Source organism: Pezoporus wallicus, unplaced genomic scaffold (assembly GCF_028554395.1).
Source record: "Pezoporus wallicus isolate ANWC-B61680 ecotype Strahan unplaced genomic scaffold, APGP_CSIRO_Pwel_v1 contig_5418, whole genome shotgun sequence".
NCBI lineage: Eukaryota > Metazoa > Chordata > Aves > Psittaciformes > Psittacidae > Pezoporus > Pezoporus wallicus.
The window spans coordinates 3,796,384-3,940,562 of NW_026640709.1; the positions used below are offsets into that span (position 1 = coordinate 3,796,384).

General features: G+C 38.8%; 1 protein-coding gene across 2 annotated transcripts; it reads right to left on the reverse strand.

The window, feature by feature from the left end:
• Window positions 1–13,303: 13,303 nt before the first annotated feature.
• SPRED1 (sprouty related EVH1 domain containing 1) lies at window positions 13,304–74,648 on the reverse strand. 2 transcript variants are annotated; one of them, XM_057420046.1, is made up of 6 exons: window positions 74,185–74,648; window positions 38,252–38,426; window positions 29,426–29,594; window positions 28,123–28,172; window positions 19,764–19,922; window positions 13,304–15,080 (listed from the first exon to the last, which is right to left on the reverse strand). In XM_057420046.1, exons 1-6 carry the CDS (start codon window positions 74,214–74,216, stop codon window positions 14,421–14,423), a joined length of 1,245 nt encoding a protein of 414 aa, XP_057276029.1. In that variant the 5' UTR covers window positions 74,217–74,648; the 3' UTR covers window positions 13,304–14,420. The 2 variants fall into 2 exon arrangements, with proteins under 2 accessions (XP_057276029.1, XP_057276030.1); XM_057420047.1 differs by lacking the exon at window positions 19,764–19,922.
• Window positions 74,649–144,179: the final 69,531 nt, after the last annotated feature.

A 144,179-nucleotide genomic window follows, 5' to 3' on the forward strand; every position in this document is an offset into this window, starting at 1 on the left:
ACTAGACAAATGTTAACATTAACCACTTATGGGTTAAAGCAATTTTGGAAATATTCAGTGTGTTTCTCTGTTGACATTCCTCAACCCATACGTTGAAACCCATGCAGTTACACAGTTTTGCTTAAGAAAAGTATTCACTCAAAATGTATAGTGCAGTAGCAGCACCTAAATAAGAAGTTCTATTAGCTGAAGGGCTGACCCAGAGATAAAATGAATATATACAGCTTCTACTGGATTTAAGGGAAATTCAAGCTGTTTTCATAACTGACTTTTTTTCATGGCACTGAAAGAGTCTTATTCATGTGTGACTAAGTGACACTAAAATTTATGCAAGCTTCTTACAGCAGGAGGAGTAAAAGAGGAAAAGCCCAACAGAGTTTCTCCATGCAGCTTACAAAAACATTGTCAATGTGGTTCATTCACTGAGCAATGACAAACTCAGAGGCCCATTACCAGCTGGAATGGATGTACTGGACTAAACAAAGAGGGAAAGTGGAATTGGAACAACCACAGTCTGAGAGTGAGTTAAAAATAGAGCACAACAAGGCTATTGGAATACAGCACACAGGAGGGTCACACATTGACAGTGCTGCTTGCCAGGTCGTTGTGTAGTGATCCAATTTTTGAAGATTAAAGTAAGCATTTGGGAGGTTTGGTGGCATCGGAAGCATGTGGGGAGCTCCCACCTGGCCTAGCAGGATATGTAGGGGGAGTGGTGGGAGTCTGGATTAGCCTTGCAGCACCTGAAGCTGTGCAGGTACTGCTTAATAATGTACTTAACGAAAACACTAAATGGCAACTGGAGTCACAATGGAAGTTCTGAGGCAGGAAGAAAAGATGGTGTAAAAACAGAATGAAAGATCAGGGAGCCCATCTAATCTGACCTCATCATTTCAAAAGGAAGGATCAATTTACTCTGCTGGGAACACAAGCTGAAGGTACACTGACCTCTAACCTGATAACTACAGAATTTTGGGACATTATTGTTGGAAACCTTGCTATATGCATTCTTTCCTGAAACATTGTTTAGGAGATGCTTTTTTTTTTGGCAAGTTTTTTTTCTTTGCTCCTAGAGGATGTTTGGTAGAAAACTCTGTCATGTTCTGTACATCTTAGCACAAGATTGCAATTTTATTGTCGGGGTGCCTGATGCAATGTAACACTGTCACTACTAGACTAACAAAAAACATCTCTGGAGGCTTCAATTCACACTGCAGGAACCTGTAAGACTACAAATAGTATTGACCATGTTCTTGCCTGATGTTTGTTGTCAAAGATTCAAAGCTCATAACAGATCTCCTAAAAAGCTGGCCATGACCCTGACAAAAGGACTCTAAGGACTCTATAAGCAGCATCATATAGAGGAGACACATCTACAAACATTCTCAAAGTTGATTTCTTTCTAATGCTACAGGTGGCAAACAGCATAAGGGCCTAACCATGTCCATTTGCTGCTCAAGTAACACTGTATGTAAGCAGACAAGTGAGTGAGAAAAAAAACCCAAACCAACAAAAAACAAAAACCCACCAAAATACCCAACCAACCAACCAAAACCAAACCAAACCAACAAACAAATCCCACCAAAAAAAATCACATTTCTGGGATGTACTTGGTGATGGGAGAAGCGTTGCCAATGTAAATCCCATCTCAGCTTTCTCATTCTAGTCCATTAATGGCTTGAAAAACTGGAAGCAACCTTATACAATTGATGTTTACCATCAGCCCTCAATAACTCCTCATATTTCACCTGAAGAATATTGTCAATAAGCCATTTTAAGACATTGTCTACAGTGTTATCTACCTGACTGATAAACTGCTGCTTGCTCACTGACATATTTCCAGGCCAGAAAAGTCTTCAGCAAGCTTAAATTTTTGGAAGAAACCAAGACTGTGCAATCAGCAATAACTTGCATTCACCACATTGTGTATAAGCCCAGTTAACACTTTAAGCAATTTTACATCCCTGATGCCTAATATCTATGACAACTATAAGTTGCTATATTCCAACATATAATTCACTTGGAGAATCCTATAAAAAAAAACCAATATTTGGGAAGAATCTTTGCTTTAGTTCTGATTTGACATCACAAATTACTGTCAACTGTCATCTAACAGTCAGTATCATAAACAGAGAAGGTATTGTGATGATACATGATGAAATGGGACGCTTTTGAATACTTCTCCATTCTAGCTACATCCACTGACACCAAGAAGAACCTGTTGATACCTACCTCCTCTTGACTAGCCTTCTCCCCTTTTGTAACATGTCAAGAAAAGAGTGAACTGGCAACCTTTCATGATCCTCTTTCAGTTCTTGCCATATATGTGTTCTTGACAAGCTACTTACTGTCTAGAAAAGGAAGCAAAGAACTCACTGAAAAATCACATTAGCATGTTATTAACAGCCATGTTTCAGAAGTTGTTTGAAGTCTGGTGACTATCCAAACATGTAAGCAGCCGGTGGTGTTACTGCAAGTAGAGCTGATCTTCCAAGTCAGAGGGGTAGTTAAGCCCTAACTACACCATGTAAAACAGACAAAAAACTCATTGTAAAAACACGGGCTGCAGCTGATGAGGTGCCACCTGACCATCCATGTAAATATGCAAACTGAAATTCCCCTTGGGCTGCATCACAGATGTCGAAGTTCCACCAAGTCCTGGCAGCGTATTCACCAAATGCTCTGACAGCCAAGACTTTCATCTCAAGTGATGTTGTGACAGTATGTCAGTCGCTCTGTTTTTGCAGACATGAATCACTCCTGATGTCAACCTTTCCTAAATGACCTTTGCAACACATGGGAGCAGTTTCATTTAATGTTCTTACATCCAGTTACCACACACAGAGTTTTGAACCGGGCATGCTTAAAGATCTTTTCTACAATATAATCATAGATTACACAAAGTGGGATCTTTCAAACGCACATGCAAACTTTTCAGAAGGTACATAGTCCCAGAAGAGGTCCACATATGTAGCAGGATCTAGGTTCACCATTTACAAATCTGTATCGCTTTGGTATCTTGCAAAGGACAGTTCTTTAACCAACAGCCCGGTAAGGAAGCCTACATTTGTTAAAGGTTCATTTGTGGATAAATGATAATAGAAACCATCCCTGATTTAGTACATGCTACTTGTGAATTGAAGAGCAAGCCCATATGGTGTTCTGTCCAGGTCTACAACAAGCCTCTACTGTGTTATGTAAAGGTTGCCTGCTCCATAAAGGGGAAGGCTTTTGCACTGTCCTCTGAAGATTTAAAAGTAGATTTTCATGTGCAGGTGCTTAGGAAAAGAGTGAAAAAATACACATCAAGGGATCAGGGACTTGAAAAAAAGCAGTTGCCAAGTGCAGGTAGCTTTGCACTTGAGATATAACTAAAGCCCAAACCCTAGGGATATATTAAAGGTTACTTCTAGATCATGCTTTAGCAGATACACAGCCAATTAGAAATACTTGGACTGGACAAAGAACATTGTAAATGTTGGTTTAGAAGATCTGAAACTACTCTAGGTTTTTAAATTCTTCTAAAGAACAGTCTAAAGAACAGTAGCTTTCCTAACATGTCGCTACAATACAAATCTGCTACAATTCTCACCCTACTTTTTCCTCTAAACATAAATGTGTATGTTCAAGGATTGAAAGGTAGAAACAGAGTAGCTGAAGAGAGAATGGAGATAAGTGTTGTGGCAAAGGAGTTTCAATAGATACATATGAGCTACAAGTTCAGGGTGTGAAGTGAGAGCAAGTCCTACAGCTCCAGCGGCTGACAGGCCTGAGGCCTGTGTGACCATTCCTCCTGCCCAAAGGTATGTTAATGCAAGACTGGGGAGCAATCGCATGGAAAAGTACAACCACTGCCACCTTCCCTCCGCTTCTTTCCCATCTTCCTGGAAGGGTTGCTTTACAGGGTTTTTTGTTGCTCTTGGGGCAAAACCCTTCTACTTTACTACGCTAATGTAAGGCCTCAAGGCAGTGTTTACCAAGAAATGAGATCTGCATTTAATCAATGTAGGAAAACAACACTGTGGGTCAGCCCTGCTGCCCCCTCACGAATGTTTGTGTCAGTTCAGAAATATCAGGCTGACAGAGAGGAAAGCAAAGAGGTGACAGGTCTAAAGAGAAGAGAGATTTCAGCATTGTGCATTTTTTTGAAAGACTGGTAGATCAATGGAGAGAAAAGGTACAGAGAGCATGAAGTCATCAAGGACAGTGCAGGAAGGACCTGAGTCATGATCAGCATGTTACTGAGTAAGCTGATGAACCAATTCCCACTTCAGAGCTGGCTGGAGGTGAGCTAGCAGGCATCCATAGACACCAAGGTACTTGCCAAGCAAACAGTGCAGTTCAGGTAATTTTGAATTTTCTAGAAACACAAAAATGACCTAGGTTTTAGAATATTTCATTATCCTGAACTTTGTAAGAGAGAAACAGAAGTGTGAACTGGCAATTACATAGTTAAAATCTATTCTGATTTTAACCACTTGAGACAAGAGTCTGTCTAAAACCAGGATGGATGTCTGTTTGTAGTAACATTGCTTTGATTTTTTAGGAGAGAAATGAAGGGGAATGACTCAATCTTCTCAACTCCCCACCCATCCTTTGGCTCTGGAGACTGGGAGCAGTATGAATTTGTAGTAGGTACAGGGTCCCAGAGCCACAGCCATTGCTAGCTGCTAACTCTGGACATGGGTGTCATAACCCTGCAGTCCCACCCTGATGCTGATGCTTCAGTCTGAGCGTCTGTGTGTGCCTTCAAAGTATGCTCTGCCCAGGCATTTTTATCTGGCTTCACTCAGGAAGCTTGCCTCAGATTCCAGCCAGGTTTCAGAGATGCTTTTAAACTAGACTGGCAATCTGGAAAAGGTTTGGAGGGCCCAGTTGATTTATTTTTTTTTACTAAACTATCTTAGTTAGCAACCCTGGGAAAACATTTTCTGTGCCAAAGAGCGTGTGAAGCAGCTGTTCAGTCCTTACGCAAACACCTGTGCATATTTTTAAGCTTACTAACAGCTGGGATAGCTTTCCCCCTCACCTCATACTATGCTAATACCTATTGCTTATATTGAAGCCTTTGTTCATGAAATATATTCATATTTTAATAATTCTGTCAGTGAAAAATACTGAGGTATAATGATGACTTGACTAAAATGACAATCCTTCTGTGGCAGTTGAAATAACCAAGCATTAACGATAGGATTTGCCTCTGAATTGGAGAGCAGCAGATTTAGCAGGTACAAAATCACGTGCATCACTTCTCTGAGGCTGCTCTCTTGCTTCTCTAAAATATTAATCTTCTCGATTAAAAAAAAGTTACAAAATTGCTGAGGCTGTGACTTCTGCAGATCGCCTTGCCCAGCTCTACCTACTCAAAGCAGGGCCACTTTGAGCATGTTACTCAGGGACGTGCGTGAGTTCCAAATGCTTCCAAGGATGGAGACCTGTCCGCCTCTCTGGGCAAACAGCTGCAAATGCACTAAAGCCTTCTGGATACTCCTTCACAACCATGACTTTAGAAACACAGGTTTACTTTACTAACATAGCTAACGCTGAGACAGTTATGCAAGTCTGCCACAAGCTAAAATTATTTAGAACTCTGAATACCACTGCCGCTTTGGAACAGAGTGTTAATTGAAATTTCTGGAGAGCAGTCAACCTCTAATATCAATCAATTAGGTATTCATCTGTACAAAGTCCAGACAAGCGCTATGTACAAAGTGAAATGTTGGTGGATTTCAGAGACAGTGACTATTATGTTAGAGCCAGGACCTGGAATATAACAAACTTCATGTATTTATTAAGGTACACAATGAGGCTTAAAAGCCCTGGGGGAGTTTGAAATCTCTTGTGAATACTGTATCAACTTGTCGGCTCATCCTGAAGAAGTTAATTCTGTGAACAGGGCCCAGGCAATGCTCCTCTTCCTCTGCTCTTCCCTCTCCATTCCTGTTATTCTACGCACACAAAATTTAACTTCTGTCCCACACTGTACCTTTTCATCTCAAGGATCACTATTCCCACATCTCATGCCTCCACCTATTTCCAGGCTTCTAAGAACTTACTGGGGACCACCAAGCCTAAGGAAAAAGAAACAGTCATTTCTTCACTCAAGTAGCCCTGAAAGGAAAAAAACCTCTCTCCTTCATAAGCAGTGTTTTTAACACAGAGCTGTAACGTTATGGAAAACAAGAGTGGATCTTGCACAGCTGGTGACTCAACAGCATTTCTAGCACTGCTGAAGGCCAACAGTGACAACCCTTCCAAACTAATTTGTTCCACCATGTTGGTTTCAACAACTGCTGAAACTATTTAACTGTATTACTGATGTGATTGTTAGGGAAAGAGCAAACCAAGAGTTGTTTGGAGCTTCAGGGTTTGGTGTGTTTCCCCCAATCCCTTGAAAAGAGTTGCCCTATAATGTACTAAGGAGTTCATCCCAGTACCTCTCTTACAGACAGTTGTATGCAAACAGGCAAGAGACAGAGAAAACAGTAAGGTAAAACCATCTCATACTCAGAAACCAATTCTTTGGATTGGTCAGCCTGTGGCTGGATGCCCACATAACAGAAAACGTCTCAGCATTACCATATTCATGAGGGATACAATGTTGCACACTCTTTTGGCCCTTGCACTACAACTTTTAAATACTATTTATAATGTAATGTACAATTAATTATACATTTATAACATGTATTCAGCAGCTATAATCATCAAATACACAGCCTGTAAAAAATCTATATGCAGACAGAGAAAGCCGAAGATGACACACAAATGAAAAAGGAAGGAGTTATAGAAAAACACAGGAAAAATCAAGTCACTGTAACACTTCCTTCATCTAAAGCAACACAGAAAAGCACCTAAGCACAATAACAAGTAGGAAGGGAGAGTCACCTCTGGCAAAGGGACAGTGATAACTGCTCACAGCACTGATGTATTTTACTTCAGAAATAATGAAAATAGTCTCATAGCCTCAATCTGAAAGAACGAGTTCACCAAACTACTTGCGGTTTACATGGGCTACAAAATGGCAAGTTACCTCCACTGGGGAGGAGACCTTTAATACACATAAATGGATTTGTTTTTTACAAATGTAGTAGTGGAAGGAGAAAGCTCCTACAGAAAGGTTCTGGCAGGTTGCAATATTGGAGTAAGGAAGATTAGCCCATAATTCAAAGCTAGTTCTGCATGCAACAGGAAATTTAATCATCTTAACAGGCTTACAATTATAGCATTGACTGAAGAAACCGACTTGATCGAACAATACTGGATCTATGTTTAAAAGGACAATTCTTTCAAATTATTTATTGTTCATCCCACTAAGTAGGGTTCTATCATCCGAACCCCCCTAGTATTTTCCCCTGTTAGCAAGTTCATTAACATTTGCACCTTGTACATGATGAAATCAGAACTATCGTATTGCAAGGTTGCTCATCATCATGGAGAGCGGCTACATCTGTCCTAAAGAGTGTCAGTTTTTAGACAGGAGATCATAGTGCAATGGCTTGCATTTTAGGATTTATTTCATTATCTACCATCTAGGCCTGGGAAGGAAAAAGAGATTTCCTGGTCATATTTTTTGTTTCCTTTCCACTTAGCTCCCACCAAACACTGAGCTTTTTGGGCAGCTTATCTTAACCTGGTACATCTGGGGCTTAACTGTATCCTGAGCTGCATCAAAAGGAGAGTGACCAGCAGGTCAAAGGAGGTGATCCTGCCCCTCTACTCTGCTCTTGTGAGACCTCACCTGGAGTATTGTGTGCAGTTCTGGTGTCCTCAACATAAAAACTGTTGGAACAAGTCCAGAGGAGGGCCACGAGGATGATCAGGGGACTGGAGCACCTCCTGTATGAAGACAGGCTGAGAAAGTTGGGGCTGTTCAGCCTGGAGAAGAGAAGACTGCGTGGAGACCTCATAGCAGCCTTCCAGTATCTGAAGGGGGGCTATAGGGATGCTGGAGAGGGACTCTTCATTAGGGACTGTAGTGATAGGGCAAGGGGTAATGGGTTTAAACTTAAATAGGTGAGATTTAGGTGGTGTATGAAGTTGTTTACTGTAAGGGTGGTGAGGCACTGGAACATGCTGCCCAAAAAAGTGGTAAATGCCCCATCCCTGACAGTGTTTAAGGCCAGGTTGGACAGGGCTTGAACCTGGTCTAGTGGAAGGTGTCCCTGCCCATGACAGGGGGGTTGAAACCAGGTGATCTTAAGGTCTTTTCCAACCCTAACTGTTCTGTGATTCTATATATTACGCAAAATCAGAAATTGCAAGAGTTTTTTGTTGATCATTAAAAAAAAAAACAACAAACAATCAATAAAGCAAGCAGTAAATGCCAAACATGAAATAACTGCTCCTGGGTGCTGAGATGTGTCTGGAGTCTGACAAATCACCACTTAGCTGAGGCTGAGAGGCTTACTCTGTCAGTGAAAGTCATCTTCTCAAATATTCCCAATTTTCTGAATTCAGGGCATAGATATCTAGAGCTAGAAGCTTCTTGAGGAACTGACTTGTCTCTTTCTTTTGTTTCTAGGTAAAACCAAATACTTCACATCATCCTCATTACGCAGTACTCCAAACAGAACTTAGTCAGATCCCATTGTGTGTGCATGCACACACTCACCAACTTCAAGTTAAAGGTCTGAAAAATGGGATTAGTTTTTATTCTCATCCAGTTACAGGTGATGTCTGTTTCCAAGCTATTAAATTACATTACACAGGTGTTTGCCAGCAATGGAAGTGATGATATAACCCTACAAGAGTCTTTCCATTCTAAAACAGGAGTACACAGTGATCCATGACAGTAAACCAACAGGTTCAAAAAAACAGCAATACAAAATACTAAGTATTAATTGCTATATTGCAAGGACTACTTGAGATATTTTTTATGAAACCTCTTTAGAAACTGACCACTCAGTCCGTGGTCCACAGACTATAATCTGTGAATTAACTTCAGTTTTGGGTTTAATTTATAAACCCCAACAATCGAGTTTGACTTGTCAAAACCCCCCCAAAATCCCAAAACCACCACCAACAAAAAAAGCCCCTCTTATGTATCCTTTTTTTTTTTTATCTTGTTCAAAACCAGAAGATTTTGCACTATCCATGATGTTAAGGTAGATCTGTCCCAGATCTAACACTAGATTTTTAATTTTTATGAAACCATGGTTAATGCAGTCACGTTCCCACATAATGGTCTTCACATGGTCCTATGATATTCTTTGTTAACCTCTCACTTTGTTAGTCAATCCCTTTGCCCGTTTCCCTTCTCTGATAGAGTTGCATTTTCAAATCATCAGTTAAAAGCTCAAGTATCAACAGTTAATAGTCCATGTAATGATTACACCCAGCAATAATAGAATTCTTCAAGTTAGAAATGGATCAGATTGAACAGCAAGAATTACTTCATCGGTTGTAACCAGTAAGAAAACATTTGTGAAAGCTAGAATCAAATACAATTCAATTTAGCATAATCCATCCTAGGCCTTGACCACTGAGCTTTCAAATTACAGCCTCACAGAATTCCAAGTGTTCATTTTTCCTCATGGACTGTTTAGTTTCCCTTCCTTTCTTGTATATATCTTATTCTTTTGCTTGCTTGCTCAAAGCTTAGAATTATATTCAGAGATACACATTTTTGCAGTGGAGTGGAGTGGGAACTCAAATATGATTTATATGAAGGAATCTTGACCTCCACAGCACGATGTCAAGGACGAATACTGCTTTAAATACAAGGTAAACTGGTAATGGGCACGTTTTTATTGAAAATATTTTAGCAGCTCTTAAAAAAATGTTCTTATGATGAAAGATGCTGGACCTTGAGGTTAATACAATGTTTGTTTGACCAGTCTTAAAATCATAAAATGATTTAATATTTTGCTTAACCTGTAAGTAGAATACTATGGGAAAATGATTACCTGTACTTACATCTTTTTGTTCTGTTCTTAAGCTGCAACATTTAACTTCGTACACACAGTTTCGAGTAATCCCAACACAGAATTGAAAAACATGTCAGTAGTTCCATTTCAAGATAGTTTTAATCGGGTCATTACAGGAAAAAACATACAACAATTTTCATGGTGTTACCTGCTATGTCAACTTACAAGGTGTCATGTAACAAACCAGTTACAAACATAAAGGCATATTTACATTATATACTCAAAGTAACAAGCTATATTCATAAAGGAAACACCTATGGGATGAGTTAACTAAATTATACATCATTTAGTAGAAAGAAATAGCAGTTGAGGTTTAATGGAAACAATATACACGAGGCACTTTGAGGTCATTAGGGTGGAAAGCAAATGGCACCAAGCAAAAGAACAACGACTACGTACAGCTATGCTGCAGCTTTAAACATGAAGGCTTCTTCTTCACCAAATGCTTTTGGTTTCTTTAATGAACCACAACTTTTGCAATTAAGAGAGAGAAGCTTTCAGGGAAAAAAAACAAACCCAAACCTAAACCACCTCCCAAAACTCTCCTTGTGTTTACTGGTGCACTGAAGGAAATAAACGTTTCATCCATGCAGCTACTGGACTAACAGTACCATAAGGTATCATTTTAAAGTTGTTTTGTTACCAGCCACCACCCTTGATCTTCATTCAATTAATACAAATGTGAAAAAATTAAAAATTAATTTAAACCTGTGCATTTTTTACGGGGACTTCAGCATTATCTGCCAGGTACACATAAACAGATCATTCTGCAGAGCACACATCTGAAACGGGAATGTTGTATTCCAACATGCACAATTAAGACATTCTTCAAAATACTGTTGTTTCTCTAGAGGAAACTGAAACAGTTAAGCCTGTATGGACCATCCTTTACATAAGCTATGGAAATGAGTTTTGTGCCATCACTTGCTGCTGTTTACTAAAGCGTTACCACAGTAATTGTAGGTTATTATCAGAATATTGCTGTAATCTTACCCACAGCTGTAGGTATGCCCTTTCCAACTACTGAATAGCATGTGCAGGCGCACAGACCAACCCGTGTGTACTCAAAACTTCATTCATGCCACAAACCAAAGGCCGAGATTCCCTCTGCATGAACATCAAACGCTATCACTTTGCTGTGGGAAAGAATTAAAGAGGAGGGGAAAATAATAAAATAAAAAATAATCTCTTATGAACCCAGTGACAGAATCAAATGAATTTAATTTCATTCCTGATTTTGATGCTTTTGTGTAATAGGCAGCCATAACTATTTTAAATTTAACAAAACATATGGTTATTTTTACTTTCAATCAATATTAATAATGAAACTTAAGAAGCATAATGAGATAAAGAATAACAGAGTCCAAATTACTATTTTATAAATTCGTAACTCAAGCTTTACATATTTTTGTAGCTTAAGTAGTGCACCAACAGCCAGTTAAATCATGATGTAGTCAAGCACTGGGCCTGAATGCAGCTGAAGTATTTTTCCCCCAGTAGATGGTGCAGGAGTGCTGCTGGCATTTAATTTCTTTCCCCACTTTCAACAGGAAATACTCAATTTTCAGGGTAACCAAGGCTTTCAACACACCAGGGACTTAATATTCAATGATAATTTAATGGACTTTAATATTCCCAAGGCTCGGGTCTCACTTCCAAGCAGCACAAAGCTCTCCTACTACATGTCTAACAAACTACAGTTCTGACTTTATGGGCAAGGGGAGTAGCAAGGACTGGGGAAGAAATTTGTCTCTTCCTAAATGCTTAAGTATTATAGAAGAGACAGAACAAATGTTACGTGCTATCCAAAACAAAAGATGCACAGATATAACATCCCATTCTGGAATGGGTTTGTGTACTCACCTCCTAACTGAAACAGGGGGCGAGACCCCTAATACCAAAAGAAAAGGTATGCGTACATCATACAAACCCAGCCCTTACACAGTAAGCATGTATCTCTGTAGCTCTTTTAGCTGCTCTCAAATTGGGCATGCAGGCTGACACTTCCAGCACACAAGAAAAAGTGAACACATCAAGTTTAGTAACCATTACCTTTTTAGATGGATCAAATCTTCAAAGAGGAATGCAAAAGATGACACCATTTTAGCAGCAATGTGATTAAATGCAAGGTGAGAATATTAATGCACATATTCAATAAAAATATTAAAGCATATATGTTTCATATAAAATACAGTACAGGACCAGGAGTTTCACTATGTTGTATAGTGCTCAGAGGAAACTGTTAAAATCATTTCTTTCTTGAAGTATACATACAACAGGATTCTATAGCATTTTCCTATACAGCCAGCAAGTTCTTTTCTTAGGTCATTCATATGTTTCTTCACCTTGAATTAGGAACCTAGCATGTACAAATAGTAAATTCCTCTCAATCACTAGAAAAACATCACTTTTTATCAAAGTTCTTTTTAAAGTTAACAGTCTATTCTAGGCAACCAAGTTTAGCTGAAAATGTGTGAAGCATGAAAACCAACCAGAGTAGCAGCTTTCAAATATATAAACAGTAAAAACCAAGACCGCTGCTACCGTGTCATATTCTTGGACTTAATTCATCCAGTCAACTCTCAATACAAAACTAGAAGCTCTTCCGTAACTTCTACAGTTATCAATATATGTCGTCTTTTCAATGTGAAATAATACTCTGAGATGATCTATGTACACAAGGTGGTCAATTCAAGTTGTAATATAAATATAAATGTTTTCTTTTAAAAAGTATTTTTACAGACAGTTAATGTTATATACATTTGCTTATTTTACTCCTGGGCTACAAAGGAAAATTAAGGGCACCAATGCATGCAGAAAGAAAAACTACATAAAAAATATATGGAAGAAATGCACAGGAAATGAGAAAAAGTAAGTCATCTTTTAAAATCAATTCCTTTTTTTGTTTGTCTAATAACAAGGGTACACTGAAGACAGTCCTACTCCAGCCAGGATATCAATTAGGCACCGTCGCTAATGAATTGTTACTGGTTGTAGTGTTTTACGTATCTATAATGAGAAGTAAATGTTTCTTACTTCATGACAGAGCAAAGCACGAAATGGTTTAACAAATTCTCTATGGGTTAATCAGTTAATTCTTATCTGAAAGTTAAACACTTAGTAAGTACAAAGCCATAACAAGTATCGTACACAAGATACCGCCACACAGACACATACATTCTCTCTCTCTCCCCACTTCCCCATTCTCCCTGTGAATTTCCTCAGTTAAGACGTTCACTCCAATTTTGCCTGGGCTGTTAATTTATTTCTCAAGCTAAGTCTTTTCTTGCTGTTTTTGAACAAAACACACAGTACTTTTGTTCTTGCCCATTCAAATAAGAGAAAGTTGAAGTTCAAAATAATGAAAACAATTTCACTTTTGTTATTAATCTTTTGTTTTAATCATAGTACTTGATAAACAGCTGAACAGGATCCTAGTTTAACAGAAGGATAAACAAGAACACTGATGACAATTTGTTACAACTGCCTTAATGTACCTTTTGCTTAATGAACATTTGAATATGCAATAAAGTATTTTTGGAGGACACCCCAAAAGAAAACAACTTGCTGGTTGAGCAACAGAAACAACTTCCTTTTTGCTATTATGTTGAAATCAAAGTCATTTATATATAAAAATAAATGTTATGTTCTAACAAGAACATTTTAGACAATTACATCTGTGCTTAACAAAAAAAATATTGGTCACTCAAGACTAGAATAATTAATATTTTAAAGGTTTTTAGATTATCAGAATGTATGGATACAACTCAACACAAACTGTAGCTGAAGGGAACCAGGACTGAAAATATGAATTTGTCCATCTGGAATAAAAATGCGACTAAATTAACTAATTAAATATTTAAAATACTACCATGGAATGTGACAGTAGATATGGTCTATACCTACTATATCAGAGGGAAGGGAAGTTTAACATGTAATAATTCGTACCTTACACATTTAGTTAAATATAAACATTTGTTATTTATACATAAAGTTGCTTCCAAAAAACTATTAATAAGTGATTTAGTTGCACTTAAAATCAGTTTCATTTCTCATTTGCCAAGTATTAACTTTTCTTAAGCTTAAATCAACTGTCACTAGTGCACTTTTAGTTAAAATTTCCCCTCAGGTAAGTTTTAATCCTTTTAAAAGAGCCCCCTTACCTAAACCATGAATGTACAAAGTGGCAAAAGTTAATCCCTTTTAGTATAACCATAGTTTATATACTCATTTTATAGCCAATAATAAGAATAGGCTTTCCTTTGCAAAATCTCCTTCACAACTTGCAACAAATGCCACGTAACTCAAAGGAAATAGTTAGGCGTGGCTAGCACTTGTAAAATGCCAAGGTCTGACAAGTCTTGTTGCTTCCTCCACATCAAGCATCTTACATGAAAGAAGATTCCCTTCAGCTTGCCAAAAAGCTTCCACAAATCCAAGTTAGATGCTTCCTGGAAACAAAGATTTTTCAGCTCTGTTTGGCACAAGACTGATTCATCCTGCAGCTTTATGCTTTCCTCCACAGCACCCACACACCTCACCGCAGTGATGGCATGCTCTCAAAGGGAGGTAGCAGCACATACATGGAGCAATGAACGAGAGTGCCACCAGTGCTAACCAGCGTAAGCAGAACTTGTCATCACTAGTGTCACATGAGCAAGGATCAGAGAAATCTCCTTCAGAGTCTGACATGCAGTGATAAAGCATGCTCTCTGCGCAAAGCATGCAACTAACTTGGTAGATACATCTTTTAATAGGATCTGGCGCATCTTGACATTTTCCTCTGCCATTATCTTCATGATTAAACCTCTCCTGGCAGTATATACAGCGGGAACGTTCACCATCTTCTTTTCTTCTTTTTGAGTTTTTAAATTTTGATGAGGAAGGCTGAGTTTTAAATACCACAGAACTCTTTGAGTCTTTCAGGGAATTCAACTTAGTTCCATCCCCACATGGGTATAAATAGTCAGATTTTTTACTGTCTGATTTAGAAAATGGTATATTTGAGTCTGCGTCATCCCTCTCCAGGTCGTTCTTCCACATGTCAGGATGCCTGTAGTCTGCATAACGACGTATCAAAATGTCACGAGGGTTTATCCTAACAATTTCATCTTCATCCTGAAAACTAACATGTCTGATTGACTTCAGTGGCACCTGAAATGGCAAAGCAAGATAAGTTCACTATAGTGTATCCCCAATTTATGTCCACCTACAATGTAAAACTTAGATTAGGAAACGAAAAGCCAGGATTTTTTTCCCTTGCTGCCTGAAGATAAAAATTTCAGCCTATTTTCTTACCAGTACAATTTATAGACTTCCCCACAATAATCATCCTTTTGCATATCAGGACCATGAGCTTTAGTATTCTTTCCTGACTTTTTAGTACCTCATAAATGCTTTGGATATTTTGGTATCCACATAAAACTTCATACTGTTCTCTGAAATATGCTCAAAATTCAGATTTTAACATCTAACAGTGGCAACTACTTCCACAGATCAATTACACCTCACATGAAATTGCTGATTTCACATCACTTATTATCCACTGCTTTATGATTTCACATACCCCCATGCATTCACTGAGTTACTTGTGTTATCTATGAGAAGCTTTCCTTTATTCCTGCTCTAAGTTTTCAAACTTCCTCCACTTTTGCAATAGGAGTATTGAATACTGGTTACTTATTTTCAAAGCTGTATTCCAGATAAGGATTTTACCATATGATGAATAATATTCAGTGGCATGATCAATCAAAACTAATGGCTTAAAAATGCACCTCCCCTTAGCTTATATACAGTAGTTAAATTGATTAGCTTAGGTCACTGGCATGCAAACACCCAAGTACTTTTAAAATTCTTAACTTAGAAACTGACCATAATTCAAGTCCTTTTATCTCAAAATGCAAGTAAAAGAGAATGTGCTAAACACATAGAAAAACAGCAGAGAGATAAGACAGAGTTCTTGTTTATTCTGCCTTACGATCAAAGGGCATGAAAAAGTTGTTGAAGGTGTCAAATTTGAATCATCTAAACTGAAATGCTGCAGACCTTAGATATTAAGACAGTGAATTGCCACTAAATGTTACTGAAATCCCATTACAAGTGACTTTCAAGAAAAGGTACAAATAACGACAGGATAAACATTTAGGATGTGCATGGAAGGAGCTCGCAAAAATAGCAGTGAGCAAAACAGGAGTCTCAGTATGCCCCTGTGATCCTGCCTCATAGACAGGCAGATATTTTCCTACACTGTGGCGCTATTATGATCAGATCCAGAATATAAGAAAGCTTCAAGTCAAATTCCACCTTTTTCTTCTGTCAAGTGCGCAGCCAACCATCTCACGGTAAAAACTGAAAAACACCCACTCCTTAACCCATTAGCCTTACAAAGTCTTCCAGAGTCATGAATTATTTGGGAATGCATCTTTGGCATCAGTATTGTTGCTTTGAGAATATTTACCTTATTAGTACTGATTAAATTAATGAGAATTAATATGTCACTATTCCATTGTCTAGGACAACAATATAACTGCATGTTCCTAATCTGTGGTGTGTAGCAACAAACAAGTTAACACTCTACTGTTTCACTTTGCACCTGTCTGTGCTCCTACTACACTGAAGTCTGCAGGCCCCTGGTTTTGGGGTGGGAGGCAGAGAAGGAAAGAGGGAAGACAGCTGGGAAAGAGGAAGGAATAGCTTCTTAAAATATGTCAGCTTCTGATTACATAAGAATACCTGTAGCCTGCTCTAACCATCACTTCCCTGCTTAGTAATCCTCATGTGTTAAGTACAAAACTGTAATTAGAGCTGCTTTGCCCTGGTAGTTTCAACTGGAGTATGCTAACATGAATAATACTTTTTTTCTTGGCTCCAAGTTATGTAGCTGGACTTCCACAGGTCTCAAGAATACAGGATGAAGAAAGGTTATATCCTGTTCAGCTAGCATCAGTGATCTTCCATACTTCCACAGGCTTCTATGGAAGCAGTTAGGCCTCCCCTTTGCTTATAAAAGCAGAGTGCTTCTCACTTGTGTTTTCAAACAAGAGAAAGCCTATCGTTTCATCATCAATAACTAGCTATGGCTAACTGGCTTTTCTGAACCGTTAACAGCATAAATTTAAGGGAAAAAGCATCAGAAATAACATTACAATTCTGTATGTTCCAGGCATAAAGGATCCTACTCAACTGTACATGCAGAATATTAGGCATGCATTTAAATGCATTACATAATATCCGCTGTTTAAATGAAAAAAAAAAAGAACAAAACCAAAATCTCAAACCAAAAAAACCCCACCCTCAACCTCCCATTCCCCAGCTAATAGCCATTAAAGATCACTACAAATACTAACAACTGTAAAACCCAACCTCTCCCCAGTCTTTGAAGGCTTTTTATTCGTTTGGGCAGAACACATCACATACATAGAACTCATTTCTTTTTCTCAAGCCCTCAGCCAAACACCTATTAAAATGCTTAAGGTCTGATATGTTACAAACAAGGCAGCATTATGTTCTTCATGCAACTGATATCAAGAAACTATTTTTTAAGACAGCAAGTAGGAAACACTGGAAACAAGAAAGTAGGAGAAATGTTGGAAAAGCTTTATAAATAAAGTGCTTACACATTGGGTGTTTAATGGGATCTATATGAAAGAGATGAGATACATGAAACCTTTACAACACTACAGAATCCAGATTCAGTTAGGTACAAATACCAACAAACTTCAACATGAATAATGCACATCGTCCTCTAGGCATTCAAAACTGTAACTCAGTGTAAGTGCCATCTCTGTATCACAGCTGAATCAGGAAGGGAGAAAGAATATGACAGCAAACTGAAATCCCATAGAGAATCTCACTATGAACATGACTAACCAACTGGAAATTAGTCAGAAAATTTTTGTTGACATAACTGAACTCACTGGTATTACACCTTACTTGAACAGGTGCACCTTTAAGTAAGACACAGACACTTCCTTGGTACTGTAGCCTTCACTGCCTCCCCTCAAACAGATATACCTGAATTTGCCCAGCTTGCAACTCCACAACATGAGGACACCAACAACTAAATATATCATCGCAAAGTACTACATATAAGTCAAAGTGACATCAATATATCAAAAGCTAAAGAGTGGAGGGACTTCAGTATTTTTTATAACAGCCGAAGGATTACAGGTAAAGATCTGAACTATCATTAATGACTTCTTCAGTCCGGGCTTTTCAACTTACTAGCACAGCCAAACTTATTTATACAAATTGAAACAAACCAGATTATTTGCCTCAAGATCTTCTGTGCCACATGGTCACATGCATGGCATTCAGCAGAGACAATGTGAGATTTTGCTGACTTGCCTATTTTCTAAGAAAATGCAGAAAGCATGGGGTGTCAGATGCAGGTGGTGCTATAGTATAAGAAAAATAATTTAAAGAATATCTACTTAAATTTCCATGGCATCTTCTGTAACTTCAGTTGACAAGAAATGAACTGTCATTTCCAGGAAATTCCTATTTAATATTTATCAGACACTACTCAGAATACCATAGCTTAAATCATCATTTTCTCAGTAGGCAGTTCTATATGTGCTCTTAAAACACACAAGCATTTTAAGACTACCACACTTTCATTTACAATGAAGACTAACACGCATACATCACTGGTTACTGTAGCTGTTGAGTGTTAGCTGCAAGAACCTGACCACCCATCTATTCTACTCAATGATACTTGAAGGTAAAGGGGAAGAGGAAAAAATATGTATCTCCTGATGCAAAGAACAAACAAAAATATGAGGTGACTCACACAAAGAGATAATTGGAGTAGATCAATGATTAAAAATTGTTAAGTTCATAATTTCAAGTTCCTTAGTTAGTTCTTGCTTCTTTTGCCCAATTAAAGCAGTTAGGAAACAGCTGAAACAAGACTTCCATACAGTCCTTTCTTTCTTTGCAATAACGACCAAGGGTATTAAAAAGCTGTATTTCAAGTCGCGTCATTTTCTCTACAAGTGTTCACAACGACTTGAACTTGTGTTCTGCTCTGACTTCTGTTAAGCTTATTCTAAAAAGCTTCCCATGTGTTTGCTTCTAGGTTCAAGACCCTCAAAGTAACTATTATCCAACTCATTATAAAGTCTACTTTTACTGCCTTTAAAAACTGTCAGTTATTTGAGGCTTAGAAAAAAGCAAAATCTATATTGTTAAAGGAAAAGTTGTAACATTGTCTTTCTAATCTTTTAAAAACATTCAAAAAACGTCTGTACATCAGCCTTCCTCATGTTAGTGGGTTGTCTTCTGTTTCAAGAATCTGTTTACCAATAACTTAATACTTTTCATGCATAACAGATAAACCATTTTCCTTTCTGTACCAAAACAGAGTATTTTAGTTCAAATGGGCAGTAAGAAAGTATAAAACGCTTCAATAAAAGTATTTAGCAAAAGGTGTAATGCATCCAAGATATCTTTTAAAGACACCTTTCAATATTTCTAATTAAAATTGTATACATGCAACTGAGATCAAGCTCATGCCCAACCAACATTTTCTGAAAAATTTCAACAGTTTTTCGAGGCTGCAGATACTAAGTCTGTAATACAGAAATATGACTTCAGAGAAAGTGAAAGATTTATTCATGCCGTCTGCTGCACTACAAACACAGGTAAATACCTTTGCAAAGCCTTACCTCTGCCATGACAACACTAGTATTTCAGCTGCAAAGCTTATATTGATAATTTCAAGTTGAGAGTATAATACTACAATACAGGGACTTAAAATCAAAGTGCAGAAATCACACACTCTGGTATTAATGCAACAAGCAAAATAAGAACTGCTTCTTTTATCAGTAGTCTTACCTGGTTAGGTTGGTTAGGAAAACAGGCCCTCCTGGTGTTGAAATCCTCAAATGCTGAAGGCCTTATATTTGCACTATTGTAAGGTTCACTGGTTACTACAGTTTCATGTTGGAAAAGGTGATCTTTCATTAATGAACCCGATGTATTTTCTTGAGTAGTCTAGAATACATAAGAACACCCTTTAAATGATTTTGCATTTACACAAAAAACACACAAAACCCACAATGTTCATGCATGAATGCATTAATACTCTACATAATGTGCTAGAGGCATCTATAAACACAAATATTTTAAAATACACATTTTTTAAGTACTTATAAGTATGCAAGTATTTTCTTTACTATAAGTAAGCCTTAGAAAATAGGAGTTCCTTTTCTGCTGAGCATACACAACTTGGGTATTAAAGATCCATGCCTTTAACTCAGTTACCAAATCAGAATAAAGAAGTTCTTTAAGGAAGGAGAGATAAGCCCAGTCTCTGTGATTATGCTTTCTCTAACTACGCATGAGGCTGCCAGTATTTACATATATACACCTGGAGGATAAAATGTGAGGCAAATAAGGCAAAAGCTAGTCAGACCTTTTAATAAATTAAAACTAAGATCAGCTGAAAAGGAAGAAAGTCAGTTTCAACATAAAGTAGCTCAATTAAAGTATCTAATTACAGCAAGTGTATATTAAACAACTAATGACTGTCTTTTTGAAATTAAGGTTCTATCAGGCAATCTGATACAAAAATGAGACCATGTGGCAACATATAATGAGATATCTGCAGGATGTGTGCCATTGAGAATAAGAAAAAGGAAGTATGTTTGGGTGGAATATTGGCTTGTGACATGATCCAATTTCTGAAAAGAACAGAAAAACCAAACAGTTCTCATTTTTTAAGCTTAGCTGGCTGGGATATACTCAGGATACAGTAGAACATATTGATAAAAATCCCACCGAGCTGCCAAAAAAAGTACAATGTTGTTTTTGTACAACAAAACAACAATATTTTGTTTGCATTGAGAGATGCTGTAAAGTTAACTGGCTACTATCATCTGATATCACTGAGAAAATTCTGGCATCATACAACTTCCTGCAAGAAGAATGTTATGTTTCAGCTTTAATGTAAGGATCTGTATATATATTAAGGAAACATTAAGGGGGAAACAATAAAAACCCTCCAGAAAACTACTGAGGCAGAGGCAAACCTAAAGGTTTGGCAGGTTAAGTACTAATGAGTACACTTATTATCAGTTAAGTACACTGAATCATTAGTTTTTATTTATCAAAATACTTAAGGAACTTATTCTGGTATTACATTAGCACCTCGCAGATGTAAAAGACTAATGTATCAAGTTCTAGACACCTAGACAAAGTGCAAGTAGCAACTGATCTTTGAGAAAGAAAATCATCACATCACTAAGAATTTATATATTGTTCAGAAGCACTCTGAGAGGAAAAAATTAGAATGAGTAATTAATAATCAGCTTTAATTATTAGTACTAGAGAGTGTACACCCCATGAAAGACAAGGGCTCAGTCAGCTTAAAATTCCACTGAAAACTTTTGAAGACAGGCAAAATGCCAGGAAGAAGTACTTTCTGAAGCTCCTTGGGCATGACGCCACCACTAAGCAATCAGCCCTGCTGCTGTCAAGATTAAATTTTCTGGTCAAACTGCTGGAAAAAGAGTACAAAAGAAACACTGAAGTGACTGGCAAGAGTTTATGATTTTATAGATGTATACTTATTTTAAGAGTAAAACCATCAAATATTAGTGCATCTTCCTTGCAGGAGGTACTCCTGTAGGTACATTGCCCAATGACACAAAACACTGGTTTAAATCACAGGAGAACTAACTGCATTCAGAATGAAGAACAAATGCCTACAACTATTTTGGGTTTGAGCAATGTTATAAATGCTTACAATAAGCAGAAACTATTTAAACTAGGAACACACTTAGCAGCTAGAAGCCATTTTACAAAAGCCACAGTGATAAGCACTACCTAACCCCCTTACCTCCCCCCAGCTATTATCAATTTGAGTGGTCTAGGGAGAAGGATAAGAGCTGCAAAAAACTCCTTCTTTCCCAGGGAAAAAAAAACCAAAACACATACTCTCTACAAACCAGTCTTACCCCTGGGTGAGATTTGCAACAGCCTGCATTATTTCCTGTTCCTGCAAGTGATTCACACCTTTTTTTTTTCTTCAGAAATAAACTACCTACACTACAGAGTAAAAAGGACACGTGCACATACTCACAGACACACGCACACACCCCCCTTGCCAGTTCAGGAGGGCTCCATCTACTGAAGGTTATGGGCACTGATCACCTATTACAGTGCTAACTAGCAGTGCCATACACTGATGTATGAAATACAGACCTTAATCCTAAAGCAAGCCCTTGTGCCCTATACACAGCAATTATGAAGGAATGCTTTTATAAAATTCAAACACAGACACCACAATTCAAGCTAACTAACTTCAATGACAAATTTGGGGGTGGAAGGAGACAGAGAAAGGCATCCGACCTTTGTAAGGCAGGAACTCATGAGACAGTTGCTCAGAAAGCACAACACTCAGCCTACCAATCTGCACACTACAGGTAAGCGGGCACAGCCTAACTTCTGGTATTTATGAAAAATCACTTATGGTCTTATTCAGCCTATAAATACTCTGCAGAACCTCAGAAATGCCAGATCAATTTCCTGAACTCTGTATTTTTAACTAAACTGGTAGTTTAGATATAGCCAAACCACGTTTATTAGTATCAAAAAGGCTTTCTTCGCATGTCACTTCCTGCTCCAATCAGATGTTCTATGACAAAGTCATAAACACCTGAAAACCCACATTTATAATGGAAACACCAACAACCTGTAGGAAGAGGCCCTTGAAACAAAAATGCTATTGTAGTAGAAATGCATTAAAGTAAAAAGCAAACATGTAAAGTTTTCCGCAAGAACTAAGCTTGGTATATTAAGTATACAGAACATTACACACAAACACAAATGCACACATTCCCCTTTTCTACTGTCCAAAGCAATTACACCGCCCACATTCAATATCCTTTAACCACAGCCTGCGAAGTACAGTACTGGCATAGGTTATTCAGAATCATCTGTAGAGTAACCTATGCCAGTTTTTAATGCACAACGGAAATCTGGTTTGCTCCCAGCTGCTGGTATAATAATTACTGTCCTATGGTTGCTAAGAGATACTCTGAATTTTTTTCCAAGACTACTAAAACATTTCTGTGCGTGCAGGCAGAAGGACGCTGGGTAAAGCAATAAAATGACTCCAGCTGTAGCTCTCCAGCAGAATTCAATACCAGATGACAGCTGTAGAGAAAATGAAAACCAGACTGAGCTTCTCTTCTTCAAATTTTCTCTTCTTACTTCTCCCAGTTTGCCAAAGTCTGGGAGAGAATTCAAGATTGTTCTGCAAACATTGTTAAAAATGTTCTGCTCTAAGTAAGTTTAATGATTACACAGAAGGATGGATAAGAGACCACATTTCCGTTGCTCCCCAGTTCTCGTATTTACTTCCCATGAGGCCTGAAAATCAGCTGTTTAACGCTAACCAAAACAAGAAGCATTTAAATGTGGTTTTTTCTTTTTTTTTTTAATTGTGAATAAATGACAAAGATTTCAAAAACATTTGAATAACTTCTGCTTTAGCCATTTCTAAGAGTGATGGAGCAACTATTTCCATATTTGGCAAAGAAACTGTTATAATCAGGTATTTAGTTCTAACACAGACTGAAATGTTACTTAAATTACTTCGAATGTTTTGTACAGTTTCAAGTAAAAAAATAAGGCATTTGAGACAACTTTTTCTTTCAAGTCTGTTCTACCTGAATTATATAGGTATATTATATATAACCTCAGCATACTGGAGGTTTTTAGGGATTCCAAGGAAGGAACAGGTAAACTAAAGTGTAACTTTGTAACTTGCAAACTGGCTGCTAGGGATACGGGGGTGGGGGGGTGGGGTGGGGTGTTGGGCATGGGGTAGACCTTGAATGCTACTATACAAAAAAGCTTAATAAACCCAAATAATTTTGGCACAGTGTATGAGATTTATTTTAAATTGATAATATAAACTAGTATTACTTCCAGTTAGGAACTACACTTAGCCAATTTATTCAGTGCACTAAATATTGCTAATCTTTAGTCGTTTATCATGTATCTTCTTCTCCATAAAAGCAATACAGTGTTAAAAGTAAACACGTATGTTCTTCCAAGACATAGCATCAAGTTATTATTGTAAAATAAAACTTCTGCAAACCTTTTGTTAAAGACAAAATAAACTGAATGGCCACTAAATACTGCATTTACAACGAGCTCACTAAATAGAGTATTTACAGAGAGGCATGTGAACCATTTATGTCCTCCCTGCCTGCACCAATACCGCTTAAGACACGTGTAAGTTGCAGGCCTTTCCCCCTTCATATTGACAAAAAGCCCAATGCACCAGTATCTGAAGGAACAAGCCAAACTTTTTTTTCCTGCTTGTAACTTACCAGCCTGAAGTTTTCTTCTGCCAGTAGTAAGAAACTCAAGAGCATAAGCACTTCATTTCTTATGACTTCAAAATTGTTAAAATGTATTGCTAGCCTATAAATAACACCAGTATGGCTGAATCAACAAAACCTTAAAGAAATTGACTCAAATGCTCCATTTTTCAGTTCTCAAAAGCAAGACTTACACATTTCAGTATCCAAAACCACATAAAAATACTCCTACATAAGGAGGAGTATATATCCATATAAGTATATATGCATTCCCAGGATCCATTTACAAACATTGCAGGCAGTCAGCTAACTCTGCATTAGCTCATTTGTGTATTTCTATTTGAAATTAATCTAGTAAGACTAAGGCTTACTTAATGATTTAAACAATTTGCATATAATATGTTCATTAAATAACTAATAGCAATTATAACAATTTTAGCAACCTTTACAAGCAAGTCTGAACACCCTTAAGTGATGGGATTTTTTAGTACTAAGATTTTAATACTACTTGCAAACAGAAAAGCATCTAAAGAAGCTATGTCTTCTTGACATTATAAGTTTGATCTTCTGTAAGAATGTTTTCTCTGTGAGGTTTTATTTAAAAAATGTAATTAAAAAAAATAAATCTAGTGACCCAAGATACAAGATAGTGAGCAAAATGCTAGTCTAGAAAACACAAGAGCTCAGTTTTTGAATTTGCATTTAAGAGTTGCACATACAAGTTTTGGACAACCCCTATTTCTGCCTGCTACATCCACAAAATGTGATAATACTTGTTACTAGTAGGCATTGATGTTTTACAGCAGTGCCACTGACTAGATCAGAAGGCTGTGTGTTTTGATCTTATCTGTATAAATTTATTTGCTTTCTATAGCACCAAATATAACCAGCCAGTAAAATAAATTTATGAAGCATGTTTTGCTTTCACTAATCATCTTCATTCTTAAAAACACAGTTAATGAAATTTATGTATCAACTACATGCTATATTCATACTTGCATACACATATTCAAATATGCACTAAATACAGGATTCCAGCTGTGTAAGATGACTGCAACAGCACAGGCAAAACACCTTTACATCAAATCATGTAACTGACAAAGACCTATTAATATTTTCAAATGGACTCTGATGACATCCTGGGTACTTTATTTACTATACTAACAAAGAAAAACATGAAACCAAAGAATACCAATACACATAGTTACTACCAAGTACAGACAAAAATGTAAGTGCATTAACAAGCATGCTATAAAAAGTGTGAAATAAACCTTTTCTCTTTATGATATTCTGCTATCTTAGAAGCAACTTACAACTACTTAATATTTTTAATTAACTGGAGGAGCTCCACTGCTTGATCTGTTGTATTTCATTCCTTAGAGATTACAAATTATAATTCTGGAAGAATGTTCTGATGAAACAACAAATATGCTACTGCCCTCAGATCCAAGTGTCAACCTGCTCTTTAACATTCTATTCACATTCTAAAATGCCCTTGCATAGATATACTCTAAAACTTACACAAAAACACTATTAGAGATTTGGGAAAACAGTTTATAGAACAGGAAAAAAAACCCAAGCAAACAGGAAAACCAAAATATTCTTAGCTCTTTCAAACTATAGTGGAATCGGAAGAAGGGGGGACAAGTCAACATGACTCTTTAAATTGAACAAAATGGTCTTATTAGTCCTTCAACTTAAAAAAACCCTGGAGTATCAAGTGTCACAACAATATCAGCCTTGGAAAGGGAAAGAAATAAATCATTTGCAGGACAATGTACACTATTTGGTATTTTCCAGATATTCTTGATGACTAGACCTGTGCCTCTAACTAAAATGCTATAGCCTTTCTACACTGACATTCATAATCCTACAATTACAGCTTTGTTATTGATACATGCACCTCATTTAGATGAAGCATAGCTAAACCAGGTGGGTTGAGCCTTCCTTGCCTTTCTACCCCCACTCTCCCTTCTGGTATTGTTGCAGATAGGCAATTCTAGTATCATTTATTTTACTTTGGTATGCAGTAATACAGTAAGAGAGACTGGCTAGCTTTTTTTGCCCCTAGAAAGCAGGTAATTCTTGCTATCTATCCATAGCATGAATCTACAATTAAGTAGTATGTGTTGGGTGGTGAAGAAATGGAATGTAACTGATAATTCTATCAGCAGTTTATACCAAACAGATTATTTGTACCTGTAAGTTACATATAAAGAAAGCTTTTTTTTTAAATGTACATATTATTTTAAATATATATAAAGTAAACCTACATAATCTATTTACATATCTAAATATATCTATATTTACATCTAAGTGAACACACTTTTCTCCAGTTTCCCAACAAGAAACTTTGTAGATATAATCACAGACATTTGCTTCAATTTTGGCATCCTCATATAGAAATGTAACAACTAGGCAGCATAATCAAGAGGTAATTAGTCTCCTCTAATCTCATTAGGCCTGTAGAAACTGCTCAATTATTAATCCTTGCAACAAAGCGTGTTTAAACAAGTCTTTTAAAAGCTGATTAAGAATTGCATTAACTTTGGCACACATTTCCTCCACCCTGTCAAAATCTCACTCCTATTTTATATCCAAAATATCTAATATTTATAGCAATTTTACTTTAAAGTGCCTTAAAATAAAGCACTGCAAATAAAGAACAACAGGTGGTTGCACAGCCAGCACTTAGACGGATAAATTTCTTCTACCATAAAATGGAAAGAAATCAGAAGTGTCTCCTGCATTGCCACTGCACTGCAGTATCCTTTCTAAATACTTGACTCTCAGTCTCCTACCATAATTTGATTCTTACCCATTCTTCAAAGCAGGCTGATAATTTTCATGGGTTTGTGTTGCAAAGGTTCTACACTGCATCTATCTACAATGATGATTTAATTTTGCATAAATGACAAAACTCTTTCCCTCAAGAAATTAATTAGGAATACTATCAGTTTTCTGAATAGTCACTAAGACGCCTGAGTCAACTTGTTTCTAAATCAGTTCCATTTTAAATTTCTGCGCTCTGAAAATTGAATGTATGTGTGAATAAAGCCAAGACTTTCTCTGAAACTGTAAATAGGAAAGAAGAAATGATACACACACATAGACACAAGTACATTTTTACTCAGTTATATCTGTTTTATGTATATATGTATCCATAATATCCATTTATACTGACTTGTTAAGCACACAGATTCTTGGATATTACCAGGTAGTGCTACACGAGTGTTACAGTACCTGTATTTGTGTAAAGCATTACAAATCTGAAGCATAGAAGAAGGTGAGTTTTTACATTTTATGCCATTATGACCTATATTGAATGGTGTAAATATGGATCAAGAAAAATGTGAAACTCGGCAAATGACTGCTTTATCTTCAGTGTCTTTTAAAAAATTAGCTGAACTTCCACCCTCGTTTGGACTAGATTCTTTTAACTACTAACTCAGCATCTTTTCAACTCTAACTATATAATGTCAGAAGTGTCTATCACTGTAGAGTGAGATCTGGGAAAAAAACAGGACGTGCATGTAAAAGAAGAAAACTCCTGATCCTTTTATTCTTATTTTCCCAGAATAGTATTTCATCTTCCCATGAATTGGAAGAGGATACCTAACCTCTTGAGAGGTTGTAAAAGCAGACATTGTAAACGTAAAAATAAAACTCAGGATGGTTAATCATCCTATTGACCACCTACTTGTCAATAGACAATATTGTAAGCCTTCTACATAATTGTTCTGGAACTTATTTCATTAAACTGAATTTTGGCACTCCTCTTATTTTGTTTATTCTAATGGAAACAATTGTTCAATTAATTAAAAAAACTGCACAATTAATTTAAAAATTTAAATGCTCACCTGAAAGCAGTCTTCTGCCACTTCAACATCATTTTGGGAGGGTGGATAACCTACAGAAAAAGTAAAAAGACAAGGTTATTTTCTTTTATTTACAGTTTACTGCTTCCAGTAGTCCACACAACCCTTCAATATTTGGCTGTGTTAATACAAATATGCTGGCTTTTTTAACCAGCGTATTTCAAGTTTCTTTTAATAAGTACCATTCATTTATACATTCTGCATTTTATACACTCAGTACTCCTAGCCACACTCCTCTGTCTTGTTGACACCTTTCTTGTAAAAGCGTTTTCAAAGTGTCATCAGAAGTCAGAAGCAAGGGAATATATTCTTGCTAATATAACATTTTGAAAATTAGAGGCAGATACTTTTGGTTGGTATAAATGCTCACTATGGTGTATTTTGATATAAATCAGCAGAAATTGGAACTGTGAGACCCTAAGTGAAGAAAGGATTCATATGTTCTCCAGTTATTTCTCCTGCAGGGACATGGGTAATATCGGCACAATTCAAAAGAAGTAAGTCATTCTAGTATGTCAAAAAGGATTTCCCTTCAGAAATGTTTCTCCCTTTGCTAGTATAATAACACACATTAAATACCTAAGTTTACAGTACATCAATAGCTCAGAATATTTTGTTTGAATTTCTCCCTTTAAGTTACTTTTCACAAGCTTGAAAGAGATGTTCTTTCTATTCAATAAACAACTGTTCTCTTCCCTCCTGGCCTCTCCCTATGCAGGAGCACATTTACCATACTTTCAGTTCAAAATCTAAGCTTGATGTTCTTCAGTTTGCTCACTAGTTTTCAGTTAGCCATATTGCTATTAAATTTTTCTACTGTCCCATCTAAACCTCTTCTCAGAACTACTCTGTCAGCTGTTAGTAAACAAATAGAACCATTAAATGAAAGCACATGCAGATAAAAAGAGAACTCAAGGAGTCTCAACAGTTTATCCTTTAAGAACATAAGAGGCTGTTACAAGCTTCTAGAAAGATTCAAGTAAGGCAAGTAACACTCTAGCTTCCCCCATTTCTTCATCACTAAAACAATGGAGGCAATGCTTTATTATGACAGGATATTTTGAGAAATTACCTCATTAGTGTCTGTGAAACAGCTTAAGACACTTAGATCAATGGCACTTTAGAAATGCCGGAAGTACTATTAAAAACCTGTTAAAATCTCAATACGCTATAAATCAATTCACATCCTTAAATATTGCCAGCATTAATGTTAAGCAAAGTGCTTTGACTTATTTACTAAACAGTTGCGATACCCTCCCCCCCACCCTTCATCTGAAATATGTACCTTGAGAAATATCCTCTACTGCTCTCCGAATACCTCTATCAAATGCTCTTGCATCAGCAGGACTCTGAAATGTGAGGCCGAACTTTTTGTCATCAATCTTCCAGTGGTAAAAAGTAGGAGTAACTTTGTTGTAAACAAGGTCCTTCTTTAATGTGCATTCCAAGACCACCTTCCAGAAAGAAGACAGAAAGAAAAGATACCACTGAGAACAAAATTTAGTCTTTGTGAGTTACCAGAAAACATACATCATAAGAGTGGGTAAGGGCCTCTAGTTCAAATTTCTTCCTGTTACAAGGATGTAATTTTAACCTATTTTCCATTATGGTCAAATTATTCACTAAGTGTTACTCATAGGTGGTATGGGTTAAGGACACTATTTTTATACAGAGTAAATCTTCCCAGCCTCAAAAGTATATGATCCCTACAGCGAGCACTTCTGTCAGTACAGACTTGCTAGATATTCAGCAAATGAAATAGGCCACACTTCAAAAAACATTACCGTGCTGATATCAAGTATTAGTCTATCACTGGTTATCTCATTTGTATACTTATTCTATCAAACTTTTAAGCACTAGACTAACTTAATGCTGCTTTCAGGCCACATCAGTTGTCTCCCAGAAAGGCTACCAGACAAGAGAATCATTTTAAAAACTGAAATTAATCAGAACTAAAATCTTTTTGAACCTATTACTGCCTGTACCTAGACACAAATGTATTTATGGCTCGCGGTCAACTATAATGAAAACAGTAATTAGGAATAATTAACAGAATTATTTGGCAACAAAAACATATACATGCACATTCAGTTATGAAGCAAAGTTGCAGCCTTCAACATCATTCCCCCACTCTAAATTGCCTGTTTTTAGAAATAGCTGCATAATTCACTTATCTGCAAAATTTATGTTACGCAACATTGTTACATTGAATGTTTCTTGATTAAAAACAATCCAAGGTGAACAAGAAATTACAGAGGGACATGCACTGATATTTTCCTGTTGCACTAGGTATAATAAATGGCACAGCAAGACAACCCGTATTGCTGTATTACTACTAGATTCTAAAACCCCTACTGAGAGATGATTGAGGAATTATATCATTTTAACATTAATGTATTTCCAGAATTAAATATTTAATTGTTATGTATGCAGCTTTGAGAGAAAAAATACAAAATTTCTTACAGCATGTGGAAAAAATGAGGTTAATTGTAACAGTTAACCTCCAAATTTCAAAAGAAATATATGTCTGAACTTAGATTATTCTTGCAAATCCTTTGTGTTCTTTCTCTCCTTTCCTTATCGATTGTATAGGAAAACGGTTGTGGGTTTTTCTTCCTCTTGCTCTTCATTACCCTACACCCCATCATTAATCATCTTGAGTTTTACTGCCTTTTAGCTCTGTCACTAGAAGGATGACATTATTTCTGCACATATAAACTCTTCCAGTTTATATGCCCAGAAATAATTTTTGTTACTCCACTCTGATTCCCTAAATGGTCAACAAAATGTAGGTACACCTGTCTACAAGGAAGCACAGGAAAGAATCCTAATTATTTGCTGCAGGTGCGCAGGAAAAGGTGCTGCAGGATTAAAAAAAAAAAAAAAAAAAGAAGAAAGTATAGTTCTGCAGTTCTAAGGTGTATTAAATGATCATTCTTTGTCCCTTTTGATGCTTTTAAACTTGTTTGCTCCTAAAATAAGGAGTTAAAATTTGAAGGTTTCTCAAACCACTTCATTTTCTAGGTCTGTGAGTACTTTTGGGGGATCTCTACTATATTTAACACCAGCTTTTTCACACTATATTTTGTGTGCAATTTCACCCAAAACATCAACAAGAAGTACTGCATTTCACAGCATCTTGCTCCCAAAGGAGTTAATCCAGATTATTTCATACTGAAAATTCAAACCTGAATGACAAGCATTTTTAAAAGATAACGTACCACTGGAGATAAACTACTGGATTAATACTTTATTGAGTCAAAGCTATAATTTCCAAAGAAATCCAAACCAAAGCAGAAACCCCCCAAACCAAACCCCTAACCCAAAAAACACTTCTACCATCTCAACCTTTAAACACCCCCCCAACCTCCAAACCTCACAATATTTCATAAAACAAATTAAATCAATCATTAACAAAACAATTATTCAATCATTAACAGAACAAGCAAACATCTTATCAAACACCAGTTATTTTCAGACTGATTTGAGGAAACAACGAGTTTAACAGCACAATACTTATTTTTCAGATTTAAAGCTGTATGAAAATAGACCAGTTAACACATGAGGCAAGTGGTTAATGGCACTGAAAGGGGAAAAATTAGTTGCATCAAAATTGTGCGTGTTATGAAACGTAAGAAACCATATAGGTGAGACTTTATGCCTACCCAACCTGAGAGAAAACTCAATAGATGTAGGTTGAAATCAGCAGCGGCACAGTAATCTATAAAATCCCTGCCTTCCATAGTTTTTGTTGCACACAGAAATATAAAAACCCTAAACCAATCAAAAAAAAGCCCCAACGATCTCCTAAAACATTACCGCATCACCAGAACACTTTTACACTTCACAATGTATTTTTTTTTCCCCATGTTAAACAATGTCATCAAAGGCTTCTTATAGGACCCCTTCAGATACCGGAAGGCTGCTATGAGGTCTCCACGCAGCCTTCTCTTCTCCAGGCTGAACAGCTCCAACTTCCTCAGCCTATCTTCATACGGGAGATGCTCCAGTCCCCTGATCATCCTCGTGGCCCTCCTCTGGACTTGTTCCAACAGTTCCATATCCTTTATATGTTGAGGACGCCAGAACTGTACACAGTACACCAAATGAGGTCTCGGGAGAGCAGAGGGGCAGGATCACCTCCTTTGACCTGCTGGTCACGCTCCTTTTGATGCAGCCCAGGATACAGTTGGCTTTCTGGGCTGCGAGCGCACACTGAAGCCGGCTCATGTTCATTTTCTCATCAACCAACACCCCTAAGTCCTTCTCCACAGGGCTGCTCTGAATCTCTTCTCTGCCCAACCTACAGCTGTGCCTGGGATTGCTCTGACCCAGGTGTAGGACCTTGCACTTGGCATGGTTAAACTTCATAAGGTTGGCATCAGCCCACCTCACAAGTGTGTCGAGGTCCCTCTGGATGGCATTCTTTCCCTCCAGGGTATCAACCGAACCACACAGCTTGGTGTCATTGGCAAACTTGCTGAGGGCGCACTCAATCCCACTGTCCATGTCACCAACAAAGATGTTGAACGAGACCGGTCCCAACACCGATCCCTGAGAGACACCACTCGTTACTGGTCTCCAGCTGGACATTGAGCCATTGACCAGAACTCTTTGTGTGCAGCCATCCAGCCAGTTCTATATCCACCCAGTGGTCCATCCATCAAATTGATGTCTCGTCAATTTAGAGACACAGATGTCGTGTGGGACAGTGTCGAATGCTTTGTGCTAGTCCAGGTAATGACATCAACTGCTCTACCCCTGTCCATCAGTTCCCTAGCCTCATCATAGAAGGCCACCAAATTGGTCAGGCAGGATTTCCCCTTAGTGAAGCCATGCTGGCTGTCACCAAGCACCTTGTTGTTTTCAATGTGCCTTAGCATGGCTTCCAGGAGAATCTGCTCCAAGATTTTGCCAGGCACAGATGTGAGACTGACTGATCTAACAAAACAGGTTTTTTTTTAATAGACATGGGTTACTGTTCTGAAGGTTTTCTTTATTTAGACTTCAACACCAATACGAAGCAGCCACCTTAGCATGTAATGGGAAATGTTGCAGTTATCAGACTCAAACCAGAAGAGCTCCAGATCCACATGATCAAGATCTAAATTCTCAGAGCATGAACAGGGCTATGTCTACTTACTACTATTCAATGACCAAAAAAAAAAAATAAAAAAACCCTTTAATATCCGTATGTCATTAAGTACAACACTAACAAGTTCATAGCTAACCATAAAAATACTTGCTTGATACACTTCTACAAGCTGTATTCTTTAAAGATATTATTTGTCTTGTGTAGACAAGTTGAATCTCTAAAGTGAGAAATTTTAAACCTCAACATTTCAAACCCAAATACTTCTTAACAAAAATGAGCAAAAATATTAGCATCATTATCTAGGGCTTATTTCAGAAACAAGCATTTCAGATAAAATTCCATTTTGATATCAGACCCCCTAATCAAACATTTCTAGATTCTGGATACCATTTTTCCAGTTTCTAGCTGTACTTTCAACAGCTTAAATACAGTATTACACGTAGGTATTTTCTCAATTTTTCATTCCCAGCCCTAATCTACAAACATGTAACCGCATAGGTTTGGTGAAACTTCTCAATGCCTTTTCTACTGAACAGTATCAAAGGCTTTTCTCTAGTCTTGGGACCAAGCAGCATGACCCGAGTATATTCACGCTATAGACCATGTGGCCCCAGTGACATGATTATAATCTTGTGTGTGCTTTTTTTAATCCTAATTCAAAAAGAAAGATAATGTAAGGGCTGTACTACCTCTCATGAGAACCAATTTTTTCTCAATCTTTAAAGCCAATTAAAAAAGTAAATGATTAAGTTTCTGAACAGTAGATTTCTAGAACAGAGCAGTATCTATATTCAGTTTCAGCTTTGTATCTTCCCCTTTTATACAAGTACCTCTTCTTCACAAGAAAGGTTGTAAACTTTGTCACTCCCAACTCATTAACCAAAAGATACCACTCACTTCTTGTTTTCTTTCACTAAACACTTGCATGGCAAAGGACTGGAGAATAAAAAAGAAAAAAAAAAAAGAAATCAAGCAGAAAAGTCTGTTAGACTTCTCATTCAAGAAATGAAGACCTTTAAGTAAACATCAGACTTTTCACTCCAGAATGTAAAACTCACCAAACCCTAAAAAGTTGTGAGGCTGAGCCTAATGTATGTTTAGCACTAATACTATTAAGACAGAAGAGAGCTACTGTAAACACAGTAAAAGAGAGCAGCAGACCTGACCAGGTTAGGAGGGATTGCAGTTGTTCCAAGCAGACTGGCTGGAGCCAGATCTAGGAAGGTGAGTATAATAAAGGAAGAAACATGTAATTATGTCAGTCTTCAAGAAATACCCTTACATTCCAAGTCAGATCTAAACAACCTGAGCAAACTACTGCGGAGCATTCCCTTTCATAAATTAATTCAGTGGTGTCACCACTTTGATTTTTTTTCTCAGATAACTAGGATCCTTTTTGTGAACCCCATGACATGTTTTAAGTAGCTTGGTACTGCACAAAAACTTTGGAACTTCTACATGTAGACTGAAAGTAGCTCATAAAACAGCTGACAGCAATTTAACTCTTGGGTATATAAAGAAACAACAAGAAACTCTCACCCTCCTCCACATCCACTGCCCGCATCACCACTCCACCCCCAACAAGGAACTTCGATATTTTGATGGTCAGTCCCAAAGTATTTAATTTACAGAGCCGAGTTACTGACTGAGATCTAGTGTCTTTAATTAATTATTATTAAATGCCTACATAACCTATAAAATATATGGAGAGATCCAACACACTGGAATGGAATTGCAATGCAGTGTCAGAAGCAGTACCTGGAAAAGCAGCAACTAAAGCTAGTTTACAAGCAACAGTAAGAGAAGAGATAAAAAGATATCTAATTCTTTTTTATTATAACTATTAAAGAGGCACCTGGAAGATACCGCCATCAATACCTCACCTATGGATTTCAAGTTTCTTTGGAATAAATTCTACCTTTCTACTGACACACAGGCTGACAACTAATACTGGCGTTATGATTCCCATATATCTTAGGTAGAAGTAATTATCTGAATAACAGTTGCTCTCTAACCTGAGGTATTTCAAACCCCGTACTTCCCTGTGTCCCAGAAAAATGCTCCAAATTTCATGCTATAGGCTTTCTAGAATAGGGGAATTTCTAAACCTTTTCTGGAAGCTGAGCCAGTTCAGAAAAGAACAACTTATGGGCCGGAGGAAATAAAAATATGATCTAGTTACAAAGGTACTTTAACAATGTACAATGGGGGAGGGAGAGGTGTGTAGAGAGAGGGAAGATTTCATTTTTAAAGAATACTTTCTTTTTTAATCCATAGGAGTATTTTCAGAAATGGCTGTGTGTAGTCTGCAAAAAAGTGAGTGGCTTGGAAATTGTGATCCAGCTGACTGAGCTGTAATGACTTCTGGATACTACAACAGCTTAAGCATTCCTGAGGACACGTGCTCAAAGTCTGAATAACGGAAATGTTCAAAATGATTTATGGTTGATGAGCTTTTTTAAAACAATACTGCCACTTTCTCTTTGCAAATATAATGGCAGAGCAACCAAGTAAACCAAGTACAACTAACCTCAAAGATTATTCAGATACACAGATTTACACACTAAGGCCATTCTAAAATGAGATTAGAGTGATGTTGGAGCATGGAAACAGCTGACTCAGTATAACTGTTCTTCAAAATCAGATGATCAAAATACCTAGTCCCTACTCAACAGTGAACATGATGAACCCATAACAACTTCAACTTTTACTTTATTTTTACAGAAAAAAAAAGAAGAAAGTGTTTTGTGTCACTGAAGTAACTCCTCTTTGAGAACACAGCCTTCTTCACCCTTTCTGTTGAAAGTGTTAATTGCATTTCAACTTCTTGGTGTTATTTTTCTTGGTCTTTTCTTTGTGTTATGAAATATAATAGTCACCTGTCAACTCTATTTTGACTAAAAACCCAGTTGTTTTGCTTCATTAAAGAGAAGGTTTAAATGTGTGCTTGAACAGTGAATCCAAAGGAATGTCTTTGGAAAAAGCATTAATTATATTGAAAATCAAAACAGTGACTGGATCAACAACCAACAGAATTTCTCTTCCACTTCTTGACTTCCAGTCCTTCTGAAAGTGTTATCACCCAACAAGGCCCTCACATACCTTGGTGTAGGATCTTGTTTCTTTCATGCCAACAGAGGTATTGTTGCATACTGTGCAACTGTTGTTAATTTGTTACACACTAGCTGTTGCTTATAAATGCATTATTTGAAGTCTGAGGAAATACACACACATATAGCTTCATTTTACTCCATTACCAAGCATCACTTGCTCTACAGTATTCCTCCCCATAGCCTTAATGTGAATTTGTTAGTTCCCTGAACTTTATTCAATATACACTGGATAGGTGTTCTTCTTAGTTGCATTTCTTCCATCTTTTATCCTATGTTTTTGAGGAACTGACTTCCAACAGCAACTTCCTAAAACTGCTGCAAGATGAAAATCCACAGTGACAGACTAGTTAGTCACATTTGTGGGCAGCAGGGGGGAGGACAGATGGACAAAGGATGGGGGACACACAAAAAAAACCCAAACCAACCAAAAAAAAAAAAAAAACAATAAAAAAGAAAAACCAACCACCCAAACCAACTGTTCAGGACAATGTTTGGAAAGCATTCATACTAACCTGAGCTCAATTTTGGACAGGAAGAGGAGCAGAGACATTTAAAGTCTACTACCAGCAGTGGAAACAAAAACAAGGCTTGCCTAGGGGAAGCAGGAGAGTGAGTGCAAGCAGATCGGGATGCCGATGGCTACGACATTTTCATATGCATGAGGGAGAAACATTAAACCAGCTTTCAGTTCCGAGCATTTTATTACCCTCAGATTCTGAAGGCAAGCTGTGAATGTCAAAAGTATTAAAAATTAAGAGAAAACTGTCAAGTATCTCTAAATGCAATTAAGCTCCTCAAAACCAGCCTCAATAAGGCTAAAAAAAGTTCTAAAGGGAACTACTGTGAAGTGAGGAAGGAACTGCAGGTGCACATAGTTGTGCAGGAACACAGGGTACTCTGCTAACAGCACTACGCCTCCCTGAAACAACTGAGTCAGCAGAATTTCTATTTATATGCTCTCTTCCTACAACAGCCACAGTAAGGCAGAAAATTCAGCAGTGCTGCCTCAAGAAACAAACTGGTATAGTTGAGAAAGAATCACCAGTACAGTCTAAGAAGCAGTTCTACCTTTAAGCTTATACAGGAATCATAGATTATTGGCAGAAAAGAGTAAGTTCTTCATAGAAGTCATTAAGATGGAGGTTTTGTGCTTTCCTCACTTCTGTTTCCACAGTAAGACACCGCCCCCATCAGAAACCTATTTAGCACATAAGTAGCCAAGCAACGTTAATGTCTTCTATAGGTCTGCATGTAGAAATGGCTGAGATCCTACCCCAGTTTTCCTTTTGTGAGGCTATTTAAGGCAAGTTTCTGGTACTTAATTTAATGTAGCTGATAAATGAGTACTGTCTGCTGTTCATCAAACCAGATCAATTCTTGGGCCTTGTAAGCTTCATGCTTTCATCCAATACAAAAGTTGTTTTCATGTACAACGGCTACATTTTGCCATAGGCAAATTCCACAACTGAATCAGTTCCTCAGTAAAGGAATTCCTCCGGACTTGTGTTTTTAACAAGTTCTAATTTTCCAACACTCCTATTATACACAATATCATTGGTGTATAAACAGGTTAATAAGTAGTTTTAACTTTAACCCTCGATTTGAAAAAACACCTGAATAGCAAACTCTTTCCCCAAACAAATGGAAATCTGCAATGAACAAAAAGTATCTTCTAAAGTTTCTAAAAGATCAATGTGCTTAATTCTAGAAATGCATGGTATTACACCTAAAACAAATAAATGGCTCTTTAGGTATATAATCATTGATATGGACAAAAGCTAAGCAACAGCATGAGGCTGAGACTATAAATTTACTTTCTAGTCTACAAGCAACAATAAACAAACATCTACTCTTAGGTCCTACGTGGTTTTAATAGGAACATTAAACAGATGTAAATTGTTACCGTTTTATCCCTGAGTCGTTCTCCATGGATAAGAAAATCAGCACAGCTATTCTCTTCCTGGGGAATGACTTTGAAGACTGTGACACAGCTTAGTCCACCCCCTCCAAGTGGTAACCATCCACCACTTGAGTCATCCCGGGTCATCACCACAGCTCGCACTCGTGCATAACTATTACTGGAAGAGATGCAAAAGAAGAAATTAGTTTTCCATAAACAAAACCCAGCTAAATGTACTTAAATAAAAAACCAAAACAATAACAATAAAAAATTATAAACCCACAACCAAGATCATGATAACATTGTGGAGGATTAATCCTTCCGTAACAGTCACCTAAAAGAAACCAGTCTAAGACAACCCACTAAAAAAATGTTCCTCTGTATTTTTATGCCTTCATTAGGACTTCTTGGGGCTTACATGCAATTTGTTTTAAAAAAAACTTAACCAGACAATGTAGTTCCTCAGAGTCAAAATGATATTTGTCTAAAAATCTTTACAGTCAGTGATCTAGCTAGAGGGTCAGGGGTGGGAAGAGAGTAAGAAACAACTCTTGATTTATTTTAGACTAATCATGAAGCCAGTCAGCCACCATGAAATTGCACAGAAAAGAGAACAAGAAAGCAGAAAGAGGTCAGGCCTTCTGCCACTGAAATCTAAACAAGAACGGGCTTCTAGCCAGAAGCCCTGCTTCCCTTCATTCCTCTGTACCTCTTCCCCACACACATAACCCGTCCTTTGCAAGGGTAGGTCAGGACATACACACTGTGGGGTTTGACAACAAAACCAGTTATGGCTACTTAAAACTTACTATTTGCAGTATCTACTAGCTCATTCTCTCCTGTATTTGCAGTGTGTGGAAAATTATTTGCATTTTACAATTTAACAGCTTTTTCCATGACTTAATGTTTTTATAAAATAAACAAAATGGTTATTACTTCATTTATTAAAAGCCAAATTCCTTTTCCAGAGTCTTACAAAAAGGTTTTGGTGACACTCTCAGGTTTTATTTCTTTTAAAATAATGACACATTTTAGCTTTGGTTATGAATTTGCTGCTACATCAGCTGGAAAGTCCCATGACTTACCAAGGATGGTACAAGATCCTACTTTCAAAGTATGGTTTACTGCATGAATGCAACAGTCCATGAATGAAGATTCCAACACTTTGAAAGAAATGAGCTTCACAGTATCTTCTGCAACACACTGCTGATTGAGGGCTTAAGTATTTATGCCACTTAGCATTAGTAATATCAAATTTATGGACTGAACAGGAAACATTAGACAACAAAAAAGTTGTTCCTTCTGTACAAAATTATTTATGATATAACCATTCATCCAATTGTTGTATTTTAAAGTGATCACTTCTTGCTTTTTTTTTATTTTCCAAAATGTCCCAAAATAACTGAAGGTTGCGTACTTAATATATTGCGTTCTCACACACATGATTCACACATATGATTCACATATAGATATATATATAAGAGAATTTTGCTGCAAGCATCTACAGCTCAAATGCATAATGGCTTGCAAAATGGGAAATAAAACAAGACTATCTAATTTTAGTTTATAGGCAAGTGAATTTGTTTGTAGAGACTTTGTTTGCTCCCTCCAAGCAAAAAATCAGCCTCCTCCTCCTCCCCCTAAACCTCATAGTTAAAATGACAGTTCAGTCAATGTTTCTCACCATTTCTGTACAAACATCTTTTAGTAACTTCTCCCACACAGCAGATAAATATAATCAAGAAAATTCCAATCCTTCATTGTATGCATCTATCAATTCTAAGAGCTGCAAGTAAAAATGGCTATATCTTGGCGCTTAATAATATTACTGAAAATTGGTCTCTATTACTGTATTTCAGTTAGAGATAAGTTCGGGCTGTAGTTGTACACTTCAGACAGATAGTGTTTTATCTCGTATGTCTCAGGTGAAGAGGCCTCTTCTTACAGAAACTGAGCACACTGGGACTTTCCTGTGAAACAGAAACGGGATGCACCAACTAGTTAAACCTACACACTCTTTGCTATTCTCCACTCAAGTGAGCCAACAATTCAGCTTAAAAGTTATTCATTCTACAAATTTGGTCATAAATCTTAGTATTAGTGATCTCTTGTATACCAACAGACTGTAGGAGCAGTTCAGTTAAACATCATTTAGGGATATCGCAGGACTTACAGAATCATAGAACTTCACTCAGGCTACATGAAAAAACTTGAACTATAACAGAATAACTTTTTTTTTTTTTTAAATGAACGTTTACACTCCATATCCATTTTCTGCTCAAGGATTGCTAAGGAGAAGCTAAGGTGGAGGATACATATCATACCTCAATAGCTTTGTTACTTCCATCTGCCATAAGATTTTTGTCAGTATTGGGTTTTTTCCCCCACTTCCCTATACAGAGCCACCTAGTCTGGTTTACTTAACATTCTTGTGTTTTGCTTCCATGTTTTCTAAACTGTTGTTAAACAAGATTTACCCTTTCAAATATTCTAGAAACTACTGTCAAATCCACTGCATTAGCGCAGCAGCCAAAATAAAACTCCCCAACAGGTAATACCTAATGAATAACCTCTTAAATGAAAACAGCTTTTTCAGAGAACCACCCTGTAAATTAACCAGAAAAATTCACTACTGTACCTGTAACAATGCCAAAGATTATGAAGAGATTGCTTAGTTTTGTTTTGTGGTTATTTTTTAAATTTTACAGGGACTCAAAATTGGCAACAATAGTTATTTTTAGTAACAATACAAGCTGGCTTGCAATTAGCCACAAATCAGCAGAGGAACTTAGGAGTGATTTCCATTTCCAAAATCCTCTGCAAACAAAACAGCACCCGCCTAGCACATCCGTGGTGCTACCGAAATGCTTGTATCTCTAAGCGTTTCAGCCCCCATCCACATTTGGGAATTCTGTAACAAACTGCTGAACTGCTGATGTAGCTTAGCTGTGGGAAAAGGCCACACAAGGCCCCAGTGTTTTCCAGCACCACACCTACAATGTAGTATTTCTACCTACTCTTGCAGGTTTAGCAGCTCTATCAGGAACAACTAAACAAAAGAAAACCAACCAAAGTGGGCAATCAGTTGAGCATTGCTCTATTACTACCACAAGCATGCAAAACATACCATGAAGAGCAGCACTGCAACAGCAGGCCCAAACCTGTCACATTATATACAATAGTTCCTGAGACCCCCTGATTTTGGTTGTGGCAACTGGAAACTTCAGGCAGAAGTCATCTTAAGGTAAGTTTAACATATTGTCTCCAGTTTCATTCTAGAAGTATTAGCAAATGAAGATGATTCTTGTTCCAGAAAATCAAAAGCTGGAGTGGGGTGAGCTAAGAAGCCTGAGAAAGCATTCAGGGGCAGACATAAAGGGCTTGGACAGGGAAGATACAAGACTCAGTCCTTGCCTGCCATCAACTTTATTTCAAGAGCATCAAGCATTAAAATCTGACCACAGGCTTCAAAGGCACTCTCCTCCCTCCAAAAACTTGTTTATACGAGCATAATGCTCTTGGGCCCAAAATGACTTATGGTCTGGATGACCAAACTGTTGTTCAAGCCCAGGAAGCAAGCCACTGATCTTGACAGGCTGGGAACTTCAGCTCAGCAACTGATCTTGCGTTTGGTGGCTGGGGGAAGGAACACAATTGTAATTTCATCACGAATTTCTTTTTCTTTTTTATAAAAAAGAAATTATTTTGACAATTTGTGGCATTTCTTATGTGTAATACCAAGCCAATTCAAGATACCGAACATTATTACATTTGTCTTTTCTTCCATCAGTGTTCCAAAAGAGAATGAAGGTTAAAAATTTTCTGCCAAAATATTTTTCCCGAAGAAAAAAGGGAAGAGATGTTGAAGGAGGAAAAGAAAAAAAATCAAAAGCAGCTATCTTACAGAATCATAGAATGGCTTGGATTGGAAAGGATCTTAAGATCCAACCCCCCTGCCATGCTTGTTGAATTACATTTATTTATTGTCGCCATTACATTTATTTGAACCCAGTTCCAACAGTATACAAGTCTTCCCTCTCCTAGATTCATATTAAGCATTACCATTCTTTTATTTGTATTGCATCCTGCACATTACTATTTTAATATAGGACTGAGAAACAGTAACAATGATCTCAGAAATGTTTGTTAATACAATTGAACTGTAACTGCAAATTGCTTTTAGTACTATAAAGCTTAATACCATCATCATCATCGAGAAACCTGGATCTTCAATGGGAATTATAACCTGAACTATATGAGAAACAGACCCTCTTAGCTTCAGCAAAAATATCTGACATTATGGTTTCTTTCAAAGCTGGAAACCAGATTTGCAGAATGAGACTCTGGGTTTCACGTGGACACCAGGTTCACAAAAAGCTGGCAATGTGCCCTTGAGACAGTGGATGCCAGCAGTGTCCTGGCCTTGGGAGAAGCACTGCCATGAGGTCAAGGGAGCACTCTGCTCAGCACTGGTGAGGGCATACCTGGATAGCCACATCCAGTGCTGAGCACCCAAAACAAAAGTGATAAGGAGCTACTGGCAGAGTCCAGCAAAGGCCAGTAAGATGGCTATGGGACTGGAGCATGTGTCATGAGGGAAGGCTGAGAAAACTGGAACTGTTCAGCCTGGGAAAGACTCAGAGGTATCTTATCAACATACAGAAATACATTTTAACATCAGGAATGACTTTTTCACTGTTTGGGTGCCTGAGCACTGGCACAAGTTGCGTAGAGAAGTTGTGGTATCTTCATCCTTCAGAGATACTCAAAAGCCTCCTGGATATAGTCCTCCTTGAGCAGGGGGTGGTGGCTAAGATGACATCCAGAGGTCCCTTTCAACCTCAATTATTCTGTGTTCCTTTCTTTTATTTAATACCATATTTCAAAGCATAGCAATTTCAATAAAATACAACTTTATAAATATAATACGGGTTAATTTATGGGAATTCACGATACTTTGAAGTAAGAGTTGTCACTATGCACAACTGCTATTTAAACACTTCTGACAAGGCTGAGAAGAAAAAGGCGTTCTGAAAAATCGTGACACACTTTGCCATGAAATTAAACTATCTTTGCTGGCACGCAAAGTAACAACTCCAGGCTGATCTCCAAATCAGAACTGGTGAACTGGTCATGGATCAAGGCTCTTTACCTTTGACTGTCACTTTACACGTGTACTTTAATCCCTCCAACTTATGGTGCAATATACTTGTGTGTCTGCAGCCTCACCCAAAGAACATACATGAATTACACTTGGCTTTTTATGGTTCTTATTGTCCAAACAGCTTAGCAGAAGATTTTACAATTCCCAGCTAGGGAAGTGCTCTTGAGTATGTGCATACCCAGAATACCAAAAGGTAATACCAGATCACTGAGCTGGTCTGCTTTACTTGCAGATAACATTTCTTGAGTATTGACTCAATCTAGAAAAAATAAATGATTTAACCAGTATCACATGAACATATCCCTTCACTGCTGATGCTATATATCCCTTTGTTTCTAAAAGTTTAGAGAATGACTGCTACTGGCACAAAACATTAATGACTTATCTAGAACAGAAGGACATGCAAATATAGCATGAGTACTAACGAAGACAATTTACATCAATGAAACATGACAATATATCCTATTAATTTTTAGGAAAAGGAAACTATATATGTTTTGCCATAATAACAGATACTACATCAGATTCTGCCTTGCATGACTGTTACTTTTCTCCTCTCAAAATCGTACCAGCAAATCAGAATATACATCAAACTATTATGCTCATAGAAGGCAAAACATTGCAGATTTTCTCCTTTAAGATAGAGGCAAGAGGTATCCCTCACAGTAAAGACAGGAGGTAACAGCAACCACACGTGGCTACTATGTCTAGGAAGTTTATTTTATGAGTAGCTTAGCAAAAAAAGACATGGATTTCCAGGAGGAACTATAGACAAATACTGCTACATTTAGCATGCTGGTACCACATCAATTTACTGAAGAGCTTTGCACTTTGCAGAAAAACCTGAGTAGGAAACTCCCACTCAAACAAAAAACCCAACCAAACCAACATAAAATTTTACTTACATAAACTTGAACTACCAAGCAAAAGGGCTAGAACCCAAAACGGCAAAGGAAAAAACTATGTGAAAAACTCCACTGCATAACGAGGGGATAACTGGTATTCTGCAAGAGCCAAAAATACCTGATTACACAATTATTATTTAGTAGAAGTCTTGTAAAACAAAGAATTTTGACAGTGCACCTACAGTTCAAAGAGGATAATGAGACACAAATGAACAAGTGTCCAGAATGGGAAACCGTTAAAACAGTATATTACTGTTACAAAGTGTACTTTAGGACACAAAAATCATAAAAATAATGATAGAAGCACTAGAACCACATTCGTATTTGAATACAGACAACTTAAGATTCGTGACTATGTAAAGTAGCCAATGCTACAAGGAATAGTAGCTACTACCGCACAAGTTTTTGCAAAGCACAAGAGAACATGAAGCTGTTGTAAAGATCTGAAAACCATGAAAACTACACACAAAGTAGGCATTTGACATTTCTGCGAATAGTATTTTTAGTCTTGCTCCCCAGCACCTCCTCTTGTTTAGTAATTGCAGCTAGTTTCTATTACTTCTGTATGTCATCCGTGAGGATTGGTTAAATGAAGTAGTATTTTAGCACATTAACTGAGATCATGACACATGCTTGCGTTCCACCACTTTTAAAGCAACTGCCTTCTGGAGGCCTAAGTTTTCATAATAGCACGGATTCTGTTAACACCATTCCATTAAGCTATATTACTTAGAAAATTGCATCTGATATCAAATACACAGCAAATAAAAAACCCAAACACACTTATTTTTCTTTCTACACCTCCCCACAGGAGTTAAAAAGAATCAAAGTAACATTCTGTCCTGGGTTCAGCAGTAGCAATCATGTTTTTTCCTTTGTGTTAACTGGTGCAGTGCTGTGTTTTGACTTCTGATTGCTACTGCTGAACCCAGGACACATTCAAAGATGGGTCCACCGGTTTTGGACATGCATAGCTGAGCTAAAAGGATGGTTTACAGTATGCAGTTCCCCTTTGTAAGAGCTGGTGAGATGAGCTGGACATGGAAGATGCTTTTTAATGACTTCCACAGCTGCCTGCTTAACAGAAGAGGACTGCTGGTACCAGGGACTGCTGGATCCATCCATTTTAGGGAGATGGGGTAACACAATTTGAGTGGTCAGATCTTGCTATGTATATGCCCAAGTTTAATGGGTTTCCTCCAGAAAACCCTAAATTTGTTTCATTTTTTACAAGTTGACAGCCACAAACTCCAAGAATATTCACTCTTCATCCCAGCCAGACTTCTCCCCTCTCTGTATTCTCACTTTTTTTCCTCCTTACCCCAAAATTTCTCAAGATCCAGAGGAATCTCTTTACTCCATTTATAGCAGAGAACTGTCTGTACCCTCTTCTAAATTCTGTGACATCACTACTCGCTTCTTATCAAGTAGCGATTAAGCTATCAGGTACTGATACCATGTGTTGTTGTGAGTTGCTCACCATGCAAACATGTAGGTAAAGATGAAAAAGTCCACAAATAAAGATAGAATTAAATTTTTAGACAAGTTACCAATTCTTTCCAACCTGGCAGAAATAGAGGAACACCTAAAGAAACAATAGGAGACAAGCTTTTCATTTTCCTCCACGCTTCAGCAAACCTGGTACAAGCACAAGTTTGTAGCTGAAGGCAGATTCCACTGAAAACTAAGACAACACTTTCACTAAATGTCAGACAACATCCATCCAGTCTAGAAGGAAACACCTCTTTATTTATTTAAAATTAAGCTTACAGACTCAGGTGTGTCTTTTATTTTCCTTGAAATAGCAATGATTACTACAGTTTATGATATCTAATTAAAGGAAAGTTTTTCAGGTAATAGTAATAGCTGAACAAGTCAGAATTCTCTTTTATCTCAGGGCCATTTTCCTCCAGTCTTACAAACTCACAAAGCCCCTGAGCACTCAAGTATGCAAGTACAATTAGATCACCCTCATAGTCAAAGCTATTTGTCATCTAACCATCAAGATTAAGGATGGCATAATTCTCGAGACTTTGTTAACATGAGATGTGAATGCACTCATCAACAAGTCATTTTGTAATAAAGTTCCTGACCACTGAAGATTAAGGTAATTAAAACACTGAAAGGAGACCTAGTATGATTCCTTATGAACAACTTTAGCTCCTTTAAGGATGTGTGACTTCTGTAAGAAGGCTGTACTGAATGTGCTATTTTCAAACCAGCACCTCAGTACTTTTTATTTCACAGCTCCTTGTATTTAAAAGGACAGCACTCCACAAACAGTCCAAAAAGCCACTATTCTCCTCCTAACACACCTAAGGATATATTTAGCAAAAACAAAGGACAAACCAAGCAGACCCTGCTACGCTTTCTCCAACACACCAAAAAACACTGTTCAGATTTTATATTTACTGTATCTGAATTTCTTTCAGCTTGTCAAGGACTATACATTTGCTGGAGCAGAGACCATCTGTAATGCATGTAATTCAATAAAGACCTCATGTTGGGATTCAGTATACACAGTGTAGCTGCTGAGCTGCTACACACTCTTGATTTTTTGGCAATACACTTATAGAGGAAAAAAGTCTCAGTCCCACTGAGTTTACTCACCTCAAGCAACACTTGGCATTAGGTAAGCAACCACAAAATTTAAATTTTGATCTTGTCACATTAAAACAAATTTATAAAAGGTCCAGATCATTCCTGGCATGCATTTCCCACTCAGCCTGCACAGAAAAGGAACAGAACCTTAAACCAGATAAAGCATAACCACACTTATAAAAATAATCCTTTATCTGCCTTGCTAAACTGTAAGATTGCTAAATGAATGTTGTATAAGAAATAATGTTTTAAAACTATGTGAATTAAAAATGTAGTGTAATTTGTTGATGCTGTTAGATCTAAAGCTGGTCTCAACTTTTACACTGTCATGGCTTTTCAAGGACTTTAACCTGACCATGTAAGAGTGATCTTGCAAAGTAAATTATATTCAAGGAAAATCCCTAATGCTAAATTGCTCTTTTTAACATAATCACAAATTGACAAAATTCAAAAGGATGTTTCAAACACATACAAATGGACAAATCATGAATGCCCAAACCAACAAAACAAGAAGACTACAAGCCACACTGCAAAACGCTTAACAAGTAGTACCAAAATTGGAGCAAAGAAAAAAAACCTGAATGAGTTTTAACAAAAAAATAGCTTGTGAACTTACAGATCTATTTTAAAGGTCTATGTTCAGTAACTGAAAAGAAACTACTACTCCTTTGCTATGCAGCACCACACTTTGAGGTCTGAACTGGTCTTTTTGTAGTGTTAACAAAACATGAATATTTGGGATAGAGGAAATAAATTAAGACAGAGAAGAAAAAAAAAATAGAACAATTTCTATTACAATAGTCCATCAAAGCAGAACAAAAGATTAACACGATTATACAAAATGTTTTAATAGTATGCCCTTCATAACTGCAATATGTCAGCATGAACAACGTGATCTACACTGCCAATATATACCTGTATGACCCATGTTTGATAATCTCAGTAAAAATTAGCATCCTCACCAGCAAGTTTCAAGCACAGAAATAGGCAATTCACAAGTGCTAAAGTCAGAGAACATAGGAATACTAACAATGCACCAAAAAAGCGTAAGTAAGCCTTGTGCAACTACATTCCCTGTTCCAACTACTACTGAAGTAACACCTTCCACAAGTTTCTATAAAACGCTTCATACATAAATCATACCTGAGCGTAGCAGAGCAAACAGCACACTGAAAAGCCTCTCAGTTCAAAAGGAAGATTATTTAAGTTATATTAGTTGCTGCTGTTATAGCAGAAATTAAAAACTTGTAACCACGTGCACAGAAAAAGTACACATGCATCCCCCTCCCCAAATATGTAACAAAATAAGAATACATTCACACTTCATAAATGATAGCTAGCCATGAGAACTCCTACAATAATCACTAAATTTCTCAGTCTCCTCAACAACCGAAAAGGGATCCATCCTATTAATTTTCCTTGTTTTGGCAACAACAAAGTCCTAAACCAAGGGTTACAACACTGACATCATGAGATAATTTAGTTTAGTTAGTTTATGGTTATATTTGGTTGCTTCCTCTTTGGACTTTTAAAATTATTAATATCATTAGAAGATATGGGTTTAGGGTGGGATTTCACCATAAGGAGAAAGTTCTGAAAAGGGTGCTGGAGATAGTGAAGTTAAAATACACAAACTATATGGGTATCAAGGAAGCAAGTGCAACATGACATGACACAAACTCAAAACAGGTTTTTAGACAGTAAAATCAAGCAAGAATTAAAAGAAAAGTCTTTCTGCTCCAGACAATCTATAAGACAAAAATGTCATGCAGGAACAACTAGGCAGATTTTTTTTTGGTGCAGCTCTAACATCTATGTTGCACAATTTTACTAAACAAAACAGATTGCCATCGACACTAAAACTGTCTAAAGTGGTTATTTGCCACTTCTCTTACACAAAATAGGATATGATAATTTATAAAATCTAGTATAAAGTAAAAAATAGAAAAATCTTACCAAGTCAATAAGATATTCTGACTGCATAATTGGAGAAATACAAATAGAAAATTAAGTATCTCTGCTTAGAGAGACAGAAGAAAACATTATATATTCAATAAATACAAAAGAAATTTAACTGGTAGAATGGAAAAATAGGTATAGATGAAGATCAAGCTCAAGAAACAGGACCTGAAATTTGGCTGTTTAATTTGTACCCATGTATTTTGCTAGGGATTTTTGTTCCAGCAACAGAAGAACCTTCTCTATTCATATCCCAAGCACAGGGTCTACTACTGAAACAGGAAGAATTAAAATTAATTTTCTCTTATTATGAATAACACTGAATTTTGAATAGTTATCTGCAATGAGATTGTCCAAATAATCCCAGTAAATCGGAAGTCATTAACTGCTTTACTAGCTAACAAAAACCAATCAGCATTTTATTATGCATACTAAAAAGCAAGGCCAAAAGACCAGTAACATATTACAAGTAACTTCTTCACTGATGCTAACAAATCGTCTAATTTTTGAAAAATTTTCACTAAGGAATTTAAGCCTGAAGTACAGGCTGTATCATGAAAGTTTACCTGACAGAACCCTGTAGGCTTTGCTTATAACCCAACATTAGGAACACATTCATCACCATATAAACTTTAAATACAGGATATACAAGAGTGTGTTTGAGAGCTCCGCTTTTTGAATTTGGTTGCTCAAACATCACAAAGCAATTGTATTTGAAGGGAAGAGAATATATTCCCTAGTCATGTGGTAATTCCTAGGGTGCATTCACTTGTCTGTAATTTTTATCCATTACTCCCAGTGTAATTAAAGACTTATAAAAAAAACCCCAAACAACTACTGATTAAAAGAAAAATTAAAAGAGAAGCAATTGTTTCAGTCAAAGGATTCTAGAACTGTCACTCTGTGATTTTAACTACCTGATGAGGAAAGTAGCTCATCCTTGCTTTCTTCACCCATATGATGACTGGAAAGCGTTGTGTATTCAGTATTCCACACAACTATACATTTGAGGCATTTTTATAAAATAATTAGGGGAGAAAAAAAATATATATATTGATTATTCCACATAAAAAGCTGATGTTTAGGAAAAAAAAGCTGACACAGTTGTTTCTTTAGGAAGCACAAAAAAGAAAAGATTGCCCAAGAGTTATTTAAGGGGAAGAAAGGGGAGCTAAAAATGCCAGAACTCAAGTAACAAAAATGAAGTAATAGGTGTTTCAAAAGTCAGTGACATGAAAAGACTGGGATGGGAGAGAAGAATACAGCTTGCATAAATTCTTTCCTACGAAGTAAATAATATTTAAAAAGGGGGGGGGGGGGATGGGGGGGAGAGAGGGAGGAAGGATATGAGGGAGAGAGGAAACAACATCTGCTTTTTCCAAACAAGAAGCAGTCACATGAGGAAAAACTCTGTGCCCTTCTTCAATGTGTGCAGCACAAACACAAAAGTATTTGATTTTAACTGTATGAGAGAAGCATAAACTCAAAACATATCACTGTTCAGCATGCAATTCTTATGCTATGGCTTTCCACAATACACTTAATTTTTTTCTGCATTAAAAGGGAAGTATAAAATCTTGTAGCTAAATCTAAACTAGTAAAAATTTGTTAGATTAGGGCCAATTAAAATACTAGTTTTGTTTTTTTTTTTAACTGTGTATGGAGTAATATTCAGCAAATACAAGCTATTGTATGACAATTGCTATCATATTTTTCCCTCAGCACTGGTGAGGCCATACCTTAAATACTGTGTTCAGTTCTGGGCCCCTCACTACAATGAAGACATCGAAGCGCTGCAGCAGGTCCAGAAAAGGACAAGAAGGGTCTAGAGCACAAGTCTGATGAAAAACAGCTGAGGGAACTGGGGTTGTTTAGCCTGGAGAAGAGAAGGCTCAGGGGCTACCTTATTGCTCTCTCCAACTACCTGAAAGTAGGTTGTAGTGAGGTGGGGGTCAGTCTCTTCTCCCAGGTAACAAGCAACAGGACAAGAGGTAACAGCTTCAGGATGTGCCAGGGGAAGTTTAGATTGGATCTTAGGAAAAATATTTCACAGAGAAGGCATTGTAACAGGCTGCACACGGAAGTGGTGGAATCAGTCCTTGGAAGCCTTAGAAAAACTTTACACTGTCTAGTGATGGTTTTGGCAGTCCTGGGGTAATGTTTGGACTTGATAATCTTAAAGCTCTTTTCCAACCTAGTTGATTCTATGATTCTATATTAAGTTTTAAGTAACACAGGTGGATAACTTCTACGGATCATAAAGGAGTGGAAAGAAGGGTTCCAAGAAGCATCTCCACAGTGAGTAAGCAGAGACCGATGAAAGTGCACAGCAATCACATCATCTTATTTTTCCTGTAACCACTTTCTGCAACCTCATTTCAGGAGAACAAAGACTAGTGAGAAAATTTAAAAGTGGTGATCATTCTACACTATCTTCTACTAAGAAGTCCAAGGCAACTTTCATACCTGCACTTACCATTATTGTTACAGCATTTTAAAGTTACATGATTTGGCACAATTGCCAAAAGCACTCTCTACCCTTCTCTTGCCCCGATTGTTTATTTATTCCTTTCTTCACCATTTATGCAGCTTTGCAGTGATCAACACTGGGAAGCTATCTGGAAGTAATCCAGAAGAAAGGTTAACTTCAATACAGAACAATTATCCAACTTTAATCAGAAAATGACTGGTTTTGGTCACAAGGCTCTCTTGTAACTGTTCAAAGTGGTTCTGTAGATACTATACTTCAACACAAGTTCCAGAGCAGTGCCTGAACACATGTATGACTGCTTCTCCATCTGCAACTGCTGCCAAACTCTCATTCACATAAGTCTGTATGGATCAGGAAAAGAAGGGGTCAGTCATATTACAGCCCAGCTGGAGCTTGATTGCTTCCCTACATTGTATAGGTATTTTGAGATTAAGCCACAAGTAGTCATATGAGAACCTAGGATTCAAGTCACAAAGTCTGGCAAGTTTGATCTCTTTCTGCAGTATCAACATAAGTTATGTTTTAAATTTTATTTTTTTTCTGGCTTCGTGCCTGTGGAATGATGAGCACCAAATGTGTAACAAAGTTATGAATAGTTTCCTTCCTCACAAGAAATGTACATTTTCTTTCTCCAAATTCTTACCGTGAGAGGTTTTGGCCCTCTTTGTATTCAGCAAAGCCTAGTTTATATGCTAACAAAACAAGCTGAATTTCCTTTATGTAGTGACTAAATACACAAAGGGAAAGCCCTCTTGATTCCAGAAGATGCAAGGGGATTAACTTTGATAGCACAGAAAACAGATACTCTGAACACTGCAAAAAGTTTATCCCCCAGCATAGTAAAAAACAAAATGCAGAGAATCCACAGTTTTCAAGAAACACAACTGAAAATATATCACAATACCAGAATTAATTGTAAGCGCAGGTAACCTGCATGTAGCTTTTAGTTTTGATATCATTGATTCACATAAAACCTAGTATTTACAACATAGAGTTAAATGACTACTATATTGCTGCAGATTAAAACACTGATACACCACACCTGGCTAAACATTTTACTCATAAACCAGTAATTTTACATTAAAGTAACACTAAAGACTGCAGTCCTACTGTATTAATTTAGACATCTGAATGCAGACTGTAATAAGACTTTGCAAGGGTTAAGAGTACTCAGCCTGAATCTTTTTATTGGAAAGGAGTTATAGCAATCTCTATTTGGAAGAAGTTAAATATATACTGAACAAATGTGATTTATCTGAAGTGATTCATCAGCTCATCTTCATTGATGCACAGTCACTAACACTCAAGGAAACATAAAAAAAAAATTTAAATAGGAAAGCAAGAACAACCTAGAAAAACATATTTGACAACTAAACCTTTCCACTAGAAAACATTTATTCATTTTAACAACTAACAAAAATTGATGAAGTGACTATACTGTTAACTACTTGTTGCAGAGACTCTTTAAATTTTAATTGAGCCTACTCAATTTACTGGTACAACACATTTTTCAAGCTGCAGTACTACTGGCATCACGAACCACTGTTGCTTTTACCACTTTTTTTTTTTTTGTTTGTGCTCCTGCATTATTATGCCAGGCACATAAGGGGGAGGAAATACACATCTCCCTTCTCCAGAAGAGGAAGAGAGATAAAGAAAACCATGAATATCTTTCAAGTTATACAGCTATTTATCCTTTAATAAGGATCACTATTTACAGAAAGTTATTTAGTATTTCTTGAGAATGAAAGGAAATACAAATTCCATGAATTTCAAGCTTTAAACACTGGGTTCCAGTACACTGGCACTCAGAAGAAAAACAGCTTCCAGATTACACTCATGCAACCATTTTGACATAGACGATGCATCTCCACTAAACAAATTAAAGGGCAATGCTCCATTGAGCAGTTATGACAGGAATACAGTACACTATGCACAGCACATAAATGCTACATAGATCTCTCATTTTGTGAGGTCCTTATTAACTGCAAGGTTTTATTTATAGATATCTAAACAGTCATACATGAGTTCTACCAGTGATTCAGCATCTGTAGGTCTGCAGCAAAAATTGTTTCATTTTGTAGAATAACAGGAAGGCAACTAAAGGTACTCACCTAACTCCAGCCTGAATCCCTAACCCTTCTCCAGACTTTGGACACTGTTCTGCTGCTTCCTTTGTGTTAAATCAGCATGCAACTGTGAAGCAAGTTGGTTGTGCAACCAAAACAGAAAATCCATCACGCCAGAAAGATTGTTCTGACAGATCAGTGCCCCAAATCACCTGCAGTCATGTGCCCTTTAGATGTAAGGCCAAGGCTGCGTAGGTGAATACAAACTATCCCTTTCAGCGGCAGCCCAAAACTATACTTCATCATTAGAAATGCAGATCCACACAACTATTTAAAGACTTATCTAAATTATTCATTTGGGGAGGGGGTGGGGGATTTATATGTCAATTATTCTTTAATTCAGAGGAAAACCATAGAAGTTATTCTCTGGTCCATACACAAATTCTAATTCTAAATTGATTTCTTTGGGTTTGTTTTTTCTAATTTTTGTTTACTGCCTTAACTGTGGTTTAAATCAGTCTAACTGATGACCAACAACATAGCCATTTGTGCAACATAAAAATCTGTTTGTTCTTCCTGTACTGCACTGGAACAAATAGACAATTACCCCTTTGCTTTAAGATACCTAGAAACCAAGAAAAACATTCTGTTCCATTTGACATATTTCAACCACTGCAGATATCCTATACATACTTCCACCACCAGGTGTGAATCCTAGGAAAGTCTCATGTCTCAGTCACGTCACTGCTACAGTAGTCTTCCAGATACAGCCAGCAGTGCTTACATTCAGTTGTACATAAAAGTTTGAAGGAAAAAAAATCATTATTAATTTCATAATAACTAGAGGTTGAGAGCATCACAGACTTCTTTCAGATATCAATTACTTTTATCATTATAATTTGAAATTAGCCCTCTGAGTCTATTTATGCACTTACTCTTGATCCTCATGTTACAGCTTCCAGCAGCAGTTACACGGTTAAAAGCAGATGCCTATTAGAATAAACTTCTGGTGGGAAGTGCTAAGAATTCACCCTGCTGCCTACCAATCCATCCAGAAATCTGTTCTCACTCCTACTTCCTCCTGTCTGTTCCTTTCTGAAACAGCAGCAGAGGGGTTGGGAGTTTGTCTTCCCTCTACTGGATCACAGTTGTGTACATGAACTATACTGGACCATATGGCAATCTCTTTCAATTCGTAAGAGGCAAAACAAGCTTCCTACCAACCCAATCCAAAGAGATCCAGGTAAGAGAGAGCCTACAGATACCAGTGTTCACAGCTCCATGTTCACAGAGACAGGTTACTAAATTCTGCCAATATATTAAAGTAACAAGAAGGAACTACAGAAATGTTGCCTCAGGGATAAGAGCAGCCATGCCCATACTCATACAAGCATTTACAGCGTGCTCCAGCTTCTCTCCCCACCACACACAAAAGTAGCCACCTGCCTATACGCAACTTCAAGTAGTCCAGAGAAAAAACAAAGACTCAGATGCACTATTCAGCACGCAGGAAGGCTTTGACATAAAGAAAATTACTGCACTGAAGGCAACACAGTGCCTGTTTAATGAGCAACACATGCAGAGGATAAGCCTACTCACAGGAGAGTGAAACTGAAGAAGAGAAAGGTTGAAAGCTGAAAAGAAACTGACGGAGCTGCCTGGGAGCTGCCAGACAGAGACAGGTGAACCAGAAATGTAGTGGAGATGGATTTTCCTTTCATGAGGGGAAAACATGAAAATTTTATTGAACACCAAAGTGCAAAAATCCAATAGGAAAACAACCCTCAGACTCACCACCTCAGGAGAAATTCCACTACTCACTCTCAACGAAAAGAGGGTAACTTCTCAAAAGGGTCCAAACTCTGGATACATGAAGTTGTGTTTAGCTCTTTCGTAAAACTAGGACTGTCAAGTACATTGAATAGGAGGATCTTGCTCATCTCCTTTTCTAGAAATTAAAACAGATTTTTAAAGATAGTTTATTTTTAATCTGACAAAATAATGATTTCATTTAACGACAGCTTTTAGGCCAGCAACCAAGTTCTTGTTTAAAACAGCGCAAAATTTTGTCTACATTTCCATGCTAAGTTTTAGGGCACAGAACTTACTTAAACATACAAGGAACCAACATGACAGAAAATAGCTCCCTCAGCTGGAGCTGCATAATTTTTACGTTTTAGTTTAATTCAACTAGTAGAGTCATTAAGTATACAACTAAATTATATGTGTATAACACGACACAAATCTAATTTTCTTAATTTTAAAGTTCACTACTATGTTCTGAAGTTCTTTACTATGACATATATAGCTTAATGAGAATAAAAAGCATCTGTATCAGAGGGAGAAGGGAGCAAACTGAAAGCAGTATAAGGTGATGCCCATTACCTGCCTTCAAGAAAAATGAAAAACACCAAGACAGGCATCTGCCAACCAGCTGGAAATATATTCAGGATCTGCCTCTATTAAAATATAACTACAATTAAAAAAAAAACCTAGACCATGGTTTGCCATTGTATCATTTCTTCTTCAACTTTAATACTGTACACAATGTGGAGAAAGACATGGGCCATACAGGATAAGACTGAATAATATTCTACCTTTAATTTATAGGTGTTAATGCACCTGTAATCTGCAATCATAGAGCCATGACATTTCATATAATAATACCAGAAGTGTTACTGTAAAGAATAATTCACTCCTGATGTTGAGGTTAAATATTCATCCTTCTCAATTTAAGAGAACTGAGCATTTCTCTCTGTTCACATGTCATTTAAAAAAAAATTAAACAAAAACCAGTAAGCAATTAAAGAAATAAGGAATAAAGTGGTCAAGAGATTTTGACAAAAATCTCTAAGCACTAAACTAAGAAGCATGACCACATCTGTATTTGCCTTAGAAAAAGTCATCCTTTATGGAAACACTGCCCTAGACATGACAAAATAGTCACTTCCAGAATAATGGAGAAAAACTATTTTCTTTTCATTGATAAGCAGCTATAAGAAGGCACCTTCCTATTTCCTTAGTTCTGCTTTCTGTCATAGTTGCATGTTAAGAAGATTAAGCATGCCAAAACCTTAAAGGTTCAAATGCTAGTGTCAAGAAGCTGAAGAGCTGTAACTTTCCCTCACTTAAACCTTAGAATGAACACTAGCAAGAGGATGCCAAAGATGTCACTGGCCTATCGCATTTGCAACATTCAGAAGACAGCTGTAAAAAAACAACCAACCAACCAAAAAAGCCAAATTAAAAAACAGAACAAAATCCCAAACAAATCAACCTTTGAAAGAAAATTCAAAATCCATGCTTAACGGCAATGACCTAAAATACTAAATAGTCTAAAAGTTAAAATACTAAACCTTAGAAATCCTACAGATTTCAGAAAGCTCACAGAACTTCTTTAGGAACAAGGTTCTCTAATTCACGCCACAATAATTTAAGGTTCACTTAGTGTCAAGCACCATTATTTCTTAAGGGCTTTTCTCAGATAGATTATGTGTCAAATAGATTTAACCCCAGAGATGTAACATGATCTTATAATAGCTATGACTAAATTACAAGTTTTAAAGTAGACAGCCATCAAAGTAAGGAGAACAGGCAATCGTGGATTCAGGAAATGTACATTCCTCCATAGTCAGCTAATGGCAACATTAATAGGATGTGATGGACTTTTCTCCACCAGGAGAAAATACTGCCTGCATTTCTGCTTCAACAACCCACACCAGCTGACTAATGGAGTTATATTTTTGTCGCGTATGAGGATGGTTTCTTGCCCATCCTCTAGCAGTTGCAGAATGAAAACGTTAACAGCAGCTGTGGAGCGAACAGAAAAGCTGCTCTATTTGGTAGCCAAGATTCAAAGCACAGGCCTTTCCCCTCAAACAGTGAAGCTCATTTTCTGTCACAGGGTGACAAAAAGACACAGCACAGAACAAGGCCACTTTTAGGGCTTAAAGTAGCTAGCTGAAGATACTTTTAAGGAGTAATAAACCTTCACAGGGAGGAACTGGGGAGCTTAGAAGTTGTTGTAGGAAAGAAAAACTGATGAATCAAAACAGGTTTCTTAAAACAACTCTTATCAAATACTATTAAACGTAAAAACTCTTTAACTTGGCATAATAACAATGCTAATCATACCAGACCAGTCCCAAAGAAACACTTCTGCCACACTACTGAATAATCAGCATATGCCTGCAACTAGAAGCATCTTTTTATGCAATCACTTGGGCTTCAGTCCTGCAAAAATTTAAATATATCACTCTGAGTAGACCTACAGATCTCTGTGGAAGTCTGTAGAGTTTATCACACACATAAAAGCTAACACATATTTGTAAGTCTTGCAGGATAATTGTTTTTGGCAGAATATAAATAACATTGCTCTGTTTCAGCATCACGGTCTCCTGCATTAAGAACCACGTGCTCTGGTGAAGCCTGCCATTCTTCATATAAAGAGTGGCAGATGCATAGCCCACAGAGACATTTAAACTTCCCTTTGCATTTTCTTTGAAGTTTCAGAATAGTGTTTGGGCATTATTTAAAAGTAGCAAGAAAGCTAACAAATGAAGCTGATACAAATTGCCTAGAAACGCTTTCTTACTACTGCCATGGATACCACTGGTGGGACTGGAGGCAATTCTTAGACAAACTATCTATAGCTTCCAACAATTCCAAACAGTACACCAATATAGGCTGCGGAGTTTACTAGTTATTTTTCCAGAACCCAATGCATTGGGTGACAGGGAAATAACTCAATATGAGAAGCAGTCTTAATAAGGGATTCTAAAGTTCACTGTACTATAACTCAACGAAAAAGCTTAAAAGACTGCTACAAGAAGAGCTTTCAGATAGCAAGACAGGCATCTGAAATAATTTTAGAAACTTAATGTCAGTAGTTTGCCTAATTGACTTTAAAATGCATACCTAAAACTAGGCCTTAGATTTCTCTCCTTGTCAGTCTTTATCTTTTCAGCATTGTCTTCCTGTCTCTACTGCCTTTCATTTTAACTCCTAGCAAAGATAAACTTGAGAAAGAATAAGAACTTTGGTAACTGTCAATGACATTGAGAATTTAAAAAATGGTATATATCACCTCTTGCAGTCACTACTGCTTCTGCAAGCCCAGCTGGAACAGAAGATCTGTCTTGGCAGAAGGCCCAGCTCTAATAAGGGGAAAGGAATGAATATATTTTGTAGACACAGGTAGCTCTTACAGAAAGATTTACTTTTGTCCTTCCATTCCCCCCCCCTTATTTTTATTCAATAGCTAAATCTCTCTAATCCCACCAAAAAAAAAGAAAAACAAGAAAAAAAAACAAGAAATAAACCCACCAAACAAAAACCAGGAGTTTCACTGATGATATATCATAAAGATTTTACAGCTGAGAAAGTGCTGCATGCAACAGCAGTCCAAAAATGCTAACAGCAATGAGGGGGGAAAAAGTAATTTAAAATATTCAGCAGCTCTCTCAAACCTGTGACTTCACATTTACAGCTTGTAATTGGCCCAAATAACCAGTTAGAAATTCCTTGCATCAGTTCGTTTCTATTAAGCACATTTTATTTTGTGCACAAAAATAACACAGACCCACAGGTAAACTGGATAGACAGACACATTTTCAAGTGCTGACCTCTTTCTCAATAAATCCTTTGCTTGCACCTCAGATGTACTGAGTGTAGAGTAGCATCTTACAAAACAAACAAACAAACAAAAAAACAACACAAAACCCCAAGTATTTTCAAGAAGGGGAAAATGGATGACCCGGGGGAATTACAGGCCAGTCAGTCTCACCGCCATGACTGGCAAAATCTTGGAGCAGATTCTCCTGGAAGGCATGCTAAGGCACATGAAAAACAACAAGGTGCTTGGTGACAGCCAGCATGGCTTCACTAAGGGCAAATCCTGCCTGACCAGTTTGGTGGCCTTCTATGATGGGGCTACAGAACTGATGGACAGGGGTAGAGCAGTTGATGTCATCTACCTGGACTTGTGCAAAGCGTTCGACACTGTCCCACATGACATACGTGTCTCTAAATTGAACAGACATCAATTTGATGGATGGACCACTCAGTGGATACAGAACTGGCTGGATGGCTGCATGCAAAGAGTTGTGGTCAATGGCTCAGTGTCCAGCTGGAGACCAGTAACGAGTGGTGTCTCTCAGGGATCGGTGTTGGGACCGGTCTTGTTCAACATCTTTGTCTCTGACATGGACAGTGGGATTGAGTGCACCCTCAGCAAGTTTGCCGATGACACCAAGCTGTGTGGTTCAGTTGATACCCTGGAGGGAAGCAATACCATCCAGAGGGACCCTGACATGCTTGTGAGGTGGGCTGATGCCAACCTCATGAAGTTTAACCATGCCAAGTGCAAGGTCCTACACCTGGGTCAGAGCAATCCCAGGCACAGCTACAGGTTGGGCAGAGAAGAGATTCAGAGCAGCCCTGTGGAGAAGGACTTGGGGGTGCTGGTCGATGAGAAAATGCACATGAGCCGGCAGTGCGCACTCACAGCCCAGAAAGCCAACCGTATCCTGGGCTGCACCAAAAGGAGCATGACCAGCAGGTCGAAGGAGGTGATCCTGCCCCTCTACTCTGCTCTTGTGAGACCTCAACTGGAGTATTGTGTGCAGTTCTGGTATCCTCAACATAAAAAGGACATGGAACTGTTGGAACAAGTCCAGAGAAGGGCCACAAGGATGATCAGGGGACTGAATCACCTCCGTATGAAGATGGGCTGAGAAAGTTGGGGCTGTTCAGCCTGGAGAAGAGAAGGCTGCACGGAGACCTCATAGCAGCCTTCCAGTATATGAAGGGGGACTATAGGGATGCTGGGGAAGGACTCTTCATTAGGGACAGTATTGACAGGAGAAGGGGTAATGGGTTAAAACTTAAACAGGGGAAGTTTACATTGAATATAAGGAGGAAATTCTTTCCTGTTAGAGTGGTGAGGCACTGGAATGGGTTGCCCAGGGAGGTTGTGAATGCTCTATCCCTGCTGGTGTTCAAGGCCAGGTTGGACGAAGCTTTGGGTGAGATGGTTTAGTGTGAGGTGTCCCTGCCCATGGCAGGGGGGTTGGAACTAGATGATCTTAAGGTCCTTTCCAACCCTGACTATTCTATGATTCTATTAATGGGCCAGCCCTGAATGTCCTTATTCAAAGCAAAGCCCAAGAGCACCAAAACCTCCTCATCTCCCTTCTCCTGCCAAAACACTATTTTAGCATCAGAAAGCAAACAGATGACACTGACATGACCATTCAATGCATTTCCTAACAAAGCTAAATTTCTTAAGTTTTTTTTCCCTAGAATATCACACTAACCATTTTAGTTCCTTGCCTTATTCATGTGATTTTATGAAACACAATCTCAAGAAAAGAAATACCTATGCAGTACATAATGCTCTGAAATACTGTTTAGATGTTAAGACTAATTTCAAGTTCTAACATTAAAAGATGAAAAGCACAGTACACCAAAAGATTAAAACTGAATAATTTGGCATAGCAATTTCAGTTCACTTCAACTTCTGAATGCCTGAAAACACACTTGTATTAAGAACAGATAAGCCATCCAAAACTAAATTGCTGCTAAAGTAAAATGAGGTCCTACCAAACAAACACATATCTAAGTTTTCCACTAAATAATCAAGAAACAAATAATATATTTCAGCTTAAACTTCCTGATGAGGAAACAGATGCATGTGGAATCTAACCAAGTATAGCAAGCAGAAAAGTCAGACAAAGGATTGCCAGATCTTTCATGGCAATTCTTACGGTTTTATATAAAGCATTAACGTGGATTAATATTAAGATAATACCAGCATTAACACCTTAAATTATAGTACTAAATTATTATTAATTTGTGATGTCCTTAGAATGCTTTGTGCAGATATTAATTGCATCTCTGAAGATCTTCAGGATCTCAGTTATCAAGTTTCTTCAACATTCTCAAAGGGAGACTTCTAACCTCCCAGAAAGGAGAAACCATAGCTGACCCCTTTGTACTTTTATCAAGTAGTTCTGAACCATAATCTGCCTTGTCACAAAAACTTCCCCAAACCATTTCAAACCACAGATCTGCTTTTAAAAGCAAACAAGTGAGCAGTTAAGTTCAGTGGATTTTAAATAAATCTACTCCCACTCTTCCTCATTAACTAACTGATCTCTACTGTAAATTTGCTTTAGATGCTTTAGGTGGCTATTAACTGTATAGAGACAAAGTTACTTTGTGTGTCAAAATGACAGCACCAGTACTATTTATTTAGTCGAACTGATATGTCAGTGTTAGTAAATCACAAGGCATTAATGGAATTCTTTGTATTTCTGTCTTAAATGGCTTGTGTACTTATGCAACGTTACCTTATTCTGAAATACTTCACATATTGACAAGAAAGAATCTGAAGACATCTCCCTCAAAAAAAAAAAATCCTAAACCCATTCTGAAGAGTCAGATTATGTAAACAGTCTATCAAAAAAATTAACATAAATGCACCCATAGCAGGTATCAGATACACCACTACAAAAGTTCATATGGTTTGGGGAGGGGGCACTTATAAAGTAATTCAGATTTATATCGCAAAAAAACCCACAGAATTACAAAGATTTGAGATTTGCTTACGAGTACCCTTTTCTCAACAGTTTTACAAAGGAACAGCAACTTCTAGACTTTCAAAGTTACAGACAGATAATTTAATTCAATCCCAAATAGTATCATTAATACTGAATTCAACTTGATTCCTGTGGATCTTTGAACCTCACTTGTAGCAGCCTCAACCACCAGATTCAACAACTGCTGCTGCAAGGCTACATATTGAAGTGAATAAGCCACACACAAAGCATTGTCCATTCTGAAGGAAATGGTACGTAACAAAGCTCACAAGACTGAAGATGAACAAACAAGAAGTTTTATCATTAGGAAAAAATCCCAAAGCATAAAAGCCCAAAACAAACCAAAAACAAAACAACAAAAAAACAAACCAAAAAACCCAACCAATCCCTACAGAAGTAATGCATAATCTTCCCTACTTCTGTCAGATATTACAGTAATTTCCAATAGTGAAAGCATACAAATACTACCCGATTATTTAAAACTTAAGTTATATCTGAGCTTCACGCGATTCTACTGGAATAGTACACAAAGAGAACTTCGTGCTTTTTGACCAACATTGTTATTGAGAAAGTCAAACAAGCAATTCCTGACAAAATTATTTGCTGAGCTATAATAAGAACACCTTGCAGAGGAAAGGAAAAATAGTCCTTTGGAGAACACCATTTTCCAGGGTAAATAAAGACAACAAAAGTTGCATCCTACTGACGACATAATACAACTAAACTGAATTTCTTGGTTAATGATAAAAGCTTGAATAGCATCCTTCAGTTCAAGTGTTAAAACTGCATTTCTCAGGAATCTAATATACCATTTTATTATATAGACAAAAGAATATCTGTCTCAGACAAGGAATACCAAAAGTGGAAAAAAAAAAAAATCCTCCTCACCAAATACATCCTAGATCACAGATACTAATGCTGCAATAGGGAAATGACAGTTATACTCTCTCCACTGTAAAATATCTAAACTGTAAGTTAGACAAGAAACAAAATGTAAAAAGCAGATCCATTCTACATAGGATGCAACCTTTCTGCACTATCTGGTTGTAACTGCCTTGGAAACAAACTGTGAAGCCATCTCAGATAAGCTGGCCAAAATTACTCCTGCCCTTGAGAAGTTACATTTGTTTCTTCTTTTGGCACTGGAAAGTTAGTTAAGATACCTCTTGCAACTTCACTACTGAAATGATCTTTTCCGGAAGCACATGGAGAGATTTGGATCACCATGCCTTATTTGGGATGATACATTGATCAAAGCTCACTGTTTGCACCCTCCAGTTGGAAGAAGTTTGAGGGCCTTAAAGCTTACTTAAAAGATTTTATTTCATTCATTGAGCTTCAGTTGTGGGATCAAGCTCATGCAGCACAGACTCGACAAAAGCCAGTCCTGTACCTGTCAGTAGCTGTTCAGGTCTAAAAAAACAGCTGAAGTAACAGATATAGTAAACTTATTTCCAATCATTCCACAAGTCTAATCCATACATTTTGCTTTTGTTTTGAAAAGCTACACATATAGCTATAATTCTACTTCAGGAAGATTTGTTCACAATCATAAAAAGTTGAATTTTCTGCAGTAGTCACTCAGCATTGACTTTCAACAATACTGCAATTTCTTCTCCTTTCACTGCTGAAAGGAGGATGAACTTGCAGGCTGTGGGAAGCATTCTGTCTTTCTTCAGCGAAGGAAACACATCTTTTTATTTAGGTTATGTTTTTTATGTCCCATATTGGCAAAACACAAGCTTCTTGCTAGCACTGCTCAGGGGTAAAACCCTGGTATTAAGACCTATGAGGGTGCTCAGTGGGCCAGTCAAAATGTCTTGAAGAGACAATAACCAGTGCCTTATTTTCCAGAGAAGCCTTTCAGGATAAACTGTATGAGAACACTGATTCAGAGAAATGCTCAGAAAAATGTTTTCTAAAATGCTAAAACCAAAACTAACAAGGATAGCTCTCTCTAACAGGCAACACACTTCAAAACACAGAAAGATACGCCACTTTCAGCAGTAAAAAACAAAAACCCACACAAACAAACCCAAATAAAAAACAAACAAAAAACCAGAAACAACAAAACCAAACCCTCTCCCCCCCCCCCTGCAAAAAAAAAATATCCAAACAAACAACAACAAAAAAAACCCACACAAAAGCCCAAAAATAGTTAATAACAATATAACTGATTTAGGAAAACTACAGTTTTAAAAAGGTACAGCAGACAGGAGAGGGAAAACCTGAAAAGCTCCTCTAATTAGAAAACTAAGCTTACTGGTCTTCCCCTAGTTAACAACTTACTCCAGAAGAAGAATACAGGCCCCCACAGAAAACTACCCTTTACTAAACAAACACACTCAAAATTCCTGTCTTGTTCTGGAACAGCTTCCCTGAATAGACTTGTTCTTCACCCAGAATTCAACTAACAGCTGAAGAAGAGTTATGTTTTCTACTTTGCTTCAGAGGAATGACTGTGGACATATTCTCCCTTTGCAAGATTTGCAGGCAGCCATAACAGAGAAATAAAAGGTAGTGATATCCTGCACTGTGAACCTAGGGACTTCAAAGAAAAAAAAAAACCCTGGTTTTATATCAGGGACAAACATTCAAAGCACCTGCACAAGCATCACCTTTATGCTGGGCACAGCACCTGAAGTGTATCATATAAGGCACTTAAAAGCATGTGATAAAGCAACATTACTTCTGAACCCATCTCCAAAAAGTCCTCTTCACCCCTAAACAATCCGCAAACAGAGAAGCATCTAATCGGGTAACACAAGATTCCCTCAGCCTTCCTGCAGCCAAGAGGCCAGGGTGGAGATACTGTCACGGACGCAATTTTCAGTGCCCCAGGAAAGCGCTTAACTGATTTCTACAAATCCTCCATTACCTAACGCGGGGTTGTTAACATGCACGATTCCTTTCCATCACCATAGTAACAAAGCAGGTACATTTTAAGGTGCATATGGGGGCTCTTCTAGAGGATGTGTCAAGTTGAATACAGCTAAGACAATTTAAGATATTTTAAGCTAGACCCGTTCAGTATAAATACAGAAAGCATGAAAGTACTGTGATAGAGATCATCACAGGATTGTTTAAGCAGTGGTTACACATCCATTAAAAAGTTTTCTGAAGGCTGAAAGAAGTAGAAGATGAAGCAAGATTCAGTCAGGAAATTTATGGGCCTTAATGCGTACGAACAGCTGTGTAATAACAGCCTGATTTTAGACTCTCCAACATCTTCAGGAACCACAGAGCAGAACACAGTAAACATTTTTAAGAACAATGTTTTACCTGTCAATTTCCCTTAAAAAAAAATCTAATTAGGAAAACACATTTTCTGATTAAGAAATTACAAGCAACTGGCATTGTAGTTTCAATGACAGCTGCAAGTACTTTGCACTTACATGCCTGAAGTATGATGCTATTCCTGTAGGACACACGAGGACACCACAGAAATCCAGTCTTAATGGCAACCTGTATGTAAGGCGCCTCCATGGCAATTATGGGCATACATGTCAACAGCCTAACCAGCTCTGTGCGACTGACATCCCACGGCGGCACGACTTGCTCATAACAGATGTCATTATTGCCTTAAAAGAACCAAACCAAAAGTCCAACATTACTAACATGTTATTCCCTAAAATAATTTCTCACACTACACTAGAAAGAGCTTCCAAATTGGGAGGAGAAAAAAAAAAAACAACAAACCCAAACCAAACAGAAAACACCACCAAACCCCAGCTTTCAAATAGGAAGAAATAAGAAAATCATGCTAGCAAAAGCATGCAAGAAATACACTACAAGTCTGGTTAGAGTAACAGCAGTATTACCAACTCCCACAGTTGAAATGGGAAGATTAAAGACTAAAACAAGACTGAACTGCAGAAGCAAACAATTAAAAAAAGCAACCCCTAACAACCCCTAACTAACTTAGGACATTGCCTTAATTTTTCAGTATTAGTATTTATAGAATTTTAGCACTTACTAAGATGCAGTCTTCAATTTCACAGCACTACCTGTGTGTGATCAGAAAGTACAGCTCTCTCTGGCACAGGATGAGCAGCAAATGAAGCCAGGGCCGAAAAAAAGGAAATGTGTGTTTCCTAGTATTGAAGGCAATCTGATCATACTCCTGGCTCTGTCTCATTATCAAAATTATCAAAATTCTTGCCCCCTGGCCACATGGATTATATCTGCACAAACAATCTCAGATCTCAGGCCTGACAATTCTCGAGCATTTAATTTTACAACTTTACATTCCCTTGGCACACTCATTATGTGTACACTGGTACTAGCCATCATACATAACAGTTTCTTCTACAGTTGTTTGGGATTTTTGGGGGTTGGTTTTTTTTCCTAAAGCCAGGCTGAATGTGGTTCTGGGCAACCTGATCTAGTTGAAGATGTCCCTGCTCATTGCAGGGTGGTTGGACTAGATGACCTTTGAAGGTCCCTTCCAAACCAAACTGTTCTATGATTCTATAAATTGCTCCCTGAAGAAGGCACAAACATACCTATCTCTGTTCTACCCTACTAGGAAACGTTCAATCTATCTATTCCTGGTCCTAAAGGGAGCAAAGACCAGTGATTAGCAACAGTAATTAGTGCTTAAAAACACACAGGTTTGGTACATAAGGTCAGCCACTTACACAGATTTAAAAAAAAAGGAAACAAACCATGATTACCCATTTTAAAAGGGTAATGTCTAGATCCTGAATTACCTCCTTTACACCTTTCAGAAACGCGTCCCTGTCCAAGCTGGAACATACCACAGGCTCAATCTGCTATCACAGGCTTCATATTACAACATGCTACACTGGGATCCAGAGTGAGCTTGCCGCTCACAGAAAGATATACCTAAGGCACAGAGTACTTTATCATGCCTGAAAGAGTGAAAAGTTTCTAGGAAGCTACATAAATATTCCTAAATCAGAGCAGACTCTGTACTCCCACCTTTCCCTACCCTTATTTAAATCCTTTTAAAAAGTTAAAGAGAGAAACCCCTTCTGCCCTCAAGGTTTATACCACTTCACCAAAACAGTTCTGCACAATTTCTGGAAGAGGAAAAATCCCAGGCAGGAATCCTCATTAAGAATTATATTTCACCAGTTTTTGGTTTATTTAGGAAAGGCAGGCAGTCTCAGTAACAATTTTTACTAAACCTTACCCCATATTCAGTGATTATTTGCTTTATTTATGAAAGTCTCAATGCTTCTTGTTGCTACACTTGTTTATTCACAGCATCGGACTCTACTAAAACTTTACTAAAACTGAAATAAATCAGTTTAACCTTTTGCCTTGACAAACTTCAGTTAGTGTAGCAACTTGTCAGTACAAGCTAAAAAAAAAAAAAGGGTAACTGTCAACACTTGTCAGATCATCTTGGAGAAAACTTATTAAACTTATTTATTTCATACCATTTTTCTAGAGTTTCTTAAAGAAAAAAAAAAAAGAGAAAAAAAGGACAACTCTGCCACAGACCTGACACCTGCTTTCACAAACTGTTCAAGCCAGACACCGGTGCAAACAACTTCTTTATCACAAATAGCAGTAGCCAAAAATTTCAGACACAAGAATGAAAACACCTGGGGAGTTTTTCATTCATGAAGGAGGAAAAAAAAAAAAAAATTACCACCTCATTTTTCAGTCAGTTTAGATGTTTCAACAGCACACATTTGGAGAATTCTTGTGTACCTCACACATGAAGAATATTTTCTTCTGAATGGAAGTTAGGTATCAGCCAACAAAGCAGCATGGAGCACAGTAACTGCTGAAGTTTCTATGGCCTCTTTTCCCTGTTTGAATTCAAGTATTTACTGTCATATGACAATGAGTTCTTAGAGAAAAAATGCTTGTGATCTTACTGCATATATAATGAATTTATCGCCATTATATTGGGACATTTTTCTTATTTTCCCCCATCTTATTTGGGAATTTGGGCCTGCAACTGTGTGTAGCAAGTCAGTTATTATTTAATCAGAACACATTCATAAACAATTTTAGTACTCACTGCACTTAAATGCACATCTTTTGTCCCCTAGCATATTTAAAGATGAATTGGCTAGTTGAGTTTTTTTAAAATTCTTTTCTTGTCATAGGTAGGAAGAAAACAATGAATATAAAGCACTGAATATAAATAAATGAATATACATTATTTTAATAAATTGGTATGACAGATAGCAGCATGACCATTGTGTGATAAACTTGAAAAGATGTGAAAACACATGCACTTAAAATGTCTGCTTGTTTCCTACAAGGAAGTGCTTCTCAATACCATCATAGTCTTACAGACTGATTCTCATCACAGATATTTGTCAAGTATGAGAGATACCATGTTTACCATAGACCATAAAATATGTTACCATATACAATATAATACTACCTCACAAATGAGAAAAAACACAGGGAGTAATGCCAGCCAACAGATGTTACTAGATCAGAGTCTAAGCACTAGCAAAAAAACAACAAAAAAATCTTCTCTTAGGGAGTACAGGAAAAGTGAGCACAACAAATACATGTACTGCCATTGTCTTAAATCTAGAAATATACGTTAACATGGCATACTGAGAGAGCAGCCAGTTCCCTTCTTTCCCTCAAAACCAAACATCGCTAAAGATTATTTCTGTTGAATACCAAGACTGGTTGGAAGATACACCTGAAAGAGTATTAGAAAGTATAAAAAAATGGTGCAAATACGTTTACATCTTATTAAATTTTTATTGTAATATTTGTGCCACATTAGTCGCCAATACCTAAATAAATACTTCAGGACTCGAAGTGCTTTCAGAAAGAGAAATGTGTACTTTCAAGGGAGAGAAAGGAGGAACAGATTTTGTATTTTCAGGCACCATTTATTTTCTGTTTACAACCAATTCCAGCCATTCAGTGACTGTGCAAACTGTGCTAGTTAGAATTTGCTTGCTTAAATACTGTTGTACATTAGAACAAAGAGGGGAAAGGCACAGATAGCTCCTTTTTAATATAAAGAATTAATATAAAGAAACTGGGATCCTCAAAAACACGGCAACTCCCAGACATCTTTCAAATTCCTTTAAGGAAGTTGCAACACATTTCAATTGAGAAAGAAGAGTAGCAGGGAAAAAGCAGACATTTAAACATTAGAACATCAACATTTAAGCCAAAATACATTGTATGCCATATCACAGTTACATTTTTTCAATCAGGGAGTAAAAACCAAAAAAGACAAAAATATTTCCTTTGTCTCCTCTTTAAATTTGTGCCAATATTCTAAGAAGTATTTTTTGTTTCTGATGTTTCTCATATCCCATCAAGTCATCACCAATGCATACGACTTGTCCAGATATACACAAGACTGGGTAAATAAGAAAAAAAAAATTGGTGTTAAGCCTAAAACCCACTAGGAATGCCCTCTGCTTTAATCCCATGACTTCTTATCCTATCAAGATGTATTTCTTTCAAGAAACACCTCTACTTCTGAAACACAGGCTGGTGTCTTCACTACCACTTAACACTTCAAAAATGTTAAATTTTAATTGAATAAACAAGGCAAACACTCAGCATTTTTTTAATTCAAGTATTATCACTGGCTCCAGTTATGCTAAAACATCCAGAAAATATTTTTCTGCAACACCACAGTAATCAGGAAATGCTGCTAAGGTGAACTCTTTTGCTTAAAAAAAAATAAAGAAAAACCAAACAAAAATTCTCCCAAAACAAACAAAAAACCAAACAGAACAAAACAAACCCCCTGACTCACAGATTATATAACATGCAAATATAGTTTCACCTTCAAAATAGCGTCGTGTAACACAAAGCCAAAGAGACAGCAAGAAGCAGTTCATAAGAGTGGAAAAGCCTCCCCAGGACTCTATAGGAGCCATTCCCCCAAAAGAAAATATATCAGGATTGCAATGATTTCATATAATCACTCGGTTTAGAAGATGCTTTCCTTAACAAAAATAAAATCTTGCCTCTTTTTATAAATTACATTAAGGGATGAAGAATTCCAAAGTTTATAGATATGCCCTAAATAGCAGGAAGAAAATTAGCCTGCTGAAAAGTGTCAAAACCCTCTGAGAGCTAATAAAACCAAACTAGTTGGCTTTACTTTCTGCCCTATGATTTCATGTTTATCTTTCAGTATTTAGGCATGTAATATAAGAAGTTCTGAAGCACAAATGAAGCATAAACAGCATTTTCATAAATACTGAAGGAAGACGTGAAGATACCAAGTATTTTAAAAATTTAGTTCACCTTTACTTTTGAAATCAACACTGAGGATATTTATAACACCATAATCCAGAAGCTGTTAAACAAACAGCATTAGTATATACCTGTATATCTGTGTTTAATTAATAATCTCTTTATCTAGGAAAATTAGCATAAGATGACCTATATTTATGTAGCAAAATAATTAGCATATGACAGTCTGAATCTGTAGCAGTACATAAAACCAACTCTGAATATAATTCAAGATCATAAGCATTCCCTGAAAAGGAAAGAGGCCACCTGCAATACAGAGGAAAGTAAACAAGCCAATAAAGCAGCATGCCTACTTTTCAGTAACAGCAACTCAGACTCCATCTTAAGTCTGTCATCATTCATTCCTGCTGAATGGGGACTACGTAACGTAACAATCATTCTGTTTCACCTAACACTGAAATTTAGTAGCATTTATAGACAGCAATAAAACCTGCCACCAAATCAGGAAATTTGGTACAGTGCTTGCTGACCTGCCTGCTTTGACATTATTAGTTAAGCTGCATGAACAGCAATTTGACCCACAAATCCCACTAACTCCTTCATTTAGAAACTGACAATATTTGTGAACACCACATTGTCTTTGTGCTGACCACAGTGACTGCAAAACACCACTGGGAAAGCAAAAGGGGGAGGTAAAATTATCTGGAGGTACAGAAATACTCTCATTTAACTAACACCTGACAAATACAAAAACATATAAGAACCGTGTGAAAATCACCAACGAGGACTCATTCATGGCAATCATAATTTTTCATATGGCTGCCTTCCATATGTTCATGGCTGACAAGAAACCTAGTAGTTCTTAATGCAGCTTTTTTAATTAATTTTTTTCACCACCGGTGAGAATCTAACATTATTAACTTAGGTAAAACTCCACACCACAAATACTTATGTCTTACTCCATAACATGAAGTTTTATAAACAAAGAAAAATGCTCAATTACCAGAGTACTCCCAGTAGCCACAATGACACAAAATGCATTGCAAAGAACCCGTATTTACCCTTATATGCCAAGAGATTTGTAATGAATTCAAGGCCACTGATGTCACCAATTATACTGATAAAATTAAACACAGTGGACTTTTAATATATGATGAAAATCAATTTGTAGATCCGCCTTATTTTCACAAATGGTTGTTTGGAGTTTCAAGCATATTTCCCAGTCATTTCAAATGACATGCTTGTGCTACGTGCAAAATAAGCCAAAGAGAAATGACAACTCTAGCCTCACCAAAAATGCTGTCAAAAAAAAAAAAGGGCAACTGAAACAGAGAAAAGCGATATTTTTCTTATTTTTCTTCTCATATCCTCATAACCAAAGTTAAAAGAATCTATTATTTGAGAAAAAGCACTGTTTATAGTGTTTTGTAAGGTTATACACATTCAGCTTTATAACACGGAGTTAACCCAAACCAAATACTGTACATAAGCTTTCCTTTCTCATTTTAAGTAAAGATTAGTAATCTTTCAGATATTCCCCTAAATTGCACTACCAACAAAGACTTCTCCACTCCATAAATGTATAATTATAGATCACTTTAGCGTAATTTGTTAAGATAATGAAATAGTGTATTCATGAGCAGCGAACATCACCATTTTAACACTGGCACCACAAACAGTTACATCAAACAAATACACTGCTTCAGGAATGCTTCATCACCAAGTTTCATTCAATTTGTTGCTGGTTTGGTTTTTTTTTTTTATTTTAAAAATATTTAAAATCAAAGTTAATGCACTGACCTCTAAACAGTTTCTGCCATATTAAAACATTTCTCTGTTATTTCAGAGGTTTCTTCAGCCACGGCATAGGTTAAGGAGAAATGGCGATAACTAATCTTCTGCAAAATCCTCAATGCAATCAGGGAAAAAAAACAAACCAAACCACAACTGCACTGCTGATTTCTATCAATTTAGTTGTCTTCACTGTTACCTGCATTTTATAACAGGCAGTATTTTCATATGTCTCATTTGGTACGATCGGTTTCCTTCCTACACTATGCTGATATCTTGCAGATACAAGACGGTATTGTTCAATAAAATGTAAATTGCCAAAAATGTATTAACATACTGTCTTGAAAACACGTTCACAATAATGACTATGATCTTCAATATTTTGGTTTTGAGTCGGTATCTGGACGGGAAAATATTTCAGTGTTTTATGAATAAAACTCTTCCCTGCTTAAATGTTAGACGGCACAGTGACAAGGCGCTTCCAAAATAATGCTCCTTTACAAGAAAACGACGTAACACACGCTATGAAAATGCCCACCCCCCATCTTCAGTGCGAGCTCCCCTGCTCGCAGCCATGAGCCGTTTTTCTGCCGCCCTCTCCGCTGCGCCTGGCTCCTCTCCCCGTGCAGGTCTGATCCGCGGAGCCGCTGAATGCAGAGGCTGTGCTGCACTGTGAATGGACAGCCAGGTATTTTATGAATGGAGCGGATCACGTGCTCCCAGCACCTCCCCGAGCTGATATTTCCCACATAACTGTGTCAACAACCAGCGAGCAGCACATATTAATACAGCCGGTCCTGGAGACCTTCCTCCGCTGCCCGCGGGAGGGTCCCCGCACCGTAAGCAGCAGCTCGAGGTAATTCTGCAGGGCAGGTTCTGCAGCAGGTCAGCCGCGATGACGGCAAGGGTTGGTTGTTTCCCCCCCCCCCCCCCCCTTTTTTTTTTTTTTTTTTTTTTTTTTTTTATGAATGGAGATTGTGGTATGCAAATGAGAGCGATTCACAAAAAAGGAAACATGGCGGCGGCCTCGGCTCCCCGCTCCCGGCCCCGCGGGCGCCGCAGCAGCTCCCGCCTGGCCCGGCCCGCTCCCCGCTCCGCGACCGGCAGCGCGGAGCTCCCCGGGCTCGCTGCCCCTGCCCGCACAGCTCCCTCGGGGCCGGGCCGCCACGCTTCGAGGAGCGCCAAGGAAGCCAGGCAGGTTTTACTGCGGAAGGCAGCGAAGCGGGCAGCGCCGCGCTCCCGCCGCGGAGCCGCTCGGCGGCCGCTGCCGCCCAGACGCACCACCGACGGGCGCGGGGCTATGTCCGCTCCGCCATGGCCGCGGCCACCACCCGCATCATTCATAAAGTCGGCCCGAGCCAACGCCGGCACCGCAAATCGTAACGCTAAGGCTCGGAGACTGCAGCGACTGACCTTAAACGTCCCGATGGCAGCGAAAGTTTCAAAATACTTCTTGTTCATTCTTCAACGCCATAAAGAACTCGGATGTTTCCCGACACGCATTTATCTCCTCCGACCCAAAATGTATTTCAGACTACATGAAGGGGGATACAGCCGCACGCACACACATATTCTCTGGATTTCCTCCAAACCAGTCATATTAAAAATATTGAGAGCCTTGAACTGTCCCCTTCCTCTTATTATAATCAAACAATAATCAAGACTCAAGATCCCAAGTGCTTATTAAAAGGGAAAAAAAAAAATGCTCCAGGGTAGGTTTTAGCTGTATTTACACTGACTGACTCATCCAATTAAAATTCAGGAGCAGTTTCCTGCAGGATGAAGCTCCCACACACTAGTTTCCATGTGAAATATCTACAAGTAATGGGATTATTATCAGAGGCAGTACGTGCCGATAACTCTCTGGGCATTCGAAACCCTTTCCCTGCCACCTCCCCCGAGACACTGTCGTTACCTGCACCGTTTTCTATCGGGCTTTAATTAAAGCACGCTTTTCTGACCCCCCGCTCACAGCCCTTCTAAACCAAGCCGCTTCACAAAGAGAGAGCTTCAGGGCTTCCATGGACGCGAGCAGAAATGCGCAGTACGCGCAGGGGGAGGCCAGGACACGTACGTGCGCAGGGAAAGGGCCCCACGGGCGTGGAGCCGCGAGCCTCGGCCCGATCCCGAACCCCGGGGGGGGAACCACCGCCGCGGCGAGCAGGGGGAACGGCTGCTTACTCGTTGTTAGAAGTCGCCGTCTCTTCGCTCATTTTCTCCTCACCGCGATCCGACAGGGAGACGGAGCAGCACCGACGCAGCCAGGGCGCAGCCAGAACTCACCAGAAACTTCACCATTGTTACCCCCCGGGCTGCCGCCCCCGGCCAGGCCCGGGCAGCGCTGAGAAGGGGGGACGGAGGAGGGAAAACGGTGTGGTGCGCGATCTTTATCCTAGAAACAAGAAATCCTGCTGTCCGGCACTGGAGTGTATTTCCCCTATCTTTAGAGATGACGATGATGATGGTGGTGAAGGCAGTGGTGGAAACAGCAGAAACAACCACGGATCTTCTGCTCTTGAGCTGCTTCCAGTTAAAGGGGGACAGAGCGGCAGAGACGAGGGAGGGCTCCGCGATGCAAAAAACTGCACCGCACCGTCCTCCTGCTGCAGCTCATCTCCTGTTGCAGCTGCCTTCGCTGTTGCTCTACTGCCTCCCTCGCCCAGCCGGGGCAGGCGGCGGCAGAAATTCCTCCAGACACCGGAGCCGCCACAGGCAGGGTCAGGCGCGGAAGGGGGGGGGGGGGCGAGCGAGCGGCTCGGCTGGGCTCTCCCACCCCCTCCGAAGCGACGCCGAGCACTGCGGAGGGAGAACGAGCCGGCCCCAAGGAGAAAGCTGGTGACGGGGGGAGGGAGGCGTTTTAAACCAGCCTAGGGGTGGGAAGGGGAGGGGGGGACGACGAAGGAGAGGGAGGATGCGTCACGGCTGTTTATGTGAGGAGCGAAGGAGGGAGCCTGGGAGAGAGGAGACCCTGCCGCAGGACGAGAGGCAGGGGAGGGAGGAAGCCCGCGGGGAAGTTCAGCGGCCGCGCTCCCTCCTCGGCAGCAACTCCATTAGCTACCGTCTCGGCTCCTCGCAGCCGCCTCCGCCTCCGTCTCCTCACAGGAAAACTGGGCGGAAGCGTTGACTTCAAGCTCCTTCCGCCGCCACAGCTTGATCCAAAATAACCAGGGGAAAAAGGGAGGAGGGAGAAGAGGGAAGAGCGAGGGGAAGAAAGTAATCCCCTTGACCCTGAGCTCGCGTCGGACGGGCCCGCGACGCCGCCGCTCGTTCCACGGCGTCCGCCGCTGCCCTGAGCTCGAGTTTCGTGAAAGTAGTTCCCTCCCTGCGGTGCTGCCTCACGCGCTTCCCAAGCAGCCGCAAACGCACGCACGGCGCCGCGGAGGGATACAGGAGTTGTCCCGCTGTCGCCCTCCTTCCTGCTCGGAGGTCGCAGGGGAGGCATCGCGCGGGGACTTGAGGGTATCACTCTCGTCCCATCAGCTTCTAGCCCAGCCCAGCGGTGCTCAGCCCTGCTCGGCTCGGCCCGTCTCAACCGGGCCCGGCCCAGCGCTGCCCAGGCGGAGCGCGGGCTGCCGGCACTCTTCAGCGCGGGGCCGCACAGACCCCGGGGCAGCCGCTGCGGACTGGACCGGGGCGGGCTCGGGGGCCGTCCCCGGAGGTACCGAGAGCCTTGGGGCAGGCGTGACAGATCACCGGCGGGTTGGGCTTCCACTCTTTTAAGTACTTCTCTAAGCTGAAGCGTGCGGCAGCCCCTGGGGAGTGGGGGATGTGGCGAGTCGGAGCCTCGTGTCCGGTTCCCTTTAGCTGGCGCCGGTATCACCTCTCTCAGCCAGCCGTGCGGCGGCGAAGCGGGTGGACGGGCGAAACTGGAGGTGCGGGCTCGTTAACAGGGGTCTCCGCTACTCTGAGGTGTGCCGTGTGAGGATGGTGGCAGAGTACGTCCCTGAACGAGCTGTGCGAGGGTCACCGCCGCCTCTTGGAAGAGGAGGGAGCCCTTCCGTAACGAGTTCCCTAACTCTGGAAGCCTGAGCGCGGTTCTAGCTGGGTGATGGCATCGGGGTGTGTACGAAACCTTGACCCTTTTCTAAATGCACGCTGAAACTGAGACGTTTGTAGTTGACCCCGGCAAGCAGTGAAATGAAGCAGCAGCAACAGAACCCAAATCCCTTTTCAGGAGCTTGGAAGGTAAATGTACCCCTTGATCTGGTGGAGAAGTGGAGCAGTGCTGTAAACCCCGAGGACTTGAAAATCATGAGTCAGACCATCAAGTAAATTAGGTTATAATAAAAGATTATATTGTGGTTTTGTCTGTCGGTTGGATTTTGATTTCTTCCTGCCTAGTCTTCGCATGCATGCCTGCCAACTGATACATCTCACTGTCCGAAATACATGGAGTAAAATACTGCGGTGCTTCTGTAAGAGACGTTGCTTCCCTGGTGCACATTCGTTATCCCCCGTGTACTCGCTCACTTTTTCACAGCTGGTCTCCGTGAGCCTTCTCTGTCAGTGCTAGTCCCATTCTGTTATTTTCCTGTAATTGTGGGACTTCTTCCCAACTCTGGTGGTGCCACAGGCACAGGGATGAGCTGTTCTCTCTTCTTGTCTGAAAAAGATGAGGTGATATTCCCTTGGCAGTCGTAACACAACTGATTCCCACACTCCTGTAGGTTGGCTGCTTTTCCCAAGGAAGAGAGACTGGACCATGGGAAATCAAGAGAAGGAATTTTCACCCTTTCAAGGGAACCTGCAGTGCCTCACATCATTGTAGGCCGGACTACAAACTTGAGTCTTCTGAATGCTCAGAAGCAGAATTATATTGCATTTACCAAGGGTATTTGTTAAGGAAATTCTTCCTTTTCACTGAAGTTTCAAAGTACCAATTCGTCAGTGGGTCTTAATGGTGTCCACAGATTTTTCTTGAAGGCTTCCTTTTCCTGTGATTGAAAATGCTACAGTGAGGAAAAAGCATATATGGTTTCTGTCAGGATTTTAAACATAAATCTCATTTTATCTTAGATAGCAGGCAAGAAAAGACAGGTTTAATTTCTAGATGTTATGTTCATTGGCATTCCTATGGGTCAAAATTCTGTGTTTCCACAAAAGAGTTCTGCCATAGATGTAATGGAACGATTACAGTAAAAAACAGCTCTCAAGCTCGCTCTATATGATAAAAGCCCTGTAGTGTTTTTCAAGCAGCACACATCTCAAACCTGCAGTAAGGAAGCTGGCTTCCTTATTTTGGGAGGCTTTGAGAGGAAAATCTCCAATTGTTTTGTAAAAACTGCAAAAAATGGATCAGTTATTCATGGCGTAATCTCATCCCAACACTAAAAATACATTACGAACCCATTTTTACGCTATTCTGCAATTCACATAAATCAAATTGAGTATTTGATAGTACCCCTTCAAGGGCTTTGAAAATCAGTTGTGGGGACATAATATCACTCTCCTTAGCAGTGGGAATAGTTTCAGAGAACTTCCTGTCTTGTGACTGGCTGATAGTGTGACTTCCTGCCAGTTTAATTCTGATTTTCTACTGTCTTCAAAGTTGAAATATGTAACATTCGGTAGGCTAATGGCTTTCTTAAGATAATTTGATTAATACAATCCTGTAAAAGAATGCCCAAGAATCAGCTCATTTGGTCAGATGGTGGTATAGCGCTATTCAATGCATCTTATAAAAAAGACACAATGATGACAAGAAAGACCATTAATCTGGTTGCATTTCTTTAAATTTCTTAGATATATTTAATATAAAAATTAATTTCATCATGGCAATTCAATAAAATGTGCTGTTTTGTAATACATCATAAATAATTTCAAATCGTTTCAGTCTCCTTAAGGTTTTCATGGGTGTCTTTATTAACAATAAAATGTGTATTCAGTTGTCAGCTGAAAACTGCACCTTTTATTTGTCTGTGTGGAGGAGGAAAGGGGAGACAGATCCACTGCTTCTTCACCTGTGGCTCTTCAGCTTCTGCAAGCAGTCTCATGCTGCAGTATGCACAGCAGGGATGTTGCAAGCAGTTTATCTCCCTTCGCTTAAAGACCATAAAGAGGACAGAAAATCTACACTAGTCTTGAATTTGAAACCCTGTTTGTTTGTTTACCTCTGCTCAGGTTGGAAAGATGGGGGAGCACAATCTTGGAGTACTGGTGTCCTTTGGCTGGCAGCAGGTTCTTTCAGGGCTGGTTTTGTTTTTCAGGTTTGGGGTTGTTTGGTTTTGTTTGTTTGTTTGTTTCTTTGTTTTTTGAGCATAAATAACTAAATTTATCAGGTGTTTTCAGTGCAAATGGTTTATTTCAGGAATATGTGTGAGCCCTGCCTGTGCAAACAAGGCAGAAGTGGGCTAGGCATGGGTGACACCATTCAGAAACCTTAGACAAATGACCACTTTGTTTCCCAAGCACCATATGTTTTGGGGTCTTGTCTTTCTTTTTACATTCCTTGTCTCTTTGCTTTCTGTGTGATTTAAGTGATAATCTGTTGTTGAAATCTGACCTTCCTCTAGATGACCTGGAGAAGATACCTCTAAAAAGGGAAGCTGCTAGTCCTTTTCACTAGCAATGCTGAGGTATATTCACTTTCTGGGGTACGTACAGAGATGACTCCTTAGCTAAAGACAGGATAGGCCCAGTACAGAATGTGGCAAATGTGGTTAAAACTCATCATTTTTTTACATTGCTTTTGCTATTTTCCTACATCCAATGCCTACTTTAGTTGCACTTTACAAAAACTAATTTATATGTCAATGCCACTGCCCCATTGTAACATTTTGATAGGTGTGGACCTCTGAGGTGCAAATATTCTCTGGGTTGCTTCTAGAGACCCTTGTAAATGAGAAATGGGGAAGCAACAGTTACTTCTAAAGGACAATGAAGGCAACGTACGTAATTAGAAAGCCATGTAACATGTAAACAAAATAAAAATCTGAATGTCTCTATTTTTGTCATTTTCACACATGTATGCATCCCAAACTCATCAGCGTTTGTGCTTCTGTGACTAACACTAGTCTTAAAAATGCTCAGTTGACCAGGCGTAATTATGATGAGGCAGCAATCTCCTCTGTGTTACAAAACATGTTTACTTGACTAAGTGGGACTAAAGCATTTCTCATGTAATTTTGCTGAGTGTAGAGCCAGTGTACATTTGGCCCAATATGCTTATTCACCATTTTTTGGAATGGTTCCATGTGTGTCTGTGATTGTCTCTGACAACAGAGGTGGTCAGGAGTGGCCATGGAGTAGCAGGCCACAGTCTATGGCAGAAGAATTATGTCTAGAAGAGCTATGAGGGGAGGTTAAGTTACATGAATTCTTATCGGATTGCATTCACATCTTAAAATCCCTTGTAGGATCAGTGGAAGTTAAGTAATGACATCCAGATTAGCTGGACATTGCAGGGTTTAAGTGACCAATTCTCAGTTGAGGTTTTAACTCCTAAATACGAAAGTTTTGAACTCTGCTTCCACTAAACACAATGATGCTTCTATTTTTATCCAGATCCTAATGATAAATTTACAAAAAAAATGAAGGTTGGATGGATGTTCTGCCATTTTTAGGAAAATTACTAGAGGTCATTTGGGAATTTCTTCTGTAATAGCTTTCATTCAGAATCCTAGTGGGACTTAGACTCTGGGTGGTCTTTACACACATCTTAATAAGGATTTAGCTAAACTGAGCAGATTAAATCTATATTACTCTTTTACAAAAGTTAGATTTTGTGAAGTTCTAACCAGGAATCCTGTTATTGCATGCAAGATAAAAAAGTTCTTGTTCTACTTGATGCTACTGTCTCAAAAAATATTTTCCAACAGGATAAAAACCACATTAGAATAAATTTTTTCTCAATTCCAGTATATTTCAGATGGCGCTAACTCCTCGGAATATCAGTTTTGTACATCATTCCAGTTAGTGATTTGTAACAACATAGAACTATTTATATGAGATAAAAAAATGCTAGCAATTGCTGCTGTGTGTTGGAAATGCAGGCTATGTATGCTGGAAAAAATGGAGACCCGAGGTGGGAGGATGCAGGGGACATCACATGACTTTTCAGATGTATCAGCTGTTGTAGCTTTGATGTGGCCGATGTGACTGGTGTGCACAGCAATCACAGTGGTGATCTGTGGTATCTGTTTTTCAGTAACTTCATTCTAGCCTTTTTGAGCATGCTCACAGGATGTTTGGGGATAAGCATACGTTCAGTTTTTGTGAAACCTTATATGCCTTAGGGTGGCCAGCTAGGGCAGCACTGCCACTGAAAGAAGCAGCCTCACCTTCCTCCTACTCTGCTCCCTTCCCTGTCTTGCACCTTAAGTGGCCCAAATATTTGTGTGTTGAGCAATGAACTGTACTGGGGAAGTCACCCAGATTAAAACTAGCATGGGGAATAAAAACTGGTTAGCCTTTCAGTATTTCCAGTTAACCATGCAACTAGATAAAACAACCATGCTTGCCCAAGAATGGATAACAGAGAAGGGGGAGCAAGAAAGGGGTGGCACTGCAAAACTGCTTTTTATGGAGGCAGTGGTGAGTTGGCCAACCTGAGGTGAGGCTTGGTAAAATTCTGCAAAACAGGTAAATAAAAGGAAGAAAACAGAAAATCTTAGTACACAAAAGAATGAGTGCAGTCTCATTTGTTTGCTAATGGTTATGTTAAGCAGTAAATACCCTGTGAAGAACATGCAAAATAATGTCATTCTAAATTTAACATAATCTTTCATGGTTTTTTTTTTTACTTTTTGGCCCATTATTATCAATAGTCATTTAGAAAATCATGCCCCAGGATCCCCCAAAGGGAAAGTCCCAAATATACTCAGAAATTACAGCGGTGCCTGCTGGCCAGCAGCTGGGGGCAGATTCATTGCAGTCATTTCAGTTTATATAAAATAGGAACTGGAGACACATTTCTGTTCCATATGCAGAAATGTGTTGTCTAGGGGAAATTGTGGTCTAATGTTCCAAACACAGAATGACCCATCAGCAGTTCTGGTTCTCCTCCCAGCCCTGGCATCCTTGTGATGTGCGATCTTTGGTAATTCATTTAAAAATCAGTGGGGTATGGTACAATTGAACAAGAGGTTCAGCTGAGAGGTGTAGTCAATTGTATGCACTTTTAATTAATTTCAGGGCAGAGCTGGGAGATTAGTTTCAACCCTCCACTGCAGGGAATTAAAGCAAACCTGTTTCTTTTGCAGCAAAATGAACAAGGAGAATCTACACATCTGTTTAATATCTTCAGCCACCAGGAAGTAAGTTCCTACATCTCTCAACTTCCATGGGACCCTGATTTCTCTCACTTCTAGAAATGAGAATGAAAATATCCACTATATTTTTAAAGGTGCCTCAGAGGTTCGAATGGATACTTAATTTTCTCAAGCTTTTCCATTCCAATAGAAGCAGAAGGGAGGCAGAAATGGGTATGTAAGGTCTGAATGGAGTGTTAGCTCAAGTGCAAGTGAACATTGCACATAATCTTTGCTTTAAAAAATAGACTGCACGGTACCAGGGTTGCAAAGAGAGAACTTGCCCTGCACCACTTCAGGCACCCAGTTACTCCTGTATATTCTTCCACCATGCTTATTACTGACATTTTATTGGACTTCTTTAATTTAAAAGAATGCTAAAACCTGAGACTTTCTTCACTGTGCTTGTTTCTTTTCCTACAAATGGGTATGTGCCACAAAGCAGTGTGACAACTAAGCTGTATATGCCATTATTTATAGGAGCCACACAGAGTTGTGCTAAATTAACTAATGGCATGATTATACCATCAAACAAATACAATTAAATTGTTATATGAGCATACTGCTTTTTGTAGAAAAACTTTAACTCAGGGAAGGAAAGTAAAAATTTAAACCAGCAGCTAATAAATTAATTTAAAAATCAAGCATCCAGTATGGAAGGTTTTTTGGTATTTATACCGCATGTTTCCATTCCTCCTTCTTTACTACAAAGCAAATTCACACTTCTATTTAAAAAATCACTGTGTTTCTTCTTAAGTAATGGAGATTATGAATACTACTTTAGAATTGTAGCGTACTTCAGATCTAGGATATTTTTATTTCCAATTGCCTAAGAGATATTTCCTTTGTCCAAGAAGGTCTTGAAGCAATAAGTCCTCTTGCTTACTTCCCCAATTCAGGCTCATCATGTGTAAGCCTAGAAACTCACTGCTTCTAGTTATCAGTACTCAGGCTAGGATGTATCTCTGGTTTAGTGACTGGCTTATAGCAGACACCCAACTTTTAGATGGCTAAATGAAGTCTACTTACAAGTGCTTTCTATACTTTAAAAAATGATCAGTCTAGCAAATTGGTATCATTTTCCAGGGTCTCTCAGATCCTGAATTGCTCTGATGTCTCTCAGCTGAGAAATAAAACTACGTCCTGATTAGCAGTGTTTATTAAAAGCCCTGTGGCACTTTTTGCTCAAGCTGACTGTAGATGGGTAATCACATCTATGGTTACATAACGAAGATAAACATTTCATGGCGTTATAAACTCTCCTGCTGTGAAGCATAAGCCACCCACCAACTGCCTGATTTTAGGAAGAGCCCTCTCTATTACATAAGTGTTCAGTATGGGGGTTTCTTGCACCTGCCTCTGAAGCATCTGGTACTTGTCACCTTCAAAACAGGATTTGAGACTTGATGGACAACTAATCTGAGCCAATCTGGCAAATTTTATGTAACCAAAGGCTCTTTGTGATAGGAGGATGTGCCATAGTTCTTGCTGATGTATCTGCCAAATTCCCAGGGCTATTTAAAATGTGTATTATATGTTCTTCCTTAAAAGTTCATTTTTTAAGCTGCTCAATACAAGGTAATATTGTAGGAATCACTCTACAAATGTGCAAACGAGTGGGACTGTATTCATATGTGTGATTGTGGGTGACTTTTAAGTACATTCCTGTTCATGAAGAAGCAATGAATTGCTACCAGAGAAAGTGGGAGTACTATTACATAAGTTGGAGCTATCCAGGATATCTTTAACTCGTTCTCATGTGCTTTGTGCATTTTTGCTTTCTTCGCAGAAAGGGCAGCACAGGTGTAACTGTTTAACATTGACTGCCCCTCACCCTACAGTCAACACCTCCCTACAGCGTTTGGCTAGTGTGGATTCTGGTTGCTTTCCCCAGCAGATCACACAAATGCTATCAAAATGCCTGTGAAAGAATTTACACAAGAGATCTGTATCAGGGGATTTTATCATTTATAGGAAGAAAAATTTTATGCACCTTCTACTGGAGTAGGATCCTTGATTTCAAAGCAGTCTTCAAATTAGGAACCTGTTATTTTTCATGAGAATGTATTAGGCTCTGGAATGGTAAGTAGTCATGTTTAAATCAAAATATTTGCTTCCTAGTCCCTGTTTAAATTTGACTGATTTTTCTGAGAGTTAAGCACATGCATATAGCTAAGTGCATTTTTGACCACTTTGCAGTTTTAGGACAGTGTAACTTGCTGCCTGTAGCAAAACACAGCATTTCCTAAAGTCTCTTAGTGCATAGCAACACAGTGAAACATTTTGTTGTGGGACATTAACAATACCATATCTAATTAAAACATAACACTTTTTAAATAAAAAATTGGCAGCACTAGATGCTGTATACATGTTCCTTGGTAATGATATTTAATATTTTAAATATCAGATTAATCCAAAGCTCTTCAACCAATAGACTTCATGAAAAGCTCTCCAAACATTTTCATCCATTTATGTGGGTTCTGAATGTATTGGTTCTTTGTCTTTTTCCTGATTGCACTGATTGCAACTGTCACTGAGTCACACAGCTTGCTTTTGGGCCTGCTGCCAAGTTGATTACAACAACTTGTGAACCATAAAAAGGTAGTCTCAGATCTCAGAGCTGAATTATAAAGAAAAAGGACACACTAAAATCAATCGGAAAAAAGGTGGACTCAGAAAGCATTTTTGCTTCATTCCCATGAATTTCTCAAGGAATAAATTAATTATCAATGGTGAAAATAATTATTTTGAGATGCCACAGGCAGCTAAAAATGGAAAAGACTTTGAAGCTCTCTGTGGTCTATCAGATGTTAGAGCAGTACCTGTTGGTGCAAAGGTCACAGACACACAGGTTTAAGGGCAAATGTGCCAAAATAATTTCTTAGTTACTTTCAGTGTATTTCAGTGTTGTATATTTCTCAGTAAATCACTGCTCTACCAGCTGTCTAGGAATATTTTGACATCTCCAGGGTGTAAACAATAAAACTAACAAATTACTTTATACAGTAACAATTACACCCATGTTCTTTATACATTGGATGGTAAACATACCAAGTCAGTAAGCTGCTGTCTTCTTTGGGCCCTTAAAAGCACTGTTATTAAGAATAATACCACAGCCTTTTATGGATGACTGACTAAAAAGTTTTCTGTTCCACAGCACAGCATGGCTCACATAAATTTTTGGGAAAAAATACTGGAGTTCCCAATGTTTTAACCCATATATTTTAATTGCAGGAAATCAGTGTGGATTTGGTATATAGATAAATTTTAAAGGTTTCAGTCCATGTATTGAAACACCAATTTAAAAATGAAGTTTTGCATTAGATAAGCTGAAAGTATTCTGTAGAAACATACAGAGCAAGATATTGATGTATGTGGCTCTGCTGACACGAGCACCTATGTTACACAAAATTTCATCTGTAGTGACCATGTTAGAACAACCCAATTTGTTTGTTCATACAGTGGGAAGCTGATCTCTGTCTTCATTCCCTAATTAGGAGAAAATATCCTAACTTCCAGCCTAAATTTGTCATGATAAGATTATACCCACCTGTTTTCATGACAGCACTGACTGCTATTTTAAATAGTTAATTTCTCCCTTGATACATTTGTAGTCCATCATATCAGTTGACATATTCTAGAGGAACCAGATCATAGTCTTCCATTTTATTCTCATATGCCAGGCTCTCCTTTTCAAAGACCAGTTGAATAGCCCATCTCTGCAATAACTTCAGATTGAATTCATCCTTCTTGAACATGAAATGCAGTAATTGTGCAGAATAGTTCATATGAGGTATTGTCAGTGCTCTGCACTAATGGTATTAATCCCTCCATGTCTCTGATACTGTGTTTCTCTTTCATTGCTTATAGCAGATTGGCAGCTCAAATAGTTTTGTATCCAGTTAAGGTATACATGTAATTCTCCTCCCCAGTTGCCTCTAGCTGAAGACCTTAGATTTTATAGAAAAATTTTTGTACTCAGTTTCTGAGTGTTTAATTTTGGCCTTTGAATTTCACTTCTATTACTCCAGTCCACAGTTACCCAGTTTTTCTGGTGCGGTATCTTCCTCTTGGGATCACTTTGGTTTGGCCGTCCACCTCCTAACCACAGATGTTTTCTGTGACATCTACATCCATTCACATGCAAATAAGACTGATCCCAAGAGCAGTGCTTAGTGGAGAGGAACTCCACTAGCTGCCTCTGTCCAGCTTGATGTTTTGATTTCGATATTTGATGAGAAACATCTGCTTTTTGCAAGGTGGCATGGAGACCATTGCTCCTGCATGCATTTTTAAACGAGATTTTAGGATGCATTTTGTAAACAGAAGAAATAGAGATAGGATAACTGATTTATTTTTTTTTTAAGAGATTAAAATCCTCATTTAAGGCCTTAAAGTTATTTTAATCTGCTGAAGTTCCCCCTGTTCTCTCAGACTGCTAAGATTTGCAGGCAATTTACTAGTTTATATGAGATCATTTTAACAGCTTCAGAACAATTAAGGTCAAATAATATTAACTTTCGTATTGAGTATAAAGAATTATAGCCTAATTTTGATGCTTCATTTGATTCAGAATTCAGATTGGGAGTCATTAGAAAACCTACAGATTGTCTCCCCTTTCATCCAAGTTTGAATAAAAATTATGGAAGTAAAACTGAAGGCCTTTTTGAGAAAGAAGGTGGCCAGGTTCATTCAGATCCATGAATTCAAATACATCTTGGAACAGTAAGGCAGAAACCATACTTACCGTTTCAGTTTAATCTGCAAATCACTAAGCTGCATCAGGACTAGCAACAATTTATATAATTCTTTACAGTTTCAGTATACAAGGCAAGACATAAAGACTAAACTAACACCTACTATCTGCTTTCTCTCATTTCTTAGATTGTAAACTGTTTGAGGTAGGGCTAGTATTAAGATTATTGTTTCCATAGTGCTTAGAAAAATGGGCTCTTATTCCTAGTTGGCACTATTGTGGGAAACACCGTTTCTGAAGAAATATGGACAAAACCTGCCCTGTTGTCAGTGAATCATGGATAATAGTAATGCTTCACGTATTTCCTCTTAGCCTCCACATTCTGAAAAGTTAAAAAAGAAAAAAATCTTCCATTGTGAATAACAAAGTGCATGTATTTGCTGTACAAAGAGCACTGTTCAGTTAATGTAATGACTAAATCCAATCCACTAATACACAAAAAATTTAGTCAGATTTTAGAAGCTATTTTTAATTCTTTCCATTGTACACACAAGCTGCAACATATATGATCTGACATTCCTACATCTCTGATCTCTATAAGAGAAGAAGGGGATTTTAAACCCTATGCTTGATTTTCTGGGATCGATTAAAATGCTTCAGCACAGCTGAATCGTGCAGGTGTAAATTGTCTGTGTGTGGGAGGAAGAGACAGAATTGCTTCTCTTCAGCCTGATCTGACTTACGCTACAGCAAACAGCCTTTTCTCCTCTACAAAATGTGTGGTAGTCAAGAAGCATCCTGCTTCTCTTGTGATCTGGGGTACTGACAGAGTGTTTCCAGTTATTCATTCTAGATGGGAAATGCAGACAAGTACAATGCAGAGCACATAGCTGGAAATGTGCTCCAGGTTTTTGGTGGAATTCTTCCATTGCTAAATGAATCTTCTCTTAAATATCTGTGAAGAGCCCTTGTTTTTAAGCTTTCATATACACACACTCATTCACATACATGCATGTATAGCCATGCACACATACATGTGTGTGTGCCCTCAGATATGCATACATATGCATGAACACCTATCTCAATTGTTCCTGAACAATGAAGCATTTATAAATTAATAAACCTTTTCAGTTATTTTTCTTACACAATATTTTATTTACTTTGCAGGCTTTGAAGCTGCTGGTGTCAGTGCCTACAAGGCTCAAAGATGTGAGCTTCACTGCACTAGCCATTGATGTGCACACAGAAGAATAACCAAAAAAGAGCGCAAGTCCAATAGCATCTGCAGACAGAAATGAGAGGCACATGCAACTAGTATTTGTCCTTTGTGTGGAGATTAGAGAAACTAGAATGTAAGTAGAGCACTTAGATCGTATGCCTGAAGATATCTGTTGTATTTTTTTTTTCTTGATTTTAGTCTAATATGTTAACCACAGATCATTCTCCTGCTATTACTAGAAAATATAGACCTGAAAATGCTGTCTATCTGAGATTACTGGGGACTGTTATTTAGCTTGACTTTCTATGAATCAATTTAGAATGGTAGGACTGGGCACAGTAAAAGTGGATTGGTAAAGCATTTTGGGAAATTGAGAAATTTTAAAGGCCCCAAGGGAGAATCAAAGAGCAAAACTTTTTTGAAAGTCAATGAGGAGAGCAGCTGATTGAAACCTATTTCATAGAGAAATCAAATCCACCCTGTATGCAAGAACAATTGTTAATGGAAAAGCAGATAACCTTTGTTTCAGATCTAGTCACTTGGCTAGAAAGAAACTTGCTGTTCACAGGACACAGACTACATGGAGAGGTACAAAGGGTCATCCAGTGGAAAATACATTTTGAGGATGTTCTCAGGCACAGCTGCAGGTTGGGCAGAGAAGAGATTCAGAGCAGCCCTGTGGAGAAGGACTTGGGGGTGTTGGTCAATGAGAAACTTAATGTGAGCCAGCTTCAGTGTGTGCTCGCAGCCCAGAAAGCCAACTGTATCCTGGGCTGCATCAAAAGGAGCGTGACCAGCAGGTCGAAGGAGGTGATCCTGCCCCTCTACTCTGCTCTCCTGAGAACTCACTTGAAGTATTGTGTACAGTTCTGGTGTCCTCAACATAAAAAGGACATGGAGCTGTTGGAACAAGTCCAGAGGAGGGCCACGAGGATGATCAGGGGACTGGAGCACCTCCTGTATGAAGATAGGCTGAGAAAGTTGGGGCTGTTCAGCCTGGAGAAGAGAAGGCTGCATGGAGACCTCATAGCAGCCTTCCAGTATCTGAAGGGGGCCTATAAGGATGCTGGGGAGGGACTCTTCATTAGGGACTGTAGTGACAGGAGAAGGGGTAATGGGTTCAAACTTAAACAGGGGAAGTTTAGATTGGATATAAGGAGGAAATTCTTTACTGTAAGGGTGGTGAAGCACTGGAATGGGTTGCCCAAGGAAGTTGTATATGCTCCACCCCCATGGTGGTGTTGAAGGCCAGGTTGGACAGAGCCTTGGGTGAGATGTTTTAGTGTGAAGTGTCCCTGCCCATGGCAGGGGGGTTGGAACTAGATGATCTTAAGTTCATTTCCAACCCTAACTATTCTATGATTCTATGATTCTTTGGACTCTTGTCTGTTTAGATTCCTGTCAGTGAAGTCTTGAGATAACATCTCTTTGCTGATGTGCCCTCCTGAATGAACATAGTAATTACCTCTATTAAAAGAGGAAATGCCATCTGGGCAGCACTCCTATAATGACTCTTCAGGTTTCAAAACAGAGACAAAAATTGCATTTATCTTCAGCAATGAGCAAAACAGTCATTCAGCACATTGTCTCTTTTATGTGCCCTAATCTGCTGAAACCGTCATAAAGATTTTGCTGTGGTGTTTTTCATGTTGTTAATGATTTGATAGGATAAATGGTATTTCATAAAATCATAGCATGTTTTGGGTTGGAAGGGGCCTTAATGATCATCCAGTTCCTACTCCCCTGCTACAGGCAAGGACATCTTCAACTAGACCAGGTTGCTCAGAGCCCCATCTAACCTGGCTGTGAACACTGCCAGGGATGGGACTGCCACAGCTCCTCTGGGCAACTTGTGCCAGCACCTCAGCACCCTCATAGAAAAGAATTTACTCCTAATATCTAATCTGAATCTACCCTCTTTCCATTTAAAGCCATTCCCCTTGTCCTTTCACTACATGCCCTTGTAAAAAGTCCCTTTCCAGCTTTTCTGTAGGGCCCCTTTAGGTACTAGAAGACTGGTATATGGTCTCCCTGGTGCCTTCTCAGGCTGAACAAGCCCAATTTGTTAAAAAAAAATTAAAAATCCAGGAAGAGAATACCTGTGACAAAGACCTAGTAGAAAAATATCAAGGAGGGCATTTTTCTTGGTCTAGTGCTAAATCTCTTAGTACTTACAAGCTTTCAAAGATCAGCTGCTCTATTTTGCAGTGGAGAACTTGGATACAATACCTAGAAATATGGTTTTGCTGGATTTTGTTAGTATAATGTTGTCATGGTTTAAGCCCAGCCAGTAATTCAATACCACACAGCCTCTCTCTTACTCCGCCCCCTTCCTCCCCCATGCTCCCAGAGGGATGAGGAGGAGAACTGAAAGAATGTAACTCCCACGGGCTGAGATAAGAACAGCCCAGTAACTAAGGTATAACACAAACCACTGCTGCTACCACCAGTAATAATAATGATAAGGGAAATAACAAGGGAAGAGAATACAACTGCTCAGCACCCACCAACCAATACCCAGCCAGACCCTGACAGTGCTCTCCCCCTTCTGGGTAACTGCCGCCAGTTTATATAGTGGGCATGACGTGCCGTGGTATGGAATACCTCTTTGGCTAGTTTGGGTCAGGTGTCCTGTTTCTGCTTTCTCCTGGCTTCCCCTCCTCCCTGTCAGAGCATGAGACTCACAAAGTCCTTGGTCAGAGTAAACATTACTGAGCAGCAACTAAAAACATCGGTGTTATCAGCGCTGTTCCCAGGCTGAAAGTCAAAAACACAGCACTGCACCAGCTACTAAGAAGGAGAAAAATGACTGCTACTGCTGAACCCAGGACAAGTGTTTCTGTAGTTATTGACTCTAACAGCTAACTTGGACTTTCAAGCAGTAATTGTGTATGGCCTACTATTCTTTTATGTGTTTTGAAGTGCTATGTCATGAATCCTGGCAGGAATTTTTTGTCCTCTATTACTTTTCTAACAAATGTTGCTAATATTCAAACTGCCAGATATGCATATGTTTACATGTACATATTGAGTTTTGCTTTTAGAAATGTTATTGTGTTTTGTATGGCTTATAAAAGGTTTGGGATCAAATTTATGCCTGGTGTGAGAATGTAGAATTATATTACAGAAGAAATATTAGCTCATGGCAGCCATAAATGTATATGAAATATAAAGAAAACATAATCTTCTAGATTACAGAAAATATGCTCTTTGATATCATCTTCTGCCAATCCAGCAGTGCAAAGGACATTTCTGGAGGAAAGACATTGTTACTGGGAATATACAGTTTTGCTAAAAATGCAATCTCTTGATGTAATGTTTTAGTGTAAGTTAAGGCAGCCCTGAAGTGATCTGACCTTGGGACCAACAACTTCAAGATTTGGGGAATGTAAAAAGAGCAGTCTCTTGCCACTACTAATTCTCTGAATATTTAAACTACATTCAGCTAGACCAGAGGGGTTTTCCTTTGTCATTTAATCCTTCCACAACTCTTTCTTCCTCCAACAATGTCAGTGCTGTTGGGTTTTGTTTTATTTTCCATTAGTAATAGAGTCACAATCAATGGCTTTCTGGATTGGTGAGCAGCTGACATTTGCTTTGCGATTACCCCAAACTGTCAGACTGCTGCTGTCTCCTATGTTGACCATGACCACATTTCACTGCTTATACAGATGCTAGCTACTGTATGGTGATTACTTATATTAAATGAAACACATGGAAGAAGCTTTGCCAGCATCTTGATGAATCTTCTGAGAACAATTCTCTTGTGGTTCAGCTGCCTTACTATAGTGCCCACATCACTCCTTTTTAAATCTACCACTTATTTTTCCGCGGACTTTTGTCATTTGCTCACAGATAAGGCAAAGAAATGTGAAGTCTGAGCGTTGGTGCATGCCGTTGCTTTCCAAATCCCACACATATTCTTCAAGCACTGTAGACCACAGCAAATTCCTTAGGCAAATCAATCTATTTTAAATGAAAAAAAAAAAATCAGTTGCAAAGAATGCTGATGTAAAATTCTATACATTTATGATTAAAATGCTCTCATGGGATACAGAAACACACGGTATATGCTGCTCTCAAATTACTCACAGGTTTGCTAAAGAAGTCATCCTGTTATTCTTAGAAACAGTTGTGAGAACATTTCTTTTGCTGTATGATCACAAACAAATCCTCCTTCATCTCAAAACCCACAAAGATTCAGAGGCCCTTTCTGTGCCATAAATTGATCAGGATACCTCATTCCATGATTTTGTATGAATCACTGTATATTTTTGAGCAAGATTGTTACTATCACATAACTGCCACCTGGATAATAGAAATCTAAAATGCTGTCTCTCATTGCTGGCTGAACAATCACCAGCTGGAAAAAGCAGTAGCTGGTACCAGGCAATACACAAAAACCAGAAGAATAAATATTCATCAGCCAATGTGAAGAACTGAGCTGGAGTATTTTTCTCTAGCTTCAAATAATTCTCTTTATTTTTCATATTACATTTTGAACAGGAGACTGAATAACTCTGTAGTCATTCACGTGGAAGCTCTTTACATGAATCATGGTTCTCAGGCTGCACCTTAGAAGGTGCTATCAGCATTTAAAGTAAAATCTCTTTCCTGATCAGCTTGTCTGCAAATAATATTTTAAGGAGAGATCCCCTATACAGGATATGACTTCTTCTGCTCCTGTTTGTATTCTGTTCTTCCCATCCCTTTCATTTCCCAGTTTTAGGTTTTTTTCTCTCTTCTTTTTTTGCCTTACTATGAATAGTTCTTCCATATGTACTACACATCCTTTCTTCCAAACAAATGTGGTTGGTAACTCTTATATGGAAACCAGAATTGGTGAAAACTGGAGTAATGCTCCTGAAAAAGCTACAAAATTTTGACATTTTCCTAATGGTTTCACTGAAGATCTCAATTTCTACTTTAAATACACTTTCTGTGCAATATGTTGGTGATTCAGTATATTGAATCTATATACATAGATACACAAATCTATCAGGCTTTGTAATGCAAGAATACATGAATAAGCAAGTTCCTAACAATCAGAAGGAGGAATTATATCTTTGCAGAGAACAGAAATGTCCCCTAAGACTGGCAGGTATACTAATTGTCTCTTAGACTTCCATCAGACTCTGCATGAGAAAGCCTTCCCTAGTAAAGCCATTCAATCATACAGTGCAGAATATTCCTATGAGGCATCTGGTTAGGGTTTATTTTACCACTTCCATGTTGTGCTATTTTGGTATGACCATCATTAGGCTTTTGAGGTCTGAAACAACCCTACAATAAAACACTATTTTTTTACTATACTTATGAAACAATCACAGCATGAAGTCCATCACTGCTTCCTCATACACCACAAGTTAGGAAATGGTGTGGGATCGCATTTGCCTGTTGCTATTTTCTTAATGTAATTTTTTTTTTTTTTTTTTAAATTTTTATTTACAATCCTTGTATTTTCCACAGAGGAGAGTGAGCTATTAGAAACCAGCACACAAAAAGCTATTCAAGACACATGGCAAAAAGAGGCCAAAAAATACCCCAGAGATGAGACTGGTCTGAGGAGAGCAGTGTTGTGTTCTGTGGGAAGTAGGCAGTGAAACATGCTGATCAAAAGTAATGTGTGCCCATTCTTCTTCCTGTTGTTTGAAATGCAGTATTTGATGCTGTCTGAGATTAGAAAACACACAAAACCGAATCTACATATGCAAGTAATTTAATCAAAGGGATGGGAGGGGTGACTAGAACAGATCAAACACCAAAACCATAATTTGCCACAAGAAAAAGTGTGGAGCTAGGAGTGGAGTGGGTAAAAAATTTAGTCCACATGGTCTAATTACTGATGTTCAATGTTTTTGTCATATGCCAAGTGCAGTGAGGTTCAACTGCGAGTTTGTTGTCCTGGCTGAACTTTCTGATGGTTGTTTTCTCCATATTTCTGTTAAAAGAGTGATAAATCACAGAAGAGCCACCAGATGATCCTTGTGGCTTGTAACTTAATTTATCTATCCAGTGACTCCTCTTATCACTTAAAAGGACAGAAAAAAACAACATTCACTTCACTTACCACTCACCACTCACCTATATTGTCCTTTTATACCTTGGTGCAGCTTTTCCTTGTCTAATGGACATGGGAGTGATTGCAGAACTTCCCTAATTTGGCTGCAAAGCCCTCTTCTCTTGTGGGAATTGGGAGACCTGCTAGTAAAGGTACCTTCTGCATATTCAGATTTGAATGTCATTACCTGGCTTTGTGTTCAGGGTATGCAATAAGCACAATGCTGCTAATACAGGATCCCTTCTTAGAAGCTTTAGCCCCAAAGGACACTGTTTCCATTTGGCAGCAGTATGTGATTCACATGCTCGCTGAAGTCAGGCTTCCTCTTTTGAGAACTGGAGGAAACTAGATTTGCCATCTGAAATGTCAACAGCCTTTTATGTAGCGAAAAGGAATTAAAAAAATAGGAAAAAAAAAGGAAAAAAAAGAAAACCAACACAGAAAGTAAAGCCAGTAGTTTCTACTTCTAACATAACAGTGGCAAGACCTGGGAAAACAGGAACAAGAACAGGTCTTGTGCCAACTTAGTTACAACCTGTATCTATTAAAAAAGGTCACGAGGAACATAAAACATTGTTGATTTACGTTCTTTATTCTCCTCCCAGTGTCATAGTATTCTTATTATACAGTTGTCATTTTGAGCTCCAGCAAAGGACTGGCATCACCAAGGACTATAGAAGGCTCACACAGAGAAAAGGAATGTCTCCTCCCTAAAGAGCAACCTTACCTATTTCACTCAATATGCAACTGGAAAGTAATATACTCACAGTTGCCAAAATATGCTTTAAGAAGGATCAAAATTCAACACAGAAGTGCATTCTATAAGCTTTTTTGCAAACAACCTAAGGACATTACTATCATGTGGGAAGAAAATCAGTTTTTGTGAGAATAAAGTTAATTGCAAATTGTAAAGTAATATTTACATATTTACAAGCACGACTGCTTAATGGTCATACAAAGAACTTCTGTGGGGGACAATTTATTATCTATTGTCTATTAAAATGGGATCATTTGGCCTTTTTTCAGAAAATCCAGTTCAGCAGTCTGGTGACTTCACCAATTACAATCACATTTTAGTGTATCCACTGCAAGAGGCTGAACACATGAGATAGCCATGAAACTAAAGAATCAATAAAAGTAAAATCTGTGGAAAATGTAGTCTGAGAGCAACACTCAAAAAACCAAAGGTGAACGAAATGTTTGTGGATATAGGAGTGCGACTTCTTTGACACAGGATGGCAGATGGGTAAAGGTGTGATTTACAAGCATTTATTGAACAGAGAATTAATATCAATATTACAAGTGAATTTGTGCTGTGGCGGAAAGTCTGAGAGAGACCATATGGCTTTAAGTCATGAAAATAACAGGTTTGCTGCCTTAAAAAAAAAAAAAAGATCTCTTAGGTATGTGGTTTTGGTGGCAGATTTAGAAAACGATTGGCACACTATAATAGACTGTAATTTTAAGAACCACTGAATTATTCTGCATTGGTGGTATATGTCTTTTATTGTATGGGCTGAAGACTCAGCCTGGCTTTAAATGTTTGTTTCTACTCTAAGTGCTCTTTTTTATATTCTTTTTTTTTTCTTTTTTTTTTTAACAAAAGATATTTTTATTTGAAGAGCCATGAAAAACATCATTCAATTTATCCACTGAATTTAGCTTCATTTGGGAGACAGTCTCTAAAAGCAATTCATTTCATTTGGAAATGTGAATAGTTAGCAAGAAAATTCTGTTAGCTTTAGAATTCATTTCTTTTTATGGATGCATAAGTCAGAATTTGAAACAAAAATACGAGTTGGACAAATCTTGTCCAATTTTGGCAGTAAGATCACTTTCCTTCACAATACTTGGGGAAAAAAAAAAAAGGTGAGGGAAATTACTAATGTGATTGTTCTAAATATGTTCAGTATATCCATAGGAAAACATACCTCAATTGCATCCTGTTAAGTATTTATGGAAACTGGTGGGGATCGCTGTTAAACAGGAAATGCAGAACATGAAGAAGTGGCTTCCAGGGTCTTACCTCAGCTGCCCAAGTGAATTTACACTGTGTACGACTGGAGAATTGCTAGAGAACAAGTCCTTTTAGTGAAGAACAGCCATGTTTCTTCCTTCTTCAGTAACATTACCCCAAACCCAATGGAGTTGTGAAGGTGGGTCAGTTGCCTAGGGGCGCAGACCCATAGATACCTCTGTGTACAGGTACAGCCTTCAGTGCTCCCCTGACAGAAGGCATTGCCAGTCCCGGCGCTGCTACATTTCCTGCTCAGCTGGGAGCTGATCTTTCCTAACGACCCCTACTGTAAGCAACAGACCTGAGCAAATTACATGTGTGAAGTCCACCTTTAAGCAGGATCCCCCCAGTGATAGATATGTAATTTGTAACCCATCTTCTCAGTAATTCCCCCAAAAGCAGCCTGACCAGCTGAGGAAGAGAAATGAGCAACAATAATTCCCCTCAGCATATTTTCATTCTCTTCCCAGTATTTCCTCATGTCCTTTGTTGCCTTCTTTTCTTTCTTAATACAGAACTTCAAGTATACACACGCACAATTCAATTCTTTATTATGCAGCTTCTGTGGTTTTTCCTACTACCCTTTTTCTACTTTAGCAAGAATCTTTCCATGTTCCTCAAACACAGGACTAATCAGAGGCTCTTTTTCCAGGAATAAGAAGGAAAAATAAATCTGAAGTACTACCCATCAATTTTGGCATTTCCAGGATTATCTTCTGTCTTCTGTGCAACTCTGAAGAACCTTTACCGAGTTTCAGAAAATTTCTTTTGACCACTTCTAATCTACTAGGGGTACCAACTGGAGCACATAACAGCAGCCCTAAGTGCCCCTAAATTACCTTCAGAAAATACCTGAGATGCCTCTCTCCATTTACATGCCTGATTAAGTGCTTATTTGCTATGCAGAGCAAAGCTCTTGCTTTGAAAGTTCTGTTTACTTAACAATTATCTATCTTTTTGAACTAGAGCAATGCTAGAGGTTTCTGCTCTGATATTTCCAAATCCCTCCTTGGCATGGGTAATCAGCCTGAAAGCCTTTTTCTTCTTTAAATAGAAGACTGGATTTATGAAGACCACAAATCAGGTTTCTTTACTTGATGTTATAGTTTGAGGAAGCTCTGAATGTCTCATCTGTAATACGAAGACACTGACCCTGAGGCCAGTTTAGCAGCTCTGCAGTACTCCCGTGAGACAAAACAATTTTAACTGTTGATAGGCTTTATATAAAAAGAACTCCCAGGTGGTCAGAAAGCAGCTTCAGTGGCTACAATATCTTCAGCTTTCCCTTTTCCAAAGACCTGGCATAAATGGTTCCCTGGGAGAAAGTGGATATGTACCTGTCAGACTCATTTCTGCCTGAAATTGGTGTTTAAGTAGTGGTCTTTTTATTTCTCTGAATGAAGTTTTTCCTTTGTCCATTCTTTGTTCTTTTCCAGAGTTACCACATCTGAAGGAGAATGTGACCTGTCACCTGGTGGGACTCAGTTGTATACTAGGCCCCAAATTGAGTAAACACAAAGACTTATTTTTTAGCTGTGTTCACCTTCCTCTTAAGCTACCTTCTCTTCCTTGTCTTTTCAAGCATGTTTCGATATTAGCCAATATATGAGACACAATATGTATATTTTCAATCTTCCAAAGATAACCTAGTATTAAATAGCCATAAATCAGTTAGTTAGAGATGAATCTCAGCTGAGATCACAACTCAAAATTCCAATGCTGAAAGCAGAACCCAAGGTTTGAAACTCTTCTATCAAAAATGATAGGGGACATCACTCTTCTTGTCAGTGACTGGATGGAGTGCACAGAGCTCCACCTGGGGATGGATTAAGAGCCAACTGAGAGTTTATGGGTCAGGATTAAAGGGAGGGTGGGGACAGATGACATTACAGTGGGGGTCTGCTTCAGGCTGCCTGACCAGGAACAGGTAAGGCCCTCTACAGACAGATAGTAACAGCCTCACATTCGCAAGCCCTCGTCCTCGTGGCTGATTTTAATGACCTCAATGTCTGTTGGAGGGACAGCACAGCAGGGAATCCAGGAGGTTCCTGGAATGAATTGATGATAACCTCCTCCTCCAAGTGACAGAGAATTCAATGAAGAGAGGGGCTACGCTGCACGTTGTTCTAACTAACAAGGAGAGGCTGGTGGGGAATGTGAAGATGGAAGGCAGCCTTGGCTGCACTGAAATGGTGGAGTTCAAGATCCTTAGGGCCACGAGGAAGGTGCAAAGCAAGCTCACTACCCTGGGCTTGAGGAACGTAGACTTTGCCCTTTTCGGGGATCTGCTTGGTGGAGTACCATGAGATAAGATGATCAGAGGGTTGGAGCACCTATCCTATGAAAATAAGCTGAGAAAGTTCGTGTTGTTCAGCCTGCAGAAGAGAAGGCTCAGGGAAGAAATTATAGCAGCCCTCCAGTACCTAAAAGGGGCCTGCAGGAAAGATGAGGTGGAACATTTTACAAGGGCATGTAGTGATAGGACAAGGTGGAATGGCTTTAAACTGACAGAGGGTAGATTTAGATTAGATATTAGGAAGAAATTCTTTAGTGTGAGGGTAGTGGGACGTTGGCACAGGTTGTCCAGAGAAGTTGTGGCTGCCTCATCCCTGGAAATATTCAAGGAAAGGTTGGATGGGGTTTTGAGCAACCTGGTCTAGTAGAAGGTGTTCCTCGAACTAAAGGAACTAGGCTGGAACTAGATGATCTTTAAGGTTCCAAAGATCTGACCCAAGCCATTCTGTGATTCAGTGACATAAATCCCACATCAATGTGGCTCAAGTACTGCAACATTGACAGCTTCAATTGTTTTCTGCCTCTGTATAGCTGATTTCATGGCCTCAGTCTTGTCACTTTCTCACACAATTTCCCAATCTCTGAAATGGTGTTCAACTTTACAAAGAAGTATGACAAGATAAATCCATAAAATGTTTCTATAGTACCTGAGTTTTATTACAGTAAACATGATCAGTACTCGATTTTGAAAATGTATTACACTAGTGATTGTACTGAATATAAGCAAAAGACTTTTGCTCAGAGATGTTTGTTTAAAAAAGCAACCTCCTCTGGACTCAGCCTAATGACTATTCTAAACTATTATTTAGGTAGTAAGACAACAGATTTTTTGTAAGTTTATGTGCAATATGTACTCATATGTACTCATATGTACAATATGTACATATATGTACTCATCTAGATATGTGCAATATGTACTCATCTAGGTAAGAAATAGGATGCCAACAATAAAGAAAAAGAAGAAACCTTTCTGATGTGGCATTCATCATAGGCACAAAAAGAAAGCATTTTTGTGGGGGTCAAAACTGGCTGGACTGCATCTGTTGCTCCCCCAGTAATTACCCATTCATGAGTATAGACATACTTGCAAGCTGATGTATGACATGGAGGAGTAGTCTATCTGATGAGTTCCAGCAAAATGGGTGACCTTTTTCACCTTTAGTTCTGGCATATAAATGAAATGTCAGAGCATTTAGAAGGTTTCCACATTCGGTATGTATGCTTGTAGGATTAAGACTGGAATTTGCCAAGTAAAGTATTTTTTAATCAGAAAGTACCTCCAGTTTTAAAGACAACATACAGTTCTGGCAGACGTCTCTCAACACAGAAAAGTGAATGAATTCTTTGCTACTTTGCACATGCAGGTCATTGCCAATTATGTAAATAGGGTAGATAAGAAATCAATGACTCCTAGACTGAGCAGTGCTCTTTACTAGGATAAATAACCCTACAAATAGAGAAATAACCAACCTCGGGAAATTAGGCTTACTTTTTTAAAAAATGCCATTTCTGTGGTGAACTCAGTTACCCAGTCCTTGCATCATCTCGCCTTACAACCTGGCCACGCAGCCATGCTCACCTAAATTACTGCTTTGTAATTGGACACAACTTTTGACAACTTTCTCTTTTAGGACTGAACTTTTTATGACCTGCATAGAAAACATCTACCTGAGAATAAAAGCCACAATTTCAACTGATAGGTTTTGGTCATATGAAAGCAACAACTGATGTTGAGAATTCAATTTACATGGAGTTCATGCCAGAAAATATCTTTCCAAAAGGGCAATAAAGCTTTTCTGTAACTAAAAAGTTAAATTGTCAGGAGTCAGCAGATAAATCTGACCCTAAAAAGCATTTAAACTATTTTCTGAACTCCATCTTCTCACTTTCCTGTCCTTTCATGCTATATGAAATGCATAAGAAGTCCTTCACTTAGTATTTCCATGCAAAACAAGGTCACCAGACTAACTGCTCAAGTTGGTTGATAGAAATGGGCTTTGTCCCAGTGATAGATTAGTGATTTGTTAAACAAAACCATTCTGTGCTGCAGATTAATTTGCCAATACTGGGTTCACGTACAAGAGCAAGAAACCTGAAAATATGGATATTGCAGCAACACAAGTCTGATTTTGAACACAGCCAGTTCATAACTTGCCAGCTGGATCCAGACCATCTGACTGTAGGTAAAATGTGCTCTTTGCCTGCAAAGTCAGGGTTCAATGGGTGGGAGTTACTTCTCTTACAGCTTTTCTTCAAGATGCTTTCTCAGGATGGTGTAGAGTGATCAAGATCAAAAATCTGCTCAGCAGTGTAAGGATGACTCATATAAGTAACAGTTTGCTGAATCATCCATTTTTACAGTTGAAGAGCTTCACTCATTGTTCTTCTTGCACAGCAATTCCACAAATGCCAGCCTAGACTGGGTATAAAATGCTCCTAAATGTGGAGATGTTATTTTACACTCTCTGCATTCAGTTAGCTCAAGTGTAAATCATTACTCAAGAGAAAAATGAATGGCAAACAAGACTTCAAGAAGAAAAGCTAAGGCAAGTATTATTCTGCTTATATTACGTGCTCTATGGGATAAAACATACAAATTCACACACAAAGGGGTTTTTTACTGTTACTTATTTTGCAGCTTCATTATCAGTCATGTTGCTTTGAACCAAAGTTCCATTTCAGAACTATATCACTGGTCGTGCAATAGCTGGCAATATATTTGTGTTCAGTTATAAAATATGACTGGTTTTACTATGAACCTCTGAAATGGCTTTTGGTTTGGTTTGTTGTTTTGGTTTTTTTTTTTGGTTTTTTTTTTTCAATATATTACTGGCCTGAAATTTTTTGAATTCATTCATAAAATCATTTTCCAGCCTTTAACCAAAATTAAGCACTTCCTGAAACCTTTGGTAACTGTGCTACCTTCAGCATTTTATTACCTGTGCCTAAGTGGAGAGTGCTGTTACTTCAAACTTGGTATAATTACATTGATTCTCTTTTCCTCAGCGCTAAGAAAAAAAGCTAATTCATGTTAACAGTGAGCATAAACTCTCTACAGCACACAAACTCCTTCAATGAGCTTGAATGAGCTTCTCTAAATCTACCTTAAGGGAGATTATGTGAACATTGCTATCCTCACTGTAAAAAATACACAGTCAACACAGCTGCTTCCACTACAGCAAAGCTATAGATAAAGCTTTTGCACTGCCCTTAAGGTAACATTCCCTTTGCATTCAGGTGGCCTATCAAGTTACTTATTTACAAGTTACTTATAACATTCCTCTCCATCTTCGATTGTGCATACATATGTGTGCATGCATGTGTGCACAGAAACACACGCATAAGTTAATGTGAGAACCGCTAAATATGCACAGATAGCCAATCCGCATATGGCTCCCTACATTTGCAACACTTCAGTCACCAGTACAACCAATCTGACTGATCTTTGCTAGGAAGCAGAAGTTCCAGGATAATAGTATGTCACACAAGCAGAGTTATTCCCTGCTTGCTGCATGAAATATGGATTTAAAACTTAGGAAATCTTTATTGTATTTTTTAACATACTAAAATGTAGTGAAGGTCTTTTATATCAAGATAATTGTTAATTAGATTATCAGGTTTTGGTTCATTTAAAGTGAAATATGTGCAATACAAGCTGTTCTGTGTTTCACTGACATTATTATACTTAGCCAGAGAATATGCCATGCAGAATTAATGAAAGAAATTATATGATTTTCTTTGCAATATTTATTCTCTGTGTCATCACAATACAATTTGATTATTCTGAGCAGTATAGGTTTGACTGTCATTGCACTTATGCAAGAAGGGCAAATATTCAGAACTATAATGGTAATACTTTAACCACTTTATATGAAATTATAGACAATATTTAAATTTTCCTGCAAACTTAGAACTTTCAGCCTGGGAACACATTTGTTACTTCAAGTTTTCATGGCATGGGGTTTTCTTACCTAGTAAGCAGAGCTATATCTAAGTTATTAAGGTTCATTTAAAAATTAGACTTTTGCATGTCCATAGATTTGTTCTTGAATGTCTAATAAACAGCTTTGATTTGGAAACTAATAACTGGCAATTGGTTAGACTGCTCTGCAGCACAGCATAGTTCCCTGCACTGATCAGAGCTATGCGTATTGTTTTTATTGAGGTAAGGAGGTGTAAATTGCAGTTTGTATACAAGCACCTTTCTTAGAGGGCTAAGTGAGAGATACTTGTCCTTTCATGGACTTGAACTTATCTGTAACCAATAACACAGAAGTGATTAAAATCTGGATAGTAAAAGTGCTGCTTAGATTTCCAACAGTTTAAGAGCTAACCTTGCTTTTGTTGAATTTGCTGGTAAAATTCATGTAAACATCAGCTGGATGTTTAATCCTTATCTGGATTAAAATGCTCTTGCCCATAAGTGGAGATGTCAGCTATTGGCCTACCTGAAAAAAAAAAATCTGTACAACAATGCATTTTTGAATGCTCCATCCCTGGCGGACTTCAAGGCCAGGTTGGATGAAGCCTTGGGTGGCATGGTTTAGTGTGAGGTGTCCCTGCCCATTTCAGGGGGGTTGGAACTAGATGATCTTAAGGTCCTTTCCAACCCTAACTATTCTATGATTCTATGAACAACCTGAGTCTGAATACTTGTGGCTTAGTGGAGGTGGAGGCTATCTGTCACAAGATACAGTAGCCAATTACTGCTTTATAATTCTTGAATAATTCACAAAAGAATTAATGCTTTACTCAGTTCTGAAAGTTTCATTAAAATGTGTGACTGAACCAAGCAGAAACTTGGCACTAACTCTAATTATTAGTACTGGCACTAGATATGCTTTTTCTAAGAGGAAGAAGCTCAAAAGAGCTAGAGTATTTTGATTTGAAAATTGGCAATTGTGATTGCCTGGAAGGGGGGGTGAACGGGGTGGAAACTGTTTTATTGAGCAGATGAGAATTCTGAACACAGCAGGAAACATAATCTAGAAAGCTTTCCAAAAATGCCAGCACTGATATTAAACATGTATGCCTCACCCCATTTGAGTAACAGGAGTACTGCGAGATAAATTTATTTCTCATAGCAGGGAAAAACACATCCCACGCAGCTGTGATAAAGCACCAGAACAATGAGACAACCTGGAGGACGAATACGAAGCTGTTCACAGCACATCTCACCTGTGTTGTGTTACCAGCCAGTTGGGTCCCACAGCCCCTCCATCCTCCATCCTGCACTCCTGTGCCAAATTGAATTCTAAGGAAAAGACTGCCAACACTGCCTCTGTGCCACATGGATCCCAATCTGAAGTTATAGCTTATAAGAATTAATTGCAATGGTGTCAACTATTTAAGCAGTATTTGAATGCTAACCCTGCAAACCGTAGGTGGTTTCATACCTCCTGCTCACTTTTCCTTCCCGCTCCGAGGGGAACCGCATCAATGGGTCTGCCCCTGTGTTTCACAATCCTTATCTTATAGTCTAAGAGAATTTGGGATACTGTAAACAGTTATGGTCAGTGGGAAAATATCTCACTGGTCTCTCCATAACTGTAAGGTCCATTTTCTAGAACTCACCCTGAACATGGGAACTTCTACATTCCCTGGGCAAGCTCAGCATGGGCTCTTGCATGTGTCCCATTGGCAGGAAGCTTGTCCTGATCTAAGGGCTCTCAAAAGTACATTGTGGTTTTACTACTGAATCTTTTGCCTGATCAGAAGAAAAATTATGTTGCTTAAAGCACCCCCTTAGGTGCCACCAGCAAGCAGTAAGAAACACCCCATGCCCTCTTGCCCTTCTTTCCATAGACTCTATATTAATTAGAAAGGACTGGAGGCACAGCCTTTCCTTGAGTAAGAAGAAAATGTTACGTAGTAGCTCAAGTGGCAGGGAAACAGGAGTTCAGTGAGTTTGTTAAATTGTAGAGATAAAGCCACCCATTAGTTTCACAAAGAATTTTGGTATTTGAAGAGGGAAAAATTCCCTTCTAGTGAAACAGCCCTCACTGTTTCTCTATCATTTGTCTCTACAGGGTTCCCTTTCACAAGCTTTACTATGACTGGGCTGCAAATGAAAAGACAGGGTGGGGAAACATAAATTATGACCTATGGCAGAGAATTTTAAAGCAGAGAGAAACTTAAATACAAGTGTAAATAAAAACAATGCAGTGTAAATAAAAAGTAAAAGTCACATCCACTCAGCACAGTCACTGCTGATTTTATTGTGGGAGCAACAAGGGACTCCAGCAGAAGCACAGATTCCTGCTGTGTTCTCTGCTGCTCAAAGACAGAATGTAATGGGTACCTCTACCACCAGGAGCTTCTAAGTACAGCCTGATTTAATTCAGCATCTTTACAGAAGAATGTGTTCTAAAAGAAACTCACGTTTCTTTAGAAGAGTGAGGACACAGTAGAATATTACGTACTGTCATAAAAGGAATTGTGTCAGAAATACTTTCACTGATTCCACTGCAAAAAGAACAAATTTATATATATATATCTTTTTTTCACATAGATCTCTTTAGATATCATGTTATTTTCAGCACTCAGGAAAGCACAGCCTTTCCCAACTCCCTTTTGAGAAAACCGTATGTAATTATGGAACAGCACTCAGTGGCCTTGGAGCAAAAGTGTCAGTGTGTTCTGAAAAAAAACTATATAATGTGTAGGAAACTATATGAATCATCTTTATTATCACAAAAGGAAGTGTCCAATTAGAAACAGACATCTGAAATTTTGAGTGAGGTCACGGTAGACCACAGAGATTGGTAAAGTGAGGAAAAAGCATAATAACATGCTTGCGTTAGGCTGGCATACCATTTAGTACTAGTGCAACTGTGGATCAGAAAAATACTACTTGCCAAATAGTTTTTTTGCTTTAGTGGTCTGGCTACAGTTACAACGTAACTGTGAATAACAATCTTGGCATCTAACTGCTTAGCAGGTATTAATTCCAGAATTTAGGCAGCTGTCTGGTACAACCTGATGTATTTTGTAAATAATTTTCCATATGAAATGTCTCACAGAAGGCTTCACAGTTAATCATCCTTTGTGTATGCATACACAAGAGGATAGCAGTTGTAATATAATCCATATTTGGCATATAGAGGCATAGTATAGGCAGAGGCTGATCAATTAGGATCTACTGTAAAAGCAGACACTCATAAACAGCAGCTAATTAAGAGTTTATCTGCATGTCACTATGCACAACAGACCCTAATATTTCAGCAAAGCATAATAGTGTGTGCAAGTTCAGCTGTCATAGCTCATCAGATTGGAGGCTTATGTGAGGTGAGGACATGACACCGCACACAAGACTGTGCTGTATGTGGGAGTAGCAGGGTAGAGTAGGATAGGATGGTTCTGCTGTAAATTCTCTACACTGTTTGCATTTTTCAGGATTAAAACCTTACAAAAATGCCTCCTCAGTACAACCATATACCTTTAGTGAAGTAACCCATTGTGCTCCTTTTCCTGAAGTCAGAAAGCAAGAACTGAGTGTAATATGAATTAATATGAAAATGTAATTAATATGAAAAAGCATCAGAAGGCAGATGCTTTCACAACACCAAAGAAGCAGCTGAACAAAGGAACAGCATCATTAAGTGCTTCTGGACATTCAACAATGTGCATAGACTCTTTAGAAAAGACAGGCCCAGCAGATGGGGTGGGGGAATTGCTTTTTGTGTCAGTGGTAGGCGGGAGAGTATGGAACTCTGTCTGGGAACAGGTGAGCAGTCAACAGAGAGTTTGTGGGTCAGGGTCAAAGGGAGAATAGCGATGGGGGACACTGCTGTGGGGATCTGTTACAGACCGCCTGATCAGGAGGACTCTGTGGATGCACTCTATAGACAGATAGCAACAACCTCACGCTTGCAGGCCCTTGTTCTCATGGGGGACTTCAACCCCCCTGACATCTGTTGAAGGGATAGAATGGCCCGGCACAAGCAATCCAGGAGGTTCCTCGATTGTGTAGACGACAACTTCCTTCTGCAAGTAATAGAGGAGCTGACAAGGAGAGGTGCCGTGCTTGACCTTTTGCTCATCAACAGGGAAGGGCTGGTTGGAAATGTGATGCTCCAAGGCAGTCTTGGATGCAGCGATCATGAGATGGTTTAGTTCAAGATCCTCAGCACAGTGAGAAGAGTGTGCAGCAAGCTCACTGCCCTGGACTTCAAAAGAGCAGACTTTGGCCTCTTCAGGAACCTGCTTCGGAAGGTTCCATGGGATATAGCATTAGAGGGCAGGGAGGGCCCAAGACTGTTGGCTGATATTCAAGGATCACCTGCTACAAGCTCAGGAGTGTTGCATCCCAGCTAGAAGGAAGTGCAGCAGGAGGGCCAGGAGACCTCCTTGGATGGATAAGGAGCTCCTGAGGAAAGTTTGAGGGAAAAAAGAGGCTTATAAAAGGTGGAAGCAAGGACAGGCAGCCTGGGAAGAATACGGGAATGCTGTCCAGGAAGCTAGGGACCAGGTTAGGAGATCTAAGGCTCAGTTAGAATTAAACTTGCTTAGGGATGTGAAAGATAACAGAAAGGGATTCTATGGGTGCGTTGCGAATAAAAGAAAGAGTAGGGACAACATGGGCCCTCTCCGGAAGCTATCAGGAGAACTGGCTACCCTGGATTTGAAGAAGGCTGAAGTTCTGAATAACTTCTTTGCCTCGGTCTTCACTGGCAAAGGCTCTGACCACACCACACAAGTCTTGGAAGGCAGATACAGGGACTGTGAGAATGAAGACCTTGGGCCCACTGTAGGAGAGAATGTGGTTTGAGACCATCTCAAGACCCCGAACGTACACAAGTCCATGGGACCTGATGAAATCCATCCGCGGGTCCTGAAGGAGCTGGCAAATGAAGTTGCTAAGCCGCTGGCCATCATATTTGAGAAATCATGGCAGTCAGGTGAAGTTCCCGATGACTGGAAAAAGGGAAATATAACCCCCATTTTCAAGAAGGGGAAAATGGATGACCTGGGGAATTTCAGACCAGTCAGTCTCACCTCTGTGCTTGGCAAAAGCTTGGAGCAGGCTCTCCTGGAAGGCATGCTAAGGCACATGAAAAACAACAAGGTGCTTGGTGACAGCCAGCATGGCTTCACTAAGGGGAAATCCTGCCTGACCAATTTGGTGACCTTCTATGATGGGGCTACAGAACTGACGGACAGGAGTAGAGCAGTTGATGTCATCGACCTGGACTTGTGCAAACTGTCCCACACGACATCCTTGTCTCTAAATTGGAGAGACATCAATTTGATGGATGGACCACTGGGTGGATACAGAACTGGCTGGAGGGCTGCATGCAAAGAGTTGTTGTCAATGGCTCAGTGTCCAGCTGGAGACCAGTAACGAGTGGTGTCTCTCAGGGATCGGTGTTGGGACCGGTCTTGTTCAACATCTTTGTGGCTGACATGGACAGTGGGATTGAGTGCACCCTCAGCAAGTTTGCCGATGACACCAAGCTGTGTGGTTCGGTTGATACCCTGGAGGGAAGGAATGCCATCCAGAGGGACCTTGACACGCTTGTGAGGTGGGCTGATGTGGTTAAACCTCATGAGGTTTAACCATGCCAAGTGCAAGGTCCTACACCTGGGTCGGAGCAATCCCAGGCACAGCTATAGGTTGGGCAGAGAAGAGATTCAGAGCAGCCCTGTGGAGAAGGACTTGGGGGTGTTGGTTGACGAGAAAATGAACATGAGCCAGCTTCAGTGTGCGCTCACAGGCCAGAAAGCCAACCATATCCTGGGCTGCATCAAAAGGAGTGTGACCAGCAGGTCGAAGGAGGTGATCCTGCCCCTCTACTCTGCTCTTGTGAGACCTCACCTGCAGTATTGTGTGCAGTTCTGGTGTCCTCAACATAAAAAGGACATGGAACTGTTGGAACAAGTCCAGAGGAGGGCCACGAGGATGATCAGGGGACTGGAGCACCTCCTGTATGAAGATAGGCTGAGAAAGTTGGGGCTGATCAGCCTGGAGAAGAGAAGGCTGCATGGAGACCTCATAGCAGCCTTCCAGTATCTGAAGGGGGCCTATAGGGATGCTGGGGAGGGACTCTTCATGAGGGACTGTATTGATAGGACAGGGGGTAACGGGGTAAAACTTAAACAGGGGAAGTTTAGATTGGATATAAGGAAGAAATTCTTTCCTGTTAGGGTGGTGAGGCACTGGAATGGGTTGCCCAGGGAAGTTGTGTATGCTCCACCCCCATGGTGGTGTTGAAGGCCAGGTTGGACAGAGCCTTGGGTGAGATGTTTTAGTGTGAGGTGTCCCTGCCCATGGCAGGGGGGTTGGAACTAGATGATCTTAAGTTCCTTTCCAACCCTAACTATTCTATGATTCTGTGAGTCTGTGATTCTATGTGATGTGACAGTACAAAGTATGTAAGCACATCATTCAGTGGGAAAAACATGACAGATCTAAAGTGGTGCTTCTTAGGCCAGTATGAAGAATACTGTCATTTCCTTCCCTTTTCTGTTAGTCCTACAGAACTCTCATTTTCCTCACCACAAAGTAGCAAAGATTGCACAGCAATCATAGAATTGTAGAATGGTTTGGTTGGAAGAGACCTTAAAAATCATCTAATTCCAACCCCCCTGCCATGAGCAGAAACACCTTCCGCTAGACCAGGTTGCTCAAAGTCCCCTCCAACCTCACCTTGAACACTAACAGGGATGGGACATCCACAACTTCTCTGAACAACCTGTTCCAATGTCTCACCACCCTCATAGAAAAAAACTTACTCCTAATATCTAATCTAAATCTCCCCTCATATATGAAATGGATACTTTCTATTTAGCACTTTATCCCTCCATCATAATCACCAGTTGCGCACCTTAGGGCTGATCTAAAACCTCACATGCTGCTGAGGGGTCGGCTAGGACAAAGTCAAAGTATCCTGAATGATCAGAGTTCAGTCTGGCAGTGGTGAGTCTCTAACTGTCTAATATCAGTATGATTACCAAGTCTTGTTTCCATGTCTTCCAGATCTGTTTTCTCAGGATTAGAAGAAGAGTCATTACTCACTAGACAGAAAGTGCTGCTGAAATCCAAAAACTCTGAGGGTACTGGAGGAGCCTTTCATCTGTAAAACCTTCTCTAAGAAATGAAAGAGACTGTCCTTTCTGTCAACGCAGAAAGAAGACCTGATGGAGCCATTTGTCTTTTGGAAAGGGAAAATGGGATTCAGAGCTAAATCAGAATCCATCTGACTGTAATTTTAAACCTTCCAACATTTATTAACAAGGACCAACTGTTTACAGTATCTATCAAATGTAGAAAATACTGGCCACCAAATGAGGGTATTAGCACCCGAGTTCAAAACAGAATGTATAGTGGATCTGTGGAACTTTTTACCAAAGGACGCTGAGGATGCTGAGGATGCTGGAAGTTTACAGAATTTCAGAGAAATGTTGGCTAATGGGGACAGAGATCTGTTGGTGGATCACTGAACAAATGGTATCAGGGTTAGGAAGCCTTCCAATCTGAAAGAATCGAGGGGCTCAAGGAGTACTAGAAAGTATACGTTTGATCTGTTTTTACTGGGTTTCATGCATCTATTTATGGACATATTTGGAGATAGAATATGGGGCTAGACAAGCCCTAGGTTCTTCTGTTCTTATGTAAAGAAATTTGTGAATTACCAGCTGCTGATTATCAGGATCTTTCAAATACCAGGGAACGCCGACAGTATCCTGTTCTGACATTATTCTGTAGGTTCTTGCTGTTGACTAGTGCTGGAGACAGGATGTGGGACTACATGGACCTTCGGATCTAGTGTAGCTGCTCTCATGCTTAAGAACAGCAATCTAACTCAGGATGCTACTCTTCCAGTCACCTTTTTTATCAAGACTCTTCAGAGTAATCCAGAGGCATCTTCTGGCATATCCTGCTACTTTTCATCTGTCAAGTAATCTCTGTGGGTAATTCCAGAAATGGGAAGTAAAAACAAAGTACTTCGGAGAATGACTGTGATTGTGGCTTGGTTCCACAGCTGCAAAGCTTTGAAACTCCCCCACTGCTCACAGTCTCACAGAATATAAGGCCATTACAATTGGTCTCAAAGATTTTAAGAACAGTTGGTTCATATAACAACCCTTTTATCTTCAAACAATGTCTTTTGGTCTAAATACTGCACCTATGATCACAAATCTCTGCTTATTTTGTGGCTTAAAATAAACAAACAAAGGACAATAGAAAAATTGCAGTAGGGCCTTTTGCTTAATTTCCTGAAAATACAGAAGTGGCATTTTGGTGGGACTTTCCAGACATATGTACTCAAGTCAGTTTTCTCTGAAACCACAAAAATGTCTCAAAGTTTATGCCTGTTTGTAATTGTACATTTTAGAACATTTCTGATTCTGTTAGTCAGAACTTGATGAAATATTACAGGATTGGGTACTTCATTTTTTTTTAATGCTAAAACTAACAAATGATGATTTTCAAAAAATATCCAAGTCAGGCATTTAAGATACTTTTCAGAAGTGAATTTCAAAAGTGAATTTTCCATTTAGCATCCTAAGTTCCAATGAAGATGAAAGTCATGTATTTGTGACATGTTTAATCAAGGAAATAAATGTTTTAATTAACTAGGACTGTTTTTACACTGAAATGTAATGTCATCTAAGGTCACCAGCTAAACATGTAGGAAAGGCTTTTTTCTACTCATATTAGTACTGCATGTAAAATACATGGTAAAAAAAAATACCAGAATGGGAATTTGAAATTCAACTTTAATAATGTCAGAACAGAGACACTTGGTTTCTCACCATCTTCTACGTTATGAAATTTATTAACGTCCATGCTTATAAACACAATGAGCCTGAGTAAAGGTTTCCAAAGGCCCATGGTGACTTTCAATGACCATAAGCAACAAGGTAACAAATATCTAATTTCAGCTTCCTCGACATATCAGAGTATCACAGTATCACAGTATGCTAGAGATTGGAAGGGACCTCAAAAGATCATCTAGTCCAATCCCCCTGCCGGAGCAGGAACACCTAGATAATGTTACACAGGAATGTGTCCAGGCGAGTTTTGAATGTCTCCAGGGAAGGAGACTCCACAACCTCCCTGGGCAGCCTGTTCCAGTGTTCCGTCACCCTCACCGAGAAGAAGTTTCTTCTCAAGTTTAAGTGGAACCTCTTATGTTCCAGTTTGTACCCATTACCCCTTGTCCTATCATTGTTTGCCACTGAGTAGAGCCTGGCTCCATCCTCGTGACACTCCCCCTTTATATATTTATATACACTAATAAGGTCACCCCTCAGTTTCCTCTTCTCCAAACTATAGAGACCCAGCTCCCTCAGTCTTTCCTCATAAGGGAGATGCTCCACTGAGTCATGGTGGAATGTGGCACTTCCTCCATGTAATGAGGCTTATGTATTTTACAGTCTGTCCATAAGCATGCTGAAAGTAAATTGTGGTCACCTTTTTCTGGTTTCATGTCAGACACTGTAAATCTAAAATATGTCAAACTTTGTCCTCAATATGTAAAAAGCCTGTTCTGTATGCTTAAAACAACAAGTATTCTGCAATGTAACTATTTCTGTGTCATATGCATTTATTATTTCATTGAAGATATGTAAAGATTTTGCAAGAAGGCACAACTAATGTAGCTTTACCAAAGAGGCTGCTAAGTTAAGTGTCAGAGATTTGTTATACTAAATGCCATTGTTCACTAACTTGCTCATGTGCTTTGTTTACATGAAGTTCTTTTCATGTTGACCCACTGAAACGAGTTCCTGGATTCCTTTAATAAAAATGTATTCGACCATAAAAAAAAAAATAAATCTTGAGTTAAATAGGAAAGAAGTGTGGAAGTAAAACTTCAGAACCACATAGCTATATTCTGAAAGCACATGGCATTGCTCAGGATCATTAATATCCCTTAGTCTTAGTGAGTCTGCATCTGATTTTATACATAAATGATACAAAGACTGAGTTTCTAATTTTTAGGAGGATCATGAAGACAATTTCTCAATTTTTTTTTTTTGCTTTTTTTTTTTTTTCTCAAAACAGCACACAGGAAATGGCAGCCAAGAAAAGGAATTAAGCCTGAAAGGCTTTTGGGAATTTAAATGGGAATTGACCAGTTGTGAATGAATGTGTTTTTCAATTTTTTGATAAAATTTACTGGAGGAAGACGTAAAAGCACAGTCATTTATAACTGATAATGTAGGAGTGCTTACATTCATTTTGCAATCTTAGTTCTTACTGGCTACCTCTAATTTCTCATAAAATTCCAAGTAAAGCATGAATAGAAGGTCAGGTCTCAGCCAGAAAACTTGAGCCATTTTTGTAGATTTCAGTTCAGTCCTGTTTTTGAGCATTGGAGAACATATGGCTCAGATTTTTTGCTATTTTACAAATACCCTGAGAGTATCTGGTACAGAAATGGTCTAGCTCATCCATGAGATGATAGACAAAAGAAAGTTTACTCTGAAATTCTGTGTATCTTACAGCCCTCTTCATAGAACAAACATCTGAAGTAATTAAGAAACAAACAATCTGCCTCCAGAAGAATACAGTACGAGTTGGTCTCTTCTAAAATGAAATAGGACAGATTTTCCTTAATTTGCAAAAGAATGATTTTTCAAGTCTATACATTTTTTATAGGTGTCTTGACAGAAAACTGTTGACAGCTGTTGATGTTAGATTTTGGCCTCCACATGCTCACTTAGACAGGGAAGCAAGTAGACTGGTGAATGGGCTTGTATTTGAATAGCTAAGACAGAAGTGATTCTTAAATACAAATTTTGAAAATACTGAAAGCGGAGCCTCTTAAGAAAGTGTTGGGAAAATTCTGCAGTACAGCGGTTATGTAATGTACCTCAAGGATTTCCAGGAACCAGACTTGTGTGTCTGCTACATGCTCTTCATAGGAATAAGTATTTCTGTGACTTAGCCTTTAGTCACATGTTTACCATTTCATTAAAGAATGCTGAAAATTTGACAAGAAAACACAAACAGGATGCTATCTGCACATTTAACATCCAGGAATTTGTCTCTCCACATAAAAGCCTCGTCTAATATTTTTTTATAATGTCTATCAATGGCTAGACAGAGCCATACAGAGTATATGTCAGTAAATCTTCTTACAATCTGTTGCATGCTCAAGTCTTGAGATTTTCTCTGTTACATAGAGTGTGGCCATATATTCCTATATAAGACAAATATGAATAGCTACCAAGCTATTCATAAATGAGAGTTTTTCTTTGATCACTGTGCACAAAAATCCATAGTGAATTTTTGTTCCAGCTATTGATGTGTTAAATTTGCATTCAATTCATATTAGGAACCCTTTACTGAAGGAGAGATGGAAGGGAAACCTCTGGAGCCAAACTGAGGCAGCTTCTAATAGATTATTTGTGCAGATGACTGAATTTGTAGACATCCAGACCTGTAGGTTATGCAAGAGACTGTCAATCCATGAAGACAAAACTTTGCACATTCTTGCATCCATCTTTACCACCATGCTTGTGAGTCTTCTTGGTAGCAGCTGCAGAATTGGCCTCAAGGAATATTATGCTTCTCCTCTGCATTACCTTCCTATTAATTTTTTATAGAGAAATCCAGAGAGGATTGTGATTCAGAGAACAGCTGCTTCCTTGATTTGCCTCTTCCTGTTCTCACTCAAAGGCTGCTGTACGTAAGCAGAAGGGCATTGGCAGGGTTGCAGGCATTGAGGAGTGGAAGCCATGCCTGGAAATAAGTCCTGTTTTCCTCAAAACACAGGCGGAGACACACTTAAAGATACCTGCTGCTTTTTTTTATTAAATTCAAAGAGGAATTTGGCTTGAGTGCAGCATAAAGTTTTTCAGACACTGAGTAATATCCCAATTCCAAAGTAAGAAAGTAAGAGGAAATAGTGTTGATACGTCTTGTAACTCCTACATTTTAAAATATCTGTGAAAATTCTTAACACAGTTAATAAGGAAATATACCTTAATTGTTCAGAATGAGAAATCATCTTAAAGTCTTCATGAAAAGCTGGATTAGAGTTTATAAGCCGCTCAAAATATTATTTCCCTATGCTTCACTAGCACCTGGAATCTAGCATATTTAACTACCCATGGTGGGCAGAATTGTTTAATTTAGCTTTCTATATACAGCCTTTAGGTTAGGAACAGGAGACAGTACTCTGCAATTTTAGTGATTGTTGTCTGTTTACCATAATTACAGAGATATTTTAAACTTCCACATTTTGTTGTAGGCATAATATTAGGTAGGGAATAACAGCAGAACATTTTGAGTAATCTGTTATTGTGGACACATCCTGAAGTCTAGCTGATGCTATATTTAATCACTATGTGGTTAGATGAGACTAGACTGAGGATGTTGGTTTTTTTGCTTTGTGTTTGAAGTTGCAAACGTTGATTTTTGCAGTCTGAAATTACTCAATTAAAAGAAATAATAATCTCAGGTTTTAATTCAAAGCTGTACATATACACACACACAAGCAGATTTCTCTTTTTACTTCCTGGTGCCTAGTTTATATTGCTGTAGCTCAATTTAATTCAGTTAAGTTTCTGTCAAAGCAAAGCTGAACAATATAAAAATATGAATTCACATCCAACTCCAATACAACCTTTATTATGTAAATATCCTTAATATATTCTTTGTATATATATGTATCCAGATCCTGCATGCTGACCTTGTTACTGCTAAATACAGTCAAACAGAAAACACTCTAAAGGAACAGAAGTCTAAGAAAAGTGTACATAGAAGTTACTCAGCAGGTATATTTAAAGTGACAAGTCTTTTAAAAAGACCTTTACAGCTTTAAAAAAATATTTTTGAATCAGTCGTACTCCTAGCTGCAAGGACCTGATTTACCATTTTGGGTTAAACTGGGACTGCCATAGCATTCTCTTAGTTTTGTGGCTACTGTAAGTAGCAGGGGTAATTGCAGCTGCTGTTCAGGGAAGTTCAGGAATTCCTTTTCTGCAGGATCAGGAGGTCAGAGACACAGAGGGATAGGGAAGGAAGCTGAATTATGCTGTTTCCTCTGCACAGGACAATACAATTCATAAATTATAGGCATTATTTGCAAAAAGCATAGGTGAGCTGTGAAACAATTTAAATTAATTTTGGGCTAAGTCTGAAGTGCTGTTTTTATCAAAAATTCCATTTACTGCTCTGAAGCCAGGAAGGTACCCTGAAATGTTGTGGCTAAGGTTTACTGAGATGTGAGATTAATAAGTGTTTATGCTATTTTGTTGTATGTGTGGAGCCTACACCTATATAAGGTCTTACTTGTTTCTACTGTAATTTCTTTTATTTCTAATAAACAGCATGGTTTGTCTTAGTAAGACTTACAACATGTACCTTTCTTAGGACACAAAGGGTCACCACAGAAACTCTGTCTTTCAAAACCAGAATGCAATGTCACAAAATGTAGAGAGATATTAATTTTGCAGCCATCAGTCAGTGCTTCCAGATATTACTTTTCCTGAATTTGTCATGACCTCTTCACAAAAAAATTTCCTTCCCTGCTTCTCTACCAGTAGAGCAGTTCACAGGGATGCTTCCTAATCCACATCAGGCAAAACCAGGAGTTAGCTCAAGTGGGCTGGCTAGTTTTAGCACTGTGAGCTGCGGAGTGTTCCAAGGAACCTCTCTCCTGACAAACTGTGAGGACCAGCAACCTTAAAAACAAGAGAGGTGATACATCTAGAGACATAAAACCTATGTAACAGTGTAAGAATTGTGAATTGCTCCTGGCCATTTCAAAAGAGTACATCTGCTGCATGAGTCACATAGGTTCTCCTCAAAATTTTGCCCTTTGTTAGTAAGAAATGATCCATATTTCCAGGAGATTCAAGCACATTAATTAGGGGATGACTCTAGTCATTCCAGGAGCACACCTGTTGTTTTCTAGCTTATAGTATGTACTCATTTCAAGGGACCATTCTAGAGAGAGTCTGAAACCGTAACTCTTGAAATACACACAGTGTTTCAAATCCCAGTGACAATTTATTCTCCATATCCCTGCTCCTTTTTGGCTTCTCCACTTACTTGTAGCAACTTCAGCCCTGAACAAATCAGAATTGTTTTGTCAGATCTTTTTCAAAAATAGTCTTTCCAAATTCAATTTAGACAGCTGCTCTACCAGATTTGCTTCAGATTTATGCCCTAACCTTTTCTTCGTCATCCGTATGCCTCCAGCCTCTTTTAGCTACTCATGACCCCTATGATCTTTGGAGATCTATCTCTGCTCCTTATCAAAACAGTCAACCGTTTAGTAAAGACTATGGGGCATGCTCACAGAAGTCAACTTTAGGGATACATAGGGATGCTCTTCCTCAGGCCTCAGGAGTCAGGATGGAGGATGATAAAGTGATAAAGTAACTAGAATTGTCAGCTGTTGAATATCAGAATGTCAAAACCCCATACTATGTACAGAGGAGAAAATCCTGCCTTCAGAGGTATTCATAAGCCTTTCTACATGCCAGACAAAAAAGTGCTCTGTATTTTCAGTCAAATCTGCAGTAATAATTGTAAACTGCTTTGTAAAGTGCAGGTAGCTATAATTATCTTCATAGTACAACTTGAGTACACAAAGGCACAGAAAGATTTAATGGTTATTTGAAGATATGATGTCAGCATCAGAAAACATGGTTGGTTGACCTCTCTGTATCATTTGACCCCCTTACAACGCCTACCTTCTCAAGGCAAAAACTGTATTACAGTAAATAAGACAAGAATACAGTTTAAGCTAAAAAAAAGTTATCTGGCAAAAAGTTAGCATTAATCATGAATAATACTGCAGCCACCCAGATCCATCTGTACCCATTTCAACATAAGATAAATAAAATCTTCCTATATTACATGTTGGCCACACCCATATGACCTTGTAATGGTCCCCTGTGCTGTTCAGCGGCTTATACACACCTTAGTAGAATCTCACAGAATCACAGAATTATTGAGGTGGGAAGAGATCTCTGAAGGTCATCAAGTCCAACCCCCTTCTCAAGTAGGGTCAATTACAGCAACAATTACAGTTGCTCAGGGCTTTGTCAAGGTCTGTTTTGAGTATCTCCAAGGATGGAGATACCAAGACAAGACTCCATGACCTGTCTGTGCAATCTGCTCTACTGTAAAAAAAAAGGTTTTTCTGATGTGTAAATAGAATTTTCTCTATTTCATTTCCTCCCCACTGCCTATTGCTCTTTCACTGAGCAACGCTGAGAACAAACTGGCTCTGTCTTTACTGCCCCTCATGCCCAAGTATTCATTGACAAGGCAGCCCCTGAGCTCTCTCTACCTGAAAAGAGGTTGTAGTGAGTTGGGAGTCAGTCTCTTCTCCCAGGTAACAAGAATAGGACAAGAGGTAATGGACTCAAGCTGTGCCAGGGGAGGTTTAGATTGGATATTAGGAAAAACTTCTTCACAGAGAGGGTGATCAGGGATTGGAACAGCCTGGCCAGGGAAGTGGTGGAATTACTCTCCCTGGAAGTGTTCAAAAACTGTGTATACGAGGCCCTCAGTGACATGGTTTAGTGGTAGTCTCAGCAGTATGGGGATAATGGTTGGACTTGATGGTCTTAAAGGTCTTTTTCAACCTAGATGATTTCATGATTCTGTGATTCTATGATTCTTTTCTCCAGGATGAAAAGTCCCAGTTGTCTCAGCTCCCCCTTGTGTGGCAGATGCTCCAGTCCCTTAATCACCATCATGTCCCTTTGCTGGGCCAGCTTTGCTAAGCTCATGCTTCTTGCCAGAACTGGACACAGTATTCCAAATATGGCCTTAACAATGATTAGTAGGAGGAAATGATCACCTCTGTCAGCCTTTTGGCAATGATCTTCCCAATGTAGCCCAGGATGTTGGATGTTGGTCTTTGATGCAAGGTCACATTGCTGGCTTGTCTTCAACTTCTTGTCCACCAGTATGCCTAGGTGCTTTTCTTCTAAACTGTTTTCCAGATGGTTGTCCCCAGGTTGTGCTGGTGTATGGAGTTATTTCTCCACAGGTGCAGGAGTCTGCACTTCCCTTTGTTGAACTCTGAGATCCCCATCAGCAGTGCAACAGCCTGGTGTATTGTCTGCAAAGTTTCTGAGGGTACAGTCTGCCCCATTGTCCAGATCATTAATGAAAACGTTAAACAATATGTGGCATTAGCAATGATTTGTATGATCACACACTAGATTAGTCTGAAAGTGGCCGCAATGGATTATAACAATCTGCTGCTGTTCATGGTGAAAAACATGATTTTATAATTGCTTCTTAAAAAGGGTGAAATACTATTATTTTCCTACACCACCCTTCTCTTTTTTTCCTTTTCCTTCCAAGTAGGAAAACTCAACACAGTTCCATTCCTATCTGAGTGAACTTCTTCATTTTTCCTTGTAGCTGTTCTTTTTCATGGTCCATCTCATTTATTGCATTTGGCCAGCATGCCAATGTTTACCAGCTGCTAGCTGTTTAAAGAAAATAAAGAGTAGAAGAGTCCATACTAAACCATTTCTCTGTCTTCCATGAAAACAGTTTGCATTCTGCACAAAAAATTCATTCATGGTGTAAAGGAATTGACGTCAGTACTGTTACACCCAGGATGATTTTGGCCCTGCATATCTATTATGCAATACTTTCAGATGCACAATTCTGTGATGAACAAATGACTGCCAGATGTAAGAGTAGTGTTTTCTCCTTTTTTGGGGTCCATGAACAAGTTCCTCAGTGTATGTGGGTGTACATAGTTTAAGAATAACTATATATAAAAAATATTTAAAATGCAACATAGGGAACAATAACAAAAGAAACCCTACATTTTTTGCTCTTAAAAAAAAAGCTCTGATAACTTCCTTTCATACGTATGCTTTTCATTTCTGCCAGCCAGAAACTGTCAACTTTCACCAAACTAATGACCACCTCCAGCTTTGTGTTAGAAGCCCCTAGAAATAAGAGAAGATAAAATTGGTATCTTGACCTTCTCCTGAAGTTGTGATGGAATGCTGCATAAAGAGACCTGTAGATAAAAATGATAAATGTCACAAGGTGTGTGGAAGAGTCCAGTGGCAGGCAGCTGTACATCAGCTTTCCAAGTATATCCACAACATTTTTGAATGAATCGTAGTAAACAGTCATGAAGTTTTCAAAGGTGTATGTCTGCATTTAAGCAGAAATGTCCTGCATATTCATTGTTCCTATGGATTTAACCTTGATTTCATGAGAGCAGGTCACTGCAATGACATGCTTTTCAAGGATAACCACCACATACTGTTTTCTTTCCCTTATGTTGATCTCTGCACTTTATGAGAAAAGCCTTGGGTTGCTGGTTCTTCTTGAACAGATTTTTCCACCTAAACAACTCCACAACTGCTTCTTTCACCTGCTGACTAGGATCCTAATGCTACTGATAACCACCTCTAGCAGTTTACTGCAGAAAATAAATAGTTTTAAGTGAGAAAAGGATCCTTCCAGATTATGTTTTCACTACATTTTGTTGAAATGTCACCTACTACAAATGTGGGTGATAAGTGAAAAACATTTATTCTTTTATCCTTTATTTTATTCTTTTTGCTTGTATTGGGTTTGCATGACAGTGTTTTGGTAGCAGGGGGGGCCTACAGGTGTGGATTCTGTGAGAAGCTGATAGAACATGTCCAATAGAGCCAATGCCAGATGACTCCAAGAAAGACCCACCACTGGCCAAGGCTGAGTCCATCAGCAACTGTGATAGCGCTTCTGGGACAACATTGTTAAGGAGGGGACAAAACTGCTATGGAACAGCAGCCAGAGAGAGGAGTGAGATTATGTGAGAGCAACATCTCTGCAGACACCAAGGTCAGTGCAGAAGGAAAGGAGAAGGTGATGCAGGTGCCAGAGCAGAGATTCCCTTGCAACCCATAGTGCAAACAGTGGTGAGTCAGGCTCTCTGCCAGCAGCCATGGAGGTGCATGGTGGAGCAGATATCCACCCGCAGCCCATGGAGGACCCCACGCCAGAGCAGATGGGTACTCGAAGGAGTTTGTGACCCTGTGGGAAGCCCACGCTGGAGCAGGCTCCTGGCAGGACCTGTGGCTCTGTGGAGAAAGGAACCCATGCTGGAGCAGCCTGTTCCTGAAGGACAGACTGTTCCCTGTGGAAGGGACCCATGCTGGAGCAGTTTGTGAAGAACTGCAGCATGTGGGAGAAGTTCATGGAGAACTGTCTCCCATAGGAGGCACCGCACGCTGGAGTAGGGGAAGAGTGTGAGGAGTCCTCCACATGCAGAGGAAGGAGCAGCAGAGGCAATGTGATGAACTGACTTCAACCCCTATCCCCCTCTGTTGCTGGATGGGAGGAGGTAGAGAATTCAGGAGTAAAGCTAATCCCTGGAAGAAGGAAAGGGTGAGCAAAAGTGTTTTGAGATGTGTGTTTATTTCTCATTATCCTACTCTGATTTGATTGGCAATAAATTAAATGAATTTCCCCAAATCAAGTCTGCTCTGACCATGAGAGTAATTGCTGAATGATTTCCCCCTGTTCTTACCTTGACCCACAAGCCTTTTGCTGTCTTTTCTCTCCCTTGTCCACTTGAGAAGGGGAGTGATAGAGCAGCTTTGGTGGGCGTCTGGTGTGCTGCCAGAGCCAACCCACCACAGTGCTAACCCTTCCTCTGAGCACCAAGTTGCACTCCCAGTATTTATAGCTGGGACTGAAGTATCACATGTGTAGCTAACTCCCATTCTGAAGAAACTGCATGCAAAAGTGTTGTGATTTAAGCCCAGCCAGCAAATCAGAACCATGCAGCCGCTTGCTCACTCCCCCTTCCCTTCCTCCCCCTACTCCTGGACGGAGAGGAGAATTGAAAGAATGTAACTCCCATGGGTTGAGATAAGAACAGTTTAGTAACTAAGGTGTAACACAAACAACTGCTGCTACCACCAATAATAACAATGATAAGGGAAATAACAAGGGAAGAGAATACAACTGCTCACCACCCACTGACCAATACCCAGCCTGACCTGAGTAGTGATCTAGCCCTTCTGGGCAACTGCCCCCAGTTTATATAGTGGGCATGATGTGCCGTGGTATGGAATACCTCTTTGGCTAGTTTGGGTCAGGTGTCCTGTCTCTGCTTTCTCCTGACTTCCCCTCCTCCCTGTCAGAACATGAGACTCACAATGTCCTTGGTCAGACTAAACCTTACTTAGCAACAACTAAAAACATTGGTGTTATCAGCGCTGTTCCCAGGCTGAAAGTCAAAACCACAGCACTGCAGCAGCTACTAAGACGTAGAAAAATGAATGCTATGGCTGAACCCAGGACAAAAAGCCAGCACATTATTACATGATTTCAGTTCTGTTTGCAGTACATTTAGCACTTGAAGCTGAGTCAGTTTCCTACACAGACTGGTTGTACTCTAAAGAGTAGCAGCTTAAGCTGACTGTCAGGACTGCCCGATGCTAGCAGTGAAGTCTCCCTCCATGCAGTAGCCTATTCCTACTGCCCCCACTGTTTACTACATTGTAGTAAATGTATGACTACATGTTGTAAAGCAGAAAAGAGGGTTTTTACAAGTAACGTTATTCATGAACATCATATTCAGCAAGCGGTAAATACAAAAGAACCATGAATCAGTAAGAAATGTCTGATTTTAAGCCTTTCTCAGCCTTATCAGTAGTGGATTTTGGCCAAAATACCTGGACCACCAACATCAAATAGGCATCCTCGGTATGTACTTCCCATGTCTGCTTTGCAGATACTGATTTTTTTTCTTGAAATTCAGAGGAATTAGCAAAAGCAATGTTTTGCCACTGAATAGCAGTGGGACAAGTCATAGAATCATAGATTCAGAGAATAGTTAGGGTTGGAACGAATAATAGTAAGACTTTTCAGTTTCCCATCCTAGCACTATTGCTTTCAAATAAACTGTATAACATTTCCTAAACTTTAGGACACTAGCTAAAAAAGTACAAGCTTTATTTCTATACAGTCATAGAATCAAAGAATAGTTAGGGTTGGAAAGGACCTTAAGATCATCAAGTTCCACCCCCCCTGCCATGGGCAGGGACACCTCACACTAAACCGTATCACCCAACCTTGGAGAGCTAGACCTGGCTTCAGCTGTATATGAAAAGCAAAAGCAATGTAACTAAGAACTTCAGGGTTGTGATGAAGAAGCACCAAGAGATTCTTTGAACAAGAAAGGGGGGTTTGGGCACAGATTCCACATTTTTCGTATAGCAATTGGGTAAGAGAAGACCTGAAAATAAGCCTATGTATCTAAGATCTTTCTGGATGGTAGTTCTCCTTCTTTGGGATTCTGTCAGATTTCCATCTCTTGTCTCCATTAAAGCTAGGAAAAAGTGTAGAAGCTTATAGGAAATAATTAAAATAATTAAAACTTTAAAGGACCACTTCAGATGGATGGCTCAGGCACAGAGACATTTGTGTCTGCTGTAGGAAGTTGCAGTTGCTGCTGTGTGTATATTTTCAGACACAAATATCTTAAATAAAACATGCTTTCCCTGTGAATCAGGATTAACTATTTGTTTCCGGCTTTCTGGCTGAAGAGAGAAATGTATTCTTCTTGTGACAGACATGAAGCAAGATTCTGTATAAAGCAATACTCATCTCCTAGTCATGCCCAGACATACACTTATATGGGTATGGTAGAGAGCAAAGACTTACGGAGGGCACTAAAATCCTGTGTCTGGCAGTAACAGAACTAACTTGAGAGATCCAAAGCAGCAAAGTCAACCAGAAGGAAGGGTGCATAAAACAGAATTGCAGAAGCAGAAACAGTCCCCAGGTGAGAATCACTCTTGGGTGGCTCAGCCCATTATGTTTTTCATCTTAGAAACATGGAGGACCAGAAAGCATGGAAACACAGAAATGCTCAGATGAAAGGTCAACATATCTAAAGCAGAAACAGTCTGAGATATAGTTCTAGTCAGTGTTCCACATATGCATGCATAACAAAAACACTACCCAGTTCATCACAGAATTAACAGCCTAGAGCTACTCATGATGGATCCAAAAGGAGAGCAGCAGAGGAATTGTGGATGAAGGCAGAGCACTAGAGCTGGGGGAGCTGGGGAGTTGTGTAACACCTGCTTGCAATACTATTGGCACTAGCTCCCTCTCTGAGACTGTCAGTTTCCAAGTTTTCTAAAAAAGTAGAATGTAACAATCTTAAGACAAAAGGAATGATATTTCTACTGAATTCCCTTCTCTTATTCACAGTGCTCGATATACTAACCAATTTTGGAGATGATATATTCAGTATCCTATGGAATTCTAATGAATTCAGTGAAGTTATTTAGGGTATAAATCAGTCAGGTTTGCTCTGTTTCCTTTAGATTTCATATGCTTATTACCTTCAAAACTAGCTTGCCCCTCCTCCTTTTATTTCTGCAACTCGATTCTCACAGCTGTAGTATTTATTAAAAATCCTTGGCTGCTTGTTTTGCCTCTCTTTCTGCTTCCTGAATGATTTGATCCTCTGGAGTATACCACTTTAAAACTGTTGTACACACCAGATGAAGCATATTTTTGCACCTCTGTTCCAAGAGACGCAGATCTTTTCCAGATTAGAAATGAATTTATTTCTGGTTAGACAGCTAAATACTGATCTCCAGCATTTTGGGGGTTCTTTGCTTCAGTGTGTATCTGTGTTTTTCCTGTATATACATTGAAACACAGACTCTGACATCATTATTAGGGCCACAAGCAGGAGCTGATTGGGAGCCAGAGTATTGCTTATTAAGACATGCTGGGCAGTCGAGGTGAAAGCAAGTAATTTGTTTTGTATATCAGGTATCTTGATGTTATTTGTGTTTGTCATGCTAATATTGTTCTAGATCCCTGCTAGATCAGCCGCAGTCAGGAAACTAGTCAAAAGTGGTGTGTACATTTAGAAACAACAAAAAAGAGTTACTTTGAAGATGCAGTAAGAGCAGTAATTGTTAATTTCTGAGATCCTGGTGAAGAGAACTGTTTTTAGAATGGCTAGCACAGAAACAGAGTGACCTAAGAGCAGTGTCTCGTATTCTCTATTTAAATTCTCGAAGGAAAATGTCCAGGATTCATGGAATTGACAAGCCTTTGTCGTGGTTTAAACCCAGTCAGGTAACTCGTCCACTCCCCCCCCCCCCCTTCTTTCCCTCCCCCTACTCCCGGAGGGACGGAGAGGAGAATCGAAAAGAATGCAACTCCCACGGGTTGAGATAAGAACAGTTTAGTAACTAAGGTATAACACAAATCACTACTGCTACCACCAATAATAATAATGATAAAGGAAATAACAAGGGAAGAGAATACAACACCTCAGCACCAGCTGACTGATAACTCGGCCCCCAAGCCCGACCAAGCTCCGACCGATACCTCCTCCAACCCTGCAGTCTCCCAGCCCTTCCGGCTAACTCTCCCGTTACCCCCCCGGGCATGACGTGCTGTGGTATGGAATACCTCCCCGGCTAGCCCGGGTCAGGCGCCCCGTCTCTGCTTCCTCACAGCTTCCCCTCCTCCCTGGCAGAGCATGAGCCTCACAGAGTCCTTGGTCAGGGTAAACATCACTTAGCAACAACCGAAAACATCGGCTTCACCAACACTGTTCTCAAGCTAGAAGTCAAAACACAGCACTGCACCAGTTAACACAAAGGAAAAACATGACTGTTACTGCTGAACCCAGGACATTATCCACCCCTTATTCCATACCATTCACGTCGTGCTCAGATCCCACATTTTCAATACACCATCGCTCTCCCACATATATACATCCATATACATACAGACCAAGAGGAAAAAATCATTTTCTTAGTGCATGGACCAATCCCTATAATGCTGCCGAGTCCATTCGGTCCATGATGTTCAAAGTTCATTCTCTGTTGGGATGATGGCTGGAGGGAAGTCAGGGCCAGTCGCTGGTGACCTGGAGACATCTAGTTGGTGGTCTATAAAAGCATTACACAGCAGGCAACAGCATACAATTGAGTTCACTGGCTGTTTTCCCCTAAAATCAAATCTCCCTGAGGTATACATCGGGCTTCCCCATCTTCCCGCATTACCCACCAAGTATATCCAGGTCCCTGAGCAAAAGCAATCCCATGAGTGGGTTTGCCTTTACCTGAAGCAGGAATAACCCAGACTGTCTTCCCCAGCAAATTCTTCATATGCACCACGGGAACTTTGTCCCCCTCTACAATATGTAAAAGTTCTGACTGGGCTGGGCCGGCCCTGTTGGCAGATCCTCTGGTGTTGACCAACCAGGTGGCCTTAGGTAAATGTGTATCCCAATGCTTGAAAGTTCCCCCACCCATTGCTCTCAGTGTAGTTTTTAACAGCCCATTGTACCGTTCGATTTTCCCAGAGGCTGGTGCATGGTAGGGGATGTGATATACCCACTCAATGCCATGCTCTTTGGCCCAAATATCTATAAGATTATTCCGGAAATGAGTCCCATTGTCTGACTCAATTCTCTCTGGGGTGCCGTGTCGCCACAAAATCTGTTTCTCAAGGCCCAGGATGGTGTTCCGGGCAGTGGCATGGGGCACAGCGTATGTTTCCAGCCACCCGGTGGTTGCTTCCACCATGGTAAGCACATGGCGCTTGCCTTGGCGGGTTGGTGGCAGTGTGATATAGTCAATCTGCCAGGCCTCCCCGTATTTATATTTCAACCATCGTCCTCCATACCAAAGAGGCTTTAACCGCTTGGCTTGTTTAATTGCAGCACATGTTTCACACTCATGAATAACCTGGGCAATAGTGTCCATTGTTAAGTCCACCCCTCGGTCACGGGCCCATCTATATGTTGCATCTCTGCCCTGATGGCCTGAAGTGTCATGGGCCCACCGGGCCAAAAATAATTCACCTTTATGTTGCCAATCTAAGTCCATCTGAGCCACTTCAATCTTAGCCGCTTTATCCACTTGTTGGTTGTTCTGGTGTTCCTCAGTGGCCCGACTCTTGGGTACATGGGCATCTACATGACGTACCTTCACCACCAGGTTCTGCACCCTGGCAGCAATATGTTTCCACAGTGCAGCAGCCCAGATGGGTTTACCTCTGCGTTGCCAGTTGCTCTGCTTCCATTGCTTCAACCACCCCTATAGACCCTGCAGGTCCCTGTGAGCACTGGCCAAGAAAGCGAGTTCCACCCGGAAGCCCCTGTTCTCAAGCTAGAAGTCAAAACACAGCACTGCACCAGTTAACACAAAGGAAAAACATGACTGCTACTGCTGAACCCAGGACAGCCTTAATTTCAAATATAAATATAATATAAATACAGATACTTAGGTCAAAATGTAAGGATTGAAATTTCAGTCCTCTTTTCATGATGACACCTTTTTAACCACCCTTCATCAAAACATTCCTACATGTAGGATAACTCTTAGCCTGGTTCCCCTGAACTGAACGGTTTTTGCATATTGATATGTCTTATTCTACAGCTACTGCTTCAGGTCTGTCTGGATGTAAGCTCAATCTGTTTTTTTTTTATTCAATTGGTTTAGTTTTCTATCTGTTTGTTAGCCTGAATTCTGACAATATATTTCAGCTGAATAGTGACCTATACCACTAGGCTCAGAATTAGGACCTGGAATGTAGTTTGCCATAGACAAAAGCTGGAGACCACATGTGTCAGCTAATTAGATTATTAGAAATATTTTCACTGATGCTTATAAGAACCTTACATATTTTGTGGAGTTTTTGTCCATACATTCCTTCATGTGTATGGATTTATCTATATTATGTGTATGTTTATTTTGAAATATTTTGCACATACACAAATGTATGCGTGTATATATGTATGTATACAAACATGCATATACATCTAATAAGCATGAACATTTACATTTTATTACTACTGTAACTGTTACTTGGTATTGCAGTGATCTGGCTTGGTCCAGAGTAGAAAAGTTTTTAGCAGCTGTCTTCTCTGCTCCTAGGAAGATTCTCACTTTCTCTTGAGAGATACTAAATGTTTCTATCAATTTGACCCTTTCTGTGGTGCCTGGGGAAATCTGACAAACCTCCCTCTGCTTTGGAAGTTGAACTATTTTACAAGTTAGCAAGCCTCCTCTCTGCTTACATTGTTTTACTCTGCTTTTCCCCAGAAGTATTTGTGAAGTAATGCTATGCATTTCTCTATCCAGTTTTTAATTTTTATTAGTCAATATGTTTAGGGTCAAATTATCTCTTCAGTCTTCTGTGCGGCAAATGCAAATTGGTGACAATCAGCAACTGAATGCTCAAGGCTGTTAAAAAAAATACCATTAGCTTTGTAGCAATAGGGTGATCCGCTCATGGCAATCAATTGTTGCTAGTTACTAGCCAGCACACAGTTTTTAAGCTGTAGCAGAGGGGTAGGATGCCTTAGGGCATACTTTGATCTCATGTGCTTCAGCAAAAATGGAACATGAGGCAGTACAAACAATAAAGATGCCCCCTTTAACTTGCTAAATAGCATCCTTTAAATTTGGAGCAAGCAAAGTTTCCCATTAAATGTTTCTCATTACCATTGTCAATTCAAAGCTAATGTTTAAGACAATGGTTAGCACATTAATCATCCAGACAGTGGAGGAAATGTCCTAGCTGAGCTGACTAAGCAGAGGCATTCTGGAGAACCTTTGCTCTAGGAGTTAGTCACCCTTCCACAGTCACAGAGCTGGCTTCCACTAACGGAGAGGTTGCTGGCTGTGGGGATGACTATTTTTAGTATGAATACATAAAGATGACTAACACTGCATCATGCCTTGGAGTGAACACGTAGCATTTGTCAGAAATACATGTTGGACAGAATTTAAGAAATATCATAAGTAACTGTATCTGTGTCTAACAAATTTACCAGAGAGAGGAAGTGACTGAGCATACAATGCAACATCTAGGTATGAAGAAATATGAAGAAATAATGAGTTTTCTGAGCAGAGAGGAAGAAATGTGTTTCTTCTAAAGTGATCATCAAGAAAAAGAAAGTAATGAAATAAGCCAGAAAGATCATCCTATTACAAATTGTCCTACTATCTTCCATGATGCTAGTGTCAAAGAAGTCCAGTGGATGTGGGGGCATATATGAGATTGACCAAATTTCAGCAGAGAGGATGTGATCTGAAAACAAAGAATGAATTTGTGTTAAGTACACAAAAGATATAAAGCTTATAAAGTTGTATGATGAGGTGCTGAAGGGATATGAAATGTATCTCTTTGTGCTACTATATTTTCATCACATAGAAGAAATATTATTGTAATAACAATCAGTGGGCACATAAAACTGAAAAAAGGAACAGAAAACCCACATAATGATGAGGCCCCTAAATTACCCCTTCTCCATGCATAGACACAGTACTTCTTTTCAACCGTCAAAAGGGCAGGTGAAATTCAGCTTCTAGTGCACAAAGAAGTATAGCAACTACTCAATCCACTTGCATAAATATGAGAATATAGCATGGTAAAACACTCAGCCAACTTGTATGACAGCATGAAGGGGAAAAAAGGAGGAATAAAAGGAGTGAGCTAGTTCAGAGCAAACAGCCAATAAGCTGTCATGCAAATGGAAGTAGTCTTTCCCATATTACGCGCAAATCACCTGCAGATTTGTTTCTATTTTGCACTGTGTTCACCTATTTCTAACTTTCATTATTGATGAGGAATGATGGCAAATACTATCTACATAAAGGGGCTTGTTCTCCACATATGGCATACTGTACTGAGTAGTGAACAGTAGATGAGAGCCCATGGTGTCATTTTGACTTGAGGACCTTCGTAGCTTCTAGCTTGTCGGAATTGCTTGAAACAGACATAATTGAGCTACTGTTGAAATAATAAAATATAAGCACCAGACAATAAAGACTCATGGTGAAAATAAAGTTTGGTGAAAAGATTAGGACAGAAATTCTCTCAGGTTTCATTCCATAAAATTCAGTGACTTTTGTACCCTTGTAAAAGTAGATACTAGAGATAATGTGGTCTGTAAAATCCACAGTGCAAATATGAAAATTCTGATGCTGTCCACATACTGTGAAGGGTCCTGACAGGGTCCTAAAATTAATCCTTTTTTTTTTTTCCCCCCCAGAAATAGCACCAGCTGTCCTCTCAGTATAAAACAATGCAGTTACTTATATTAAACAAAGGATGCTTATGTTTAAAATGACAAAAATATGCTCTCTTATAAAAAAAAAAGAAAAAAGATGGGATACAGACTGTCACAGATGTGATGAGATGATGAAAGTATTCAGTTCTCATAAGGGCGCTTGAACGCCCCATAGGAACTAGTGTGTTATAGACCATGTGTGGAAGAGCACACAGTCAATGAAATTTCATCCTCAAGTTTTATAGCTTTCTGACCTAGGTCAAGATGTGTCCAGTGGAAAGGTAAGGGGAAGAGATACATTTTGCAATTGCTTCACCTTTTCAGCTGGATGTGTTTCAGCTACAGCACGCAAAGTGGGGATTTGGAAACCAGACATGCCATCTTCCCACACAGGAGAAAGATGACCAAACACAACACAAACTGAAAATATAGCTCAGGCGGTGAGTCACTTATTTGTGACGTTTTCTGCTATGGTATGAGGAGAAACTTCAGCATGTTCTTTTCCTATAATGTTCAGCCATAGAGCTAATTTCAAATGAAGCCCCACACATATCCGACACACCCAAACCCATACTTCATTATAAGGGACATCCCATGTTTTAGAGCCAAATTTACATCAGCCATGTAAGGACACAGCGTTCTCATTTCAATTATAGTAAATTACTTGCATGAGAAACACTGAATCATAAGGCTTAGGTTAAAAGCCTTCCTATTTAATTTTAAACCCTTTGCACTCTTCGCCTGTATGTTCATTTTAGGATTCAGGCTACGTCATCAGGCTTGATTACAAAACCTCCCTAAGCCTTACAGAATATTGGAAATAACTCTTTTCTTACAGAAATTAAATCAGTAAATAAATACTTTTGTAAGCAACATTTTGTGAAAAACTTGCCTCAAAAATACAATTTTTAGCATGAGTAATAAGTATGAAGTGATAGCATTTGAGCTCACTGGTGATATACATGCTTATCCTATTATCAAAGAAAGTTCTACAAAACCCAGGAAAGTATTTTTGGAAGAAACATTCTACGGCATAGTAGTCTACCTTTGAAGAAAAATAAACCTATTGACTATTTGCTGTTTACTTATTTTTCTGTTTTCTGAAGAAATATTTTTGCAAGCAAGTTCTAAATGGCATTTGTTCTGGAACATTTTCTCTTAAAATATATTTGTTGTAGTAATGTTTATACACTCTTTTGGAAGGGCTCAGATACTTCATAACCTAAATTTATATATCTGTCACTGCAGCCATCTCTGAGGTATAATACAGAAGATACTCTGTTAGCAAAAATGCTTACTATTGGTATAATAATAGCTCCTCTTTTATTATTTCTGCTTTAATCATATACTAGTTATTTAGATGATTGTATACTGAGAAACACCTATTAGCATTACTTTTTGGTAAAACCAAATCTATAAAAGTAGTTTGCCTCAGTTTGTTATAAATGTTATTTGTTTCTCAAATTTAAGACAGCTTTTCACAAATTTCTGAATGTCCAACTTATAAAGAGTTCACTGTAAAATCAAAGAGCTGTGATTTCCCGAGAAATGGATGAACCAGAGAACATAGGGGTAAAGAGACTATTTCCCAAGCTGTGCACATTCTTAATATGCATATATAATTTTTGGTCTTGCTACTTATTTAATTTTGTATTAAACTGATCTAGGTTCCTGTTTCTGACACCTGAGCTATGCCAGATACAAGGAGGGAGATCAAGCTGACAAATTCAGATACCATCATCATTCTGATGGCATCTCTGACTTAGATATAGTCAAACTGGCAGGTACTTCATGGCCTGCTAACTACCCTTTAAACTCAGTAGAAAAAAAAAAAAAAAAAAAAGCATATAGAACAGGGCCAAAGAGATGAACTGGAAAAGCAGAAAGGAGTTTGCTTTTTGTTGTGGTTTAGTCCTAGCCAGCAACTAAGCCCCTCACAGCTGCTCCCTCCATGGTGGGATAGGGGAGAGAACTGAAAGAGTAAAAGTGAGAAAACTCATAGGGTGAGATAAAGACAAGTTTAATAAGTAAAGCAAAAGCCATGCACGCATGCAAGCAAAGTGAAACAAGGAATTCATTCACCACTTCCCATACGCAGGCTGGCGTTCAGCCATCTCCAGGAAGAGCAGGGCTCCATTCTGCGTAATGGTTACTTAGGAAGGCTATTGCCATCACTCTGAACATCCTCCCCTTCCTTCCTTCTTCCTCCAGATTTATATGCTGACCATGATGCCATATTGCATGGAATACCCCTTTGGTCAGCTGGGTTCAGCTGTCTCCACTGTCCCCCCTTTTAACCTTTGTTGTACCCCAGCCTACTTGCTGATAGGGTGGAGTGAGGAGCAGAAAAGCGCTTGACTCCTTGTAAGCGCTGCTCAGCAGTAATGAAAACATCCCTGTATTACCAACACTGCTTTTAGAAAAAATCCAGAACCTAGCCCCACGCTAGCTACCCAAAAGAAAATTAGTACTACCCCAGCCAAAACCAGCACAATTACCTTGCTTTTGCTGTGTTTAATGGCAAATTATGTAGATTCAATTCACATGCTATTGAGCTTTATCTCAGCACTGTGCAGAATTCAAGTATGTTGTGAAATCAAAGAAAGAGCATCAGCTGAAATGTAAGCACATTTCTGCCTTAAACACATATGCTTGACAATAGTAAACAGAACATATCACTGAGTCATAAGCAATGGCAAAACACATGCATTTTTCTCTATATTTTAAATTTGTTTACATTTGCTTTTGACAATAATATCACTTCTTTTCCTATAAAGTCTGCCCCCCTGTTGTTTTGCGGATCTTTCAGACAGCACAAAGGATCTTAAGGGGAGAACAGGATTCTGGGTCATACTCCAGTACTTGAAAACTCTAAATCTTTTCTTTTTTAAAGAGCTAGGATTTCAATAACTGTGATATTTTACAGAACTGATAGTAACTGTGTGTGCACATACACCACTAGAATTACACACTGCGCCTGGATTTTGCTTATTCTCATTCTATGAAAATGTTAACCACTTTTTATATTCAAAGCCTTATATAAACATTTATTTATTCATCTTGAATGCTAACATGTGAGATCAGTCAATATTGCCGATTCTTTCCCCCACTACAGGAAAATGAGGGTTGGAAGTACCTTATTCGAAGCTACAACAGATTTAATTAAATTCCCAGGATTTTAGGCCTGCAAGTGAATTACAATATTGAACTTCTTACAGAACTCTTGCTTCAGTTTTTTTTTGCCCTTATTTAGATGCCCTGAAGTTTCTAGACCTCCCATTCTCCCCTCCCTAGCATCACCTGGCCAGGATGCAGCCTCCTACAGCGATCAGACATATACCAGTTTCCTTCAAGAATGCTTTTAACTACAAAGAAGCAATCAAGTACCAATTAAACTGATCTAACAGTTTCACCTGGAAAAAAAACAGAATTCGAAGTTCAGTTCTTGAAGTAATTACCTGGCTCTAACTGAGAGGACTTTGACTAAATCTTGCCTTGGGCAGGCTTTTCTTGTACAGCAATTAGTACAAAGGGAAAAAAAAACTAAACAAAAACCTGACAGATTTGTGAAATCAGAAGACTGAAGCTGGAACTAGAGTGCAAAGAAAAGAGTGCTCAGGATTTTTGTCTCAACTAGAGTAATTTTTCCATGTCACCGTGCATAAAGCAACAGTGCCGTGTGCCACATAAGTCTTGAACTTTTAATATGATTCTTCTTCCATCACAAAACTTCACTGATTTCACGGAAGAAAGGATCTCTTTACATTAATCTACAGATCCCAGCCACCAGATGTTGGTATGTATCACTGACTTTATTTTTACTTTTTTATTTTTTTTGGTACAGCTGCCTCCAAGAATACAGCCAGTTGTGACCTTTTAATTTTTTGATTATTTTCCTTGTCTGCTCAGAATTTTTAAAGATGTGTAAGGCAAATATCATCACAATCTTGCGCAGATGAAGATAGAATTTATACAAGGATGAAATTCCTGTATACAGAAGCTGTCCAAAACTCAATAAAACCATAGCGCCTGTGACTAATATCAGATTTGTTTGTGAACCTGAGTTGAAAGGGACAGTTATTCTCCAAGTGCATGGATTTGTTAGTTTTTCATTTGTAATTTCACTTTGTTATAAAATTTATCAGACTTCTTTGGCAGTTGCATTGATTCCTTACACAGACTGATATAAATGAACACTGGTATGCCCATGAAATTAAGGATGATATAACTCCTTTAAAAGATCAGAATCCTTTGGGTGTTCTATTTGCTGGATTCCAAGAGGGTACAGGAAGAATTAAGACAACTTTGCAGCACTACATTGTATTTACTAGGCCACTACAGTAGTATCAGTTTGCTGATTAAGCATACTTCAATTTATGGCAGGTGGTGTGCACTTTAGTCATTAGGCTAGTTTGGAGTATTGCCACTCTTTCATACTTCTGCACCTGTGGCAGAGCAGAACTAGTGAGTATTGCTGGAAAAGGGTAAGGTGCTCAGGCAGAAGTGGTATTCTAGAGTGTAAAATAAGATTAAAAACAATGGGTGAGATTTTGACTACAAGAACTCTACAGATGAAACTAACTGCAGGACCATTCTGTGGTGTGAAGAAAGACACCGATTCTGCTGTCAGAAGAGCTGACTTCCAACATTATCACCATCACTCCATAAACTTGGAAAAGTAATTTGTCAGCTTTTCCATTCATAACTGAGGATGATGATACTGTCCTAATTTCACAAGTAGAAGGAGACAACTAGTATATAAATTATATTGACCGCATAACTTCAGTGTCTGATGGGAAACTAGTGCTAGAGAGGACTTACTGCCAAAAAGTACTTAAACAATTACTTGTGTTTAAAGATGAGATGTTATGCTACCAAAGGTTTCAGATCTTCATGTCTAATACACAAGGCTGCTAGATTCTTCAGATGTCTAAATAATATAATTATTTTCTGAGAATTTTATGGACTGGTTTTATTTTTAAGCTTGTTCTATTGCACAACAGTTGCAAAATCACTTTTATTTGTGTCTCTGTATTTATAAATCAGGCTAATTCATGTAATTCAATGCTGAAAATAACTTGTTTGGGTTTTACACTGTGAGAGTAGAGCAACTTTTTTTCTACTGGTAATTCTGTGATAATTTAGTATCACCTGAGCCCGCATGGTTTGTCAGTGGATGATTACAGAATTGCCACAGAGAAGAGGGAGAAGTAGATTTAAAACCCCTCAGGCTGAGAAAGACATTAGTCTTTCATCTCCTGTCGTAAATAACATCACTAATCATTATCACAAACATATCTGACAGTGAGTCAACTTCTGTTCTCTGTGTAAGAATCATGTCTTTTAGAGGCCACTCATGTTTCTGGAGTGTTAATGCACAGAGACTGAATTTCAACATACAGTCTTACAGTATATCCCAAAGAGGGATAAGTTTTCTGGAAGCCCCATGAAAGCCACAGCCAGTATCATGAAAACACTGAGAACGTGACAGTCTGAGCATTGAGACCTGTAGTTCATCTTACCTCTCTTGCACATGGCAAGAAATAAAACTGGTATTCACAAATCCCTGCATAGCAAAACCATGAAGTGTCATCTGACCTAAAGCTGCTTAAGGAATTTAGGAGACCTGCAGATCATTGGTCAGTTGAATCTGTCCATAGCTAGCATTTGCTGCTGTATTTAGTTTTAATAAGGCACAGGCAGGAAAAAGATATTAATTTTCTTCTTTTTTTTTTCAACATTTCTTCTGTAGTTTCACAAATGCCACAGGCTTATCAGCGTATTGCATTGCTTTAAGTTGCCTAACAGCTGTTTTTGCTTTTCCTCCAATCACTCACAATCTTCGCAAAATGATACTCCTTCAGTAGGCTGTACTTCGTGGATGGAAAGAAAACACTTTCTGTTTTAGGTGTCTTTTAAAACTGCTCCTAAGTAGACTGTGGGAAAAATGTTTTAAGCATTATTTCCTTGATTAGGTCACTAGACTCTGCAAAGTAAACTGCCCATCCGGAAATCCAGCAAAAGACATGCAGAACCCCATTAGGTGAAAGTATTGTCTTTTTGCTAACTGTGTTGACATGGGGCACATGATTACAATTATATTAAAACCGTCCTTCAATTTAGATAAGCAATCAACTGGATGAAATCAGCGTTACAGAGATGCTAAACTAAATCTAGTTATTCATCTGAGAGGAAAGTAGATGCCCGTCTAGGAAGTTCAGCTTGCAACAGAAGGTCAAGATTGTATATGCTTGATTTGTCCTACTTCAGCTTCGTTAGAGGCCCTATGCATGCAGACATAGCGTGGGAAATAAAAGGAGTTGGAGACATGAACACGCTGCAGAGCTGTATCTTACTGGCACTGTGGACACATGATGGGGTGGCTGCTGTGACTGTAGTGTTGGAATGGAAGGACATAGAGGGGACACAGGGAGAAGGTATTACCCTCTGTGTCAGTGATGAGCTGGAGCGCATGGAGCTTTGCTGGGGGATGCATGAGGAGGTGACTGAGAGCTCATGGGTCAGGATTTAAGGGATGGTAGGGACTGTTGACATCATAGTGGGTGCCTGCAGGGTGCCCAACCAGAAAGACTTGAGTGCATGAGGCCCTCTCTAGACAGGTAGGAGCAGTCTCACGTTCACAAGCCTTTGTGGGGACTTTAACTATCCTAACATTTGGAGAGACAGCACATCAGGGCATAAGCAATCCAGGAGTGTTGATAATAACTTCCTTTTCCAGGTGATAAAAGAGCCAATAAGGAGAGGAGCTACGCTGGGCCTTGTTCTCACTAGCAAGGGGGGAAAAGGGTTGGTGGGGAGTGTGAAGCTCAAAATCAGCCTTGATCTAGTGGAATGTGTCTCTGCCTATGGCAGGGGGTTGAATTTAGATGATCTTTAAGGTCCCTTCCAACCCAAACCATTCTATGATTCTATGATTCTATGTCAACTTTATGAAATGAAAAAAAGTCTGCCTCACTGATGCACTAACTTTCTTATTTAAAATGATTAAAAAAGTGAAATTTGCATGCCATGAATACAAATTAAAATTATAAAAGCTGGAAATCTTTAAAGTTTAAAAATATTGTGCAGGCAACAAGTGTTTTCTGAAAAATTCTGCCTAATAATGTCAATTTAAGGAAGCGTGAATTACGTCAACTTGCAACAGCAACTTTTTTAATTTGTTGGCCAGTTCAAGAAAAATTGGAAATTTGGTCCTTAGTTAAACACTGAGATTAGTAATTCTGACAGTGTTAGTGTATCTTGTCACAGATATTTTAGTTTTGATCTATGTTATATGACACTAAAAATGTAAGTACATTTTCTGCACAGAGGTTATGGTAAACTGTTAGTAGTGTATATGCATGGCTGCCAAAAGCAGCAAATGAAATACATCAAGGCTTTAATTCCTTGTTAAAATCTGAATTTTACTCTCTAAATGGATGTGAAAACTGTAGTTAAAGGAAATGCTGATTTGATGTTTTCATTGTTGTGAATAAATATAGGTACTTGTACTGGACAAGTGCAGCCCTTCTTGTTATCAGAATGAATGCTAATGATATTCTTGAGTAAGTACAGTGTCTATAATAACACCAGAGTTATTCCCTTCAGTAAATGTAGCTTTAATGGGGTTTCAGATACTCCTATAATTGATCCTGTAAAATCTAGTAATTGCTAAGAACAAAGAATAGAAACCAATTGGCATAGCAACTTTACAGCTAAGGAGGAGCTATGAAAAGTGGTAAGAATGCAGGACTGAAAACTAGGTCTCCAGCTGAGCTCTCCCTTATTGGTTTCTTCTTGTATTGCCTCCTTGCTTGCCATGTGGTCTGACAGAATTCTTCCAAGCCAAGGTTTCCATCAGCACATATTGATTGAGTACCAGCCATGGAAGATGCAGTCCCACTGATGATGAGGAAGCTAGGTAACTGCACTATATTTTTCTGAGCTGAAATTTTCACTAGATGAGTGCAGCCATGTAGGCTAGTGTAGAATGTATTGTAAAAGAGCTCCACTAGCCAAAACCTGATAGGTAGCCTTTTCTATCATTTACCCAAATTACATAAAGTATGCTTATAGCATGGTGTAGCTAAAGTCAATCTGGGCTGCAAGATTTTAGTATCTTGCTCCTTAGAAAGGAAAATGCAAATGATTTTATGGGTATGTGTGTGTGGGGGGGGTTAAGCTGACTTCAGTAAGAGATGTTTTGGTCTGACTTAATTACAGAAATATAAGAATATGAACACAAGACATTATTTCATTGATCATATTTTCAATTTTTAATTTCTCCTTTTATATGATTTACTGTCTTATGGTTTTCCATTTTTGCTTTCAAGGTTCCATGAAGAAAAGAGAAGTGTCTATTCTATATAAACTACCCTAAAACATCCTACCAAACATGAAAAAATTAAGGCTGCTGTTCTTGTCAGTCAGTAACACCAGTTAAGGCTGCTGTTACTTGTCAGTCACAACAGTATTTTTGGGAATTCAGCTCATCAGAAATCCAGTTCTTTGGTGCTACAGAAGAATGAAAAGATGTCATTTTGCTGCTGGGGAATGGTAATAATAATATGCACAATGGAATCTCAAGACCCACTCTTTGATAAGTTTTACCTCAGGAGAACTTGAAATTTACTTGACAAGAACAAATAATGGTAAACGTGAAGTGCTTTTCAGTGAAGCTGGCAATGCTTTGAAATAAAACCTGATATTTTGCTTTTAGTATGTGGAAATAAAAACTAAATTCTTTAGCTGAAGTTACAAGGTAAATACAAGAAAAGATTTCACATTAAAGCTTTTTCTCCTGAAAATCCCTGCCCCAAGCTCTGTGTAAATCTGTAGTCAAAACCAAAGAATGACATATGCGAACCTGAGAAGCACACAACAGTGAAGGGCTGCCAGTGAAGTTTTGTACTTGTGACCATCCCCAGAGTCATTTCTGTACTCTGTTATGATAGATGAGAGCACGCTTTCTGTTAAATATACAATTCATTAATATCTCATACAGTGGTAAATGAAAACTGATCCCTCACCCACTAGAAAAATATAGATTTATGGAAAATAGATTTCAGTAGCTGAAGTGTGTACTGAAAAAGAGTGTTATAAAATGTGGATGCAAAAAAGTGTCTTTTGATCAAAATATGAGATTTGATAATACCTGATATAATAAGACACATGATGCACAGGGATTTCTTTGTAGTAATCTATCAGTGACAAAAAGCATTCATTATTTCTTTCTTTTGTAGATACTGGAAAGCATTTTTAAAAATAAACAAATAAAAATTCCCTGTTTTCTTTAAAAATATGTTGAAAATTCTATATTTTTCTCCAACATAACATCTTTTTTTTTTTGTTTGGTTAGTGATTTTTGAATTAAACTAACGAAGATTATCTATAATTTGGAATGAACCACAGTGCTTCTTGGTGGGAGCAGCGCCATTTTGTTTTTGAGTATCTTAGTTTATTGCCAAAAGCTACTGGAAGCTAAATTAAGATGTAACATGCAATTCAGTTAGCATGCAGGTAAAGAAGATTTTCATAGACAGCAAGTAACTTCAAGAGGAGTTTTTACTTGGGACAGCTACATACTGCAATCCTGAACATCCAAAACAGCTCTTTCTACTCCCTTCTTTGTTGCTATTGGAACAAGAGGTACTTCTGAGTCAGACAGCATTTTTAAAGAACAAGGAATATTCTTCTATGTAAGCAAAGAACCCCAGAAAATTTATCAGTTACAAAAATGGTTTTGAAAAGAAACCATATCACTTTATTCAACTAAAGCAAGTATCTGCATATTCTATAATCGGAGACTGGCTAAAACCAAAACATCACGATAAAATTAGAGGTTTATGTTGTACAGATGAAATGCCTGAACGCTTTCCTTTATGCACAAATAATTCCATGTACTTTGTTGAACATCTCTTCTTTTTTATCGTCCAGTTTAATTTCACCCTTAGGAAGCTTAAGGATTTCATGTAAATGCCCTGATACCCTTACCATGAATTTCTGGTTCTGTTTGTTCTAAAACACTAGGTAGTTTCCAGTCAGTGAAGGAGAGAGAAACAAACACACAAACAAATTAAAAAATCAAGGGGAACCTACACAGTTTGTTTTAGGTAAATGCTATTGGCTTAGGCAGAAAAATAATTGTGAGTATTCTTACAAAACCAAATAATAAATTGCTTATACAGATCTCTATAACTGTGTTTCTTACACAGAAAGTGTAGTGAATGAAAACAAAATCAACACATCAGGTCATGTAGGTATTTCTTCTGACTGTTATAAGCATTCTGTATTTTGTTTTACTTTTAAACATATCATCCAGTATGGTTAAAGAACAGCCTTGAAGATTGCCTTCTCAGAAGCAGTTCAGCAGACTATATTCTAAAAAAGCTACATTTTTACTCATATTTTACTTCTCTATATCAAGCCATGTTAGCTAGCAACTCTAATTACAAGTAAAGTAAAAGATTCTTCTGTTATAACTGTGGCTAGCTTTATTCTATTATAAGCCGATTAGTTATAATGTATGTAAGCAAAATAAAACCCAAAACACAGCAGGATGTGGGTTATTGGGAAATAACCTCATGCCCAGTGGCTTTCTTTTTATACCATAGATATTCATTTTAAATGGTCCTTTCTTGTTGAAGTCAATGACAAAACTCCACCTCATTTCAGTAGTAGCAGACTCAGGCCTTAGTGCAAGAAACAGATAAGCTGCTATCTTCTTATTATGGAAAACTCATGGAAACCTATAGGATTCTTGAGAAAAAAAAATTCGGGACCAATATATACAGACTGAAGTAATTTAGTTTGTACTAGTAGGATGGGAAGTTCTTTCTAACCATGTTTGAGCTGAATGAAATTCAGAGCATCATCAGTTCGAGACGAATAATACCATAATACATTCTCTCAATTCAGGGTCAAACTCCAGTTTAATGTGTTGAACAGAATATTTTGAAAAAATCCAGTGCAGAAATAAGGAAATATTTAATTTCAGCATTTTCACAACTGAATAATTTTCCAATAGCCAAACTGAAGTGCTTTGTTTAACACACAGGTCATGTTTTTTGATGAAGCGCCATCCATCTCATTTGAAAAGAGAGACTGGCCAAGAAACACTAGCCCACAAGAGGGAAAATGGGCTATGAGACATACATAGCAAAGCAGCTGCAGAGGGATACACATTTCAATATGTGCTGACTTAAAATGAAGCATTTCAGATTAGTTCAGCAAACCAGAATATTTGGTTTCATATTCAGCCAACTAGAAAGAATATATTTCTTTTCTGGGTTTTCCTGATGTGAAAATGGAGGGAATCCACACCAAATAAGAAGCTTTTTTCTGTGGTAAAAAATAAAAAAAAAAATCAACACTATATTTATTTTATAAGGAGAAGAAGAAAGCCTAAAACATTTTGATATAAAGTCCTCAACTACTTCTAAGGTGTATGAAACCCCGTGATAGTTGTGCAGGCCAGACCTATTGATAATAGCACCCAAAAGACTGCAGCTTAGAAGTTTTCACTAGGTGAACAAAGAGGCAATGGCCAAGAATTTTGATGAAATAGAAAACTAGAAAAGCTGGAATTATTTAGCACAGTTTTTAGAGATGCTAGATGGCCAGTCACTGGCTTGGAGACCTTTCTATGGTAGGAGATCCTAGGGTAATTTTTTGGGGGGTAATTTGTGTTCTAGGTAATTAATAGACAACATAGCAAAAGCTTACATTTCCATGACTGCTTCTTTGATTCATTTATCTGAACAATGGTTAACAAAATAGTTCGTGTCCTAAGGACTGTAAAGCTACTGACAACAGCTAGCATGAAATACAGTTATAGATAATCTGAAAGGTCAGAAGAAAAGAAAAAAGAAAAAATGAACTTTTCATTTGGTTATGCCCTATTTCTTGGTGAAACAGGGAAGACAAATTCTTTGCCCTATCAGCTCCTTAGGCCAGGAAGGGATTCTTTACTACAGCAGCATCATATGGGGTGCAGTATTTGGTTTCTTAAATGCTATCTGTATATTAGCTCTCTTTTTCCCTTAATCAAAATCTCCTCCTTCCTATACCTCTTCATTGCAAACATCTAAAAAGTATTCAGGTAATCATGTGAAAGTATGGGGGGAAGAGGTTAAAGATCAAAACAATTAGAGAGCTTTGCAGCCAACAAAATTTACAGGTTTGTATAGCTGGACATCTATCAAATTCCACTAGAAATCCCTGACTGTGTCTGTGCATCCTGCAAATATAAGGCTATCACACCATCAGGGATTTCTTAAGCAGAAAATGTTATATATGAGTTTTGTTTGGACACTTGTGTGAGAGATCATTTCTTATTAGTAGTGTGGTTGTGTGCCTCTCAATTGCAGCCTGCAGAATGTGAATTTCAGCAATAAAAATCCAAATACACGTGTGTATGCATTTATGCCTAAATATAGGAAACAGAGTGTCACACTGAAATAATGAAGGATAAATAAAGCATCCATGGGGTGTTTTCTTCAACTGCATTTTTACAATTTATCCTCACTCTTCTGGAGACTGGTTATGAAGTTTATAAAAGTTGAGTACTCAAATAAGTTTATGCAATTGATTGAGCCATTTCAGTTACAGACGAGGACCCTTTATTCCCTTATAAGGAATACAGGAAGTATAATAAAAATAAATCAAAAGTTAGAAGTTTCAGGCAACGTTTTCAACTGGAATACTGATGCAATTGTTTCAGAAATCCTTATTCACAGAATGAGAGGCCTTTCTAATATAGGAGAAAGTCACCAGTCAAGGTGTAATGTCATTCTGCCTATTATTTACTGTAGTATGAATGATACAATTAGTAACAGTACTCTTAATAAATCTAGCTATGCCACTTAGCCTAAGGATAAGTATGCTATAACTCAGAGCTAGGTTAAAAAGTGCAGAAAAACACATTGGTCAGTAGTCCAGTGATCCTCCTGTGTAATTATGTTTCAGCTAGTTTTTGCACTCCATTCAAATTGCTGTGTTCTTTGGAAAATACTACTGGACAAATTACATTTGGCCAGTGAGGGAACTAGGGAAATTATTGTGTAGAAATAGCTAGATCAGTCTACCTAGAATAAAATTATCAAGAAAGTCAAATCAACAGGGAGCAAATATAATCTCTGAGAAATGTTTTGTAAGCTATCAAAATTTTTTTTTTCATGCCCAGGCACTTCTTTGTTTCAGCCAGAATTGAAATCGGAAATGCCAAAATACTGTGAGAAAAGCTGTTCTTGCACTACAGCTGACCTGAATGAAACAAGGAAGTACTGCAAAATCACAAGACAGAGTGTTTTTAGGAGACTGCCATCTGATTTCCAGACTGGAGAAGTTTGGATGAGATCAGGTAAACTCTGGAAACCACTAAACTTCTGGATGTGTAACTGAACTGAACCATCGAATCTATGTGACTCATCCTTTACTGATGTCCACATTTTATGGAGATGTCTGTAAATAAAATAGTTTTACTTTGGGAAAGAAAGGAGAAAACACAACATATTACACAAATCAGAAGTTTGCTTTCATTATCCTTTAAATTAGAACTATATCATACATCCAGATACACTGATCATAGTGATTTAAGTAGAGTATGTCCCTGAAGTCACTGGAGCTAAACTGGCTCAACTGGGAGAAGATTTCTGCCATATCTGTTAATGACATGTAGTAAGACTACAGGTATACTGGGCCTTACTCATGCATGACATAAAATTCCATTCTTCCAATGATATTTCATTAGGGATAAATTTTATCCACTAATCCTAATTTGAATCATCTTTCTCTTTAATCACTGGATTCTGATGTTGCACTGGCACAGTTCATAATGGTGACTGTGTTGAAATGGTGTTTACAGTTATGGTGGCTTAGCCTCTCTCAGCCATATCTATTGTTTATCTACAAAGCCTGACTGGCAAATCTACTACTGGTACTATGTAATTTAGAGCTTGAAAATGAAAGCTGTGGCCTGGTTTTTCTCATTAAAGAAACAGATATGTTGAAAGTTAGCAAGAGCTCTCCCTAGGAAGTGTTAAACATTTTATGATGCTTTAACAATTTTTGTCTATTTTATGTCAACTTGAAGTCTGAAAATGAACAAATACTATGAATAACATGCCCTTTTCTCTTTAAACACTTAATTTACAACTTAATCCTATTTTAATTATTTAAATCAGAAAATGTCTATATTAATTTTCTTAGCAAAATCATAAAATAATGTTGGGTTTTTTTAGTGTGCATAACCTAGGAAATAGATACAGGAAAATACCTCACTTGCATACTTAGTTTATGAAGTCACAGAGGGTAGGATCTTTCAAGGGACCGTATCAAAATGACACAAAGTCAGGAAATTATCCCTGCAATGGGATTTCAGAAGTGGTAGATTAGAAACAACATCATCTTACAACTTCTGTAACTTTGGAACTTACCGTCCCAGCACACAGTTGGGGTAGTGGAACCAGCCACCTGAGTTCTAGTGAGCAATAGTAGCATTAAATGTCATCCCAAAGAATACATGTCCATATGTAAAGAACGGGGAAACGAGAGCAAGTCACAGCTGACTCTCAGCCCTCATGCCAGCACTGAACAGGAAGTTTTCATCCCACTGGACTAATTCAGGATGCCGAACGGGTGTCCTTGGGGAGTTTTGTTCAGGCAGCAAATCCTGTGTCAGTCAGATAGCAGGCTCCAGCCAACCTCGCTGCGGCCAGAGAGTGGTGCGGAAGGGAAGCTGCTCTCCATGCTGAATGGCATCTTTGTTCACCCTGCCGCAGCAGTTACATTTTGCAGACTCTGCAGATACAACAGTGGCTGTATAAGAGCAGAATGGAAATGAGATGCTGGCTCCCCAAAAAAAGTTCTGCTTCTTTCCATTAGAACTGCAAAGGAATTCTGGCAGCTGGAAAATAACTCTTCCTATCGAGCAATATTTTCCTGCCTCTAAAAGCCAAAGGAGCCAAAAGCACAAAGTAAACCTCAAATATAGTTTCGATGAGCATACATGAACATTTTATAGCTTGGTTACTTTGCAGTTAACCAACCAGGGCCTTGCAAAGGTTTGCAAAGAACCAAGGCCTGCTGGTAAATTAAAGACAAAAAACATGCAGTGTTTGCAAACTACCCACAAATCTGTAAATTCACTTAGTCCCTAAGTAACAGTAGTATTCCAATGCACCTAGGACTGATCTGCTTGATAAACAAGTGTTTTAGCACGCTCCAGTTACAAAGGTAAACAGTTTAACCCTTGATTTGTACACCTCTTTCAATTTCTTTCTCGGCCCAAATCCCTGTCTCCTAATAAAGATGGCTGTCATAAAATGACCATAGGTTGAGTTCTTCCAAGTTGGGGTGAACTGCCAGCAGACTAAAGGATGTCATATTATCTTCTAACTAGAGGCAGGGATTCTCATTTCCTGCTTTTATTTAATAAGAATTTGTCTATTAATGGAAAACCCTCTCTTCTGCTTTCATAATTCATTTTAGAAAATCAATATTGAGAGCTCATTTTCATAATTGTCTTCTGCCACACAAACTTTGCTTATATTCAAAGTGACATAAAATACCATCATTTCTTTAAAAGTGGGACTTTGGGACAGTCTTGTCAGAGAAACTGGATCTTTACAG

Coding starts and splice junctions, on each gene's coding strand:
- SPRED1 (XM_057420046.1), bottom strand. CDS start 74,216: ATGAGCGAAGAGACGGCGACTTCTAACAACGA. Junction 29,595..38,251: donor AACGACTCAGGGATAAAACG/GTAACAATTTAC, acceptor TCTTTCTGGAAG/GTGGTCTTGGAATGCACATT. Junction 19,923..28,122: donor TGGCAGAAGACTGCTTTCAG/GTGAGCATTTAA, acceptor TATGTATTCTAG/ACTACTCAAGAAAATACATC.